Source organism: Artemia sp. Qi Xiang Cuo, chromosome 2 (genome assembly GCF_049724085.1).
Source record: "Artemia sp. Qi Xiang Cuo chromosome 2, ASM4972408v1, whole genome shotgun sequence".
NCBI lineage: Eukaryota > Metazoa > Arthropoda > Branchiopoda > Anostraca > Artemiidae > Artemia > Artemia sp. Qi Xiang Cuo.
The window spans coordinates 74,600,005-74,736,010 of NC_142795.1; the positions used below are offsets into that span (position 1 = coordinate 74,600,005).

Consider the following 136,006-nt stretch of genomic DNA (forward strand, 5'->3'; position numbering starts at 1 on the left):
TAAAAGTCCCAACACAAATCTTATCGTCTGCCCGTAGACTTTCTTGGAAAAATTCAAAGTGTACCCTAAGTATTGTTAATAGCAGTCCATCGACAGTGCTGACGGGTCATTTGCTTTGCCTCTTTCAAACAATGAAGACGATTGAATTTTTTGATCCTCTTGACCTACCCCATACATTCTACACGCCCCACATCAGCAACTTTATTGAGAGCAGTGGGAAAACTATTATTCAAAATCGGAAGAGAGTGCAGGATCTAACGACTAAGAGCTGTGGCCTCCATGCACTACTATATTTGGTGTTCCGATGTCACGGCTATACTTACAGGTAGTTTCTCCACATTTATGTTGACAATCCACGTCTGAACGACTTTCTAGTGGAAAATATCCTCTCAGACCTATACAGTATTGATTTCAGTGCCCTAAGAGTAAAGTACTTAAAAAATGTTTGTGAATTTGTTTATTAATAAAATGTATATATATATATATACAACAATGTCTTTAAATCATCACTTTAGATTTCTGCTTTTTCATTTGCAGTGTAAATGTAACTGTCGTGAACCACTAATGCTGGTAAATATTTTTGAGTCACTGTATATTGATCTTGATTGACTGTAAAGTCAGGGTCAAATTTTCTATATTACAATATAGATTCACTCTTCTCATATATATTTGTATAGTCAATGATACTATTTGCATTCATATTATGAAATTCACGAGTTTCAATCTGTCTATTTGAAGCAATATCACATACAGTGTTTTCAAATGGTGAACCACAATTGGTAACTGCCAAATAAAAATCACTTGGTTTATAGTCATAGTAGGCAGTGTCATCACAACGATGACGTAGAAACCAAATTGTCTTGTTAGCCCAACAGTTGAATCGTAGACCAGATTCCTCTTCCCAGAATAATCTAAATCCACGACGATACCAATCTCGTAGAAATAAACTAAAATCACGTTTCGGATTCTCCCACTGATCACATTTATCATAGTGACAATTGGAACTTAGGTGCAGTCTAGGGTAGAGAGTAACACACCTCTTCAAGATATGAATTACATCCTTATATTTGTACTGCATAGCCTATATATAAATTACAAGGATTACATAATTTGCACTTTTTACTCTAGTCATCAATATCTGTACAATTTTCACATTGAGTCCAACTGCCAAGAGTGTACATGCACAATGGACATGTATAGAACATTTTTTGTTGGTTTCCGATGTCAACTCTCTCACAGCTAAAACGAAACTGATCGTCCTCGCTCCATAAATTCAGTGAGGGGAATGGGGAGAGGAGTAGCTCTGTGACGTTACCTCTTTCGAATGGCGGGAGAGCCATCTATATTGAATCCATTGGCTAAATGGATTCAATATGTTTTCAAAAGTATATCCACGATATGATTCTGCTTTGTTCCAATTAATATATCAATAAATTGACTATAAGCACTTGAGTCACATTTTAAAAGTTTCATACAATAGTCCAAAGGGGGAGAATCATTCCTCATTATATTGTCAAGTGTTCCCTGACAAGAGAATATCCTGCGTTGAAGAGATAACTCGAGAAAATCGTCATCCAAAATCAAATTTTTTTCCATAAACACTAGATTTGATCTAATTCTCTCTTTCTCAAATTTATTCATTTTTCAATCCTTTCACTCTGACTGTGGACTCTAGACCGATCCTGATTTATTAGACCTAACTTAACCTAACCAGAAAGGCAACGTTTTCAATTTCAAAACAATTTTACTGAATAACTACAAAAACAACAACAATACTAATCATGTACAATTAGCGATAGAGTTTATTGTCTTCGATATGTTTCCCTAATGCACTTAAAGCACATTATTACCATCAACTCCACTATCAACTTCTAATAGGGTAAACATTCCACTCGCCATCACAAATATATATCCAAATAAGTAAAGTCAAAACTGTTCTCACTCCTTTGAATTCTATTCACAGACTAATAAAACTTTGGCAAAAACCCTTTCCTTATATTCTCTGCCATCCTCCGCCGCTAATATGTCACCGAGTCTCTGATTGGCTGAGAAGTAAACACGTGATCTAACTGTTTCCTATTCCATCAGCTCTTAAAATTCGCCCCGAGCATGCACATGACCAAAACAACAACACCAGCAAATAAATCGACCTTTGGAAATTTAGGTCATTGACCCACTTCGATTTTGCAATCATTCTCCCTGGGGATTCCATGCCCATATTTGGTGTGCTGACAGAGTTAGACGTATTTGTAGATGGCAGCAGGGGTGTCGCGTGGGGCTGGTACCCCCCTCCCTACTAAAATTCTCCATAGGGTGAGAAGTTTCCAGGGGCGAACTTTTCAGGGGAAGTTTAGACTGGGGGAATTTGCCAGAAAATCTATTCCAAATAGTTTTTATACGTTTTGCTTTCTCTTTCCCAGCTCAATTTTATGCGTGAATATGTTAGGGGCTATTGTCTGACATAAATTTTCGACGGGATTGAGTTGTCTAAAGAATTTTTCCGTGGAGGTGGAGCCAGTCTTTGGCTTTGCATTTATCCTTCAGAGGTGTTGCCAATTCTCATTAAGCCTTATAGTCAGTACACTGTAGCGTCCATTACATTTACATTGAAGCACCAAATATTTAAATTGTGCTTTAGGTCAGTGTAATAGATGTCAGTTGCGCTTGAAAAAGGTGGGCAAAATATTCAAATCATTATTCAAATCAAATCATTCAAATCATTATAAACCTGGGACTACTTAAAAAGCGATCAGAAATTAAATATAAAAAAAGTTTTTTCAACTGAGAGCAAAAAGCAAAATTAAAACTAAAAAACACAAATATTATTACTTATATGACGGGGGTTTCCCCCTCCTAAGCACTTGGATCTTTTTGCTGAAGTTTGAATCTAATCCATTTTGTTAAGAACCGTTTTAAGGATCGTGTAATTAGAACAATAATTTCATTTGAAGTACTAATAGTCCTTAGCTTGAAGATTGTGGTGTTTAGAAAAAGAGATTACCCCCTCATCTACGCAAAAACTTTTGTTCGTTTTAAGTTTTAATGTAGCTTCTTACTTTTAGTTGAAAACACTTGTTTTTTTAATAGTCATCACAGGACTCCATATGGTAGACAAAAAGTACACCTTGGGTACTGTTTCTAGAATGAATCACCTGCAAAGAATGAAAATGTAACTGTCATAATCTCCATGGTTGTAACTGTAACTGTCACAATCACACACACACACACACACACTGGAGTGGCACACACACACGTGCTGGAGTGGCTGCGAGAGGAAAGCCAAAGAGTAAGGCCGATAAATACACTTCGTTGCACCTAACAGTGGATCTGATGCTCATCAAAACTATAGTCGAATTCCGGCGGGAAGACGTCTTGGTAGCAACATGTAAGAGCGATAAAGCTAGGGAAATATTGGCTTGCTTGGTTATGTTTAAAATATGGGCTTCCCATTTAAGATCGGAGGTTATAGTTACCCCTATAAGTTTTTTTTGTGTCATAAGTTCACTTGGAATAATAGACGTAAATGAGGGGATTGTGTTTAGAAAACTGATAGTTAGGATTGTAGATTTCAATGGGCTTACATACATTTTATTTTTAGGGCATCTGTTGCAACATCTTCAAGGATTTCTAGTGGACTACTTTTTAAATTTTTCCTGGCGACCTCTAGTAGAATCATATCATCCAAAAATTTCCATCGTAAGGGGATATCTTCTGCCAAATTCTTTATCATAACGCTGAATATGATGGGTCCAGTTATACTACCTTGTGGTATTCCGTTATAGATTGTTGAAAGTTCTAAATAAGTATTCATGTATTTGACCACTTGAGATCGTTGGCTTAAAAATAATGAGATAATTTTTACCAGAGAGGGGTTGATTTGGAATTCATGGGAAAGTTTATCAACTAAAACATTATGGTCAACATAATCAAAAGCCTTTTCCAGGTCAACTGAGATGAGATTCGCCCCAGTATTAGGTGTCTCTAGGTTTTTCAGTATTGTGTCACACATATTTACTAGATAGTGGGACGTTGACACTTTTGGGACGTTTCCAAACTGTCGGACTTCAATATGTTCTGCAATTGAGACTCTGAGCCAGTCAGATAAAAATGATTCGTACAGCTTTGAAAAAAGTGGTGTTAGTGTTATTTGTCTAACTTTGTCAAGATCAACCACGGTACCTTTTTTGGAACTGGAGTTACATAACCTTGTTTCCAAGGAACCGGGAGTTCGCCTGTTTTTGTGATCTTGTTGAAAATATCTACCAGTGGCTCTGAGATTTTATCGGAGAAATCTTTTACGACTGCGATCGGAATATGTACGGGGCAGATACTGGTTCTTTTTAATTTTTGGAAGGGTTTGTCGGCTGACCACTTTTTGGTCTTTTTTCCCGGGAATAATCCAGTGTAGTGTTTAGTTAGGAGTCCTTGGAGCCGTAAGACTTTGTCATTAACATCTTCTGCATTTATAATTTGGTTCCAAGTTTCGCTTGTTATCCAATTTCAAAATTCCAATAAGCCTTTATCTGTTACTGGTCTGGAGCAAATTTCGGTAACCTTATAATTGTGTTTGGCCTCAAAATCTGGGATAATTCTAACTGAATAATGGTAGCTAAAGCCGAGTGCAGGAAGCAGAGTTGGTTTTTATAGTATTATTTTATATTAGTGTAAATAACATCTAGTTGGGTGCCTCCCTTCGTCGTTGGGAAATCTGGCATTTGTTTGAGATTAAAATTACGGCAAGCTGAGTCTAAAGATAAATCATTTTTATCCCCTAATACAAAGATTCTGGCGTAAGGATATTTTAGTTTAATTTGATCAATGCTGCCATTTAGTTTTTCCATGAAATTCTGTTTTAATAGTAGGTTTTGATTGGGAGCGAAATAGAAAAGTCTAACCATAATAATATTTAATGGATGGGGCTAAACCTTGGGTCTAATACATATCCAAATAATTTCTTCAAACTCGTTAAAATCTGGTGTAAGAATTGGTTTTGGGCATAAATATTCTCTAACGAACAGAAGAACATCGCCCCCTTTTTTCCCCAGAGGATGGTCACGGGGCCTTAATTTGATAAATTTATGGTAGCCATTTAAATTTAGTAAAGATGGATTTTGGCTATGCACCTCCTTGATGGAAATAACGTATAGATCCAATAGTCCTGCAGTTTTGCTTACTTCCTTAAGCTTGTCGAAATTCAAGCTTTCGGCATTACTCAGATAAATTTTGAAAAATTATATCGTGAAGCGTCACAACATTTTTCCTATGACTTAGATTTTTTATTTTGAAGGTGGTTTGTTGTGGGTTGTGGAGTCTGGATTGTTGTTTTCTGTAAGGGTGGGACAGTTTTGGGGGGTGGGAAAAGTGGAACAGTATGACAGTTTGTATTTGCTTCCAAATAATTTACACCAGGGTAATTCTTGTGTGATGAGGGTCGGGATGTATATAGGGGAGTGGTGTGTTCTTGAGGATAAAGTGGGGGGGGGTGAAGAGGGGGGACATAGAGAGAGAAGGGATCATTTTGAAAGGGTGGGTTTGATTTGCAGAGATAGGCTGTACATGGGAGGAGGTTCGGTCTAAGGAGTGGACTTTCTTTGCGAGGGTTGAAACATAGGTTAGTGATTGACGTCGAAAGTCTCTGAAGGGAGGAACTATAGTTTGGCGTGGAGAATTCAGCGTTGGAAAAGAAAAAAATGGTTTTTTTCGGTATTTTTGGGGAAAACTTGGGGCTAAAAAACGAAGACCCTGATGCGAGGGAGATTTACGGATGTGTAAGAATGAACACTTAATACTAAAAACACTCCACTATTAAATTTTTGGCAGGGTCTAAGGTGGGGAAGATTACAGTTCGGATGTTGACAGGAACCTTACAGTTCGGATGTTGACAGGAAAAATGTATACACGAATGGACAAACCTACAAGAAAAGCCTCTATTACACTTATTATTCAGATGAAATTTACAAGCAACATTCCTTACTTCGGAATTGTCACTAACGTCGTCAAAATCACTGGAATATTTGTAAAAACAGCTGTTAACATTAATCATCTTCTCCACCGGTTTAATGTTTGCCTTTAATTCAATTTTATTATAAATTGGGTCAATGGCTGCATTTGCAGTTGCGTGCCCGGAAAAATATAATCGTTTAAATACATAGGTTTGTCTTTTGGTCTCCAGGGACCCGCTTTTATCAAAACGTGTCTCATTGAAATTTTGCTCGTTGCACATCCTTGATTCCTTAATAATGAGTTCATGAATATCTTTTAGATTTTCGTTTGTATCACTAATTTTTTCGTCAGATTTATTTCTTGTAAAACTTGTCTCTAGATCAACGTATATTGAAGTCTCCTGGGATTTATCAGTTTCACAAATTTGGACACTATCTGAAGCACCAAATTTAGACATTTCAATAATAATAGTCTCTATTTCTTTCTTTATGGCTAAAAGACTCTACAAATTTGTTGTGGATACTGGGAGGGAGGGATGGGGAAGGCAGCAGGGTGGGTTGGAGTTACAGTCTGTGTGGGTTGTGGCACTTGATTTACTGAATTCGGCTTCAGGGTGTGGACTGTGTGACGGGCAAGAAGCAACTTTTGGATGCCCGGGAGGGGGGGGGGTAGGCTTACACATATTGGGGGCTTAAATTTAAGATTTACTGCTAGGTGAAGCTATTATAGCTAAATAATCAGTTTGACAAGCGGTATCAGACTTGGACTGGCGACTGATTGTATGGATTTAGGGGTAAGCCTATTGTCTTTCAATATGTCTATAAAGCTATCAGTTGACATCTGTCTTCTAGATCTTGGAGTAAGCTGCGGTGACAATGCCAAAGTAGAAGGTGATGAAAGACTGAGACTACTTACAGATGGTTCTTGTTTTGAAATGCAATCCAAGCATAGCCAGCCACTTTTCCACTCTAATATTTCAATGCCTGCATATTTGTCACGTCCAGCATGGTAGTGGCACTTGCAACTACTGCATTGCACTGAATTTCTAGTAATTCTTAATCGGTACTGAGGACATCTTAACATATAGACCTCTGAGAGAAACTGGGTCAAAGAATTTTAACTGGATATTGTCAAAGAGAGTATCAGTTATTACGTCTTAACACGTCGGGAGCTGAATAGTGACCGTTGGGAGCTGAATGTGTATGTGTATATGTATGTGTATATGTATATGTATTTGCATGTGTATGTATATGTGCATGTGTATGTGTATGTGTAGGTGTAAGTATATGTGTCTGTGTGTGTGTGTATTTTTATTCTCCTACCAGAAACGGCTTACATAGACATTTATTTTGTCCAAAAAGACTATCCCATAGCAAAGCAGCGTTTTCAGCCATTTTTGTGCAAAACAGGAATTTTAGCCAAAAAAGTCAATAAAGCTATTGTGTGAAAATTCTGAGATAGTCAATTGGTTTAGAAATATTGAGCCTAGATTTTCAGAGGCAGTATTGCTGTTGGGTGCCATATTCATTTCTAAAGGTGCAGGTAGTCCTATGAAATAAGTGTTAACATAAACATTTATTACATGGTTTTTGCTTGTATTTTATCCTTTATAAGCCCTTTTCACGTTTTGTCTTTCCTTTGTTGATCTTTAATTGCTTTTTCTTTCTTTTAATAATGCTTGTAAATTTTTTTTATTAATAAAATTTGTATGCACAAATGCCTGTGTTTTCTTAGATCTATTGATCCAGGATAAAACTGCAATATGTAATCATTTACGCAATGAAATATCTAACACCAATGGTATGTGTCATCTCATTGATTCAATAGCTTGCTTAAGCTGTCTAGATCATATTAGTATATCATTAAAGCTGCAATAAACAGGGATATCTAATAGACCAAAAATTAATAGGATTGGGATGCTTTTGTGCTCTGATATGGAAAGGATTGGAAACAAGCAAACCATTAAATCATATTAGTATTTTTGAAGAGGAGATTCTCCTTGAATGCAATATTTTGTTTCGTAGAATGTATTAGCCGAATCATAATATTAGAGATAGATAGCTGGAGATAACTCGTCCAGCTGGTTAACGCTCCTGTCCATTAGATAGAAATGTCCTTTTGAATCCTAATACGGTCAAAAATCATTAGAATATGGAGGCTCCTGAGAAAAACTCCTTGAAAGAAAAATAAATCTCGTAATGTACCATGTAACATCCAACATGTGTGTCCTCCACAGTTAAAAGTGGGGATTCCCCATGGGACCTAACGAAACAAATCGCGTGTGTATGCGTCAACCTTAACACTGGTAAACATCCCCCATTACATAACAACCAAATAAATCTTGAAAATTTCTGAAAACGTCTTGTCAGTAACATTGGCTACTATGGTCCCCGATGGGATTTGATACAGGGGACCCCCTGGGGGTTAGGCTAGAGGCCCTGTTGGGATTGCTTTCTAGGACCCCCCCCCCCCCCTTCCCGAGGCAAGGGTTGCTAGGGAAGCCTCTGTTCCTTAGCTTAGGTTCTGGGTTACCATCAAAATTTGTTGCTAGGGTCTCCCCGTCGGAATGGACTATTTGGGCTCCCAGGGCCATGTTTGAAATGGTTGCTTGGGCACAGTTATTAGGTTTAGTTAGGGCACCCTCAATGAAATTGGATTGTAGGGCCACCAACGGAATTGGATGCTAGGTAGCCCCTCACGTTAGAATGCCTCATCTGTAACACTGGCAAATATTCCCCATTACGTAACAACTACAGAAATCTTGAAAAAACTTATTGAAATATCTTGAAACTTCTTGAAAAAAAGTCTTGAAACGTCTTAAAAACATCTTGGAAAAAAGAAAAAAATGCCTCGAAAGAAAAAAACGCCTGGAAAGATAAAAACGCCTTGAAATAAAAGAAAATCCCGAATAAAAACATCTCTTAGAGTACTATATAATATCCCACGTGGGCGCCGTCATTATGTAATACCCCACGGTTGCACTGCCATTATGCAAAATCTCACGTTTGTATTGCCATTACGAAGCACCCACGTGTGCACTGTCGTTACGTAACCCCAACGTTTGCTCCTCCTAAGTTACAAGCGGGGGTTCCCCACGGGCCCCCAAGTCTAGAATGTCACGTGAGATTGTATGACTCCCAATAAATTCATCAAGTCTCACAAGTTTGCGTCACCCTCAATTCTATTTACGTAACAACCAAAGTAAACTCTCCCTCTGACGTGACAAGTAAATTTAAATATTCCCTATGACATAACACGCTCCTGCATCTCGAAGAAAATTAATAGTACCTTTGCCTTGGAGGGGTCACCGTTCAACTTAAAGGAAGACAGAAGTAGTGGGTATGGGTCTTAAGGAATAGATTTGGCCGTCACTACTGCTGTCACTAAAAGCAGGAATAGGGATATCATGGAATGAAGGGATATGTGTGTCATGGAAACTAGAACCCAGCTGTCTTAGTGATTGCTACAAAGACCTATTTAGTCATCCAAACAGATAATATTCTAATCAATAACATCTGCCTTCCTACCGATTACAAAGGTGAACGATCTGAAAAAGGGTTGGCCTTATAATTCTAAGAAATATTTTTTTCACTTTAATATAAAAAAGCTCCTGATTTTTTTCAACAGTGTTTACTCCTTGTAAAATTTGGAATTTTTGTGTGATTTATTTGTATTTCATTTAATGTTTTGCCAAAGCTTAGAAAATAACTGGAAAGGGTTCCTTATAAGTTTTATTGTATGAATAGTAATGTTTTCTGTAAATTTTAATATATTAAACATCACGAACAAAAAAGAATCAAATATGCCGAAATACACACAACATTTCAAAGCAGAATTACTTACATTGGCAGTGAGATCCAGCTTCAAAGTTAAAATAAAGTTCAACTTCTCAAATAGCTTCTTCAAATTCGAAACATCATTTTCCGAACCTATTCTTGTGTCCCCATTTTGAAAAGAATTGATATTGATGATAAGTACATGACCTCTTTTCCTATTTAAGACAACAGGGTAGCATTCTTCCGTCTGTAAAAGTAATTAATGGATTCGACAGAACTTCTGATGAGTCTTCATGCATGTGTGGAGCAAAAAAAAGCTTTCTGGTTGCCCTAGAATATCTTTATTGAAAATGTTGTTTCAGTTCTTTTTTTTTTGAAATGAACGAATGTTAATGACTAACGCATGATCCCTTTTATTTATTGAAATAAACTATAAAACTTCCTATCCGTAAAAGAATATAAATGGTGTAAATATATATATATATTTTTTTTTATTCGATTATACTTATAAGTAGAGATTAAAAGATTTACGGTTTGTGGGGTAAACTGCTGAACCTTTGAGCATAAACAAGGGTAAATGAAGCAACAAATTTCCAACTTTATGGTTAGGGAAGGAGAAAAAGTCCAATAGCCATGCTCTTTTTGTAGTAATTTTTTTCGTTTTAAGCTTGACTTGAGTATTCAACTTATCTTTATTCGTTTTATCATTTATTTATTCATCTATATTAAGATCTGTCTTCTCTATGTTTTCAATGATGGTCCATTTTTTTTGTTTGGGTTTAATTTTTCCTTTAATAGTAATTTCTGGTCACTTTGAATTTCAATTATTATATGAATTTATTTTTGCTGATCTTAAGATGGATCTATAATTTATATTGAAATTATATTGACTCTTTAGTTTTCTTTGCAAAGCTTCTTTGTTGGATAGTTTTTATTATCAATATCTGATTGCCAAAGCTTCAGTATAAGATTGGCAAAGCTTTGTTTTGGCTAATAAAATAAATATTTCTTCAGTTTTTCATGTCTCTGGCAAAAGAATTAAAATATCCAATTGTAATTCAATATTTCTAATTAGCGGCTTTTGATGTATTTCCACACCCTCCTCAACATTCCCTAAAAATTTCAACTGTAACTGTTGCTGTTCCTGGGCTATTTCAGTTGCACTCCTCTGACAGCCAGGATGCAAATAGTATCCTTTGATTGAATATTGTTACCCGTAGCTGCTCGTAAGATATTGCTAATATACCCTTTTTAATAACATGGATGCATTTAGTTTCTTTCGATTTAGTTTAACATTCCCTTCAGCGGCCCTCAAAGGCTCAAGTGCTGTTCAATATGACCTAAAAGTTTAGACTTAATGATCTCAGCTATTACTGAGATAGTGCTGATACGTCTTTTTGACCAGTAGCATGCGCATAGTATGTTTTCATTTTAATCAGCATCTCATGACATTCCCTGGAAATAGTTCACAATCGAGCATAGTACCAGCTGCAAACAGTCACAGTTACAGTGGTGTTTTGTTGCAGTTGAAAGTAGTCACTGTCATAGTCACAACCAGCTGTATTTTTAACCGCAGTAGTAGTAGCAGTAGTAATAGTGGCCCCATGAATTTAAAATTAATACCCTTACCCGTTCCTAAGATATTGTACACACAAAGTATTTGATAGCTTAGATACACATAGCGTTTTTTGCTTTAGCTAAACATACCACTCAGTCACCGATATTTTACCTCACTATTCTAAGTCTATTCAGACCATCAAGGTATCAAACATTCCCCCTTACCCAATAATAAAAACTGCATGTTCAGAAAGGAAAATTTTGAATTTACAATCCTTAGGTCAGCGGCTGTGGGGCATAGTATCCCCGGATGCATAGCAATTAGACCCTCATGACTATTTCGAACTAAACGGCTTCTTATGATATATATATATATATATATATATATATATATATATATATATATATATATATATATATATATATATATATATATATATATATATATATATATATATATCAGTGTAAAGAGAAGTATCTTAAAGGGTCTAAGGAGGGAGACTAGCTACCCTCTTTTGTTTATTAAACTTTCCTGACAACTTGATTTTTAAGTTACAGCTTAATATCCTTAGCCATTCCTTAGATATTGTTGTTGTGGCCTTTGGACAGCCCTCTTGTATATAGTACGTTTGTATTTGATTTGACATCAGTGGTAAGGAAATAATTACTTCTAGCGCACCCACAGATTTATTGTCATACACTCCTATATTCTTTACTTGTTAAACAGCATTTCCAGTAGATATTTTTAATGGGCCCATTAAAGTTTCCCCATTTTTTCATGAGGCTTATAGCCACACTCTCTTCTTCTTCAGTAATTCAACAGTAGGCTATATCCGGCGGGTGTTTTAGTAGGTCGGCTCTAGGTTTCCCCAATGTAACTATTCCCATCATGTTGATTTTTGAAGCTTTAGACTACTGCCAGAAGTCCCCACATCCATTACTAGGTCTTAAAAAAAGTTTTAAAATTCAGATTATGTACAGTATACAATCCGATAAGCAATTAGTAAGCAATCAAAGGTTTTTGAAAAAGATCTAGCAAGGAGATACGATGAGATAAGAATTGGATTTTATGACAGTTAGAAAACTTATTCTCGTCATAGGTGGGGAGGTTTCTATATCTATAATGTTCATTCCATTGTCCGTGAATCTTTGAAAAGTGATATCCCGCACCAACACTACCCTCTAAGCATACTCCTCCACACGAATTTTCAATACTCTCAGCCAACAATATGCCTTCTACTCCACCCTATATCAACATCTTTCTTAAAAGAAAGTGAAAATCATAAAAAAACAAAAAAACAGAAGAGAATGCAAGATTTGTCAACCAAAAGCTGTCGCTTTCACAATCTATTGTATTTTGTCTTCCAGTGTTGTGGCTAAACTTAAAATGAATTTCTCAACAATTACGTAGACATTTTCAATGTTTTGAATGGCAATCAGCAAATGCTGAGCTTCTAATTACCCACTGGCTGTACTTGCTGCATTCTTAGCTGGGCAGCGGTTGAGGGGGTTGGTACTGGCATTTGAAAAGAACTTGTTTTTTTACTTTACTTTCTGGTCGTGATTAATTTATGTAAATTTTCTATATATATATTTCATTCACTTTTCTATAATAATATTTGAATACTGTAGGTACTTATTTCGATCTATTTGTTTAACCCGGTGAATTAGTACGTCAGTACGCTTAAAGAGTCAATCTTAAGACTACAATATAAAGAGCAGGGTATGGGACTTGGTGCTTAATCCTACTCTGTTTAGAGTTATTGATATTTGTCTTTAAGATATGACGTTATTCTTTATTGTCGTGTTAAAAAACTTACAGTTTTGTTGTTGTTGTTAATTCTATTTGGCTAGGAGAAGTGGTCGTAAGTCATGAGCATCACTTGTCAGATCAAAAGTATTACAAATTCCTTTATTACGTTCTGTCCTATAATAAATGCTTTTACTCTATTAAAGTTAGGTCACTCCCCATCCTCTTGACTAAAGCTCTTAATGTTAATGTTCAACTTGTGCTTGTAAACAATTAAATAAAAAAAACAAGTTTTTTAAACTGAAAGTAAGGAGCGACATTAAAACATACCCCGCACCGACCGGCGGCCGCATAGAACCGGGGCGGGCCCCGCCGCAACGCCTAGCTCTTTACGCTAACTATTGACTAGTTATCAAACCTCTATTTTTTAAAACAATAAAAAACTTTAGTGTAAAGAGCGAGGCTTTGAGGAGGGGACAGCCCCTTTCATATACGGAATAATTTCTGTTCGTTTTAAGTTTTAATGTCGCTCCTTACTTTCAGTTTAAAAAACTTGTTTTTTTTATTTAATTTCTGATCGGGTTTTAATTAATGCAGCTTTTATTTGCATAAAAATTTTACTTTTCTTTTGCTAAATGAATGTCTTTACAAATTAACTTACGTAACTAACTTCTATATTCGTATATTTTTCTTCTGGCAAAATTTCAAAGTTGCAGATTTTTGCAGATATGAGCTTGAAACCTATGTAATAGGGTTTTCTGATACGCTGAATCTGACGTTGTGATTTTCATTAAAATTCTTTCACTTGTAGGGGATGTTTCCCCCTCTTTAAAAAATCGAGTAAATTTCCTCAGGCTTGTTGCCTTTGATGAGTAATACTAAACTTAATAAAATTTATATATTTAGAATCAGCATTATAAACACATTCTTTTGATACATTTATTGACATCAAAATTCCGTTTTTAAAAGTTTCGATTACTATTGAGCCGTATCGCTTGTCTTTTTATTGTTTTTTTTTATTAGGTATATGTTATTACGTATATGAGGGGGTTCTCCCCTTAGTCAATACCACGCTCCTTACGTTAAAAGTAAAAAAAAAATTTGATTCACAAACCCCTGAATCACAAAGGCCGTTTAATTAGAATAGATAGCTCTTTTGAAAGCACTAAAAAAAACTGTAGCGTAAAGAGTGAGGTATTGACTTGGGGGAGAACCCCCTCACATACGTTATAATTTCTGTTCGTTTTAAGTTCTAATATTCCTTCTTACATTTCAGTTGAAAAAACTTGTTTTTTTTTATTTGATTTCTGATCGTTTTTAAAATAATACTTGGAAATCCGGCGCCCCCTTCATAGAAATGTCCCATACCCCAAAGAAACATCCTCCACGGAAACATTCTCCAGAGTAACTCCCTCCTCTAGCCCCCCCTCCAGAAAAAATCCTTCCTGAAAATGGTTGTATACTTCCCAATAACCAATAAATAATGCTGGCAAGTCCGGCGCCCCCTTCATGGCGATTTCCCTTCCCCCATGAAAACTTCCTTCATGAACAGATCCTCCAACATAACCCCCGACCCACCCTTGCCTCCCACTAGCAGAAAAAAAACCTCCTGAAAACTTCTGTATACTTCCGAATAACCAATACTATATGTTAACATTGGGTAAAGTTCATATCTTTTAGCCCTCCCTCTGGGTACTTCGGGGGATTAAGTCATCCCAAAAGACAAATTTATCATATTTTCGACCATGCTGAACAAAAAGGCAATCTCAAAATTTTGATCGGGTGACTTTGGTAAAAAAATAAGCGTGGGAGGGGGCCTAGTTGCCCTCCATTTTTTTTGGTCACTTAAAAAGGGCACTAGAACTTTTGATGTTAGTTCCAATGATCCCTCCTACGATATTCTAGGGCCACTGGGTTGATACGATCACCCCTGGGGAAAAAAACAAAAAACAAACAAACAAACAAACAAACAAACAAATAAACACGCATCCGTGATCTTTCTTCTGGCAAAAAATGCAAAAATCCACATTTTTGTAGATAGGAGCTTGAAACCTCTACAGTAGGGTTCTCTGATACGCTGAATATGATGGTGTGATTTTCATTAAGGTTCTATAACTTTTAGGGGTCTTTCCCCCTTTTTTCGAAAATCAGCCAAATTTTCTCAGGCACGTAACTTTTGATGGGTAAAATTAAACTTAATGAAACTTATATATTTGAAATAAGAATTAAAATCTGATTCTTTTGATGTATCTATTGGAATCAAAATCCCGTTTTTTAGAGTTTCGGTTACTATTGAGCCGGGTCGCTACTTACTTACAGTTCGTTACCACGAACTGTTTGATGACTCTTTTCATTTGTGACCCACTGTGATAAAGAAATCTCATTGAAAATAGTTGGTGGTGGAAGGAGGGGTCAACCTCTCTCAAATTTATGTTAATTGCTGTTCAATTTCAGTTTTAACGTCCCCATTTTCTGTTTTCTTTCATACAAAAAATAGTTTTAGAGTTTCGTTTACTATTTACGAGGGTTGCTCAAATATATAACACTAGGAGGTTTTATGCATAGTTTTTTGATAGCCTTGACCGACTGGTTATCTAAAAATTTTCGAGAAACAAGAAAAACAGAAAACAGATTGAGAAAAGGAAAAGAATAGAGTGAGGTAAAAGCAGTGAGACAAATATCTGAAGCTGAAATGAAAAATTTAATTGACAGTGCAGCAGTGTTTCCCATAAAGATGGAAGTCGCTCCAGAGGCATATTTTATTAGATATCATCTTCTGCGAATTAGACCATCTCGTTTTAACAGATGAGCTCACAGCAGAGCCAAATTCTAAATGCATCTGTTCTATAGATAACACTTTAAAACTCTTTTTTATAGGTTCACGACAATAATGGGAGATTATTTCAGAGCTTTCTCTGACACTTTTCAGTCATTTTACTCCTTAGTTCAACCTCCTTTTAAAAAAAGTTTTCAGTTACAGATATTGAGCTCTAAAAACATGTTTTTTTTTCAAATAAGGAAAGAAATCCAGATTCAACTGCTCTTCAAGTAAAGCTTGAGTTCTGTTTCAGTTTTACCAATGCGCTACTTGCTTAAGAGAAGTCTTAGGTGGAAGACAGTGCCAGCAGCATCAGTTTAAGCAAGTTATTTGTCTTTTCAAATTGGCTATGACAACACATGTTGCAGTAGCTACTGACAAAAGAAAATTTATGAAGCTCAAGTTTGCTTAGAACTTGCTAAGAACTGTCAAGGTTGATTCTTAACTAACTTCCCTCATGTTGTTGGCAAATGAGAAAGACTCACCGATGCCATTGACTTAAAGAGGATTTTCCAGCGAGTGTTTACTATGAAGATGAGGCATATAGAAATCTAGCTGCTCTTAGTCATGCATTTATGCATGTGGCATTCCGTTTAGGATTCTATTTCTCTCCGTAAATAAGTATAAATAATAAAGAATTAATTTATAATAGGTTTTCACGAGTAGCATAATGTGACCTAGGAGTCATTCAAAAGAGAAGGTCTTACCCACATCCCTGGTCTAGGAGCTTTGAGGCCCCCCCCCCGACTGCTACTAATACTACTACACCTCTTTCTAGGGCTGAGGGGATTAATATACGACTCTCAGAAGATATTGAAGTGAATGTTGAATTAAATTAGAGTAAATTTACAACCAAGCAAGAAATCGAAGTGGAAATGAATTCAAACAGTTTTCTATGTGTAAAACAAATATAAATAATTATCAATAAACAATGAGCTGTTACATTTAGCTTTTAATATGCATTTTATTAGGTCTATATTCAATGTAGTTTATGTTACTTTTGGGCCCCAAATATTTTTTTATACTTGTTTATATTCACTTCACGCTTCAATTATTCTTTGTCTTTATTTTTTTTTTGTAGGTTTAATGCACATCTTATTTTTTTTAATATTGTCTCATATGGAATTTTTCAAAAGTTAATGAATCAATAGAGAGCTAAGAAATTGAAAAAAGTAATTTTGTGTCAAAGTAAATTTTTATTTATATCGTTTACCCATGTGATCTAGAAATAGTCCGAACCCTTCATATATATTTAAAAATAGTTTTGAGATGGATTCAGTTTTGTTTAGGAGAAATTACTATTACAGGTTAAATTTCAATTAGTGTCGATAAAATATTTAGTAAATATAAATGTTTGACAAAGTACATAAATGTGTCGCAAGAATGTTTTCGGTCAATATTAGCGTTGCAAGTAATAAAAGTAGATGCAAAAATATCAGAGGCAACATTATAATATTACACCACTATAGGCAACACTTTCCCTTTTTGGGAATCAAAAGTGATCGGAGTGTAACTAGACCCTCCCCCTTCACACTCACTTTTTTCAGATTGAATTCTATCAAAACTTTGAGGAAGCCATTTTTTTCAGAATGTTCAACAGGGCAAATAACTATGTCTCTTAGATTGACAAGACCCACCACAGCCTTGGGGAATGAGTTGTTAATTATGAAAGTTGCCCCTTGATAATAGTGAGTTTTTAAGAAAAAGGTGGTCGTATATGCCATGTAAGAAGCTCATTCGAGTGGAAACCAGAAGTTGCTTTTTTTGAGGCAAAAAGTTAAAGAATGGCGAAGTAGCAGGAACTGATAGAATAACAGCTACGATGATAAATACATCACTGATTACCTGTACGGATGATTGGCTTACATTTTTTGCTAGCAGCCTATCTGAAAGTCTGAAAAGGTACCCAATATTTGGACCAAAAGTATGCTCATCAAACTTTTCAAAGGATACGCAACAAAATCTGACAACTGGAGGGGCATCAGTCTCCTACATATTCTGGGTAAACTTTTCTCACAGATTATTCCACGGCGCATCCAGAACGTCCTCGTCAAACATCTGCAGGACAAACAGCACGGTGTCTGGCCACTGTAATCTTGCATGGATCTTAACTATACACTACAGATGATGATTGAGGAGTGCAATGAATGGCTAGAAGAAATTTACTTGATTTTCGAGGACTTCGAGAAAGCCTTTGAGTCCATTGACCAAGATTTGCTATGGAAAATCCTGCCATAATATGGAGTTACTAACAAATTGATGGCCCAAATTGTTACATTGTATTGTTACTTAGAATACTATGTTAGGACCCAAGAAGGGAAAGCTAGATATTTCCGTATCATGTCCGGCATAAAACAGAGCTATGTTGTTTCTCTGTTCCTCTTCGTCTTTACCGTCGACTATATACTTCGTGGTTATACAGAGTTTAGCATCAAAATTGGAGAAGCCAAACAACTTGCTGACGTGGATTTTGATGACGACATTGCCTTGAACGAAAGTAACGAGAAAAAATTCCAGAGCCTTCTAAATACTACTCGTGAAAATACTGGCCAACTTGGCTTCATGATTAATGCAGAGAAGACAAAGAGCATGGCAACAACTAATTTCAGCCTGGATATAAAGTGTAGAGATTCAACTGTTGAGTGGGTTTTAGAGTTCAGGTACATCGGCAACACAGTGGAGAATTCAGGATCAATTGAGTAGGAAGTGCAGCTGAGGATGAGCCAAGCCAGTAGAGCTTTTAACGAACTAAAACCAGTATGGCAGTCAAAAAAATATTCTAAGATATTCTAAGAAACTACTTAATAACAATGTCCTTTCTGCACTTCTCTACAGCAACAAGTGATGGAATCTAAATTAGCAGCAACAAAGACGAATTCTTGTTTTCGAAAATAACTACCTTTGGAGGAATCTGAACATCGACTGGTGAGATCACGTCACAAAACAGACTGTCCGATCTATCACAGGTCAGCTCATAGTTGCAAACGTCATTCGGCAACAAAGACGGCGATACCTTGGGCACGTAATCTGTATAAATGACGATAGGATCCTGAGACAGATCTTGGAATGGCAACCTCAGGGGATCCTCAGCAGAGGTCAACTAAAGAACACCTTGCGTTGCACTTACCAACAGGACCTGTCCATCAGTCATACGACGTTCCAACCCCAATGGGAGGGTGTTTGGACGGCGACACACATGCAGGATGACCGGTTGATCTTTGTGGATGCACTACGTGCTTCTGGTGGCACAGGTGAATCTAAGGTCTAAGACAAGGTAAAAGCAATTGAAGGGCAACCCGCTCCCCTGCCTAATCATTTTCTCTTCAAACGTTTCAAATCAAAATTTGTATATAGTCATTTGCTCAAAATAGTCTGAAGGTCAGATAACCATGGTTTTGTGTTTGGCAACCCCCCCCCCCTCATGAGAAAGGACTTTAATTTATGTAAGATGCCCTATTTTTACATCAAAGGTATTTATGAAGGGATGGTCACATAAACTTAGAAGGGGGCTTGTTTGATTGGAAATTGAAAGTTCTAGTTTCTTTTTCAAGAGTCGAAAAAAAATTAGAGGGCAAGCAGTCCCTCGCGAATTTTTCCCCAAAAATATTTTGGAGTATAATATCGAGACAGCCATTTTTTTCAAAATATTCCATAGGTCAAATAATCATCCTCTTGGAGTTGAACCTCCCACCTCCAACCCTGGTGTAAGGGATGTATTTTACACAAGTGGTTTATTGTTAACATAAGAGGTTTTTATGAAACGAATAGTCTGATAATATATGGAGGTGGCTCATTTGATTACAAATTGAAAGTTTGTGTGTCCTTTTTAAGAATCCAAAGTAATCAAAGCGCAGCCAGACCCCCAGGCCCTTTTAATTGAATACATAAAATCAAAATTTTGAGGTAGCTACTTACTCAAGATAGTTCAAAGGTGAAATAATTATGCCTCACGGGTTTAAACCACTTTAGCCTCTGGGGCAAGGGCTATAAGCTAGGCAAGTTGCCCGTTGTTATATAAAACAGATAAACATATATGTTATATTAAATGGAAAAGATGGTATGCTTGATCCTGGGTCCCTAAACAAACTTAAAGGAAACGTTAAAAGCAAAGGTGAAACATAAAGGAAACTTTGAGCGGGATGGAGAATCCAATCTAAACAGACTATGAGCTTGCTGGTAGTGGAAAAGAGAATATCAGCAATATCTAAAAAACAACTGCGGGTATTAAGTTGAAACTTTCAAAGTAAATTGAGGAGGTGTTTAAAAGTGATTAGAAGGTAATTACCCCTTTGACCTCTTTAGGTACCCCCTCTGCTCAACACTGATTAAAAAATTTTAATTACCATTTAGTTCAAACTACTCAAAAAGTCTAGAATCTACGCTTCCAGGAATTTCAGACCCCCATAGCCCAAGGGCAAGGATTCTAGATTATGCAACCTTCCCCATTGTCTACGTGCAAAATATATCATTAGCAAAAGTGGAAATATTTTATCCTGAGTCTATCCAAAAAACTGGAGCCCTATAGAAAAAATCATATTCAATATTTGATTGACTATGTCATTCACTATATTGAAAATATAGTTCCCCGAATCCCCAGAATATTCTGCTATAAATTCTATTTTTTCATTTGACGTCAAAGAGTCATAATATCCAAATTTTGATAGAGCCTGATTTGCAACTTTTTCGTTTGTGATATTGGGCATTGGCACTTTTTGTTATAAGGGTTTTGTACAAAAACCATAATAAAAAGTTTTGCAGAGCCTTACCAGCCTGTAAAAGAGAAAACAGTTTCAAATCTGGGTGAAACTTTATAATTGTAATTGTGAACTACGCCGAGCTTTAAGAGTTTTATACTTGGACCATGAAAATTTTACGGCACCTAGCCCCTCAAGTATAATTCTAGCGAATCTGGAACTATATCTACGAAATTTTTTACATCGCATTTTGGTAATATAATATAATATCAATCCATCTAGTCGAACAAACTTTTTTTTAAAAACCGTAACTGTTTTCTCAGAATGCACTAAAATTGTGGCACAATATGTAAAGCAGACTAAATTACTCCTGGACCCAATAAGTACTTACGTTGTTGTTATTCTTATAGTAAAAATCAAGCGATGCGGGTTTAATATCAAAGTTCAGCAATTGATCTTGTCCTTGATACCTTGGAGGATGGACTGTCCTGCAATATGTAGTGTTATTAGAACCATATTGTAGATGACTGATCTAATCTGCTATACTGTATGTTAATATTATCATATTCTGAAATTAGACAAACTTATATTTCTTTTAAAGGGTTTCAGATCAAAAAGGGTCACAAAACATCAGTATATAAGAGCTTACTGCAGAAAAAGATCGTAGAAGGGTAAAGGGTTGTATTAAGACGTAAGACAAACAGACATAAATTCATTCAATAACCAGAATTTAAAAAGAAAAGAGATTTTACTATGAATGAGTGGGGGAAGCTCAAAAGAAAACAAAATTTGACGTCTGACGCCAAGGCCCATTTAAGTGTCTGAACCAAATTGACAAATGGGTCATTGTTAAGGAGCAGCACTTGTAACTATTTCTCATGGGTAATAAATTTTATTTTCTCGTGTCATAATTGAAGATGCACTAGAATTTTTCTAAGCTGCTGTTTGACATAAATTCATTCAATAACCAGAATAAAAAAAAGAGATTTTACTATGAATGAGTTGGGGAAGCTCAAAAGAAAACAAAATTTGACGTCTGACGCCAAGGCCCATTTAAGTGTCTGAACCAAATTGACAAATTGATAAGCAGCAGCACTTGTAACTATTTCTCGAGGGTAATAAATTTTATTTTCTCGTGTCATAATTGAAGATGCACTGGAATTTTTTTAAGCTGCTGTTTGACATAAATTCATTCAATAACCAGAATAAAAAAAAGAGATTTTACTATGAATGAGTGGGGGAAGCTCAAAAGAAAACTAAATTTGACGTCTGACGCCAAGGCCCATTTAAGTGTCTGAACCAAATTGCCAAATGGGTGATTGTTAAGGAGCAGCACTTGTAACTATTTCTCAAGGGTAATAAATTTTATTTTCTCCTGTCATAATTGAAGATGCATTAGAATTTTTCTAAGCTGCTGTTTGACATAAATTCATTCAATAACCAGAATAAAAAAAAAAAGAGATTTTACTATGAATGAGTGGGGGAAGCTCAAAAGAAAACAAAATTTGATTTCTGATGCCAAGGCCCATTTAAGTGTCTGAACCAAAACTTAGGTGTAAAACTTAGCATATATTAAATACGTAACCTAACTGTACCCAACCTAGGTACCTTTTATTCCCCCTAAACCCAATAAACTAAAGTTTCAATATAGTTCCCGGAGTGAGAAACTATTTGTTTATACAGCGTCTAGGTATCACCCGGCAAAATGCCTATCTGATCTTCAATCCAGTTGTCGCGTGAATTCTGGATTCTAGACAAGTTCCTAGCATTTTTCAAGCATTTGCTTAAAATATGTTCGGTTTCATTACTATTCTTAGAAAATTGCAACAAAAAAAGTCATTAGAAAAAATACTCAAATAATCCTAAGAATAAGAACCTAATCTATTACTTTGAAGAATTAAAAAGATGGCTAAAGATTGACAATATAAGAAGAGTTAAGCATATTTAGAGCAGTTAAAAACGTCTGAACTTCCATCGTTTCTCTAATAGGGCTGTCTAACATTGCTTAAAATATATTTGATTTTATTAATTTTGTAAGAAACTTATGTTTCAGTTTTGGGAAAAAAATACCTTTATATCTCAAACGATTGATACCTTTATATCTCAAAAATACCTTTATATCTCAAGGAAAAAACTATATCTCAAGTATCTTAAATCAGGAAACTAGCTGTCTCATAGTGCAAAATAAAGCCAATCAAGCACATTTAAACCAGCTAAAAATATTTGGGCTTGAGAATTGTTACATTGTTTAAAATATATTTGATGTTATTAATTTCGGTAGAAGCTTAGGTTTCAGTTTTAAGAAAAATGTACATTCATGTCTTAAACAGCATCATATAACTTGAAAAGTATACCTTAAGTAAATAAAATCAGTAAACTAGTTATCTCACGGCTAAAAATAAAACAGTTAAACACATTTGAACTAGTTAAAAACGCTTGGGTTTATGATATTTTTCTCATAGGTCCTTCCTAACATTGCTAACAATATATTCAACTTTATTACTACTGTTTAAAGGTTTTGGGGTAATTGCAATTTTATTTCTGAGAACAAATGTACGATTAAATCTCAAATGAAATCCTATAGTTAAAAACTATATCTCAAGTAACTTAAATCAGAAAACTAGTTATTTCACAGTTAAAAAAAAAAACAAGTTAAGCAAAATTAAACCTCAAACACTTCTTATGTCACGAATATACGCTGTTTACATGAATATGAATCAGATAAGACTTTGAATTATCAACCTTGATCAAACAAACTTAATATAATTTAACATTATCTCAAATTCATCTCAATTTGATAAGCTTTTTTCAATTGTAGTCATCAAAACCCCTTTTAATGTCAGGAATATATACTTTTTTAAGAATTCTATACATCTAAGACATGAGATTTCAACTTCACTCAAATAAACAATGTCAAAAAATTCGTGGTAACGAACTGTAATTAAGGTGTGAGCCGGCTCAATAGTAACCGAAACTCTAAAAAACTGAATTTTTATACCAATAGACACATAAAAAGAATTAAATTTGTATGCTTATTTCAAATATATAAGTTTCATCAAGTTGTGTTTTACCGATCAAAACTTACGTGCCTGATAAAATTCTCCTTATTTTGGAAAAAAGGGGGAAACACCCCATAAAAGTCATAGAACTTAAAATTACACCCTCAAATTCAGCGTATCAGAGAAGCCTACTATATAAGTTGCAAGCTCCTATCCGCAAAAATGTGTAATTTTGTGTTTTTTGCCAGAAGAAAGATCACGGATGCGTGTTTATTTATTTGTTTTTTGTTTGTTTTTTTCCCCAGGGGTGGTTGTATCGACTCGGTTGTCCTAGAATATCGCGGGAGGGCTCATTTGAATGGAAACTAAAAGTTCTAGTGCCCTTTTTAAGTGACCAAAAACATGGAGGGCAAATAGGGAGGTCAACCCCCTCGCACGCTCATTTTTTCCCAAAGTCATCCGATAAAAATTTTGAGATAACCATTTTGTTCAGCATGGTCGAAAAATACAATAACTATGTCTTTGAGGGTGACTTAATCCCCCACAGTCCCCGGGGTAAGGTCTGCAAGTTATGAACTTTGCCCAATGTTTACATATAAGTAGACTAAGAGATTCCATTTCTGGGGCGCCCCCGTACAAACAGGTTTTTTTTTCTGATAGTTAATTCTACATGTCATCACACTCTTTGTCAAGATGACCGAGCATAACTTGATTGGTTATTATGATTTTAATAAAATGAATAGTTTTCTTTAAAGTTAATATTATTAATATACCTTAATTAAAAGATAATAGTTTTTATTTTAGATGATAGTAGTGGAGAAAAAAAAATTTGTGGTGAATTTACACTATTTCATATAAATTATGGAACTGACAGCAGCAGCAGCAGTAGCAACGATATACGAGTACCTAATGTAGCTGTGGAAATAACTGCTGGCTGTCGACTATGTCTTGAATTGGACATTATGTATGTTAGATATGTGATATCATTAAGAAAATTTAAGCAGGAGGAGCAACTGTGTTTTGCTGGAAAATTAAATATTCTCCATATAAAAAAACTTTGGTCAGCGTTAGATGTCCTATCAAAATATATTGATGAGAAAAAAATGCATCAGTGAATATTATTATTATTGTAATTATGTTCAATATAACTGTTTCTAATTAAGTGGTATTTTTTCTTTTTCTATAGTAGACAAGTGTGTATTTTTTAGAGTACAAAAATGAGATTCTGATTAGTCTGAAGTTGGTTGTGAGAGAGTTAGGACTCTAAAAAATGGATAGATTCGAGAAAGATCGATTCATGAGGAATCTAGTTCTTATGGAAAAGCGTTTGATTCTAGATGACGATTTTCTAGAGTTGTCTATTCAAAAAAAGATATTTTCTCGGGAAATGCTTGTCGATATAATGAAAACTGATTCTCCATCATTAGACTATTGTATGAAGCTTCTACATCGTGGTCCAAATGCATTTACACAATTTATTGATATATTGATCACGACGCAGCAAAATGATATTGTGGATATGATTTTAAACATTAGTTTTTAGAAATTTAGGACTTTTTTTTCATAAGAAAGATGGTGCTCAAGGATGATTTACTCCTCTCTCTCTCTCTCTCAGACAATTTTTTTGATCTTGCTAGCTCAGTATTATTGTGACAGTGAGAGTGTTAACACATGAAAAAATGTTCCATACATGTCCGTTATGTATGTACACACAGGGAAGCTGGTCATCATGTGAGAATTGCGCAATGATTGAGGAATATGATGAGAAGTGTAGATTCTGCAACCCGTGTAAATTGCATAGAGGATATGCTGTACAAATTAAAGGTTGTAATTCCTGTCTTGAATAGGTGTGTGACTCTCATCCTAGAGGCCACCTATGCTCCAATTGTCATTAGGATAAATGTAAGCAGTGGGACAGTACATATCCCGGTATGATTGGAAAGAATCATAACCGTGATTTTAGTTTATTGCTACGAGATTGGTATCGTCATGGTTTTAGATTGTTCTGGGAGGAGGAACCACGTCAACGATTCAACTGTTGGAACAACAAGAGAATATGGTTTCTACGTCATTGTTGTGAAGACACTTGGTTTTATGACTATAAGCCCACTGATTTTTATTTGGCTGTGACGGAATGTGATTCGACACTTGAGGACACTGTTTGTGAAATTGCTTCAAATAGGCAAATTGAAACATGTGAATTCTATAGAATGAATGCAACTAGTATCATTGACTATACAAAGATATATGACAAGAGTGAAGTCACATTCTACTGTAGAAAATGTGACCCTGACATTGCACTACATCAGGATCAGTACACTGTGAATTCAGATAATCTACCTGCACTAGTTGTCGTCGACAAATACCTAGTAGTGGATGAAATCTAAAGAGTAGAAATGTCGTTTTATCGTGTATATATTTTTTTTTTTATTAATAAACAATTTCATATACATCTTTAGAACATTTTATTCTTACGGCACTAAAATCAATATCAAATACACTTGTAAGAATATTCTCCACTAGAAAGTCGTTCAATTGAGGTAAGTCAACGTAGATGTTGAGAAACTGCTTGTAGGTGTAGCCACGACATCTGAACATGAAAAAGAGTAGTGCATGAAAGCCACATGTCTTAGTCGTTAAATCCTGTGCTCTTCGTTGATTTTGAATAATGGTTTTCCCCCTGCTTTCAATAAAGTTGCTGATGTATGGAACGTAGAATTTATACGATAGGCCAAGAGGATCAAAAAATTCAATATTCTTCGCTGTTTGAAAGATGCATATCCAATGACCAGTCTTCAAAGTCGATGGACTGCTATTAACAATGATTAGTGTATTGTTAACACTTGGAATTTTTTCAATGAAGTCCGAGGGTATGCAAAAGGACTGGGACATGTATGGATCCATACTAAATACATTGATTATTTGATTTGTGTTCATGGTGCAAGGTCTAGTAGAAAACTGCCGTCGGGTGTGATTTCCCAATAGGTTTCAAATTGACTCAGTGATATTAGCGTGATACTCTCAGTCAGAGCATTGGCAAATGTACACTCTAAACGTACATTCCCAGTTCGTACTATACTCATATCCTGTGTACCTGACAAGTCCAAAACAATAACCCCATGATTTTTTGAAAACATTGAATCGGTTATTCCATTTTCAAATAGTTGAGAGTCATGATCTAGGGATTGCATAGTCAACTCGTACAGAGTTCTATAGGATTTTTTGTCAAATGATAGAGTGTACAGTGGAATACCATTCACTTTGCACACAAGGCTAGATAGACCGAAAAAATTAAAATCTTGGGGAGATTCAGTCCAGGATCCAACGGCACTGCCACTCTTCACAAAGGTCAAAGCCAATTTTGATGGGATTTCTCCATTGATAAATGGTGAATCGCTATAGCTACGAGAACCGGCGGCAATGTGACGTTGATTGGTGATTGTATGGGGGACAAGAAGCTTAATGTTGTTGCCATTGGCTCTTAGCTTCTCCACTGCCATTGCAAAAGAGCTCATAACTTGTTGTTTTCGGACGTGGAGAATTGCCGATGTGATAATAACATTTGCATCGGGTGCTGCAGGAAGTGTTTTTCTCAAAATGAAATTCGATGGGGCCATCTGTAACTTTATGTCAATCTTGACATTGGGGGGTAGCCATTGGGATATATTGAATATCTCATGATTTAATTTTCCAACTAGATGATACTCCTGGGTCACTGCTGTAGTCAACTCACCGTCAGTATGAACACCTGTTCGATATTCATAGCCCAATGATTGTCCTCTCATCTCCTTGTACGCCTTTGGCGTGATCGTCATAAATTGTATGTAGCTTGCATATTTGGATAAATTATTGCTAGTGCTCACCAACGTTCCGTTAATAAACTCATTAATTTGCTTGAATAAGTTGTGTAGAATACATTTTTCATATGAGACACCATCGCCGGCATTTGGAGGTGTATTATCTGACTTTTTCTTCACTACAACATTTAAATCAATAAATGTTGATGACAAATCAATGAAATAGTCTTCATTGGAAAATATTTGAAAGTGTATATTTTCCGAGAGGGGTTGTTGAGGGTGAAATTGTTCATAGTATCCTTACTTGACACTGACATCAACATTTTCAGCGTTGAACAGATTCAATGAGGAACTGATTGATGGATATGATTCCCTGTGGGGGAAATATGTCATCTTAAGAGAAGAAATCTCTCTTTGATCTAACAATCTTTTTCTTCTTGTTCTGCTGCTGCTTATTGGCCGTCGTTGTTTTATTTCTTAAAGTCCTTGTTGATGTCCTTTGCTTCCTGCCTGGGTGGAGACTGATGAGTGAATGACGTGAACGCATCCTTTTCAGTCCCTACCCAGTTTGTCTAGATTTTAATTGTTCACCAACCGCTCTTGCTGAAGATCTAATATTTTCCTTAACACTCTCCTTGAAATTCTTGCCTGAACCCCAGTCCTGTAGTGTTGAGGCAGCAAAATTTGATGGAGCAGGTACAAGATATTTTCTGGCAAGGGGTAGTGGAGAACGAAATAGCCTAGCAAACCAGCTACCAAGACCATAGCCAGACATTGTAGTACGACCCTTGTAGTAGTCCAATCCATTGCCTATTTGACGTGGACTCGAAGCACCAAGATAGCAATCGATATCGGGACAGACAAATGGAATTCTTCTATCGTTCATTTTTTAGGTTATTGTACCGTCGTTGTCGTTGACACTGGGTCGAAAATGACATGTAATCACTGCTAAGCCGTTTTAAATTGCTATTGAATCACCTAATTCAGTTTTTAGTGTTAACTGACAGAGTTCCAGATAGGAAATGTTCACATGAACATACTGCAAATTCTTTATCTTATAGTGGTGAATATGGTCATGATCAGTTTTTCGGTCAAGAACTCGTAGGAGGGGGAAATATGAATTACACAACCAAGTTGTTTCCAAACAGGAAGAGTAGAAAAATATGCACGTGTCCGTGGAGAAGCTGGATGCATAGTCTGCATAGATAGCATGGTCACCACCACTGACATTTTTTGTCTTAATAGTACGTTTTTAAAACCAAGAACCTCACGTAAATTCTCATTGAGGAAAATTCTTTCATTCTCAAATGTATTATTAATATAAATTCTCCTTTGTTCCGTTGAGTAATTGAAAGTGAAACCGATTTTTTTTCGACTTGTAATTTTTTTGTTGATAACTCGACACAGTTCATGCTTGTTATTGTATTCCCTGTAGGGGATGTTAGCAATAGGTTACTGATTAGAGTCAAAAGTTGCCATTGCACCTTCATCACTGAATTCAAATGGTCGTATTTTTATTTCTTATTTACGATCCTTTCTCAGGATGTCATAGGTATTTTTGAGAATACAGTCGACAAGAGCCACTTCATATGCGCCGTCAAATTTGACGGTGGGTGAGAGTTTTGTCCAAAAATTACTTGTCGTATTCAAGTCATTGTAGAGAGGATCGGAAACGTTTGACATGAAAGTTACAGAGAAATGACTGGGCATTGTCAATATCTTCAACATCAATCTAATAATCAAAATCAGAGTTGGACCCTAGCCACCGAACAAGTAACTGTTTCTTACCCCTGCTAGTACGTGTCTTTAATATTTTTTTCAATTTGATAGATTTCACTAGCATTTTTAACTTTTTGCAATTCATAGTCATAAAAGCCGCCGAGAATCTCTTCATCTTTGGTATTACGCAGGCGATAAGTTATGGGTTTAGTGTATAGGATTTTTGCCACTTTAAAAAGTTCTGTGGACCACAAGTAATTCCCCTTTTCAAAAACATTAGTTGTTCTATTAATTAAAACCGTATAACCAACCTTGAATTTATTTTTCTTCTTCTTGACTTTCGATTCATTGGGATATTGTTTAAGAAAGGGGTCAATTGTATTATGATCCGAATGATGAACTTCCGTTGGTGTATAGTTGGACAATGATCGATGAGGTAGTTGATTATAAATCAACATGATTTTATCCAGATCATGAATAAAAGCCGGCGTATTTTTCAATGTACAATATCTTGAAATTAAAAGTCGAATAGTTCTTATCAATCGTTCGGCCAATGCAGCCTTTATAGGACTGTGCGTATGATAGAGCAGTGTACTATATTTCTCTAGTACTTTTGCAACATGAGGATTAACAAATTCACTACCGCGATCCGTTTGAATTTTTTTATATGAATTCTTTTCGAGAATACTTTCAATGGCCTGAGCAACTTCAACACCTCTCTTTGATCGCAATGGAATTGCATATGCATAGCGACTAAAAACAGTGATTGCAAGTAGAATGTACTTGTACGGTGTATTGTGACGTCTTTGAAGCTCATCTAGAGTCAGGAAATCTGCTTGCATTGTATCCAGTGGGTAAACGGATTTATTTTTTCCATATTGATTGGCCAAAAGTCTATGATTTATATGCAGAGTGTAACTCGGTTCATTTTGTAGACCGTATAGTACACTAATAGTGCAAACACCTGTGACTTATTAAACAGGGGTTTAGGAACTTACTCTCACTACCTTGCCAATATTTTCATAAACACCTTTCAGAACTTAATCCAGTTCGAATGTAAACACGATGTGATCCTTTCGCTACCCTTTTGAACACTGGTTGGTGGTGGTGGTGGTGGTGATGGTGATGTTGAGGTAATTCGTCTTCACTTTTGTGAAGGTATCCGTGGTGTGCTAGTATTTTCCAAAATTTATTTAAAATCTTCTTCTTCTTCAAGATAATATTTTAATTTTGATGATGATTCCCGGTCATTTAATTTTGTTAGAATTTTTCTATTTTAAATAAGAATTTTGTGTAAATTTATTGTATTTAAAAAGCTGTATATATGAGTGTCAAATGATAATAGTCATTTACGATTTGTAACCATGTCATACATTAAATCAAGTAGATTATAGCTCTTGCCCTGAATTATAATCCTTTCCCCATTGCTCTCAACTTGAATTTGATCACTTTCCAAGAGATAGATTAGGAGTCGTTTACATTGTTAACGATATTAGTGGGGAATCATATTCAAATATTTAGAAAAACATTAATCACATTACACCGTCTTTAGGTTCATTAAAACAGCAGCAGTAGATTATTGAGGAGATGATTATGGGTAAAGGTCAGCAGAAGCAGTGGGCTGAGGTCGATCGTGTGTGCCAACTCGGCGAAGTGCATCTTGAAGTAAAATCATTTTTTCATCATCATCAATAGTTTCATTGTAAAGGAACTTAATTAGATTGTTCTCAAAGTGTTCCACAGATGAGAGGGTAGGTTCTAGTGGAATTAAGAGGTTAGTGCTATCCAATCTCACTAAAGTCCACTGTATACCGTACCAGAACTTATTTCCAGTAACAGCTTGTAAAAGCTACTACCTGTCTGACGAATTCGTATCCTTTTAAAATTATTCCCTTTGTTTTTAGATGCCAAAGTACGTACAAATGAATTATGTTTCTTTGCCTGCTGCTTAACTACTTCTGGCAGTTGAACATTACCCTCGGTCAAATTTAAACAAAGTTCAGATATTAGATTAATGAAATCATTGTCAATACCATGTTTGAGTATTGCTTTTCTAAGCGGAGGTTTTGAAGTGCTTAGAACTGAAAAAAAGTGTCTATTTTTATGTAGTTTCTTCAGTGTCATGATAGCGACTAATAGGTCTTTTTAGTGTTCACCGGGAAATATACTGTAATTTCATTGTCGAAAATATCTGTGACTACACGCAGATCCTCGGGTGTATTATGATTAAGATCCAATAGGATATAGCCGTGGGGTTTATTAGTTGCCTGATTGTATGCCGAAAGCAGAAATTTAGGGTCACCTGGATAGATTTGTTTATTGAGGGTTATTAGCGAGCTAGAATCACGAACAACTCTGTAGATGATATAGTAGGTGCATTTCAAAGCAAGTAATCGCATACATTTGCTCTGATGAAAGAGATTGTGTAGAACTAGAGTAACGGAAATCTGTTCATGATGAGAGCGAACAGTGAACAATTGCAGCATTTGCTGGGACTATTATTCAATAAATTCAGCCAGATCGTCAATGATCAGCCAAGATTTTGGTTCAATAATGTTGAAAACATCAAGTCCCTGTATGAACTGTATCCGCATCGATCCCATGGTGGTGGTAGCAATTGCTTTTATTTTATTGTATGACTCCTCCCAAATACTATAACAGTAGTAGATTTTTTTCGGCTTTTCTGCAAATATTTTATCACAATTTTTAATTATTTTAGTTAAGAGTGTTGTTTTGCCCGACATTGAGGGCCCACACAGAAAAGATCTGAACGGTGTTTTAAATTGATGCATGTTCCTTTCAACAGTTCACCTGGGCAACTAACTGTAGACCATAATTGTGTAATGACTAAATAATTTTTTTCCCTACTACTACTCTTTTCTTCAAGAAGACAAAGACAAAGACAAAGAATCATATTTTTTTCTTTTATTATATGCACATAAAAAAGTAACAATACATTGAAAAAAAAAATACACTTTTTTTAAATTTATTCGTAATAAAAAATACAACAACAACATTTACATGGGTGCACAGAGAGAAAATACACTTTAATACACTTTTTAAAGAAAAATACACTTTTTTTTTTATTTATAGAGAGCACTTGAAAAAATAAACTTTTTTAAATTTATTTATAAAAAAAAATAAAACAGCAACATTTACATAGGTACAGAGAGAGAGAAAAAACACTTTTTTTTTGTTTATAGAGAAAAAAAACATTAAATTAGAGATGGCACTTGAAAAAAAAAAATCTGCTCTAAGTCCAAAAAAAAAAAAGAAAAAGATAACTTTGGTGACGGTGCGCCCCCCGCGCTGGCGGCGGCCGCCCCCCCCCGGGCCGCGAGCCCCCCCCCCCCCCAAAGACCGCGAGGCCCCCTCCCCAAAAGGTTTTTAGGAAATTATTTACAGGACTTTATTTAAACCGAGACTTTCCCTGTGGGCAATACATTCGGTCCGGTCTGAAGTTAAATAGTGTCCAAGGGGGAGGATGGTCACACCATCTTGACAAACATAGACCTTGTCGGAAATGGTACTCATGGCTATTTTCTCTAAATTTACAGTATAGTTCCTGTAGTTCAATGAACGAATTGCCAACAATTTGGCTCGTGGAATTGCATTTTCAACAATTCAATTCCTAAAAATGTTCATGTCGATATTCTTGTCCACATAGCACGTAGGTACTCATTTGCAACGTTTCTTGATTTCCTCGTCGTGTGTCTGTATAAAGTACATCTTCGGACCTACAAACATACCACAGGAAATCAAGTCGCTACCCGTTTCAGATTTAAAAAATAAAAATTGATTGGGCGCCCGACATTTTACTAGCTCAGGGTAAAGACCAACACTCCAAGCGGTGTAGTCCATTCGTGAGCTGATAATTTCATCGTGCGCCAAATCATCAATTAGATTTGGTGTTTTTACTTTGAGCAGTAGAGAATCCGTGTCACCGTAGCAGACCTCTACTTGCCCCTTTTCCGGCCACTCTACCCTAGTCAGATTGTAGTAAAATCCCAACATGAGCTTTTTAGAGACCTCCAAGATAGCACTTCCTGTAGCAATATTTTTATTCAGGACAATGCGTCTTTTTTCCTTTTCAAAAGTACCATGTCCGGGCCAAGGAGTGTCAAGGACGTGTAATTGGGATCAGCAATAATTCGAGTGCATTGTTCTGGATCAGTCACAACGTCACAACGCTTCCTAATACGAACACTCTCACACATTTTGCCGAAAGCCGAATTCAAAATGAGTTTATAAATTTCTTTTTCAGCTTTCGTCTGTGCTGCAGAACGTTTGCCGACGAAAGTGTCAACAAACGTTTTCAAATATGTCTTTTTAATAATCTCGAGGTATCTTTTATAATTTTTTAAGTTGATAAAGTTTTTGAAAATCAATTTTAATTATAAATTTTTTACACCTATGTTTTTTTTTCGTCATAAGGTCAGCAATAAGTTTTTGTTTTGAAAGTGTCCAATGCAATCCGCCCACCTCGAATTAACGTCTATTGCGAGGACTCAAAGAGTCCTTAGTCACAGGTCTATTGATACACGTTAAAACAAAATCCTTTACTGAATCGTGAAGCTCGACTGGTATCTCTCCATCAATTAAAAAAAACCATCAGACCGGTTCAGTGTCCTCAACACTGTCAATGGCGGGGACCTGATGCGCTAGAGGATAATTGAGCCAGTTATAGTCGCTGCAAGGTCGTGCATAGTGGGACCTGGCCGAGGGGTAGAGAGACTTCATATCGAGGAACACTGTCTTTGATTTTGTCCCCGTCTTCTCCCCCGTTGGATCAGTTTCCAAGATACGGTCTCCGTGAAAAACAAACCCCCCCCTCATTGACCTCTCGATGAACAGATGCTGATCAATGTCAGTGATTAGCCCAATTTTTTCCCCACTAATTTTCAGGATGAGGTCCATCACTAGCTGAGGCGAAGAAAAATAATAGCCCAAATCAAGATTAAACTCCTCATAGATTTTATCAGTATTTTTACACAAACTGTCTAAAACAGTTAACATGTCACTCGACAAATACAGCCTGCGGCAGTCAAATCCATTTATAAATCTTCCCTCTGCCCAAAATTTTTTTGCAAATCTGTTTTCCTTGAGGGTGCAGCTAAGATCATGAAGACTGTCGTAAAACGATTTAATTGGAGGAATAGTCTCCTCAGCGACTCTCGACATGGAACAATAATGGTCATAAGAATATATGCCCTTGACCGTTAACAAATCATATAAACCATTTGGAAATTGTTGCTTGAGAAGGAGGAAAGCATTGCAACCGTCATCATTTTTCTGCACTTGAATTAATTCGCTCAATGATTTGGGGAAAAAACTGTAGGAATCTAAAAAGCGAATTTTATTCGTATGCTCAACGCCGGCTTCAACAAATTTCCAAATAAATTCCAAAACAAGCAACTTTTCTGCTGATTTAGGTATGATTTTGTACGTACAGCTGTCTATCACCCATGCATCATCATCATCCACTGTTCCATTTCTTTGAAGATGTTCCAATGCAGGTAGCAAAAACTTCAGATCGTAGTTAGAGTTATGTATAAAAACCGGCATAAACACTTTTTGGATAATTTTTATTTTACATGAAGTATGAGCAGACCCACGACCGCGTAATGTTCCCGGGGACTTATGGACAAGCATGGGATCGTTATCTTTCCCCGTGACTTTTGGGGCACGGGTATTCCTACGCAACCAACCCTCTGTTCTCTTTTCCAGCGCCAATTGCTCTTTATCCGACAATGTCATCGGATAATTAGTATGACGTAATCGTGAAATTGCTCTGTTTGCCGTTTTTATTAAAGAAACCAATAGCTTTTCCATACTGCCCTCCTCGTCCATAGTTAAAAAAAACTCTTCCAATAGCATTTTATTGTTGGCGTCACGACGTGCGTGTGCATAGGAACACGCAACTAGTTTTTATTCCTTGACTATTTTTGCCCGTGACGAGTCCGATACCTCAACCAGTCTTGATTCACAATCCAAAGACAATTTATCAGATTGTAGAAGGAAATTTTGGAAAATTATAAGCTTTAAAGTGTCTTTGCATTTTATCGGCATTTCTTTTCTTTGATTTCCGTAAATTTTTCAATGTCCCATGTGATCTGATATCGGTTGCTCAAATGTGATTGAGGAGAGACACGTGGAACTAAAGAAGCATTCACTCGTATGAATGCCTTGACATAGGAGCCGACTTATTGCCGTAACGGGTAAAAATTTACCATAAGAATTTACAACTTTAGGAGGCTGGTAAATAACCCATACCCAATTTTTAACATTTTCCACCATCGGTGTCCTCACTGAGTACAAAACCCCTTTTTTATTCGTTTTTTCCCCCCATCTACAAATTCTGTGTCGTACTGGAGAACAACCCCCCCCACCCCAAGATTTTAATTTGCTTTTTAGTATATGCTTATTTATTTAAATTAAACCGGATATTTTCCCTCTAAAAAAACAAAAATTAATTTATGGAAATTTTTTACACCGTTGCCAGCAAGTTTTTCGAGATTTTTCATTGATGATCCATCTTTTAATGTCTTATGGGCTGCCACTAAAAATGCATACTTAAAGCATTGAAGTCCTGTGTCAAATCTGAAACTCTGAACTCCTTTGGTAGTCGACAAATCTGGGTGGCATTTTATTTCTTTACCCCGACCACCCCTTAAACTAAAGTTTTTTTTAAAACTACCTAGATTCAGATCCATTTATTCAATGTATAGAATTTTGGAACCGCTCTCCCTCTCGCTAAATGTATCCAAAGGTGAAATTAGTTTGTTTAATCAGTTGAAAAAATTGTCTTCAAATTTGTTTAGACCTGGGTTGAAAGTCTGGTTAGCTGTCGAAAAATGAAAATAAAAAATGTCCCCAGATGTCCCCTTTGGTCAGTGAACTTGTTGCTTCACTGAAGCTTTAAGTCTACCTTGACCTCTCCATCTTTGAATCTGAATCTCAATGTTCGTTCGAAGTCTGTCAATCTAAATCTTGAGGTTTTTAACGGTATCTTTTAAAATATTGATTGTATTTCAATCTGGAAGACTAAAGTCTATACTGTACGTTTGCAAATGGCTTAGAGCAGACTCTAACAGATAAAAATCAGGCAATTCCAGGGACGTAGTACTGTTTTCATGTCCTGTCCCTGTTTGTTCAGGACTCAATTCACTAATTATAAAGTTCTGATTAAAAATGCCCCCGGAAAAATGAGCTGCTGTTGTATTACTACTACTATTAGGCGGAATGGTGGAGGAGGTTGACAGGGGATTTTTAATAACACCACTCCCAGTCTGTTCAATTAGATTGGGGGGATGTGACATGATGTCCCCTAGTATATATTCTAGGGTGTTTGGGGAAAATTGGTCAATCCAGCCTGTGTTTTCTTCTGATGGACCTTCGGTATGAGAACACGGTTCAGACTTACTTGTAGCATCATCTAAATATTCCCACATGAAAAACTCTGCCCACTCTGGGGTCCTCAAGCATGTCAATATCAAAAGTTAAGTCCTCCTAACTGGCCACTTCCCCAAAAACATCATTAAGGAATCCCTCATGCCACTTCATATTATCTAGAACCAGTGTAGGTTCATCCCTGAACTCTGCTGGTGGTGACAGAATTGGTTCTGTAAATATACCTGTTTCATCCCTCAATGGTGCCACTGGGGGTGCTATATTTTTAATCTGTAGAAAAAAAAAAGTTTTATTTTTTATGTAAAATAACCATTTTTTTTATAGTTAATAAACTTTGTCAATTTCTCATAGTCATTGTCCCACCACCTGAACAATTAAAAGAAGAAGAAAAAAAAAGTTACATTGCCTTATGTCTTTCATAATGTCAACTGAACATGTTAAAAAAAAAAATTTTTTTTGTCGGGAAAATTTAGTCTTATTCTTAGAAGGGTAAGTTAGAACAAGAGAATGATAGAAAAAATTAAGGTTTTTATTCCAAATTTTTTTTTAAAATAAAAACTCAAAATATTAGTCCAATTCGATTGTTTGAGCCTCTTCATTATAACTGTTAATGAAATTTGACCATTGTTCGACTGACGCAGTATGCTGTACGAACACTTGCTCCTCGGCTTCAGTTAAAGGAAACGAACTCCATATGTCGGAGGTTGGTGGTGTTGTTACTTTCTCAATAATCCGTATTTTCCTCTGTCCGTTGCCAATGGATTTGGTTGACATGGGCTAAATAAATACTTGTAAGACAGAAGAACTTTTTTCCCCGTCCATATCAACAATTAAAATGTTGGATGGTCCTTTTTAGAGGCCCCCTCCCCCCCTCCCCCAAACCCCTCCCGGGGAGAACCCTTGGGAACCGGGGGCTTCCTTCGAGGTAGGAGGATCAATACACTTTCCGAGTTGAGGGGGTATCAGATTTCACAACACTGTTCAAATAGAACAGTCTCATTCTTTTCTTGAACCTTTCAAAAACGAAAATAATTGTCTGAGTTGGTTCAAAATAATAACATTTTCTTCGTATGTGAAACCCATAATTGGAGATTACTAAAACCTTTTTCCTGTCACAGGAAACCGATTTACAATTCAAAGCGATGGGACGATCTGATACAATGCAAATGGTTGTAGCGCAATAATATCAGTTTAAGGGTGGCTTGCCGACCGTGAAATACCAAATCGTTTTTTTTTGTTTAAAAGGAATTATTGTATTAGAATGTATCTTGGTTAGAAGTTACAAGGTAAGTTGTTTTTTTTTATAGAAATGGGTGATAAGCAATCCTTTATATATATATTGCTAATTTGGTTAATGAAAGAAAATTAAATAGCTTAGAAACAAATTTTAAGTTTTAACTCATCAAAAGCTATGCGTCTGAGAAAATTTTGTCTTATTTTTGAAAATAGGGATAGAAAAAAAATTATGTATATGCTTACAAATTCTGACTGGACTTCTATATCTGAGCTCCTTTGCAAAACTTTAAGGGGTTTGAGCTCAGTAGGCTGAGCTTAGACATGGTAAAAAGTGGTTCAGTCTCTTTTCAACTTCCTTCCAATTGCCATTGAACTAACGCGGGAGTCAGAGGGCTCTGTCACTGTACGTCGGGAGTTCGCGGGATGGTCCCGATCACATGTAACTTTTCCAGCGACTTTGATAAGAGACGCCTTTGCGGTCTGTATTAGTGAAAGTTCACCATGTCTTGCTTTCTTCTCAGAAGGGGGATTATTGCAAGTCTCTTCTTTCTTAAAAAAAAAAAGACGAAAATTTAGCATGTAGAAAAAATGTATTTTGAGTTTTTGGAAAATAATTCAGTTTATGTTAGATATCTAAAGTACTGTAAAAAACATCTTGATTTCAAAATCAGGGGTTTTGATAGTGAGATGGAGGACCTTTTATAAAACTGCTCCTCCCTCCCTCCGCCCTCCCCCCCCCCTCCTACTTCCATGCTTCCGTGACTGTATTTGTAAATTCAAAATTAAAAAGCAGTATTTGCGTTCCTTATTAAAAAAAATTGAGAAGAATTGCATCTGACAATCAAGTAAAACTATCAGATTTCAATCAAATTTAGACATAAATAGAAATTTAAGAAGTGGAAAAGTTAATTAGCATGGCTCAGTCAATCCCCCCCCCTATGAGATAATAAGGTCCGTTGAATAAAAAGGATAGCTAAGCTAACAATTTTATTTATTAAATAGGGCTATAAGGTAACAAATTTTATTTTTGAGGAAATGGGGGGGGTGAGGGTTTTGAACGCATTAAATTTCAGGAAAAGATTCTTCAACGCAGAATGGCCAGGAAATATTTTCAAAAAACAGCCCTAAAAAAACACTGATCTTGATAAAAAAATCACACTGTAATATAAGAGAAGATTTTGTAACAATTAATACATTAAAAGAATCATCATTTTATTCTAATCCCAAATTACTGATCGAAAGCTAAGCACTTTTTCAAAAACATTCCCTAAAAAGGCCAATTATCTTGATAAAAAATCACACCGTAAATGCAGACTGGCCTGGAAGTATTTTCAAAAACATTTCTAAAAAAAAAGCCACTGATCTTGATAAAAAAGGAAGCTTTTGTAACAATTAATACATTTTTAAAAGAGGTAACCACACTGTGTAAGGAAAGAATTTCTTCCTTAACTTACTTAAAAGAAATTTTTTTATTTTTTTTTTTTTCAGAATGGCCGAGAATTATTTTAAAAAACACCCCTAAAAAAATGGTAATTGATATTTATAAAAAGGAAGATTTTGTAACAATCACTACATAAAAAAATCAATATTTTATTCTAATCCCAAATTACCGATCGAAAGCTAAGCACTTTTTTCAAAAAATATCTAAAAGACCCATTGATCTCGATAAAAAATCGCACCGTAAATTTCAACCTATAAGAGAATTAGAGGTTTTTTTTCAGCTCCTAAAAACAACAGACTTCTAAGTGCATAAGTACCCTTAGTTCTAGTGTAAGGAAAGAATTTTTTCCTTAACTTAATGGCAAGACAATTTCTTTTTAATATAATAATGAGAATATTTTTTACTCACCAAAAATTGCATAGAATTATCCATTTTTCTATGTAAATGCTTTTTACAAAAATCCTGTAATCTCGAATATAAACTATTCAAAACTGATTGAGAATCAAATATGAAATCTGAATATATACAAAAATAATTGGCGGGTAAAAAGGGTCATTGGTTTATGGTTTACCACTAAAAAAAGACATTGAACTTTGAAATTACGCAAATCCTCTTGGCAAAGTGTGATGACTAGTAGACTGAACTTTTGAAATTGCGTCATTCCCTGGCAAAGAGTGTAATGACCTGCAAAATTAACAGAAAAAAACTGTTTGTACGGGGGCGCCCCAGAAATGGAATCTCTTAGTCTACTCATATAGTATTGGTTATTGGGAAGTATACAAAAGTTTTCAGGGGCATTTTTTTGGTATTCAGGGGTGGAGGTGGGTCGGGTGTTACGTGGGAGTATATTTCCATGGAGGAAGTTTTCAAGGGGGAAGAGACATTGCTATGAAGGGGGTGCCGGATTTCCCCGCATTATTTAAAAAAACGATCAGGAATTAAATAATAAAAAAGAAACAATTTTTTTCAGCTACAAGTAAGGAGCAACATCAAAATTAAAAACGAACAGAAATTATTATGTGTATGATTGGGTTCACCCCCTACTCATTACCTCGCTCCATACACTAAAGTTTTTTGGTACTTTCACCAGAGATATTTATTCTAATTAACGGCCATGTGTGATTAAGAGGTCATTCTCAAAGAATTGGAGCAAAATTTGAACTTAGCGTAAAGAGCGAGGTATTGACTAGGGACGAACATCCCTAATATACGTAATAAAAATATACGAATATAGAACTTCGTTACGTAAGTTAATTCGTAAGTTACGTCTGAACAAAATTTCGAGAAAGCCATTTAGCAAAAAAAAGCAAAATTAATATACAAATTTTGTTTTAATTATTTACGTACGGTGAACCAAAATAAAAGCTGCATTACCTCAAAAATGTTCAGAAATTAAATAAAAAAAAACAAATTTTTTTTAAACGAACATAAATTATTCCGTGTATGAAAGGGTCTGCCTCCTCCTCGACCCCTCGCTCTTTACGCTAAAGTTTTACTCTGTCTCACAACTTTTTTTTTTTAAACAATAAAAAATTTAGCGTAAAGAGCGAGGGGTTGAGGAGGGAGCACGCCCTTTCATATACGGAATAATTTCTGTTCGTTTAAAGTTTTAATGTCGCTCCTTGCTTTCAGTTACCAAAAACTTGTTGTTTTTTTTATTTGTTTCTATCATAGGGCTACTTTGAAAACTTTTACAACTTTGAGAGTCTAGTAAAGCAAGTCTACGCCCATGAACTAGTAGAAAAGTAGAATTAAAAATCACAATTTTTTATTGAAAATGTTTGAAAACACTTTAGGAATAATATGATTGACTTGCAAGAATAAAAAGCCAATGGAATTAAAGCATACTTTTTTTACAAAAATGATTTAAAAATCTTAAAAAGGATTATGACAAGCAATGCTGAAATAAATTACTATCATAATTCAAACTTAAGACGACTTAAAGATAATTGTCAATGGATAATTGAAATCCAAAAACGCACTGAAAGTACTTGAAATGTGTTAAACCAAAGCTTATTATTATGAAATCCCACTGAAACTTAGAATGGTTCTTATGAATACGAGCAAACTAGTCACTAGTTTTGAAAACTTTGACAGGTCTGAGTAGTTCCATCTGTCATGATTTGCATAGTTGTTGGCGGAAAGTTTGAAAATCATAGGAAAGTAGCAGCTGAGAAAAACTTACGAAAGCCTAGACAGTTCTGATGACTAGCGTAGCATCTGTTTTTATGCATAAGGACTCACATTCAAATCCTTAAGCAGTCTAGTGCTAGCTTTGCTTTTCCTAATGCGCTGTATAGAGGCTCAAGAACAAGAGCTTAGAAAAAATTTTATTACAAAAAAGAGATATCGATGGGTTAGTGAACAGTAGAAAACTTTGGAGTGGGCCTCCATTGTAAAAATAGCCTGTCAGATATACCATTAAAATATTAAAGAAGAAAAAACATACATATTGGTAATTAGCCACTTAAGAAGTTATTGCTTCCCAACAAAAGAGAGCCCTTAGTAGTAGCCCGTATTGCTACGCGAGAGATAATTTCAGGGGTGATTTACTCCATTTACTCCATATACACCATATACAGTGCAGTTTCAACGGTACAGGCCTTACCACGGGCAGGTATCTAGTACTACAAACGGTACACACATGTCAGACAGGTTTCTGAGGCAACACCCAGTTTTTGGACCACTATTAATTACTATCAACTGCACAAAGTTCCTCAGACTACTTTCTACAGTTAAAAAGACAGATTTACATACCAGGGGGTTTCTGAGGTTAACAGCCTAGTTGGTTAACAGCCAAGCTGAGCGTGTAATAGATTCAAAGTTTAATGATTAAATACATTATTATAGATATCAAAAAAGTTATATCATTTGCGCAAAAAGGATTCAATTTGCGAAAAGCAATTCCATTTCCATAACTCTGCTCTGAATGATCTTAATTGGTGATTGAATAATAGGGGTGAAACAGAGCTCGAGATTTATTTTAATTGGATTGTATGAAATTGCTAAAAGGGTTAAACTGCTTGCACGTTAAGGTAACCCCGAGGGGGTGGTAACTCATACGCAATTTAATATAAATTTGGAATATCATCATTGGTATCAGTCTATGGAAACGGTTAAAGATGACAAGATGATTTTGTGACTTAACTTGGCTTTACTTCTTGGCTGTGTTCTGTATAATACACAAATACCAGTTGAGCAGTGTTGGCCAAATAAAATATGCTGTAGCATTGGGGTATGCTAAAAAGGTGGAACTAATAGAGTCCTAGGCGCCAAGATGACCTTGTGACTTAATCTAGTTTTACTTCTCAACAGTGTTCTGTATAATACGCAAGTACCATTTGCACAGTGTTGTCAATATAAAATATGCCTTAACATTGTAGTATACTAAAACGTTGATACTAATAAAAATTTAGATGCCAAGAAATGAATTTTAATAAAGAAATTCTTAATAAAGAAATATTAAAGAAAATCCTTAAAAATCCTTAGAAATCAAATAGTGATTTGATTATGGGTTTGAACCATCAAAGACCGCAACCACCAATGACCCGAACCAGAAGAGACCTCAACCTTCAAGGGCCCCCTATCCCTAACCTCCAAGTAACCCCCTCCCCCCATTTTTGTTTTTTATACTTTTTTTTAATTTTTTATTATTTTTCTAACATGGTATATTTTTTTCAACTTTTTTTTACATGTCCTCCAATAAGATGAAACATACTTAAAAAATAAAAAATTCACAACAAATATTTTCCAAATTCAAAATGAGAATGATATAGATATTTTAGTCGTGACTTTTAGTATTAGAAAAATAATGTTTGTAGTAACACTTTTTTTGGACTGATTTTATTTTTGACAAATTATTCAACTTTTTTTTACGTATCTTAAAATGACATGAAATATTCTTGCTGCTCTACCAATCGTACTCTAAACTTGCTCATAAACACGACAAGGCAGTCCCACTGGTACTCTACGGCAGGTTATCGACACTACCTAGTTTTTTGCATTTATTAAATCAGTATTTTTGACACAGTGGAAGGATAAACATATAATTCATATCTTTGAAAAAGTGAAGATGAAGAATTTTAAGAAAATGTGTTCACATGATAGTGGTATTGTAGCATTGAATGCTGACAAGGAGAAGTGTTTGAACTATGTAATAAGTTCAGGTGGTAGCACTATCGGAAACGTATGCGTGCGTTGTCATGACAGTAAGGAATTAAATTTCTTTGGAGTACCAAAAAAATTCCCTTGTACAAATGGTGGATTTGCGAAAGTATCATTTCCAGAGAAGTTAGTACAGAAAGAGAATGCAAACATAAAAATAATAGTTGATGAAGAGGGGTATCTTCTTGCTAGTGCTTCTGGTAACATGCTACCTGTTGATAGAGTCTATCGTAATCTTTTAGGTATTAGCATTCAAATGAAAGCAAAGGGGAAAAGAAAGGCCTACTCTTCTACTAATATTATAAACCGTATCTTGTCTACGTGCCAGAAATGTTACCTGTGTAAAAAAATGTTATAATAGACAGTAAAATTGCCGGAAAAATAAAAAGGGTATTGGTAGAAAATATCACTAAGGAATATAAAGCTGAATCGATGAAAAACAAAGTGCCAGCAAATGTTAATACCATCATTGATCAAACAGTCAATGAACCAAATAAAACCAAAGACGAAACGCATATTGAACCTGTCGTTGACACACCGGTAAAAATTGTGTATGACTCAAAATGGAATAATGATTATTCTACTGATTACGAACAAAGAGATGACAATAGCTACAGTATCAAGAGAAAACATGGTGAACTATTTTATAGAACAGGTTCAAAATATCCAAAGGTGTTCATTGATATTAATAATGTATAATAATGTATGTGCCATATATTTATGTTAATATTCTACATGTCATTATTTCATTAAAAATATGTTATGTATTACTTTGTTATATTTCATTGATCAAACAGTCAATGAACCAAATAATACCAAAGACGAAACGCATATTGAACCTGTCCAAGACACAGCGGTAAAAATTGTGCATGACTCAAAAGTGAATAATGATTATTCTACTGATTACGAACTAAGAGAAGACAATAGCTAGAGTATCAATAGAGAACATGGTGAACTATTTTAAGGAACAGGTTCTAATGTCTAATGTTATTTATTGATATTAATAATGTATAATAATGTATGTACCATATATTTATATTAATATTCTACATGTCATTATTTCATTAAAAATATGTTATGTATTACTTTGTTATATTTCCATTATTTTTAGGGTGCACTAGCAGCTTCATAGAGGTTTTATTAGAAACTGAGAAAGATTAACAGATACACATACAGAGAGAGAGTGAGAAACACATACAAATATATAGATTCAGACATGCGAGCCAACAAAGATAGACTCTGGAACAAGCAGGCTCCTACCAAGACACACAGGCTTAGAGAGTGGGAGATATAAAAACCCATAAAGATGCAAAGATTGAGACATAAATACCAACAAAGACAAGCATTGAGATAAGCAAACACCTGGCCAGACACACTGGCAAAGAGAGTGAGAGAGACAAAAAAAAACATACAAATATATAGATTCAGACATACTAACCAACAATGACCGGCATGGGGAGAAGTAAAAAAACGCCCCGACACATAGGCAAAGAGAGGGAGAGAGAAAACAAATACAACTATATAGATTCAGACATATAAATTGACAAAGACAGGCTCTGACATAAGCAAACACTCACGGCAAAGGAAGTGAGAGAGACAAAAACACATACAAATATATAGATTCAGACATAGAAACCGACCAAGGCAAACACGAGGACAGGCAAACATCCGCCCAGACATACAAGCGAAGAGAGTGACAGAGATAAAAAGCACATACAAGCATATAGATTCAGAACTAAAAACCAACAAAGACAGGTACTGGGAGAAGCAATCACTTGCCTAGACACATAGGCCAAGAGAGTAAGAAAGGAAAAAAACACATAGAAATATATATATTCAAACATACAAACTGACAAAGACAGGCACTGGGACAAGCAAACACCAGCCCAGACACACTGTCAAAGAGAATGAGAGACATAAACACATAAAAATACATAGATACAGACATATAAACCAACAAAGACAGGCACTGGGAGAAGCAAACACATACCCAGAAGCACAGACAAAGAGAGAGAGAGACAAAAACACAAACAAATACATCGACTCAGACATATAAACCGACAAAGACAGACATGGGGAGAAGCAAACACACGCCCAGACACATTGGCAAAGACTCTAAAAGAGACTAAAAGCAATATCACTACATAGATTCAGACATATTAACCGACAAAGACAGGCATGAGGGTGAAGCAAACACACGCCCAGACACAAAAGTAAAGAGACTGAGAGAGAGAGACTAAAAAAAATTGAACTATATACGTAGATTCAGACATGCAAACCGACAAAGACAAGCAGTTGGATAAGGAAGCAACAGCCCGGATACATATACACAGAGAGTGAGAGTATAGACTCAGACATACAAACCGATAAAGACAAACATTGGGAGAAACAAACACCCACCCAGACACACTGGCAAAGAGAGCAAGAGAGACAAAAACGCATACAAACAGATAAATTCAGACATACAAACTGGCGAACACAGGCAATGGGAGAAGCAAACATCCGCCCAGACACATAGACAAAGAGAGTGAGAGAGACAGAAAGCATATACAAATGTATAAATTCAGACATGCAAACCAAAAAAGACAGGCACGGGAAGAAGCAAATGCAGCGGCCAGACACATAGGCAAATAGAGTGAGAGAGACAAAAACCACTATATAGATTCAGACATACAAACCAACAAAGACAGACAATGAGATAGGCAAACACCCGCCCAGACACAAACCCAAAGAAAGTGAGAGAGACAAAAACACATACGAATATAGAGATTCAGACATAGAAACCAACAAAGACCAATACGAGGACAGGCAAACATCGACTCAGAAACACAGGCTAAGAGAGTGAGAGAGAGAGAGAGAGAGACAAAAACATATACAAATACATAGATTCAGACATACACACCGTCAAAGACAGGCACTGGGAAAAGCAAACACATACCCAGACACAGAGACAAAAAGAGAGAGACGAAAACACAAAAACATACATAGATTCAGACATACAAACCGACAAAGACAGGCATGGGGAGAAGCAAACACACGCCCAAATACATAGACAAAGATATTGAGAGAGACTAAAACAAATGCAACTGCATAGATTCAGACATACAAACCGACAAAGACAGGCACTGGGACAACAAACACCCACCCAGATACACAGGCAAAGAGTGTGAGAGAGACAAAAAAAAACGCTTACAAATATATAGATTCAGACATACAAACCGACAAAGCCAGGCACTGGGACAAAAAAATACATGCCCAGAGACACATGCAAAGAGAGTGAGAGAGACAGAAAAACTAAAAGGAAACACGTGCAAATACATAGATTCAGACTACAAACCGAATAAGACAGGCACTGGGACTAGCAAACACCCACCTAGACACAAAGGTAAAGAGAGTGATAGAGACAAAAATACATATAAATATCTCTCAGACACACGGTTATAGTAAGAGAGACATGCAAAAAAGTTAGGTTTACTTAAGCTCACTTTCACCTTTTCGCTACCTTAGCTGCTGCCATCTTTACACCTATAGTGTAAAGATGGTTATAAGCTTACTTTGCACCCTAAGTGAGCTTAAATTAACATAACTTTTTTTGCATGTTTCTCTCACTATATCCGTGTGTCTGAAGGAGTGTGCTGCTACCTATAACTATAGGTGTAAAGATGACAGCAGTTAAGATAGTGAAAAGGTGAAAGTGAACTTAAGTGAACCTAACTTTTTTTTGCATGTCTCTCTCATTATACTCGTGAGTCTGAGCGATATTTATATGTGTTTTTGTCTCTCTCACTCTCTTTATCTGTGTGTCTGGGTGGGTGTTTGCTAGTCCCAGTGCCTGTCTTAGTCGGCTTGTATGTCAAAATCTATGTAGTTGTATGTGTTTTTGTCTCTATCACTCTCTATACCTGTGTGTCTGGGTGGGTGTTTGCTTGTCCCAGTGTCTGTCTTTGTCGGTTGGTATGTTTAAACCTATATATTTGTATTTGTTTTTATCTCTCTCAGTCTCTTTGCCTATGTGTCTGGGTGGATGTTTGCTTGGCGCACTGTCTGTCTTTGTCGGTTTGTATGTCTGAATTTATATATTTGAATGTGTGTTTTTGTATCTCTCACTCTCTTTGCCTCTGTGTCTGGACGGGTGTTGCTTATCCCAGTGCCTGTCTTTATCTGTTTGTAAGTCTGAATCTATATATTTGTATGTGTTATTGTCTCTCTCACTCTTTGTAAATATGTCTGGGCAGGTGTTTGCGTCACTCAGTGCCGGTCTTTGTTGGTTTGTACGTCTTAATCTATATGTTTGTATGTTTTTTTGTCTCTCTCTCACTTTCTTTGTCTGTGTGTCTGGGCGGGTGTTTGCCTGGCCCTCTGTCTGTCATTGTCCGTTAGTATGTGTGAATCTATATACTTCTGTGTATTTTTTGCCTTTCTCCCTCTCTTTGCCTATGTGTCTTGACAAGTGTTTGCTTCTCCCAGTGCATGTCTTTGTTGGTTTTTACGTCAGAATGTATGTGTTTGTATATGTTTTTTTGTCTCTCTCACTCTCTTTTCTTGTGTGTCTGGGCGGGTGTTTGCCTGTCCTCTTGTTTGTCTTTGTCGGTTTCTATGTCTGAATATATATATTTGTATGTGTTTTTTTCTCTCTCAATTCCTTTGCTTGTGTGTCTGGGCGGGTGTTTGCATATCTCAGTGCCTGTCTTTGTCGGTTTGTATGTCTGAATCTATGTATTTGTTTGCGTTTTTGTCTCTCTCACTCTCTTTGCCTGTGTATCTTTTGTGGGTGTTTGCTTCTCCCAATGTTTGTCTTTGTCAGTTTTTAGGCCTGAATCTATATATTTCTATTTGTGTTGTCCCTTTCTCACTGCCTCTGCCTATGCGTCTAGGAAAGTGGTTGCTTCTCCCAGTGCCTATATTTGTTGGTTTTTACGTCTCAATCTATGTGTTTGTATGTGTTTTTTTTATCTCTCTCACTCTCTTTGCCCGTGTGTCTGGACGGGTGTTTGTCTGTCCCCGTGTTTGTCTTTGTCGGTTTCTATGTCTGAATCTTTATATTTGTTTGTGTTTATGTCTCTCTCACTTCCTTTGTTTGTATGTCTGGGCGGGTGTTTGCCTATCTCAGTGCCTGTGTTTGTCGGTTTGTATGTCTGAACCTATATAGTTCTATTTGTTTTTGTCTCTCTCACTTTCTTTGCCTATGTGTCTGGGCGGGAGTTTGCTTATATCAGTGCCTGTCTTTGTTGGTTTGTATTTCTGAATCTATATATTTGTTTGTGTTTTTATCTCTCTCACTGTGTTTGCCTGTGTATCTGGGCAGATGTTTGCTTCTTCCAGTGCCTGTCTTTGTCAGTTTGCATGTCTGAATCTATGTATTTGTATGCGTTTTTGTCTCTCTCACTCTCTTTGCTTGTGTCTCTTGGTGGGGGTTTGCTTGTCCCAATGTTTGTCTTTGTCGGGCTGTACGTCTGAATCTATACCCTCACTCTCTTTGCCTGTGTGTCTGGGTGGGTGTTGGCTTGTCCCACGGTCTGTCTTTGTCTGTTTGTATGTCTGAATCTATATATTTTTATGTGCTTTTGTCTCTCTCATTCTCTTTACCTATGTGTCTGGATGGGTGTTTGCTTCTCTCAGTGCCTGTCTTTGTCAGTTTGTATGTCTGAATCTGCATATTTGTATGTGTTTTTGTCTCTCTCAATTCCTTTGCTTGTGTATGTGGGCACGTGTTTGCTTATCTCAGTGCCTGTCTTTGTTGGTTTATATGTCTTAATCTATATATTTGTATGTGTTTTTATGTCTCTCACTCTCTTTGCCTGTGTGTCTGGGCAGATGTTTGCTTGTCCCTGTGACTGTCTTTGTCGGTTTGTATGTCTGAATCTATGCATTCTTATGCTTTTTTGTCTCTCTCACTATCTTTGCCTGTGTATCTGGGTGGGTGTTTGCTTCTCCCAATGTTTGTCTTTGTCGGTTTGTACGTCTGAATCTATGCTCTCACTCTCTTTGCCTGTATGTGTGGGCGAGTGATTGCTTGTCCCAGTGCTTGTTTTTGTCGGGTTGTATGTCTGGATCTATATAGTTGTAGTTGTTTTAGTCTCTTTCAGTCTCTTTGCCTATGTGTTTGGGCGTGTGTTTTCTTTTCCCCATGCCTATCTTTGTTTGTTTGTATGTTCGAATCGATGTATCTGTTTGTGTTTTCGTCTCTTTCTCTTTGTCTGTGTGTCTGGGTATGTGTTTGCTTTTTCCAGTGCCTGTCTTTGACGGTGTGTATGTCTGAATCTATGTTTTTTTATAAGTTTTATCTCTCTGTCTCACTCTCTTTGCCTTTGTTTCTGGGTGGGTGGTTGCCTGTCCTCGTGTTGGTCTTTGTCGGTTTCTATGTCTGAATCTAGATATTTGTATGTGTCTTTGTCTCTCTCTTTTTTTTGGGTGTGTGTCTGGGCGGGTGTTTGCTTATCTCAGTGTCTGTCTTTGTCAGTTCGTATTTCTGAGTCTATATAGTTGTGTTTTTTTTGTCTCTCTCACTCTCTTTGCCTATGTGTCTGGGCGTGTGTTTGCTTCCCCCCATGCCTGTCTTTGTTGGTTTGTTTGCCTGAATCCATGTATTTGTATGTGTTTCTAACTCTCTCACTCTCTTTGCCTATGTGTCTGGGTGGATGTTTGCTTGTCCCAGTGCCTGTCTTTGTTGGTTTTTATGTCTTAATCTATGTGTATGCATGTGTTTTTGTCTTTCTCACTCTCTTTACCTGTGTAACTGGGTACGTGTTTGCTTCTCCCAGTGTGTGTCTTTGTCGGTTTTTATGTCTGAATCTATACCCTCACTCTCTTTGCCTGTGTGTCCGGGTGGATGTTTGCATTTGCCAGTTCCTGTCTTTGTCGGTTTTTTATATCTGAATTTATGTGTTTGTATGTGTTTTGTCTTTTTTACTCTCTTTGACTGTGTGTCTGGGTGGGTGTTTGCTTCTCCCAATGTTTGTCTTTGTCGGTTTGTACGTCTGAATCTATGCTCTCACTCTCTTTGCCTGTATGTGTGGGCGAGTGATTGCTTGTCCCAGTGCTTGTTTTTGTCGGGTTGTATGTCTGGATCTATATAGTTGTATTTGTTTTAGTCTCTTTCAATCTCTTTGCCTATATGTTTGGGCGTGTGTTTTCTTCTCCCCATGCCTATCTTTGTTTGTTTGTATGTCTGAATCGATATATCTGTTTGTGTTTTCGTCTCTTTCTCTTTGCCTGTGTTTATGGGTATGTGTTTGCTTTTTCCAATGCCTGTCTTTGACGGTGTGTATGTCTGAATCTATGTATTTGTATATGTTTTTATCTCTCTCTCTCTCACTCTCTTTGCCTGTGTTTCTGGGTGGGTGTTTGCCTGTCTTCGTGTTGGTCTTTGTCGGTTTCTATGTCTGATTATAGATATTTGTATGTGTTTTAACCTCTCTCTTTTTTTTGGGGTGTGTATCTGGGTGGGCGTTTGCTTATCTCAGTGCCTGTTTTTGTCGGTTTTTATGTTTGAATCCATATAGTTGTATTTGTTTTTTTCTCTCTCACTCTCTTTGCCTATGTGTCCGGGCGTGTGTTTGCTTCTCCACATGCCTGTCTTTGTTGGTTTGTTTGCCTGAATCTATGTATTTGTATATGTTTCTATCTCTCTCACTCTCTTTGCCTATGTGTCTGGGCGGATGTTTGCTTCTCCCAGTGCCTGTCTTTGTCGGTTTTTAGGTCTGAATCTATACTCTCACTCTCTTTGCCTGTGTATCTGGGTGGATGTTTGCTTTTGCCAGTTCCTGTCTTTGTCGGTTTATATGTCTGAATCTATATATTTGTGTGAGTTTTGTCTCTCTCTCTATTTGCCTGTGTTTCTGGATGGGTGTTTGCTTCTCCCCATGTTTGTCTTTTTCGGTTTGTACGTCTGTATCTATACTCTCACTCTCTTTGTCTATGTGTCGGGGCGGGTGTTTGCTTGTCCCAGTGCTTGTCTTTGTCGGTTTCCATATCTGAATCTATATAGTTCCATTTGTTTTAGTCTCTCTCTCTCTCAATCTGTTTATCTTTGTGTCTGGGGTTTGTTTGCTTCACCCCCATGCCTGTCTTTGTCAGTTTATATGTCTGAATATATATAGTTGTATTTGTTTTAGTTTGTCCTAGTCTCTTTGCCTATGTTTCTTGGCATGTGTTTGCTTCTCCCCATTCCTGTCTTTGTCAATTTCCATGTCTGAATCGATGTATTTGTTTGTGTTTTTGTCACTCTCTCTTTGTCTGTGTGTCTGGTTATTTGTATGCTTGTCCCAGTGCCTGTCTTTGTCGGTTTGTATGTCAAAATCTATATATTTGTCTGTGTTTACGTCCCTCTCATTTTATTTGACTGTGTGTCTGGGCTGGTGTTTGCTTGTCCCAGTTCATGTCTTTGTAAGTTTGTATGTTTGAATCTATATATTTCTATGTGTTTTTTGCCTTTCTCACTCTCTTTGCCAATGTGTCTAGGCAAGTGTTTACTTCTCCCAGTGCCTGTCTTTGTTGTTTTTTAGTTCTGAATCAATATGTTTGTATATGTTATTTTGCCTCTCTCACTCTCTATGCCTATGTGTCTAGGCGTGTGTTTGCTTCTCCCCATACCTGTCTTTGTTGGTTTGTATGTCTGAATCTATATATTTGTATGTGTGTTTTTGTCTCTCTCATTCTCTTTGCCTGTGTGTCTGGCCGGGTGTTTGCTTATCCCAGTGCCTGTCTTTGTCGGTTTGTACGTCTGAATCTATATATTTTTATGTGTTTTTGTCTCTCTCACCCTTTAAGCCAGTTTGTCTGGGTGGGTGCCTGCTTTCTCCAATGTCTGTCTTTGTCGGTTTGCAGGTCTGAATCTATGTATTTGTATGTGTTTCTAACTCTCTCTGTATGTGTATCTGTTAATCTATCTCAGTTTCTAATAAAACCTCTATGAACCTGCTAGCGTACCCTAAGAATAATGGAAATATAACAAAGTAATAAATAAGATATTTTTAATGAAATAATGACATGTAGAATATTAATATTAATATATGGTACATACACTATTATACATTATTAATATCAATGAAGAACTTTGGACATTTTGAATCTGTTCCATAAAATTGTTCACCATGTTCTCTCTTGATACTGTAGCTACTGTCTTCTTTTAGTTCGTAATCAGTAGAATAATCATTATTCCATTATGAGTCATACACAATTTTTACTGGTTTGTCATCAACTGGTTCAATATGCGTTTCGTCTTTGGTATTATTTGGTTCGTTGACTGTTTGATCAATGATGGTAGTAACGTTTGCTGGCACTTTGTTTTTCATTGATTCATCTTTATATTCTTTAAGGATATTTTCTGCCAATGCCCTTTTTATTGGCAACTTCACTGTATTTTATCACATTATTTTACACAGGTAACAGTTCCGGCACGTAGTAAAGATATGGTTTATGAAATTACTAGAAGAATATGCCTTTCTTTTCCCCTTTGCTTTCATATGAATGCTAATAACTAAAAGATGACGATAGGTTCTATCAGCAGGTAGCATGTTAACAGAAGCACTAGCAAGAAGATACCCTCTTCATCAACTATTATTTTTATGTTGGCATTCTCTTTGAGTACTAACTTCTCTGGAAATGATACTTTCACATATCCACCATTTGTACAATGGAATTTTTTTGGTACCCCAAAGAAATTTAATTCCTTATTGTCATGAAAACGCACGCATACGTTTCAGATAGTGCTACCACCTGTACAGGTTTCATAGTTCAAATAATTCTCCTTGTCAGCATTCAATGATAAAATAGCACTATCATGTGAACATACTTTCCTAAAATGCTTCATCTTAACTTTTTTAAAGATATGAATTATGTGTTTATCTTTCCACTGCGGAAAAAATACTGACTTAATACATGCAATAAACTAGGTAGTGTCGATAACCTGCCATAGAGTACCAGTGGGAAAGCTGTGTCGTATCTATGAGTAAGCATAGAGTACGATTGGTAGAGCCGTAAGCACATTTCATTTTATTTTAAGATATGAAAAAAAAATCAAAAAAAAATTCAGTCCGAAAAAAGTGCTACTACAAACATTATTTTTCTAATAGTGAAAGTCACGACTAAAATATCTATATCATTCTCATTTTGAACTTTGAAAATATTAAATGTCAATTTTCTTATGTTTTAAGTACGTTTTATCTCATTCGAAGACATGTAAAAAAAATTTGGAAAAAAGTATACCATGTTCAAAAAATAAAAATAAAAGTTTAAAAAAAGTATAAAAAAATGGGAGAGGGGGCCCCAGAAAGTTGGAGGGAGGGGACCTCTTGGAGGTTGGGGATGAGAGATCCTTGGAGGTTGAGTTCCTTGGTGGTTCAGGTCATTGGTAGTTGCGGTCCTTGATCGTTCAAATCCATAATCATCTCACTAGTTGATTTCTAAGGATTGTTCTGAATTTCTTTATTAAAATTCTTTTCTTTGCATCTACATCTTTATTAGTATCAACTTTTTAGTATACTACAATGTTAAAGCATATTTTATATTGACTACACTGCTCAAATGGTACTTGTGTATTATACAGATCACAGTCGAGAAGTAAAGCTAGGTCAAGTTACAAGGTCATCTTGGCGCCTAGGACTCTATTAGTTCCAACTTTTTAGAATACTCCAATGCTACCGCATATTTTATATTGCCAACACTGCTAAACTGGTGTTTGTGTATTATACAGAACAGAGCCAAGAAGTAAAGCCAGGTTAACTCACAAAATCTTCTTGTCATCGGCTTTGTAACTGCAGAAAGTAGTCTGAGGAATTTTGTACAGTTGATAGTAATTAATAGTGTTCCAGAAAATGGGTGTTGCCTCAGAAACCTATCTGGCAAGCATGTACCGTCTTTAGCACTAGATACCTGCCCATGGTAAGGCATGTGCCGTTGAAACTGCACCGGATATTGTGTATATGGAGTAATTACCCCTGAAATCACCCCTCGCGTAGCAATATGGGTTACTACTGCCCTTGCAACAATGAAGGCCAAAGGCAGGGCGAGGCTGGTTCTGTTGGAACAAGCCTAACACTAATCCCCTTGGGATATCTAAAAGATTCAAAAATCAGTATTTAGCGGGTACGATGACCAACACCTGCAGTTAAGGAGCGTGCTCGGACGTATTGAGGGTGACAGCTGGACATCAGTTGTTCTGCCTACCCCAGTGGGTACTAGTCCGTGTCAGTTATGCTTATCCCAGAGGGTTTTGATCAGTATCAGCACTGGCTATCCTGGGGAATACTGGCCGCCCGAAGAAGTATCTACTCCAGGGGTGTTGTTCGCCCGGAGTATTGACTACCCCGGGTTATTGGCAGCTTGGAGTATTGTCTACCCTAGAGGATAATGGCAGCTTGGAGTATTATCTACCCCAGGGGGATAATTGTCACTCGGCTGTTTTGCCTACCTCGGAAGTACAGGCCAAACGGAGTATTATCTATGCCAGGGGCTACCCGTCACTCAGCGGTGTTTTCTACCCTGGGGGTTGACAATATAATGGGGGGTAGACGTAGACAATGAAAAGTGATTTTCATTGGTTGTAATCTTCACTGTCGCAAGTCTTCTAACCACTTATTTCTTTCTTCTTTATTTTGGATGTTCATTACTCCATATATTTTTTAGTGATCCAGGTTATTCAGTTTCATTTATTGTGAAATCACGTTTTTTGGGTCGTTCTCTGGGTTTTGTCATGTTTTCTGATATACCACTTTACATCCACAATTATTTATCGTTCAAAAAAAGTAGATTCCTTTTTCATGTTCCATAGCTTTTTCCTTAGCTGTTCAAAGTCATTTGTCATCTTTAGTAATTTTCCGCACGATGCAATTGCTCTTTTGGAAAGTGACGTAATTTATGTTCATGAAATGTTTATAATTATGATGTTACTCGTATGATTTTTTTTTCTAAATTAAGACTCTAAATTAATTTCCCCAAACTCATGACTTATCTAGATCATTTTGTTTATCATTCTATTATGTTTCTATTATGGAACCCCTGGGCAAGGTCCAACCTTGGTCCGTGCCTCTTATGGAGGCACCCTACATATCTGCAGGGTGTTCCCCTATCACCACCTGGGGACGTGCTGAGTAATCGGAGGCAGGCCCCTACTGAGCAGTAGACTCAAAAATCATAAATTTATAAGCGAGCAATGATTGTGTATGTATGTATATATTTATTTATTTTTCCTCGAAAGTAATATTTTTCCTCTATTTTTCGAGATATTCTTTGGCCCCTTAAAAATCAGTAGTATTGCCTATTTAAGTCGGTGGGCTGGAATATTCAAGCCTCTTTCTGTGGCTTAACGTTTATTAATAATGAAGACTTTAATTATCAATAATTATAAATGGACTCGGCTCCAACTTGTATTTTCTCTTCATTCAAGTTAGTATATTTGGCAACCGCCTGTCATTACCAAGCATTGTGAGCAACTTCGCTGACTTTTGTTAGTTCAATTTATCTCTTGGATTGAACAAAGAGCAATTTTGAATCTTTTCAAATGTTAATGAAGAAATTATTTTTTAAGCCCCTAGCCTAATGAGACTAAGTTGAATTTACTGTCTTTTGAAGACTCAAGCCAGTCTAAAGCCAGTGAGTGAGCCTCTTGGGATGAGAAAAATGAATGGTGGACACCTTGATATTACAAGAAAGGCTCTTCTAGAAAGTAAAAAACAGATATTCTAACCTAGTTCGACACACAAGGGGCACAAATAGCCCAAGGATAATTGCTAGTATAATATATTTTATACATTTTTTGTAAGGGAGAATAGAAAGTTTTGAGGTAACAGGGCTTTGTTGCCTAAGCTGCGACAATACTAAATAACGTGGTAAAACAAGCACGTTAAAATATGAACCCATGTCACTAACAGCCTACATAGAAATAAGTTTTCATGAACAGTAGCATAAATTTAAGACTATATTACACAACATTGTTCTTAACTTCAATCGTTGATTATGCGATATAAAAAACTTTTGTTCACATATTGCTGACTAAAAATCTGCCGACTCCATAACAGAACTTCATTCAATCTTATTCTGAGCTTTCAAATTACGATCCACCAAAACAAGTAGGATAGCTTATAACAAGCAATGAATATTTTCTTAAGACAATCAAGACAAACCAATCTTGCAGATGGGTTCTAAAAGATTAAAAAAAAATCACCCTGTAATCCTTATTTCCGAGCTTGTTTGAAAGATTCCGGTTTGTGGTGATGACTGTTGAAAGGCAATGGGGGTCACTTCATTTAAGCAAGTACTGTTTCTTTTTTTGTTAGACATTATTCCTGGACTAGGGCCTGGCTGCAGCCTGTAATAAATAAGAAATTTGAAAAGGATTTAAATTTTTAGTGTATACATCAAAGAATTTGATTTTTAAACAATGATTCTAAATATATATAACACATCAAATTCAAAATTTCAGATCAAAAGTTGGGAGCCTATGAAAATGCTTAGAAAGACAAAAAATGCTTAGAGCAACAACTGACTTTGAAGAATATGTCAAAATCAAATTCTGCATATTAGACAGTCATATTGTAAACACTTTAAGCCTTCGTCTACTAAAATGTAGAGGCTTTTTTCCGACGAAATGATCAGAAGTGATGCTCATTTGTTTTTTAATCTATATAAAACTCTATTTATAAGAAGGAGTTTGAGGAAGAAAATACATATATATATATATATATATATATATATATATATATATATATATATATATATATATATATATATATATATATATATATATATATATATATATATATATATATATATATATATATATATATATATATATATATATATATATATATATATATATATATATATATATATATATATATATATATATATATATATATATATATATATATATATATATATATATATAAATATATATATATATATATATATATATATATATATATAATATAAATCCAAAGCCGAAAAGAAATAAAGTGAAGTAGTTATTGAACTTTAAAGTGGACAGAGACTACTAGCAATAAATAAATTGGATTCAAAAGGAACAATCATCTAAAACGGAAAAAAATTGCCAAAAACAATAGAAAGGCTAAGGTCCCAAAGCCTTCTAGGGGAAACAGCATCTTTTGAGTTTTATTTTAATCAGCACTTATTTTAACCAATGAGATTATTTTTAATCTTATTTTAATCAACTCAGTTGAGGCCTTCGGCCTTGACCAATTCCGTTGATTCTGAATTGAAGTTATCAAGTATTTTGCAGTAGGTTGCATAGGTTGCATCAAGACATGGCTAATTGTAGACAGAGAAAAGCCAAGACAGATAGTCCAAGTAATTAAGATAGTCCTCGTCCTGTGTATATACGCTGAAGCAAGAAATTATTATGGTTCTTAATAAGTGTAAACCAGACTTAAATCTGAGCCGTTGTGATGTCAAAGACGTATTCAAAATGGGTGTGGGGCCAGTTTTATTACAGCTAAAATCTGTTGAATTTTGTGGGACAAGTCTGTAGCCAAATACCCTTTTGAAGACGCATGAGTTGTCAGGTGCCTCGGATTATAGTGCCACGCAAAGGGAAGCCCGTAAAAACGTTTAACCTGTCCTAGAGTACGCTTTGTCGAAATGCCACCAAGCTAGGCTTAGGGGAGAAAAGTTATATATTGACGACAGAGTATTTGTTTGTCTTTCCTCCGGAATGCGTTAAAGAAGAAACCACCAGATCCAGTGAAGTGAATAAACAGGGGCCTCCTTGAAACGGGACACCATAAACAAGAGAAGTTGAACCAGTTAGTGAACCGGCTAGTGAAAAAATGGACGTTCCCGACCCTGGTAGAGCGGTGTCTGAAAGCTCTGAGAGTGATAGTCAGACTGAGAGTCATAGTGAGACGGTGAGTCGAAGGTGAGCGATAGCGAGTCAAATTTAATATACGTGATCCGAAACCACATTCTCAACGAGTGCTCCACTTCCCATCTGGAAATCTCCGATAGTTGTGAAGAATACTGAAAAGCAAAAGGCCTGGGAAGTCACAAGCCCAGACGATCAGAATGGTATTAATTCCCGTAATATTGGAAGAAAGGACTCCAGATCTGGTGGCAGAAGAGCTAACTTCAGAGGTCAGTTGAGGAGCACCAGAGCTGCATCATCAAAGGTTATTATAGATTTTCATACTTACCCGATGAGCCAGAAATGCCCTTTGTCCTGCCGACACATGACCAGCTTGTTCTAAGTGATTAGGGACAGTATAGCTATGTTAACCCGGTGCGAGTTATCATATAGAAAGTCCAGGGTGTGAGAAATAAGGTCGAACAAGTACTGAAGGACCTAGGTGGTGCTGATATTATTGCTCTTGTGGAGTCGTGGCAAAGTGAAGATACAGAGCCTTACTTTGAAGGATACTGGATAGAAAAAGTTACGCGTAAACCAGCAAAGAATATGAGATATTATGGAGGTATTTTGTTGTTAATGAAGCAAGGTCGTTTCCGTAAACATTCTTGAATTTTTAGTTTATCAAAGAATATTATATTGGTTCGGATTCATCTAGTTAGTAGTAGAAGTTTAATTTTAGGTGCAGTGTATATTGCCCCCCCCAGAATACTTCGTGTGTAGTAGAAGTTACATGGGATTTACTAGAGGTGGAGCTTAAGCGATTGTGATTTGGTTTTGGTAATGATGATTTTTTGGTGGTGGGGGACTTTAAATTCTTATACCGGAATATGTAAGGTAATTAGTCAAGTTTCATTTATTGATACACCGGACCTGATACTTGATATTTATAAGACATCTAGAAGGAGCAAAGATATTTAAAAAAGGATTAATTGTTGGGCTAAAAGGCCTCCGGAAATGTGTTCAGATAATGCATTAATGATTGGAAATGAAAGATTTGGGAAGGATGGGGAGTAGAGTAAGTTTACCTGTCTGTCGGGGACAAACCTTAGTGTAATTGATTATGTTTTGGTTGGTATTGAGCTCGTGGCCCTGCAGTTAATCTTGAGGTTCTTAGGGTCGTAGGTCCCGACCACTTACCAGTTGAGATTAAGCTTTGCCTTGGAAGAGGAGTTCCAAGGAACAAGAAAGGTGATAGGCCTACTAGTAGAGTAAGAAAGGATCTTTGTTTTTCATGGAAGTTTTAAAGAGTGAACGGAGTAAAGGGGAGCTGGAGTTGATGAAAGAGGAGTTTTTGAGGCCTGAAATAATTGAAAAAGTTGAGAGTCTGCATGAAGAAACAAGAGATATAGATGAAGTTTTGGAAGATTTAGGTTTTGTGATGTACGAGTATACTCGTGTGTCAGAGAAACCAAATATGAAAAGTAAAACTATTTATTTTGATGATGAATGTAGTTCTCTTAAAAAGAAGTTGGAGGAGCTATTAGATTTAATGAATGCTTGCTCTGTAGAGGATGAAAGACAGTTTGTTTTTACGGTTTAAGGAAAGGAGAAGGGAATATAATAGGCTAAAATGGAGAAAAAAACGCGAAAAAATTAGAATGGAACAGAAAGAGATAGAGAAGGGCTTTGTGGTAAGGAATACAAAGCAATTTTGGTCAGGAATAAGACAAGAAAACAGACAAGGAAAAGGCCAATTACAAATTCCTGAAGCTGCTTCTTGGCCTAGTTTTGCATTTTCTTCCTTCGGAAACTGCGGATGAGTTAGTGAGGGATGTAACCTCAGAAGGAGTTAGGAAAGTAGTTAAGAAGAGGAAGGGAGGATCAGGGCTAGGAATGAATCGTATACTAGCAGTTTTGTTAAAGAGGTTGCTTGGTGTTTTTTTGCTAGTTTTAGTCAATATTTTTAATAGAATTATAAGTAGGGGTATATGGCTTTCTCTATGGAGAAATGTAATCTCTATTTCGATTATGGTACCTCTATTTAAGAAAGATAGTCCTGGTGATCTTGATAGCTACAGGTTGATAGCATTAGCGCCTGCACTTAGTCAAATTTTAGAAAGATTTTGAATAATCAGTTGAATGAATGATTGGATGGTTATGGGGTAATTAAAATGGAGCAGGGGGGTTTGAGGAAAGGGTATAGCACATCGGATAGAGCATTTATGTTAAGTGCATTGGTAGAGAAGTATGGATCAGGTGGAAATAATCTGTATGTTGCTTTTCTAGACTTAAGAAAGGCATTCGACAACGTAGATGGATCTCTGCTTAAAAAGTGTTTAAAATATGTAGGTCTACCTTTCAGCTTTATTTGTTTATTTATTAGTATGTATTCTGGGACTAAAGCTATGGTCAGGGTCATAGGTTCGGGACTTTCTAGGCTGTTTGACGTTAAGAAAGGAGTGAAGCAGGGCAGCACCATGTCCAAGAGACTGTTCAGTTTGTTTTTTTATGATATGATGGAGTTTGCGGAAAAAAAGTGGGCTCCAAAGGTGTGTCTTGGAAAAACTAGTTTTTTGGTGTTATTATTTGCGGATGACACTGCATTGGTGGCGAAGTCGGCAAGGGAGCTGCAGATATTACTTGATTTACTTGAGGAATATTCACAAATGAAAAAATCACAGCTTAACATTTTGAAATTTAAAGTGGTTATTTTTAGTAAAAGAAAAGAAAAAATAGAAAATATATTTGTATTTGGAGGACAACAAATGGAAATAGTTGAAAAAATAAAGTAACTTGATTTTATTTTCCAAAGTAATGGTGGATGGAGCTGCTACATTAAAAAAATTGTTTAATAGGGGAAGAGCTGCAACATTTTCACTTTTACGGAATAAAATTAGTGGAATAAAGAATTTGTTTTTGCATACATAAGAGGTTTTTTTTTATCTAAGATAATGCCGATTCTCTATTACGGAGCAGAGATTTGAGGACATGAGAACGCTGCCAGTTAGAAAGTGTTCAGCTAGGTTATTTTAAGAGATTGTAGGGGCTGCATAGAATGACCCATACTCACATTGTTTAAGGAGACATTGGACTGGAGTCTCTTAAAAGTTATAGAATGGTCCAAATGATAAAATTTTGGCTAAGGGTTGTAAAGCTACCCAGTAATAGACTAATTGAAAGCTGCATATGATTAATTACTTCAGTTACGAAGGAAAAAATCTTGACCTTTGAAAGTCAAGGAGGTACTGGATAAAACAGGTTTTTCTTTCGCTTGGAAAGTTGTACAAGGAAATCAAGCGGGTGCTAGAGCACCAGGCAATACAGAAATGGGGCGAGGAGATTAAGAATCCAGAAAATTTAAGATATTATAAAAAGGTGATAGTATATGGGCATGAATTTTATTTTAAGTTAAATTTACCAGCTAAATACGAGTACCTTACCTATTGGATGCAGCTACGATCTAATTGCCTTCCGATTCATTTGACATTGAAGGTTTTTGAAAGGAGGAAAAGTGTCCTGGACGGCAGGTTTGCTTGCCCTCTTTTCCAAGAAGAGTAGGAAAATTTGGAGCATTGTCTGAGTCGTTGTTGAGGTCTTTTGGGGGTAGCGGAAAATTTATTTGGAAATGATGGATTGCTACTTCTTGATGCCGTGAAAAGTATGTTGTCACAGTTTATTTGTCTAGTGGGAAGATATCCTGATCAGTTTTTGCAAACACAAGAGAGTAGTTTTTATTTCTTCTTTATTATTGTGACGAGTGTTGTAATTCGTTAATTTTGTATGTTGTTTGTGTACATAGCCATATTTTGGCTTGAAATACACGTTATCTTATCTTATAATGAAATTAATTGCTGAGAGATCAGCAGGCGAATATTTTATTTCATTGTAATTTTAATTGTTATTTTTAGTTTTGTAAGCACAACAGAAAAAATCTGTGATATAATTCAATACTCGATAAAGCGTAAATAACAAAAAAAGGAAATATCTGGTGATTTGAATTTAAATTATCATAGGAATTTATTCCTGCTCATCTGAATTTTAATAGGTCACTTTACTTTTCTTTGAAGAACTTCTTTTTCAGAAGTTTTTTAATAAATTTGTGTTTGTTTATAATTGCCAAAGTTTCAAGATTTTCAAAATTCTCCATTTCATCACCAAAGTGATTTTTTTTTTAATATTAAAGTTTAAAAGTTCAAAATCCACCTCAAAATTCCCTGCAAGTAGTCACATGTGGATGCAGTAGCAGTTACACTTAGTTACAGTCGTAAATTGTCACAGCTGCAAATAGTCAGAGTTGCAGTCACAAACAGTCTTATTTGCAGCCACAAAAGTAGTACCAATATTAGCTGCACTAAAAATTTCAAGGTAATACCCTTGCCTATTCCTGAAATATTGCAAATACTTCTTTCCTGTAACATGGATACAGACAGTATTTTTTAACTCAGTTTAACAAACTGCTCAACATTTCCCAAGTTTTTGCATTAATACCCTTAGTATTTTCAAGACAACTCACATAACTTACAGCACTTCGCTGATGCTGACTGGGGGCTGCCTCAACGCAAGGGGTAGAGTTATTTGACTTTTCAACTACTTTGATCAAGATGGCTTTTCCGAATTTCTGTCAGATATCTTTGGAAGGAGGGCAGCTTATAATTGGACAGGGGGGAGACTGGTGTCCTATAACCACTTTTTAACTTCTCCTTTTATTGATCTTTTGGCTTTCTTAAATTGAGATAATTTCATACGATATCCAAGTGCGGTATGCCAGTTTGGCAATAATAACGATTGTAGTGAAAGAAAAGAGAAGGAAGGGAAGAGGAAAAGAAGAAAGAAGGGGGAACAAGGAAAGAAAAAATGAAATCGGGAGATCTGGCTTTCGCTCGGTTACCTGGATTTCCATGGTGGCCAATAAGGATACTTAGTGTTCTTAGTCCCGGGAAGAAATTTCTAGTGTTCAAGTACGGGGATCGTAAAACAGCAACTGTTACAAGTGAAAATATGATGAAATTTGAAACTAACAAACAGGCATGCGGTGCTAGTAAACATGCATCCATCAAAAAAGTAATGGCTGACCTGAATAAAAATCCAAACTCTTACATGGAAATTGCTGCTAGCCTTGGAATTGAGAAGGAAGTACGGCCTGAGATTTGTGAACTCAGAGCGGAGATTTCGCAGGTCAATGGCTCAATTAGTGATGTTATTAAGAAAAATATTGTAAAGGAGCTTGGTAACGTCAAACTCTCAAAGTATGATCTTGCGAAAATAAAACAAACTCTTTATTCATCCGTTATGTTGGAACTTAAAAGTAGCCACGAAAAATTAGTGGACCTTATCGGAACGCTGGAGTCTAAAGTCGATTTCTTTGCACAAGCATTGTCAAACCTGCAGTATGACTTCGATGAAATGCAACAAGCTAGTAAGTCTTCCTACGTAGTTACTTACCACCTACCTGGTCTGAATGAAACAACAAGGCATCCCATAAATAATGTGTTAGACTTAATAACAAACAAACTAGGTCTACAATTGGTGTCCGAGTCTGACATTGTGGATGTTAATATTTTGGGAAAGCCCAGTAGTAGAAGACCCCCCCCCCAGTTGAAGTCGGATTTAAAAGCCCAACAATTGCAAGAGAAGTATTGAAAAATCGGAGCAAGCAGAAAGGATCGAAATGTTTCGTAAGTGAAAGCCTTACTCGTCCTAGACAGGAAGTTCTAAATGCTGCTAGGGATGTAGTGGGTATGAGAAATGCTTGGTCAGTGCAGGGCCGTATCCTTGCAAAGTCTGGCGATCAAGTAGTTAGAATTAAGGACCTATCAGAAGTTGTATTGCTGAGCCGTCTTCAAGAAGCCAGGGTTCTGGCTAACAGACAAGAGAGTGACTAAACTGCTTTGGTGACAGTAAGGTGAACTTTTTGTTTCAAGATGTCTCTGCTGACTAGTTGACTATCTGATCTTGCAGGAAATTACTTTAATTTAGCTAATGTATGTGAACGAGGCCTTTGTGAACGTGATGGTGGGAATGAAAAAGTGAGGTCAGATCTGAATCTTCCGGTATCTAAGTATATTGATCCTTGTGATCTGAGGCAAATTAAGTCATCGAGTGATTTTATCGTAGCCACGTATAATTGTCAGGGGCTTGAAACTGCGTTTGATACACTACTTACCACAGTTAATGAAAGTAATCATTGTTTTGATGTAATATCACTAACTGAGACTTTCTTGAGCGAAATTTCGTCTTTAAGTTTGTATTCACTAGGAGGTTATTCTTTTTATCATAAAAATAGAACGCAGATGCGGAAAGGTGGATTAGGAATTTACGTGCGGAATGCTATTTCTGTAACTGTAGAAGATACTTTAGGTGTCTGGGTTGAAGGTCGGTTTGAGTCTTTTGTTGTTAAAGTAAAAAAGTATCATGTTAAAATTTTGACCGCATTTATTTACAGGACACCTAGTTCTAACCCCACGGAAACGTCTCAGCATTTTGATAATCTTTGTCAGAATTTTGCGTCGTTTAAAAAGTCGTGTATGCTAATGGAAGATTTCAACCATAGTTTATTAGAGCTAGAAAATAATATGAATGCAGAATTTTTAACCACTATGCTATCATTTAGTTTTTTCCCGTCGATTAGCATCCCCACACGAATCACAGAACGCACAGCCACACTTATTGATAACATATTAATTGGTGAAGATATTTGTGACCGGCTGAAATCATCATATGTGCTAATTGCGCCAGGTTCGGATCATCTCCTTGCATTTGTAACAGTTTCGTTTAGCGATTTATCATCATATCCAAATGACCAGCATAAAATTGAAGAGAAAATATTTGTTTTCAATTAACCATATTTAAATAAATTAAAAGATCATTTAAGAAAACTAAAATGGAGCGATTTTTTGAGTCAGAATGACCCTGAAGTAGGTTATGTTTTGTTTTTTGATAAAATTCGTGAAGCAATGCACAAGTGTTGTAAGATTGAAGAACCACATGAGAATAGATCGAGAAAGAATTTTAAACCTCCGTGGTTAACAAAGGAATTACAAAACATGATACAATTAAGAAACAAGCTTTATAGTAGAATGTTGAAGAAACCGTCGAATGAAAATCGAGATATTTATGTTAGTTATCGAAATGTTGTTAATTAGAAAAAACGATATGCTAAGAAGAATTATTTTTTTAATGCCTTTGAACTAGCAAAGAATGATGTATCTTCAACATGGAAAATTATTAATCGAATTTTAAGGCCAAATAAACATAAAGATATAGAGACCTCTAAGGAAATAGATAACCTGAATTGTGAAATAATAGGATATTATCGATATATTGCTGATAGTTTCTGCAATTATGTTGCTTAAATTGGTTAAAATATTTCATCACTATTTGATAATGATATTGACATAGAAGACGGAAGTAAAATTTCTTCAAATTTTGATAATGATGGAAGCATTTTTCGTTTTTGAACCGGTTGTCACAAAGGATTTGGAGAAGATAGTGAATTCTTTGGGACTATCAGAAGATCCTGGAATTTATCACATGTTAAAACGGGTTTTAAAACATGTTTTGCCTGTAATATATCGTATTTAGATTTTTTTAATCAGTTTGTCTTTTCAAAAGGGAATTGTTCCAAAGGGTCTAAAGAAAAGCCGTATTATAACTTTTTATAAGTATGGAAATAAGGAAGAGATAAATAATTACCGCCCTATTTCAATTTTACCAGTTATTTCGAAGATTTTTGAAAAAACATCACATGATAAAATAAGTAAATTTGCGGAGGAAAATGAAATAATACCACCTAGCCAATATGGATTTCGGAAAGGGCATTCGACGGATCACGCGATTACCCATTTTATTTGTAAAGTGAAAGATTTTCTAGATACGGGTTTTTATGCCTCAGCTTTATTTATTGACCTGTCGAAAGCATTTGATACAGTAAACCATAATCTTTTAGTTAGAAAGTTAAAGCATTATAAATTTCCACCGTGGATTGTTAGTTGGATTGAGTCATATCTATCATATAGGTCACAGGTCGTTATAGTTGGACCAAAAACATCAGAAAAGCACCCGATAACTTGCGGAATTTAACTGGGGCTAACTTTAGGGATTCTCTTTTACCTCACTTTAATTGGAGATATAGAAATTTGTATGAAAGATCGTTGGATAACATCCTTCGCAGATGAAACAGCTTTATTATTCCGAGCTTTAAGTGTTGAAACCCTTTTTAAGACCATGGAGAGCGCGTTGAATGATCTAATAAAATATATAAGGAGTAATCGTTTATTGATTAATATTAAAAAAACAAATTACATGATTTTTTCTACTATTAAAAAGGTAAACAGTGAACTATCTTTAACAGCTGATGGGAAATTAATATATAGGGTTTCAAAATTTAAATATTTAGGCGTAATCATTGATGAATTATTGTCATGGAATGAACATTTTTCTACTATTAAAAATGTAAACACTGAACTATCTTTAACAGCTGATGGACATCTAATATATAGGGTTTCAAAATTTAAATATTTAGGGGTAATCATTGATGAATTATTGTATAAAAAATTCTATTATTCTATATTATTCTATAAAAATTCATAAAAATTGTAAAATTCATAAAAATTGCAAAAATTGAATTATTCTATTAAAATTGCAAGAGGAGCTGGGATTTTTCATAGACTTAAAAATTTCCTTCCGCAAAAAGTTTTGCGAACCCTTTATTTTACTCTTGTTTATCCTTATATGCATTACAGTTTTTACGTTTGGACTAATTCTTTTTCTTGTAACTTAAAGAGAATTCAAATCTTACAAAATAAAGCTGCAAAGTTGATTTGTTTCGATAAACTTAATGCTAAAGAAGTGTTTCTTAAATCTCACCCGCTAAAAGTGAGACAAATTTGCCAGCTACAAACTGCTATTTTCATGTAAAAATACTTGAATAATATAGAACCCTCAGGACTAACACAAATTGTCCATTCCTCGTCATATAATCATGCTTATCCAAAGTCGTCATCTACACATTTTTCTCTTATCCCGGATATTTGTCACACGCAAAGAGCAGCTTTTTCTATCAAATACGTTGGAGTAAAATTATGGAACAGTATTCCGCTGGAAATAAAAGATTCTGTTTCAGTTCCGTCATTTAAATATAATTATACGAAACATCTTCTTTCTACTAGTACAAATAAATAGTTTTTAGGAGGAATCTCTCTTTTATGTAGTGTACAGTGCCTTTTTTTTTTTTTCAAAGTTGGTTTGTTTGTAATTTTGTTGCTAGTCAGTAAGTAGTGATAGTATTTGTATGAATATTCGAGTTCTCCAGGGACTACATTTAGGCCCTAGGGATCATTGATCAGTCCCTGGAGTTGTGTTTTATTTATGTATTTATATTAAATAAAGTCAAAGTTCAGTTCAAAGTTCAGTTCAGTCCTCAACATACTCTATAAGTTTAAAATTAATGATCCCGGTTGTTCTTGTGATATTACACATACAGCTTTTTGACAAACAGAATGCGCGTAATATCCTTAGATTTTGTTTAACATGCCCTCAATTTTTCCCGAAGTTTCATCTCAGTACCCTTAGCTTATTTGAACACACCTAGAATATACATCTCCTCTTTACCTAATGAAATATTATAGTTGTAAACAATGGCAAATTACATAATTTACAATCCTTACCCTGGGAACTGTGGGGTATTGCATCACTGCTAGAACTTTTGAACGTGTTGAACAAAATCACATTTTCAAAATTTTGAACTGAGATGAGGAAATGGAGAATCTAAAAAGGGTAAAGGGTGCTGTTTCCTTTTTGATAACTCCTCAGCAAACCCTTAACACCCTTTAAAATTTCTAACTTAATACCCTTGGCTGTTCCTTAGATATTTATGATATCTTTCAGACAACTAGCACACACAAAGTGTGTTTTATTGTGCTTTTTATTTGACCCAAACCTTGGGGGGTTTATTTTATTACCATAGTCTAATTGTTTAAACTTTGAGTATTTTGAAGGTGATTTCTCTTTTAAAATTTTGATCAAATACATTTAAATGGAGGGTAATTATAAAGGGCTTGTGAAGGGGCTCAAAATACTTTTCAACATCTTTCTAAACATGTTCTGAAAGTTCCAACTTTAATACCCTCAGTTGGTCCTAAATACATTAAAGTTATTAGTACTGTGTACGAGAAAACGACTACTAAAGTGAAAGTAGGAAATTAGGTTAGTAGCTGGTTTCGTATCAAACAGATCGTGGTTACGAACTGTACGTAAGGAGCGACCCGGTGCAATAGTAACCGAAACTCTAAAAAACGGAATTTTGATACCATTAGACACATAAAAAAAATTCTTGTGTTAATTATGGCATCTCAATTGAATTGTCGGAAAGAATAGATGCAGTAAAAAAAAGTTGCTTAAGAATTATCTTCAATGAGGGTAAAGTACCTTATATTTCCCTTCTTTGGAGAGCTAATCTTGACACCCTTAAGGAAAGGAGAGCAAAAATTTCATTGCCTTTCGCTAACAATGCCCTTTATAAGCCTCAAACAACTCCGCTTTTCCCTGGTCAATATTCACCCCTTCGACGCTGTCTCCCGTGTTTTGTTTCAACGAAAATCCCCCTTCCTGCCCCAATACACCTCAGGGCAAGGGTTGTAAGTTATGCCCGGGAGGCATTTAAGGTTCTTATAAACAGTGTTGTCAAAGAAACTTCAAAAAGGGTTCATTCGATTGAAAATTAAAGGGATAGTGTTGGGGTTCCACCCCTTGATCTTTTTCTTTTCAGATAAATGACCTGTTTTATTTCCTTTAATTGCATTTGCCTATAAGATAATTTTCAATCGTAATTTAAACTCTCGTCGTCAAGAAAACCATTTTACAAGAGAAAATAAATTGACTGAATTTTAATTCAGTATGAGTCACCACATGGGCTTTCTAGATCTTAATCTATTGATTCTAAAATGTGTATAGGGCAAATTCAATTGAGGGACTTGATACATTGGAGTGGCCCACGTCACACTGAGCCACACCCCAAGTGTTAAGATTCTTTAATTATTATTATTATTATTATTATTTTATTTTTAACCCACTGTACAATAAATGTAAAATAGTGGAGCAATACAAACACAAAAAAAAAGAAAAAGAACAGCGACAATCTAACCACAAATATAATCAATAATAAAAAAACGGATAAGACTGTGATGTGGGCCCAACCGAAAACTAGCATCCTGACTGATCTTTGCTTGCACCGTTTCAAGCGAGGACAGAATTGCTGTTGCACCATAACGACCAACAAGGCGCCTATTGCGCACAGCACGCGGCAAATATAATAGGAACTTACAGTATCTAAAATAATTAACCTTCATTTGTTTCAGATCATGCTTCGTAAAAAGCGGATACAGCCCAGAAGCGGATAAAATCGCATGGTCCCAGAAACTACAGTAGAGTTTAGCAAGACCATGCCTATTAAAACGTCCACGGTTTGCAACTATTTTCCCATAACCAGCTTTAAGCTTATCCTTCGAATCACAAATAAATTTACGCCGGATGCTTCCTACGGATTCACAAATGGAAATACCAAGCCATTTAATAACAGGGACCCTAGGTACCGTAAAGGTATTGCAAGCAAGGGGAGTAGCAGGGGGATTAACAGCGTTGAAGAGTAAATATTCACATTTCAAAGTATTTAATGATAGGCCTATTTCACTAAGCATAGATCCAACCATGCTAACATTCCTCCTTTCAAGTGTTCAAGTATTATTTGTTTAGTCTTTTTAGAGAGTCTGTATTGAGAAGTAGATACGTTTTGTGCTCTTTTGGAAGAATACAAGTAAGCTATTATCTACAGCCGTGTAGACTATTTTTCCAGGAACCCAGATACGGTAGAAAAAGAGTTTCCGAGACATACCGTCATTTATTATATTTACAGGGGGGTCCATTTAACCTCCAAGGAGATAGCTAGAGATTTTAGTGGTGGCCCAGGTTGGGCGCACCCTTGGCCTAGAGTTTGGCCGTTTGACCATTCGATCACGTTATCATAGCCTGGAGCAGGGTATACCGTAATAGGGTATTAACATAGTCTATATTTACGGAACAGTAGTGGTAACTGTGGGCATTCCATTATGATATTTGGTGCCAGTGAGACTTCCCGTCCAGTAAGTATTGTAGCACCATTTAGCGCCAATATCTGGTGGCAGTCGTACCATAGCACTAGAAACAGCTAGTGATCTTTTTGATTGTCCAAAGTGATTGGAGGTCAGCTAACCCCTCTCTCACGCCCAACATTTCAAAAGATACATCCAATAAAATTGTGAGATAGCCATTTTGTTCAACGTAATTGAAAGAACTGGAAATTAGGTCTTTGAGGATGACAACCCCCTTAGGGTCCTCAGGGTAAGCCAATTTAAGTTATGCCCTGGGGGCATATAAGGTATTAATAGAAAGCGTTGTTACAGAAACTTCAAAAAGGGCTAATTCTGTTGGTAATTGAAAGGGCTGGTGCCCTTTTTAATAGTCGAAAGTGATAGGAGGGCAACTAACCGATCTCTCACGCCCACCATTTCCACAAACACATCCAATCAAAATTTTGAGATGCATATTTTGTTCAACTTAGCTGAAAGTTCTGGAAATTAGGTATTTAGGGATTTCAAACTCCCCACAGCCCCAGGGCAAAAGCTGCAAGTTATTCCCTGGGGACATATACGGTTTTCATAAAAAGTGTTGTCGCATAAGCTCAAAATAGCCTCATTAAAATGGGAATTCAGAGTGTGGAGGGGCATTGGCCCCTTTGATCACTTTTGACTATAAATAAGGGCACTAGCCCCCCAAAAACTTGCAATCAACATTTTGATTTAGGCATTATATTGAACGTAGTTGAAAGGCACGGAAATTATGTCTTTGAGTATGACATCCCTCCACAGCCCTCAATGCTAAGGTTGTAAGTTTTGCCCTGGCGGCATATAAGGTTTTTATAGAAAGCGTTGTCGTAAAAACTTCAAATAGGGCTCTTCCGATTGTCCTTTTTAATAGTCAAAAGTAATTAGAGGGAGAATCGTATTCCCTTCCATCATTTCCCCAAACATTTTCGATCAACATTTTGATATGGCTATTTGGTTCAACGTAGTTGAAAGGTCTGAAAATTATGTCTTTTTGGGCGACCCCCCCCCCTTAGCCCTCAGGACAAAGGTCGTAAGTTATGCCCTTGGGGCATATAAGGTTCTTATAGAAATTTTTTTTGTTGAAGCTTGAAGAAGGGCTCAATTGATTGGAAATTGAGGGGACTAGTGCCTTTTTTATTAGTCGAAAGTAATCAGAGGGTAAACACCCCCCCAGCCCATCTTTTCCCCAACAACTTCCACTAAATTTTGGAGATAACCATTTTGGAGATGGCACATAAGTTTTTTTTTTTAAAGAAAGCATGGTATTATAAACTTTGGAGGAGGCTCATTGGATTGGGAATCAGACGCTCTATTGCTCTTTTCTTATGAGCCACAGTCATCAGAAGGCAGCTGTGATAAGTGGCAGAGTCAAACTTGAAACGACCGGAAATAAATATGAGTAGGGTTCAAAACCCATATGCTTTCTAAAAGCAAGAATAGAATTTTTACTTTACAAAAAAATTATTTTAAATGCTTCACTTTTATAACTTTTAAGAAAGAAAAAATTAATTAAGATTTTAAGGAATAAATATTAGCATATATATACTAAACTGACAATGCACATTTATTTGAATTTTTCAGCTAAATAAAAATTATATTCTTTTATTTAAAAAGCATAGGGGTTTTGAACCCTACTCATATTAATTTCTGTTCGTTTTGAGTTTGACTCTGTTTTTAATTTTTATTTCTGTTCGTTATGGGTTTTATTTATTTATTGATATGGATTTGTGGTAGTTTTAGGCTTGGTAAATTATTTGATTCTATTTTTGTTCATTTTTAGTTTAATGGAGTTCTTTACTTTTTTTTGAAAAATTTGTTTTGGGAAAATATTTTTTTTTAATTAATCATAGGCAGCGCAATAGCGCTGCCTAAGTAAAGAACGATATTCGCACAAAGTATTATTTTAGGTTTTTCTTTTAGACCAGGACACTTTGTATCGAAATAATTGTCGTGGAAACTTCAAAAAGGGCTCATTCGATTGGAAATTAGAAAGGGCTTGTACCCTTTTTAATAGTTTAAAGTTAATTTTGAAATAGTTAATTTCCCATTTCCTAAAAGTAACATACATTCGAATATAACATATTCATCGTATTTTTCCCAACTTTTTAGATATGCAAGTATTTTTACCAATTACGTCGATTTTAAAAGTAGTTGTCAAATACTTAGCAATAAGCTAATCGTAAGAGGTTTTTCCGCCAATAGACTTGCTTGGCAATTTAAAAAGCTTTGTTTTTAATATAATCAACTTTTAAATAAGTATAATAAAAATTATCAAGATATTTTAAAGGATATTTTGAGGTAACCTATTGGACGAATACTTTTTTCTCTTCCCTGTATAATTTTGGAGTTTAGGGTTTGTTGCGACACATGCAGGTAAAGAATAACGTAGGATATTTGGAAATTAATTCGTAGAAATTGAGCGAAAGTGAAGAGGTTTTGGTTGACTGTTAGTGTTATGCAAATAAGGGGAGTTATACTGGCTGAAGGATATTCTTTCAGAGTTGGGATGTGTTTAGTTTGATTTAGTGCTAGGTGAATGTTGGTTAAGAAAGCTTGGAAAAAATTTTTCTTGGGTATATTTTAATATTTTGGGTATTTTGTTTTTGTTCATAGGCATTCCACGGGTGTCACTACATAGGGGTATGCCATATTCTATGGCATGGCGCGCTCATTTTGCCTGGGTAATGAAATTTAAGCACCGAAACCTAAATATGCAATGAGTTTTCATCTGAGGAAACCTGATATGTGGTGATTACTTGGGAATATTAAAATGTTGTAGATTTAAGGTGCTATGACTTGGTTTTAGGACAATGACTTATACTTATTAGTGCTGATTTTGCTCTATTTTGGACTTTATTTTCGGATTATCGGGTTGGATATACTGTTTAGTCCCTGGTGATTGGATGGATCAATAAGGTCTGGACCTTGTTCAAGTGTTCATTTATCTCAGTTACTAAATTAGGAAAACATTTTTTTTTTGTTTATTACCAAGTAATTTACCTGTAATACATTATAGAAAATTCAAAAAGGAAACATTCAATTGGAAATTGAAAGGGCTAGTGCCATTTTTAACAGTGGAAAGTGATGGGAAAAGTTCTGGGAATTCTATCATTCTTTGAGCATTTTTTCGTGGACGGCAATTAATTCCCCTCTCACTCCCACCATTTTCCCAATCACATCCAATCAAAATTTTCAGATAACCATTTTGTTCAACGTAGCTGAAAGTTCTAGAAATTGTGTCGGTGAGGATAGGTGATTGGATGGATCAATAAGGTCTAGACCTCGTTCAAGTGTTCATTTATCTCAGTTACTAAATTAGGAAAACATTTTTTTTTACCAAGTAATTTACCTGTAATACATTATAGAAACTTTTAAACGGAAACATTCAATTGGAAATTGAAAGGGCTAGTGCCATTTTTAACAGTCGAAAGTGATGGGAAAAGCTATGGGACTTCTATAATTCTTTTGAGCATTTTTTCATGGACGGCAATTAATTCCGCTCTCACGCCCACCATTTCTCCAATCACATCCAATCAAAATTTTCAGATAGCCATTTTGTTCAACGTAGCTGACAGTTCTAGAAATTGTGTGGGTGAGGATGACAGCCCCCCCCCCCCCCAAAAAAAAATCTGGGCAAGGGTTGTTAGTAATGCCCTGTGGGGATGTAAGGTTTTTATAGAATGCTTTGTCGTATAAACTTAAAAAAGGGCTCATTGATTGGAAGATCGAAAGGGTTAGTGCCCTTTTTAATAGTCGAAAGTGATAGGAGGATAACTAGCCCCCCTCTCAACCCCATCCTTTCCCCAAAGTAGTACGGCAATGCACAGTCCGGAACGTCATTGCGTAATATGCCTTGCCAAGGTCAGTCACCTATTACAATGAACGATACTTACCTTACCAGACGGGTTTTCTGAGGTAACACCCATTTCTTGGAGGTCAGTCGGTTAGAGAGAGTGGCGGTCACATTTACTTGTTTGGCTGTATGATTTAGACAAATTATGTAAGTTTCATTATATCTCTCATTAGTTGGATATTTGAATTAAGTGAGAAAATACTTGAGTTTACAGGTTATTAGTGGAGAAAAAAAATAATAGTTGAATTTACATTTTAAGAGATTAACGATGGAACTGACAGTAGCAGCAGCAACGATATACGAGTACCCAATGTAGCTGTGGAAATAACCACTGGCTGTAGACTATGCCTTGAATGGGAAATTATATATGCGAGATATGTGATATCATTAAGCAAGTTTAAGCAGGAGGACCAACTATGTTTTGATAGAAAAGTGAATATTCTCCATATAGATAAACTTCGGTCAGCATTAGATGTCCTATCGAAATATATTGATGAGAACAAAAGGTATCAGCGAATATTATTATTATTTTTTTAATTTTGTTCAATAAAAATGTTTCTAAATCAATGATATTTTTCTTTCTTTCTATAGTAGACTAGCGTATATTTTCTAGAGTACAAAAAGAAATTCTGATTAGTCTGAAGTTGGTTCTGAGAGAGTTAAGACTCTAAAAAAAATGGATTGATTCGAAAAAGAATAAATCATGGTTAATGCAGTTTATATGTAAAAACGTTTGATTTTAGATGTTGATTTTCTAGAGTTTTATGCTCAAAGAACGAAGTTTTCTAGAGTGCTGCTTGTTGATATAATGAAAACTGATTCTTCATCATTAGATTATTGTATGAAGCTTCTACATCGTGGTACAAATGCATTTACACAATTTATTGATATATTGATCACGACACGGCAAAATGATATTGTGGATATGCTTTTAAACATTAGTTATGAAATTTAGGACTATTTTCATGAGAAAGATGGTGCTCAAGGAGATTTACTCCTCTCTCTCTCTCTCAGACAATTTTGTTGTTGCTAGCTCAGTTTCATTGTGGTAGTGAGAGTGTCAACACATGACAAAATGTTCCTTACATGTCCGTTATGTATGCACTAACTGGGCAGCTGGTCATCATCATGTGAGAATTACACAATGATTGAGGAGTATGATGAAAAGTGTAGATTCTTCAAACCGTGTAAAATGCATAGAGGATATGCTGTACAAATTAAAGGTTGTAATTCCTGTCTTGAAGAGGTGTGTGACTCTCATCCTAGAGGCCACCTATGCTCCAATTGTCATTATGATAAATGTAATCAGTGGGAGAGTACATATCCCGGTATGATTGGAAAGAATCCTAACCGTGATTTTAGTTTATTGCTACGAGATTGGTATCGTCGTGGTTTTAGATTGTTCTGAGAGGAGGAACCGGGTCAACGATTCAACTGCTGGAACAACAAAAGAATATGGTTTCTACGTCATCATTGTGAAGACAGTTGTTGTTATGATTATAAGCCCAGTGATTTTTTTTTGTCTGTGACAGAATGTGGTTCAGTACTTGCGAGCATAATTCGTGAAATTTCTTCAAATATAACGATTCAAACAGGCTAATTACATAGAATTCATTAAAATAGCGTCTTTTACCCTATAAAGAGATATTACACGAGCTCAGTCACACTCTACTGTAGAAAATGTGACCCTGACATTTCGGTACATACGGATCAGTACACTTTGAATTAAGATAATCTACCTGCACTAGTTGTTGTCGACAAATACCTAGTAGTGGATGAAATCTAAAGAGTAGAAAAATCGTTTTATCATGTATATAATTTTTTTTATTAATAAACAATTTCACATACATCTTTAGAACATTTTATTCTTACGGCACTAAAATAAATATTAAATCAACTTGTAAGTATATTCTCCACTAGAAAGTCATTCAATTGAGGTAGGTCAACGTAGCTGTCGAGAACTGCTTGTAGGTGTAGCCACGACATCTGAACATAAAAAAGAGTAGTGCATGAAAACCACATGTCTTAGTTGCTAAATCCTGTACACTTCTTTGATTTTGATCAATGGTTTCCCCCTGCTTTCAATAAAGCTACTTATGTATGGAGCGTAGAATTTATACGATAGGCAAAAAGGATCAAAAAATTAAATATCCTTCGCTCTTTGAAAGATGCATAGCCAATGACCGGTCTTCAAAGTCGATGGACTGCTATTAACAATGATTAGGGTGTTGTTAACACTTGGAATTTTTTCAATGAAGTCCGAAGGTATGCAATAGGACTTGTACCGGGACATGTATGGATCCATACTAAATACGTTGATGATTTGGTTTCTGTTCATGGTGCTAGGTTTAGTAGACCAATGCCGTCAGGGGTGACATCCCAATAAGTTTCAATTTGACTCAGTGATATTAACGTGATACTCTCGGTCAGAGCATTGGCAAATGTACACTCTAAACGTACATTCCCTGTTCGTACTATGGTCATATCCTGTGTGCCAGACAAATCCAAACCAATAACCCCATGATTTTTTGAAAACATTGAATTGGTTATTCCATTTTCAAATAGTTGAGAATCATGATCTAGAGATTGCATGGTCAACTCGTACAGAGTTCTATAGGATTTGTTGTCAAATGATAGAGTGTACAGTGGAATACCAGTCACTTTGCACACAAGGCAAGATAGACTGAAAAAATGAAAATCGTGGGGGGATTTAGTCCAGGATCCAACGGCACTCCCACTCTTCACGAAGCCCAAAGCCAATGTTTAAGAGATTTCTCCATTGATGTATGATTAATCGCAATAGCTATGAGAGCCAGTGACAATGTGACGTTGATTGGTGATCGTATGGGGAACGAGAAGTTTAATGTTGTTGCCATTGGCTCTTAGCTTTTCCACTGCCAATGCATTAGAGCTCATAACCTGTTGTTTTCGGACGTGGAGAATTGCCGATGTGATAATAACATTTGCATCGGGTGCTGCAGGAAGTGTTTTTCTCAAAATTAAATTTGATGGGGCCATATGTAACTTTATGTCAATCTTAACATTGGGGGGTAGCCATTGGGATATATTGAATATCTCATGATTTAATTTTCCAACTAAATGTTACTCCTGGGTCACTGCAGTAGTCAACTCACCGTCAGTATCAACACCTGGCCGATATTCATAGCCTAATGATTTTCCTCTCAACTCCTTGTAAGCCTTTGGTGTCATCATCATAAATTGTATGTAGCTTGCATAGTTTGATAAATTATTGCTAGTGCTCACCAATGTTCCATTAATAAATAGATTAATTGGTTTAAATAGGTTGTGTAGAATACAGTTTTCATAGGAGAGACCATCGCCTGCATTTGGAGTTGTATTATCTGACTTTTTCTTCACCACAATATTTAAATCAATAAATATTGATGACAAGTCAATAAAATAGTCTTCATTGGAAAATATTTGGACGTTAATATTGTCCGAGTGGAGTTTTTGGGGGTGAAATTGTTCATAGTAACCATACTTGAAACTGACATCAACATTTTCTACATTGAATAGATTCAATGAGGAATTGATTGATAGATATGATTCCTTGTGGGGGAGATAAGTCATCTTAAGAGAAGAAATCCTTCTTTGATCTAACAATCTTTTTCTTTTTCTTCTTCTTCTGCTTATTGGTGTTCCTTGTTTTAGTCCTCAAAGTATTTGTTGATGTCCATTGCTTCCTACCTGGGTGGAGACTGATGAGTGAATGACGCGAACGCATCCTTTTCAATCCCTCCCCATTTTGTCGAGATTTTAGTTGCTCACCAACGGCTCTTGCTGAAGATCTAATATTTTCCTTAGCACTCTCCTTGAAATTCTTGCCCAACCCCCAGTCCTTTAGTGTGGAGGCAGCAAAATTTGATGCAGCAGGTACAAGATATTTTCTGGCAAGGGGTAGTGCAGAACGAAATAGCCTAGCAAACCAGCTACCAAGACCATAGCCAGACATTGTAGTACGCCCCTTGTAGTAGTCCAATCCATTGCCTATTTGACGTGGACACAAAGCACAAACATAACAATCGATATCGGGACAGACAAATGGAATTCTCGTATCGTTCATTTTAGGTGATTGTGCTGTCGTTGACCCTGGGTCGAAAATGACATGTAATCACTGCCAAGCCTTTTGTTATTGCTAGAAGTTCACCCAATTCACTTCTTAGTGTTAACTGACAGAGTTCCAAATACGAAGTATTTACAAGAACATACTGAAGATGCTTTATATTATAGTGATGAACAAGTTCATGAGTTGTTTTTCGTTCAAGAACACGTAGGAGGGGGACATTTGAATTACCGACTCTCGATGTTTCCACAAAGGATGCATAGAGAAATATGCAAGAGTCCGAGGCAAAACCAGGTGGATAATCAGCAAAAATAACTTGATTCATCCCGTAAATGGTGTCAGCATTTTTCCCACTGATCATATTCTGTTTAAAGCCAAGAACATATGTCAGATTATCATTGAGAATAATTATTTCAGTGTCTAGAGGTGAGGTAATGTAAATCCTATCATGTTCCAATTAATAATTAAAATGGAATATACCATTCCGACGATATGAGATTGTTCTATTGATTGCATGACACAAATCCCTCATATTATCATATTCAATATATTTCAATATGACATGTGGATAGTCACTAGATTTAAGTTCTTCAACCCACTCATAGTCGACATAGTTCACCCCTTTCATAGTCCAATCGAATGGTATAAATTTTATATCATACACACGATCCTTTCTCAGGATGACATAGGTATTTTTGAGAATACAGTCGACAAGAGCCACTTCATATGCACCGTCAAATTTGATGGCAGGGGAGAGTTTTGTCCAAAAATCACTTGTCGTATTCAACTCATTGTAGAGAGGATCGGAAACATTGGACATGAAAGTCACATAGAAATCATTGGGCATTGTCAATATTTTCAACACCGATCCAAGAATCAAAATCAGAGTTGTATCCTAGCCACCGAACAAGTAACTGTTTCTTACCTCTGCGAGTACGTGTCTTTAATGTCTTTTAAATTTGATATATTTCACTAGCATTTTTGGCTTTTTGTAGTTCATAGTCATATAAACAACCGTGAATCTCTCCATCTTTGTTATCAAGCAGTTGATAAGTTATGTGCTTATTGTCTATGATTTTTGACACTTTAAAAAGTTCTGTGGACCACAAATAATTTCCTTTTTCGAAAACATTAGTTGTTCTATTAATTAGAACAGTATCACCAACCTTGAATTTATTTTTCTTCTTCTTGACAGCCGACTATTCATTTGAATACTGCTTAATACAGGTGTCAATTGTATCATGATCAGAATTATGAACTTCCGTTGGCGTAGAGTTGGACAATGATCGATGAGCTCTTTGATTATAAATCAACATGATTTTATCTAGATCATGAATAAAATTCGATGTATTTTTAAATGTAAAACATCTTGGTGTTGGAGTTCGTATAGTTTTGAACAATCGTCTGACCCTTTCGGTCTCTAGCGAAATGGGGCTATGTTAGAGATGTATCCTATATTTTTCTGGTACTTTTGATACCTGGGGGTTGACTCAGTTACTACCGCGTCTCATTGGAATTTTTTTATTTGTGCTCCGGTGAAGACAGACTTCTATGGCCTGAGTAACTTCAGCTCCACTCTTTGATCGCAATGGAAATATATATGAATAACAACTAAAAACACTGATTGCAAGTAGAACGTACTTGTACGGTGTATTGTGACGTCTTTGAAGCTCATATAGAGTCAGTAGATCTGCTTGCATTATATGCAATGGGTAAAAGGCTTTAGTTTTTCGATATTGATTGGCACGAAGTCTATGATTTCTATGCAGAGTGTAACTTGATTCATTTTGTAGATAGTCTTGTACACTTTTAGTGTGAACACCAGTGACTTTGGAAAGAGTGGTGGGGGAACTTAAACTCCCCGCATCACCAATATTTTCATAAACATCTTTCATAACTTCAACCACTTTCAACGTAAATACTTTGTATAATGTCTGCTACCCTTGTGTGTACTGGCCGTTGGTGGTGGTGATGATGATGGTGACGTTGACTTGTTGCGTTTTGGTTTTTGTTCAGCTCTCAGTGTTGTGCTGGTATGTTCTGAAATTGTTTTAAATTCTTCTTCAAGTTAATTTTTTAATTATGTCAATGTTCTTGTTGTTCAAGTTCAAGTTCAATCATTTTATTATTAACATATACATGTATATAATTGACATAGGCCCATGGGGAGACAAGCTCGAAAAACTAGGCCTAGACAAAGATACAATAAAAAATTTTACGCTACAATACAAAGATAATTACGACGGCAAAGATACAATAATACAACAATAATATGAAAGTAGCAGCTAGCCCAGGATCCAAATATAAATATAAATATATATATAAAAAAAGAGAGATCAATATTATTAAATATAAATTCATGCTAAAAGATAGCCGAGAGGCCCACATTCACATAGAACAAAAATCCAAACAAATAACTTAATCATATTAGAAAGACACTTAATTAAATATAATCCTGAACTAAATGAAATTTAAGATTCCTTTTTATTAAATGGATAGAAGATTGTTGATGATGACGATGATGCATGTTCATTTAATTTTTTTAGAATTTGTCTATTGGCAATAAGACTTTTGGGGAAGTTTAATGTATTTATAAAGTTGTATAGATGAGTGTCAAATGATAATAGTCATTTACGATTTGTAGCCATATCATAGATTAAATCAATTAGATTATGTCTATTGTCCTGAATTATAATCCCTGTCCCATTGCTCTCAACTTGAATGTGATCTTGACCACTTTCCAAGAGATAGGCTAGGAGTCGTTTAATTTGTTAACGATATTAGTTGGGCAGTAGATTTACAATTTTCGATAAAATTGAATCCAAATCCTCCTTCTTTAACTGTGTTCCAGCAGCAGCAGCATCCTGAGGCGATGGTTCTTTTTTGGGATCAGCAGCAGCAGCAGCAGCAGTGGGCTTCGACCGATAGGACTTGTGTTTGTCCACTCGGCGAAGTGCGTCTTGAACTAAAAGCAGTTTTTTATCATCCTCGATATTTTCATTGTCAGGGAATTTACTCAGATTGTTCTCAAAGTGTTCGACGGGTGAGAGAGCGAGTTCTATTGGAGTCAATTTATAGGGTTTTGCCATTCTCTCTCTTTAGAGAAAACTGTTTAGAAGTCCTGCAATTATTGGCAGTAAAAGTGTGAAAAAACTACCGCCCACCTGAAGAAGTCGTTTCCTTCTGAAATTCTTTCCTTTTTCTTAGAGGCCCATGTACGTACAATGGAACGATGGTGCTTTGCCTGTTGCTTAACTACTTCCGGCACTTGAACATTACCCTCGGTCAAATTTAAACAAAGTTCGGATATTAGATTAATGAAATCGTTGTAAATACCGTCTTTGAGTATTGCTTTCCTGAGCGGAGGTTTTGAAGTGCTTAGAACTGAAAACAAATGTCTATTTTCATGTAGTTTCTTCAGTGTCATCATAGCAACTAATAGGTCTTTTTAGTGTTCACAGGGAGATATACTGTAATTTCATTGTCAAAAATATCTGTGACTACACGCAGATCCTCGGGTGTATTTTGATTAAGATCCAATAGGATGTAGCCGTAGGGTTTATTAGTTGCCTGATTGTATGCTGAGAGCAGAAATTTGGGGGCTCCTGGATAGATTTGTTTATTGAGAGTTATTAGCGAGCTAGAATCACGAAAAACTCTGTAGATGATATAGTTGATGCAGTTCAATGCAAGTGTTCGCATACATTTGCTCTGATGAAAGAGATTGTGTAGAACCAGAGTAACGGAAATCTGTTCATGATGAGAGCAAACGAAGAACAATTGTAGCATTTCCTGGGACCATTGTTCAATAGATTCAGCCAGATCGTCAATGATCAACCATGAGTTTTGTTCAATAATGTTGAAAACATCAAGTCCCTGTATGAATTGTATCTGCACCAACCCCGTCGTGGCAGCAATTGCATTTATTTTATCATATGACTCCTACCAAATACTATAACAATAGTAGATTTTTTTCGGCTTTTCCACAAACATTTTATGGCAATTTTTAATTATTTTAGTTAAGAGTGTTGTTTTGCACGACATTGACGGCCCACACAGAAACGATCTGAATGGTGTTTTAAATTGATACACGTTCCCTTCAACAGTTCACCTGGACAACTAACTGTAGAGCTGTCTAATGAATAAATAATGTCCCTACTACTACTACTCCGTTCAATAATAATAATTAGAAGAAGAAGAAGAATAATATTTTATTTTATTAAATACATAAAAAAGGTAACAATACTTTTAAAAAAAAAATACAACATTGAAAAAGGCACATTAAACATGAATAAAAAAAAATACACTTTTTTTTTAATTTATTTACAATTAAAAAATAAAACATTTACATAACCACTAGAAAAAAAAACACTTAAATAAATACACTTTTTTTTTATTTATAAAAAAAGTACAACATTTATTGGATTAATGTGCACACTTGTGAAATAACATGATACACTTCTATTTAATAAATTTTAAATTTTTGGGTCCCCCCCTCCCCCCGGGGGCGGGCCCGGCGGGGGCCGGGGGCCGGGACGCCCCGGGGGCCAGGGGCCCACGGCGGGGGGCCCGGGCCGGGGCTGACATTAAATACTGGAAATTGAACTGCCTTGCACACACACAAACACATTCTAAATTGATTGTTTGTGAGAAAAAAAAAGAATTAAAAAAAAAAAAATTACCCAAAAAACCCTCCAACCCAATTTATACTTTTTTTTAGGGGGGGAATTTAAGTTAATTTTTCTAGACAGAGTTGTTTTATTTAATATGTACAATAAAAAAGAGATGAAATTAAATAAATACCGTGTGTTAGTAACGTAACACCATCCTCAATTACATAGACTTTGTCTGATATGGTAGACAGGGTGTCTTTGTCGACTCTAACTTTGTAGTTTTTAAATTGTAAATAGCGAATAGCCATGACTTTCGCCCTTGGCACTAAACTACGTTCCACACATGTTCTATACACACTCATGTCGAAATTATTTTTTACAAAGTGTGTAGGTACCCCCTTGCAAACTTGTTTGATATCCTTGCCGTGCGTTTCCACACAGTATACCTTCGGTCCAGGAAACACACCACTGGATATCAAATCACTACCCGTTTTAGATTTTAGCATTAACAATTGATTTGGGGCCTGGCGTTTCACTAGCTCTGGGTAAAGGGATTCATCCCATTTATTGTAGTCCATTCTTAAGCTAATGTAATCGCCATTCTGCAAATCATTCAATAGATTTTCAGTTTTGACTTTTAACAGGAGTGAATCAGTGTCCCCGTAATACACTTGAACTTGTCCCTCAATCGGCCACTGTACCTTGCATAAATTATAATAAAATGACAACATGAGTTTCTTGGATATTTCAGTTATTTAACTTCCGCCTGCAATATTTTTATTTAATACAATGTTTCTTTTCTTGCGATGTAGGAGCACCATATTAGAGTCTATGATTGTGAACGATGTGAAGTTTGGATCCGCAATGATTCGAGCACAATCTTTGGGGTTGGTTACAATGTCACATCGACTTCTGTGTCGTACGCTCTTGCACATTTTACCGAGAGCTGAGTTCAAAATGAGTTTAAAGACTTCTTTTTCAACCTTTATTTTCGCTTGTGAATGCTTACTGACAAAGGCGTCAATAAACGTTTTCATTTAAGGCTTTTGATCAAATTGGAGGGCTCTATGAATCTTTGTGATCTTGAAACCATTGTCCACCATCCATTTCAATAGCACGTGATGAACAACGATATTCTGTTTCGGGTTGAGATCGGCAATTAGTTTTTGTTTTGAAGGTACCCAGTGCATACTCCCGTCCTCTACTAAGGATAAATTGTAGGGGCTCAGAGAGTCCCTACCCACCTGTCTATTTATGCACGGAAAAACAAAGTCTTTTACCGCGTCATGGAGTTCAATGGGTATTTCACCGTCAATTTCAAAAAACCATCCCTATGCCCCATTCTCCTCAACACTGGCAATGTCGGGAAATTCGAAGCACACGGATTGTTAAGCCATTTATAATTGCCACACGGCAAACAGTAGTGAGACATTGCCGATGGGTAAAGTGAATTCATATCCAAAAAAACTGCGTCCGACTTTTCATCGGTGTGCTGTCTACTCGGATCAGTTTTCATGATACGATCCCCGTGAAAAACATACCCACCCCTCTTTGATCTCTCTACAAACAGATGCTGATCCACATCGGCGATCAGACCTATCTCTTCTTTGCTGATTTTAAGTATCAAGTCCATCACCAAATGGGGAGTGGAAAAATAATAACCTAAATCCAACCCAAATTCCCCATAGATTTTATCCGTATTTTTGCACACAATATCCAGAAGAGTGAGTACGTCACTGGCCAAGTAAAGTTTACAGTAATCCCACCCATTTTTACATCCGCCCTTTGCCCAAACCCTCTTAGCAAATTCGTAGTCGCTAGTGGTGCACTCACTCTCCGTAAGATAATTGTAAAAAGCTTCAATGGGCGGTAGTGACACCTCATCTAACCTCGAGCCAGAGTTGTAATAATCATATGGATATATACCCTTACACGTTAATAAATCATACGTTTCATCATCGGGGAAGCGCTGTTTGAGGAGGGGGAAGCTATTAAAATTGTCACTTTTCTGCACCTGAATCAATTGACTTAGAGATTTGGGGAAGAAGCTGAAAGAGTCTAAAAGACGGATTTTATTCAGGCACGTGTTACCCTTGTCAACTGTTTTCCACATGAATTCTAGCAGCAGTAGCTTCTCCGATGATTTGGGTATGATATTATATGAAAAAGAGCCATCTATCCATGCGTCATCTACAACTCCACCCTTGGCAATGCGGGCCAACGCTGGAAGAACAAATTTTAAGTCGTAATTGGAATTGTGTATAAAAACAGGTACGAAATATTGTTGTCTAACGTTTAAATTGCATGACTGGTGTGCTACCCCTCTAAAGTTACTCACTCCCGTTGTAAGTTCCTACCACAAATAATCAGGATCGATCATTGTATTCCACCCCCCAGTTCCAAAACCCTCATCAAATTCCCCTTTTCAAAATCAGCACATTTTACGATTTTTAACAGTCACTATGTCGTAAGGTCATATGAGTGGAAGCTAGTTTGTGTAGCGAAGGGATAAAATATCACCGTTCACTCTTAAGACTAGACAGACCATTTACGAGCGCATGTAGTCTTCACCGTCACTAAACATCTCCACTACATCCAGCACTTCCATGGTCTTATTGCAATCTTGCTGCGCGTGAGCGTAAGAGACCCCTATGGCTTCATGTATTTTAACATGATTTGAATTTGACGGATCGCACACGTCTGTCAGCTTAGCCTCGCAGTCCAAAGCGATCTTATTGCTCTGTAGGAGCGTGTTTTGAAAATTTTTAAAACGTAAGATCGCTCTATCTCTGCTTACCGTCTCCACAGCCTGGTATCCATGACGTTTACAGTGTTTCATGTGATGTTTTAACTTTAAATCAGAGCGAAATCTCGAGAGGCATGTTGGACAGTAATAGCATACACCCCGTCGATGTTTACCCTCACTTAGAACCCTACTAGTATCCATAATCGGATTGAAATGACCAATTGAATCGGAGTCTGTGGGTGGGGTGTATAGAAGCCACACCCAATTTTCTACTGATCCAATTGAAGGAGCCCGCACTGGAAATAATACACTCTTCTTATCGGAACGCTGACCCTCTTCAAATTCCGGTTCATACTGTAACACCGTGACACCAATCTTTAAATGTGCATTAGCCCGATCAAAAATATCTATTCCTTTTAGTGTCACGGGAAATCGACCATTTAAACAATTAAAATCTACTTTTGGGACCTTTGAACCCTCCCTACCATTAACTGCCATTTTATCCAACTTTTTCTTAGATGGAGCTATTTGAAGTGGTCTGTATGCTGAAATTAAAAATGCATACTTGAAACACTGCAGCCTCGTATCAAAATATATTTGTTGTATCCCCTTATACCCCTCTAAATTTGAATGATATTTTAATCCAATATTTCCCGCTCCACCTCTTACAATAAAATTATTTTTAAACCTAAATATATTAACAGTTAGACAGTCTATACACAACGCAACAGACCTACGCCCCCCCTCGGTGCGCTTCTCCCACGTACTTTGACTCAGCATGGCCCAATTTAGAAAAAACTCCCCAACCTTTGATAAATTCGGACGAATTGCCAACATCTCTATGTGCAAGTATTTCGAATAAATCTCACCTACATTTTCATTTAAAAAAAATGTTTTTAGTGCCATTTATGCTTTTAAACTAACCCCAACCCCACACCCTCATAGTGGTTGGTCAAAAAGTGCTCGACGATGATAACGATTTGGTTACAGAATTGCGAGAGATTGTTTTATGATACACAGTGATTCTAGAGAATTGACGAGTTCAATGACAACGTTATTTCACAACACCGTGTGATGCACGGCAAAACAGGAGAGAAAAAAATCCGGACAGTAGGGTTAAAGTTCTGTATTATTACTTATTCAAAATAGATAATTAACCTTTTTATTGGCGGGAAATAGAGACGCTTTACTAACACCACCACTTACAGTCTGTTCAGTCACTGTTGATGGATGTTGCTCGAAGTAGTCCCCTCTTATTTATTCAAAGGTGTCCAGGGACTACTGGGCAATCCAGCTTGTATTGTCCTGTGATGGAATTTCATTATGTGGACCCGGTTCAGATGCACTAGTAGCATCACCTAAATGTTCACGCATAAAGCTATCTGTCAACTCCGGATCCTCAAGCATGTCAATATCACAGCTTAAGTCATCTAGGCTAGCCATTTCCCCAAAAACATCATTAAGGAACCCCCTATGCCACTCCATATCCTCTAGAACTAGTGTAGGTTGATCGCTGAACTCCGTTGGTGGTGACAGAATTGGTCCTGTAAATACACTTGGTTCATCAGTCAACGGTGTCGGTGGTGGTGCTATATCTTTAATCTGTAGAAAAAAAAAGTTTTATTTTTTATGTAAAATAACCACTATTCTTATAAAGTTAATAACCTGTGTCAATTTCTCATAGTCAATGTCCCACCACCACCACCACCTGAAAAATTAAAAGAAGAAGAAAAAAAATTTATATTTCAATATGTCTTTCATTATAATAACTGAACATGTTAAAAAATATATATTGTTTTAGTCAGGAAAATTTAGTCTTATTCTTAGAGGGTAAGTTAGAACAAGAGAATGATAAAAAAAAAACTAATGGTTTTATTCCAAAAATTTTTAGAATAAAAATGCAAAATATGGGTCCAATTCTAGTGCTTGACCCTCCTCAATATAACTCTCAATGAAATTTGACTATCGTTCAACTGACGCGCTATGCTGTATGAACACTTGCTCCTCAGCTTCGGATAATGGACACGAATCCCATACGTCGGCGGTTGGTGATATAACTCTCTCAACAATCCGAATTTTCCTCTTTCTTTTGGCAACGGTTTTGTTTGAAGTTATGGACATAGTTGACCTGGGCTAAATAAATGATTGTAAGAGAGAAGAACTTTTTTTTACTCCATCCATATCAACAAATAAAGTGCAATTAAAATGTTGGATGGTCCTTTTTAGAGCTCCCCCCTGGGAGGACCGTTGGGAACCAGGAGCTCCCCTTGAGGTAAGAGGATCGAAGCCCTTTCGAATTGGGATAGCGGATTTCACAACAATGTTCAAATAGAACACCCTCAAATTCTTTCTCTAAAACACCTAAGTGTTTCAATGAAATGAGTTTTCTTCAAATAATATTTCTTGACAACGCTGTGAAGACATAATTGGAGATTATTAAAAACCTTCTTCCTATGTGTTAATATATCTTATCGGAAATACAAGTTCTGTTACAAGAACCCCAATTAAAATTCAAATTATATCTATCGATCGGATTAAAATTCAGATGTAACGATGGGAGATTTGATAAGCACCGGATGTGCGCAAAAGCTTACTGCAAAACATGGGCCAGTTTATGAATGATTGTCAACTGTGAAATAGCGAATTGTATGTTTTCATATAGTTAGTTTGTTTAAAGGAATATTGGATTATTGCATTACAAAACGTCTAGGCTAGAAGCGAGAAGTTACATGGTAAGGTTTTTTATAAATGTATGATGAGCTATTTCAGTGTTATAAGCATTCCATTACATATTACTAATTTGGTTAATGAAAGAAAAAGAAATAGAACTATTTTATAATAGTTTAGAAACAAATTTAAGTTTTACTCATCAAAAGTTATGTGCCTGAGAAAATTTACCTTATATTTGAAAATAGGGAAAGAAAAAATTATACATATACTGAAAAATTCTGACTGGGCTTCTCCATCTGAACTCCTTGACAAAACATGAAGGGGGTCAAGCTCACGATCTTCAGTATGCTGAGCTAAGGCATTATGAGAAGCAGTCCATTCTCTTTTCAACTTCCTTCTAGCGTGCGCGGAGCTTAAAATGTGGTTATATGACTCTGGCACTATAGGTTGGATGGTTGCGGTGTGAACCAGCTAATGTATACCTAGACCATAATCTTTTATATTTTCGGTCCTTTCGTATTGCATTATTACAGACTCACTAAGTCTCGCTTTCTTTTAAGATTGGTTTCTTATGAAATTGGAATATTACTTGAAAAAAAGCCAAAATTTAGCATGAAAAAAAAAACTCCCCTTTTTACATTTTTTTGTATAAATGATAAATAGGTCAAGTTTTGCCCTCCTCCTCCTCTTGTTTTTTGCTCATTAAGGTGCTCCTATTATTAATTTCATACTGCTAAATAAAAACGAACATAAATTATAATGTATGTGAGGGGATTCTCTCCCAAGTCAATACCTCGCTCTTTACGCTACAATTTTTTTTTTTTAGTGCTTTCAAAAGAGCTATCTATTCTAAATCTAAATAGCTTGTCTGATTCAGGGGGGTTTTGAATAAAAATTTTTTTTTTTAAAATTTTAAATTAAAGAGTGTGGTTTCGAATAAGGGGATAACCCTCCCCCTAATACAATTATAACAATATCCGTAATAGAAAAAAAAACAATAAAAAAACACTTGACACGGTTCAACAATAATCCAAAATCTTAAAAACGGAATTTTTATGTCAATAAATTTATAAAGAGAATGGTCTTTTAATTCTGATTCTAAATATATATAAATTTTATTAAGTTTAGTATTACTCATCAAAGGCTACGAGCCTGAGAAAAATTTACCCGATTCTTTTGTTGTTTTTTTTTAAAGAGGGGGAAACACCCCCTACAAGTGAATGAATTTTAATGAAAATCACACCGTCAGATTCAGCGTATCAGAAAACTCTATTACATAGGTTTCAAGCTCTTATCTGCAAAAATCTGCAACTTTGTATTTTTTGCCAGAAGAAAAATACACGAATATAGAAGTTAGTTACGTACGTTAATTTGTAAAGAGATCCATTTAGCAAAAGAAAATTAAAATTTTTATACAAATAAAAGCTACATTAGCTAAAAAAACGATCAGGAATTAAGTAAAAAAAAAATATTTTTTATAAACTGAAAGTAAGGAGCGACATTAAAACTTAAACGAACAGAAATTATTACCGTTATGAAAGGGACTGCCCCCCTCCTCAACGCCTCGCTCTTTACGCTAAAGTTTGACCCTGTCTCAAAACTTTATTTTTTAAACAATAAAAAACTTTAGCGTAAAGAGCGAATCCTTATGATGATGATTTCAAATATATCAGTTTCATCAAGTTTAGCTATACCGGTCAAAAGTTACGCGCCTGAGAAAAATTTGCCTTGTTTTTTAAAAAGGGGGAAAACACCCTCTAAAACTCATAGAACTTTAATGAAAATCACATCATCAGAGAACCCTACTATAGAAGTTAAAAGCTCCTATTTGGAGGCTCATTCGAACGGAAATTAAAAGTTATAATGTCCTTTTTAAGTAAGCCAAAAAAAAAAAAATGGAGGGCAACTAGGCCCCCTCCCACGCTAATTCCCAAAGTCATCCGCCGTGACATCGGAATTAGACAAACCCCGTTTATAGCAAGAGCCAGTGAAATTTAACCCCCCCCCCAAAAAAAAAAACAACTCTCACACTCTTTGTAACACGCAAGCTTTTCATTCAAACCAGAAAAATACATCATGTTAGGAAAAAGCTTGTTTTCCAAATGATAAAAAAATTTTTTTCAAAACAATTAAAACTTGTAAACATACCTTTGGAGGAGAGATTTTATTTACATAATATAAAAAAGCGTGCTTTGACGTTTCTATCGAATATATTCGTCATATTCTTAAGATTTTGTATTGTTGGAGGGGAGGGGGGCTAAGTCCCTCTGAAATTTGAATTTACTAGTAAAACGTTTTTCTTTAATTTTTTTTTTTGGGAAATAAAAGAATGAAAAGTGTACTCACATTGAAAATTGACAAATCCATTCTTTTCAAAAGTTAAAAATATATGGTGTACTATAAACAATGTCTTAAAACATAATGAAAATTGGGATGCAGTGTACGGACATTATATCGGGTTTTTTTTTTTAATTGAGTACATTATAGCTTGGCAAGTTTTTTAAAAAACCGACTAATCAAGTTATTATATTGGATTAACCACCAAGTTTCTCTAATCGATTGACACACAAAAATAAGTATCACAATAGATAACATGTCTGCCAAGCCATATAGGGTTCATTGTAATAGGTCACTGGCCCCTGGTAAGGCATATTACGCAATCACGTTCCGGACTGTGCATTGCCTTACTACTCCCCAAACACATCCAGTAGAAATTTTGAGATAGCTATATCGTTCAACGTAGTTGAAAAATCTGGAAATTATACCTATGAGGATAATACTCCTCCAAAGCCCTTAGGGCAAGGGTTGTAAATTATGCCCTGGGGATATACAAGATTCTTATAGAAAGTGTTGTCGTAGAAACTTCAAAAAGGACTCATTCGATTCGAAATTGAAAAGGCTAGTGCCCTTTTTAATAGTCAAAAGTGATTGGAGGGTAACTAACCCCACTCTTACGCCCACCCTTTCCCCAAACACATCCAATCAAAATTTTGAGATAACCATTTTGTTCAACGTAGTTTAAAGGTCAAAAACTTATGTCTTTGAGGATGACAGTCCCCCCACATCCCTCAGGGAAAGGGTTGTAATTTAAACACTGGGGGCATATAAGGTTTTTATAGAAAGTATTGTTGGAAAATCTTCAAAAAGGGCTCATTCAATTGCAAATTGAAAAGGCTATTAAAAAAGATTTAAGGGAAATTGGAACTTCCTGGGAGTGTGTAAAGAGGCAGACTTTGAATAGATTGGGATGGAGGAGGAGCTTAAGTGGCTGTGTTGGCCTCAGGGTGCTTGGCATTGCGGTGAGTTGTTAGTAGAAGTAGTAGTAGTAGTATTAGTAGTAGTAGTAGTATTAGTAGTAGTTATTCTTGTAGTAGTAGTAGCAGTAGTAATAGTAGTAGTAGTAATAGTGGTAGTAGTAGTAGTGGTAGTAGTAATAGTTGATCCTAAAATTTTGCTGATCTTCCAGTTTGATAAAACAGGAGACACTTATCTTTTGATTTAGTATAACATGACCATCAATGTTGTTCAAAGTTTCACCTTTATTTCGTTAGCCTTTTTCGATAAACCCAAAATCAAATATTTTCCCCTTTCTTAATGATAAATTCTACATGTAAATAAATGGTAAATTATATAATTTACTATTGTTACCCTGGGGCTATAGAATAGTGACATCCCTGGAGGAACAGCTATTAGAACTTTAGACTAGTTTGAACAAAATTACAATTCCAAAATTTAGATCTGTGTTGAGCAGAGGAGGGACCTAAAAAGGGAACGAAACAGAAGGGGATGGTCACCCTCCAATCCCTATTCTATATTTCCACAACATACCTCAACATAGAGGAGGTTTGTTTTTAATTTGATCCCTCGGTGCTCTGAATAAGAGAAATAGAACTTTCAATTTTAAATTGAATGAGCTTCCTCTAAAGTTTCTGCAACAACCTATTCCATACAAACCTTATATGTTAACAAGAGGAAACTTTCATAACTATCAAAGGATGCTGGAGGTTTTGTTAACCCCAGAGGTACAGTTATTTTCCATTTGAACCTTATGAAAAAAATGGCTTTTTCAAAACTTTGATCATATATGTTTGAAGATTTGGGTTCTAAGGGGAGGATGGTCGCTTCCTGATCACTTTTTACACTTAGAAAGGGAACCAGAATTTCTTATTTCCAATCAGATGAGCCTCTTCTATAGTTTTTACGATCACCCCTTCTGTAAAAGCCTTATATATTAACAATGAAGAGCGTACATAATCTAAAGCCCTAGCCCTGGGGGCTAAGGGGGGTATCTAACCTGGAAGCAGAGTCATTTGGCATTCGAAACGGCTACCGCAAAAATTTGATCGGAAGCATCAGGAAAAAAAAAACGCATGGGGGCTGGCACTTTTGACCCTTGACTCTTTGGACTCCGAGTACTTTTGCATCTTAAAAAGAGACCTAGAACTTTTGGTTTCAACTTCAATGAGCCTCGTCCGAAGCTATTATTATCAACACCTTTAATAAAACTGTAGGCTATATGTTAACAAAAGGCTATTGTCCCGATCAATTGCAAACCTTATTGAAATTCCATTGCTTAAGGCCCTTGCCTTGAGAGCTGAGGGCAACCCCGGAGGCATACGTAATTGTCTTTTGGATTAACTTCAACAAAACGGCTATCTTAAAATTTTGATTGGATGTATTTAGAAAAAATGGCTTGTGTGGGAAAGGGGGCTGGTTGCCCTTTGAGGTGACTTTCGACTCTTAAAAAGGCACCAGACCCTCTGTTTTTCAATTAAATGAGCCACTCAGAAGTTTAAACGACAGCCCCTTCCATAAGAACCTAATATCTTAAGAATGAACAACTTGCATAGCTTAGAACTACTGCTTCAGGGAATGAGCGGGGAGGGGCTGCAGAACCCAGGAGTATGGTAATTTGACCTTCTGACTTTTTTCAAAATTTTTATCAGGAGCGTTTGGCGGAAAGGAGGTTTGAAGGGCTGGTTAACCCCCCCCCCCTTCCCCCAATATCACTTTTGACTTTTAAAAAGAGCACTAAGAGCTTCCAATTTTCAAGTGAAAGAGCCTCCTCTAAAGTTTATACGACTACTTCTTCCATACGACGTGCTTCTAAAAAAAGTAATAAAATATTGAAGACTTATAGGTAATGCTCTTCACTATAGGTAATGCTGTAACACTGCCTCTGATGGTAACCAAATAAATGAAGCTATACACTCCATTGATCTTTTCGTTATCTAACATCATCTCTTTACCTTTTAATATTCCTAGTCTAAGTGACTTGGTCTTTTTAATATTAATTTTCAAACCTGTTCTTGTACCCTGAACTCTGAACAAGTTTAAGCGACCATGCCGTTTGACTCTGTGCTCTCAATTAATCTTTGTTATGGTCGTTAGAACTAAGTCTTTCAAAATGATGCGTATAGACTGGGATGAAATGTAACCTGCTTAACTCTTTGAATCAATTATAAACCAGCTACTAGCCTCATTTTCCACCTTAGCCGCAAAAATATAGATAAGGTTAATTACTTCAATTTACTATCTGACATTCCAGACAAATATTGGACCAAAGGAAAGAAGTAAGTAACAAATGGGTCTGATGATTCAGACACTGCTTAAATATTAAAATTTGTATGAAAAAAACTAATAAAAGAAGTTCAATATAAGAAAAACTAAAAGTTAAATCTTGGTCTACTCATACTCTCCTCTTTGCAAAACAAATCTGTTCCTCTCTTAAGATTTTATCTACAGCAGTTAGGGCTAGAACTAGGAATACGTGAAAGGTGAAGAGGTGATACTGGATAGCAAGAAGTTTGAGCAAGTGGATAGCTTCACTTACTTAGTTACCCATGGTGTTTTTTGGCATTTAAAAGTTTTTGAAAGAAAATGAAGTTAAGTCAGCGCACCAAGATTAAAAAATTGGAAGATAAAACGATGACAGCGGCCAAGTATGGTTGGGAAGCCCAGGTCCTCCAAATAACGGAAGAAGGTTTGCTAGATGGTTTTCAGGAAAATTGCCTGCGGATCGCATTGGGTATAAAACTGGTTGTGTATATCTAAAAAAAAATACGCTGCCAGAAAAATATAAGTCAGTCCTTCTTTCTAACCCTGGAATGAGAATAAGGCTGAATTAGCTAGGAGAAGTTCTATGGAGGAAGGATGACAGATTTCCCAAAATTTTCCTTGTTGGGTTAGCCTTCAAAGACCAAATTAGAAGCAGATTACCCCCCCAATGGGACGGGAGGCTGTCATAAAGAAAGATTCAAGGGAAATTCAGAATTAGTAGAAGAAAGATTTTATTCAGAATTAGTAGAAGTTGCAAATTGGTGCAGTCACTAGTAGTCGTTGTCTCAAGTATTTGCAGGCTGTTGAATATACAAATGTAGTAGTAGCAGTATCTTTAAGGGATTTTATGACAGTAGAACTGGCAGTTATAGTACTAGCAGTAGCAATTTCAGCAGTATTAATAGTAGCAGTAGGGATAATGGTCGTAGTATTTTTAGCTACTGAAGTAGTTTCACTTGTGTTTGCACTGGCAAGTATTCGGAGTCACAAAGAGTCGCAGTCACTAGTAGTTGGAGTTCCAGTAGCAGTCAAATATTATTTCAGTCACAGTTAATGATAGTCACAAGTATGTATAGTCACTAATAGTCAAAACCCTAGTCGCAACTTATCGCACCCGCAAAGGTTTGCCACTGCCAAATGTCACAGTCACAGTTACAAGTTGTCACAGTAGCAGTAATGGTACTAGCAGTAGTAGTTGTGGTAGGAGTGGTAGTGACTGCAAACAGAGTGGTCATAATAGTAGAAGTGGTGCTATTAGTAGTTGCAGTGATTGCAGTTGCAAGCAAGAGCAGTCACATTTATTCGTAGTTAAAAATAGTTACTGCCACAGTAACAATCACAATCACGCACAGTCACAAGTAGTCGTTGTTAGAAGTAGTTGCAGTTACAAGTAGTCACAGTCATACATTTTTGAAGTCAATACTGGTTTTAGCAACATTTTTAGTCACAGCAGTCGTAGTCGTAGCAGTAGTTTTAGTATTAGTGGCTGTAGTGGCCGACATCAAAGTAGTGGTTATCTTAGTAGCAATATTAGTATTCGCTGTAGTAGCAGTAGTAGTTGTAAGTTCATATCGTCATTTGGTCGCTTCAAGAGCATCTTCAAAATGGCCTAAGACTTTTCACATGATACCCAAGGCCATCCATTAGATAATACTCCGAATACAACTAGTTTCTTCAGGGTTACGGGATCGAACACGATTCTCTCCTCCCCCCTCCACAATACTATAATTATATATGATTTATACATAGTGATGTCCTAAGGACAAGGGGAGATTTTTTTTTTAATCCCCATATTCTTATTTACTGGACATTTTAGCTATTTTGCAAAGAAATGGTTATCTCAAATTTTGGTCAGGTTCCTTTGAGGGAGATACAAGTTAAATGGAGGGGGACTGCTCCCCTTAAATGACTTTCAATTCTTAAAAAAATACCCGAGCATTTAATATCCGATCGAATGAGCCAGTCTGAATTTTCGAAGTATATAAAATAATACATAGAAGTATTATTACCGCTCATTAGTTAGGCATTGCTGTAGCACTGTCTATTGGATGGAGCAAGTGATTATCTCATATGTTGGGCATAAGCTTTCGAATTCTTCAGAACTAACTGTACCAGCCTGTTTGAAAGTATTCCGTGACAGAGGGAGAGCATCAGAGTATCGGTTCTCCTGTGTTGAGACACGACCGGGGTGTTACAGATTATGGATATTTACTTATAATAAGAAGTAAAAATCGGGAAGTTTTTAGTCATTGTATAAAGCATGGGTTACCTTCCCTGGTGTCCTTCAATGTTTGATTGTCTAATTGACTGTAAATAGCTCCTTACAGCCCATTGTACGTAGCACCAGGATTCTAACCCACTTAAAGACATTACGAATGTTGTAACATTTCATGAAGTAAAATTTGGGGTTTCCATCGAGCAAAGTTTTTCCAACTTTAACTTAATGTTAACCGTACTTTAGACAGTTGCTGTGCTTAATTTTAATGTACATTAGAATTTAGTTCATTTTTTTAGAATTAGACGAGGTTGACACGTATAAGGATAATGTAAATGGGGCTCCATGGAAAAGCTGTTGCGCTAAATAGTATTGAATCTTGTTTCAATTTTTTAGTGAAACTGTATTTTAACCTGATTAAGTTTTTTGTAACACTCAAAGAATTAATTTGGATTGTTTATCACAAGGAATTTGATAAAGACTAATATCATTCGGAGCAAAAGTTATTCTTTTAGAATTTAGATAATAGAATTTCTAAAATCTAGAAGGATGAGCATCCTTGTTTTATCTCTGCAGGGATAGGTGCATGAAAGCTGGAGTAGGAGAACTTTTTTAAATTCACAAAAAAACTGGGTCAAATCAAGGTACTCAATGGGCAACGCAGAATAAAACTTACTCCTTTATCTGTCTGATTCTCTTGAAAGTTCTTACAGGGAAAACTTCAGCGATTTTTTTCAAAGACGGAGCTGTTTTTTCTATAAGATCATCTGATATATTTAAAGGCTTCATGGCTTGTTTTTTTGCATTGTCCATGGGCTCCTTTATTGAAATTTCCGGGTGTAATAGTAGATGCTCCGATACTTGACGAACAACTTGGGCGTATGGATTACGTATATCAACGCTTCTCTGCAGTTCTCTCCTGTTTAACATAAAATAAACTGATAAATTATTTACATACAGAATAAACACATTCAAACAGAATAAATTATTTACAATGATGACTATCATGTGTATATAGTAGAGGTTTAAGTCTGTTATAGAATGGACTAAACGGATTATAAAGGTAGACCTATATAGTTTTATTGAGTATTTTTTACAACTTTTTTTCGCCTACGTCCTTTTATTGCAAACTTTTTCGTTAAGGCGAAAATTTTTTTAGAGAGCTTGAAAAGTAGGCCTACCCAATTTTTTTTTTTCAGATCACTTTGAAACTTACAAATACAGATGTATGTGCCATTTACGTTCTGTGTACGGGAAAATTGGCTTGAGAGTGAAAGTCCCCAAAAATGGCCCCCAAAAAACTCATTTTTTTCTTATTACCACAAAGTTTATACGCTAAGGTCTTTGAACCTTGGGAACCGTAATAAAAAAGAAACAATTGAAAACCAAATTTGCCTTGTCCTAAAACTGTAGCTCAGCACATTCTGGGCAGCTTAAAACTTAAAACCGTAAGCTTCAGAGTCTCTTTGATACATTTTAGACACCAGTCGACACGTGAAAAAAATAATTTCATGGCGAAAAAATTTGATTTTGTAAGTGGCATAAAACTTATATCCTTAAATATTTGGACCATGGACCAATCCCTAAAACAAAAATAAAATTTGTTCCATCTCAAAAGATCCTGTAAAACCGTAAAAATCTTAAAAATAGGGTACTCTCGACAAATATGTGGTTTAAATTACCTTACCTTAGACCTTAGTTCCTTCGGTGCCATTAGTGTCTTATAGGGTGGCGACAAAGCCTCTCCACTAGTCCTGGAGCGATGCTGCAGCGGTGACATCTTCCCATTCAAGTACTAACGAAGTCTCAGCAATCCTCATATCTCGGTCGAAAGTTTGCCGCAAAGTGTTCTTTGGTCGACCCCATCTTCTTCTGTCACCTGAGTTGTAGGCTCTCCAAGGAAGGCGGCCTTCTTACATGTGGACTGCATGTCCTAAATATGTCCACCTCTTCTTCCTTAGAACAGCATTAGTGAGGGGCTGACCGGTTCTATTTCGAACTTCAGAATTACTTACTCTCTGTTGCAAGCTTGTATCTAAAATTATCCTTAGGTATATGTTTTCGAATGCAAGAATTCTCTTTTCAAGCTGTTGATTCATTTTACAGCACTCACTAGCATAGAAGAGTATGGAGAGCCCATTGCTATTGAAGAGATGTAACTTCAGTCGTAAACAATATTTGTTACAATGAAAGTATTCCATCTGACGATAATTGTGAGACATAGAGATGCTGTATATAAGGTTTTAAGAGAAGAACAGTGAGCTTTTAGGAAAAGATGAGGATGTATCAACAAAATTTTTCCTCATAATTTGATAATTGATAACCGCTTGAGTAATAAAACACCACTAGTCCTCAGTTTTATAGATTGTGAGTAAGCGTGAAATTCAACTGATAGTAGAGCTTTGGTGAAGGTCTTTTTCGTGAGCGATATACCAAACAAACAGATTTAAGGGATTAGTGCTATGTACTAGAATAATATTGCTGTGGTTAAGACATGAAATGAGATTACTGGCTGGTTTCGCATCAAATCAGGAGTGAAGAAGGATAGCGTTGTATCCAAATTGCTATGGATCATTTTCATGTACTGTCCTATGGAACAGCAGCAAAGACAGGGAATCAAAAGGGGAAGTAAAACTCTCTGGGACTTAGGTTATTCTGATGAATTGAAGCATCCTAAATGAAGGTGATAAGAAAATGAAAGAACTATTAAAGGTTTTGCAAGTTCAGAGTAGGAGAATAAGTTTGAAAATTAATGTTAAGATGACTAAGTCTCAAAGGCTAAGAATAAGTGAAGATGAAAAGGTGATGTTGGGCAACAAGAAGATCAATCAAGTGGACAGCTTTAGTTTCTTAGAAAGTAATATTATTACATACAGTGGAGTGAAGTGCAGTGCAGTGAAAATTTTAGAAGTAGAATAGCCAAGGCTCAGTGTGTTTTTTCACAGTTGAAAAAAAGTTTGTAAGAATAGTGGCATAAGTCAGCAGGTCGAGATAGAGAATATTGGCAGCTAGAGTGATGGCAGTGGTAAAGTATGGTTATGAAGTATGTACGCTCCAAGAACTGGAGGAAGATTTGCTTGATTTTTCTCCAGAAAAATTGGCTATCGATTGTTCTGCGTACCAAACTAACTGAGCGTATTTCAAACAGTAGGCTGTACAAAAAGTTCAGTCCATCCCACTTTCTAGGGCTATAATGAGAGAAAGCTTGAGACGGCGTGGTCGTTCTCCGCTGATGAAGAGTGAAAGATTTCCAAAGGTTGTCCTTCTTGGTCAACAGTCTAGGGCATAACGAATTGAAGGTGGTGCCCGTTTGGGGTGGGAAGAAGTCATAAGGAAATATTTAAAAAAAGGGAATTTTTTGGGAGGGTTCAAGGACGAAGAAGTTATATAGATGGGGATTGAGGCAGACCGCAGGTAGCTGTGTTGGTCTCAGGCAATTTAGTACTTCAGTTGGTGCTGTAGGTACAGTAGCATTAAACTTCCGTAATGCCTCGTCGAACCTATCCTGGGCAAATACTTAGAAGATTGCGCATTTCGGGTTGACCCTATTTCTAATGGGTTTTATCAGTATCACAAAAATGATTAAAAAACATTAAACCAAAAATGAGCAAAAATAAAATCAAATAATCTACCAAGCATTAAACTACCACAAATTAGCATCGATAAATAAATGAAACCCAAAACAAACAGAAAATACAATAAATAAGCAGAGTCAAACTCAAACGAGCGGAAATTAACATGAGTAGGGCTCAAAACCCCTATGCCTTCCCAAGGCCAGAACATAATTTGCACTTTACTGAAAAAATATAAATGTTTTTATTCTCAGAACTTTAATAAATCAAATAATATTAACATTTTGGTTACTAAATATCAGTATATGTATATTAAACTGACAATGCACATTGATTTATATTTTTTGGTGTGGGCCTGGGAAGGGGACTAGTTGCCCTCCAATCACTTTCGACTATTAAAAAGGGCATTAACCCTTTTTCTATTTTCTATCGAATGAGCCCTTTTCCAAGTTCCTACAACTCCTTCAATGCGAAGTGCCCTGGAATAAAAAAAAATAATAATCATACATTGTATCTAAATCCATCTCTACTATAAAAATGTCAAGCCTTCCAATCACTTTCGACAATTAAAAATGGGACTAGCCCTTTCCATTTCCAATAGAATGAGCCCTTTTTGAGTTTCTACGAAAACGCTTTCTATAAACACCTTATATGCCCCAAGGGCGTAAATTATAACTTTTGCCCTGAAGGGGTTGTCATCCTCAAAGTCCTAATTTTCAGAACTTTCAACTACGTTAAACAAAATGGCTATCTCAAAATTTTGATTGGATGTGTTTGGGGAAATGGTGGGCGTGAGAGGGGCGTTAATTGCTCTCAAATCACATTCATCCATTAAAAAAGGCACTAGCCCTTTCAATTTCCAATTGAATTAGCCCTTTTGAAGTTTCTACGACAATGCTTTCAACAGGAACCATACATGCCCCCAGGGTATAACTTACAACCCTTGCCCTGAGGGCTGGAGGGGAGGGGGTTCATCCTCAAAGACCTAATTTCCAGAATTTTCAACTACGTTGAAGAAAATTGCTATATCAAAATTTTGATTGGATGTTTTAGGGGAAATGGTGGGCGTGAAAGGGGGGTTTGTTGCCCTCCAATCCCTTCCGACTATTAAAAACGGCACAAGTACTTTTAATTTTCAATCGAATGAGCCCTCTTTGAAGTTTCTACGACAACGCTTTCTATAAAAACCTTGCATGCCCCGGGGCATAATTTACAACCCTTGCCCGAGGGCTGTGAGGGGGTTGTCATCCTCAAAGCCATAATTTTCGGACTTTTCAACTACGTTGAACAAAATGGTTATCCCAAAGTTTTGATAGGATGCGTTTGGGGAAATGGTAGGCGTGAGGGTGGGTTACCTGCCTTCTAATCACTTTCGACTATTAAAAAGAAACTAGCCGTTTCAATTTCCAATTGAATGATTCCTTTTTGAAGTTTCTACGACAACGCTTTCTATAAAATAAAGCTTATATGTCCCCCGGACACAAATTACAACCCTTGCTCTGAGAGCTCAGGGGAGATTGTCATCCTCAAAAACCTAATATCTGGACTTTCTAACTACTTTGAACAAAATGCCAATCTCAAAATTTTAATTGGATGTGTTGTGGGAAATGGTGGGTTTGAAAGGGGTGTCAATTATCCTCCAATCACTTTCGACTATTAAAAAGGGCACAAACCCTTCTAATTTCCAGTCGACTGAGCTTTTTTTTAAGTTTCTTCGGTATCACTATTAACATAGACCTTATAAGGACCCAAGACATGACTTACAACCCTTACCCTGAGGGCTCTGAAGGGGTTATCATCCTCAAAGACCTAATTTCTAAAACTTTTAACTAAGTTGAACAAAATGGATGTCTAATAATTTTTATTGGATGTGTTTCGGGAAAAGATAGGCGTGGGGGGTGGTAGCTGCCCTCAAATCTTTTCTGACTATTAAAAAGAGTACTAGCCCTTTGAATATCCAATCGAATGAGTCCTTTTTCAAGTTTCTACGACAAAGGTTTCAATAAAAACCTTATATGGCCCCAAGGCATAATTTACAACCCTTACCCTGAGGGATGTGGGGGGAGTGTCATCCTCAAAGATATAATTTCCGGACCTTTCAACTACTTTGAACAAAAGGGCCATCTCAAAATTTTGATTGGATGTGTTTGGATAAACGGTGGGCGTGGAAGGGATGTTAGTTGCCTTACAATAACTTTCGACTATTAAAAAATGCACTAGCCATTTCAATTTCCAATCAAATGAGCCCTTTTTGAAGTTTCTACGAAGAAACTTTCTTTAAAAACCTTGTATGCTCCAGGGCATAACTTAAAATCCTTGCCCTGAGGGCTGTGGGGGGTTGTCATCCTCATAGACCTAATTTCTAGAACTATCAATTACGTTGAACAAAATGGCTATCTCAAAATTTTCATTGGATGTGTTTGGGGAAAAGATGGGCGTGAGAGGGGGGTTAGTTGCCCTCCAATTACTTTCAACTATTACAAAGGGCACCAACCCTTTGAATTTTCAATCGAATGAGCCTTTTTAAAGTTTCTGCGACAGATTTCTATAAAAACCTTATATGCCCCTAGGGCATACATTACAACCCTTGCCCTGAGGACTGTGGGGAAGTGTCCTCCTCAAAAACATAATTTCTATGTGGAAATCCACTACGCTGAACAAAATAGCTATCTCGAAATTTGATTGGATGTGCTTGGGGAAATGGTGGACATGGAAAGGGTGTTAGTTGCCTCCCAATCATTTTCGACTATTAAAAAGGGCACAAGCCACTTCAATTTCCAATCGAATGAGCCCTTTTCAAAGTTTTTACGACAACTCCTTCGATACGAAGTGTCCTGGTCTAAAGAAAAAAATAAATAATACATGATTATTACTATGCCAATGATTATCCAACACTTTATATCGTTCAAACTATTCTATTATAAAACGGTTTTGTCTTATTAAGATATTTAACATAGCCTTAAATGACGATGTTTCTGAGAAGGTAATATCTACCTAATTGATATTTTTTATTAACAAATATTTTCATTCTTGCAGAGGATAAATCTACGCAAAGAGGCTGAGATAATTATTTTGCATGCATTACCTAAAAGATTTTTGCATATCCCTACTTAATAAGAAAATCTCTATCTAAAAAAAAAAAAAATTCAAACTAAATGTTTGTTTTTAAAACTGTTTTTAAGTAGTTAGAAATCCTCTCGCCAACAAAGAAACAGCTGTTTTCTGTTACTACTAAAGTTAATCTTTTGACTTACTCTACAAAGAGTCTCTTGACAACAGTTAATCCACATGTATTTTTTTTCTTTCTTTTCAAAACAAATTCTAATTATATAAAACAAATATAACAATGTCTCATCAAAAAAAAGAAAGAATTAAAATTAGCACAGATGTGTATTTTCTGCCTTCAATTTAATCAGAATTGCAGACAACCAAAAACTGACCGGATTTTCATCAAAGAGTTCATGGTAACAAACTGTTAATAAGGAGCAGCACGGCTGATCAAAGCTCTAAAAGAGGAATTTTGATACCAATAAATATATCAAAAGAATTGGCTCTTTATGCTTATTCCAAATATATAAGATTCATTAAGTTTCCTGTTGTACATCAAAGCCTACAAGAACTAGAAAACTTGGCTGATTTTTGAAAATGGGGGAACCACCCCCTAATAATCAAATAATCTTAAGGCAAATACCATTATCAGATTCAGTTAATCAGAGATCCTGACTGTAGAGGGTTCAAGCTCCTACCTAAGATGAAATTTAATTTTTTTTTTTGCCATAAGAAGGATCAGGGATGCGTTTTTTTCCAAACTTAACTTTCATAAACATAGAGAAAATGAGGGTGGTTGCAAGGTGGAAATTTGGCATTCCAATCTGATTTTTGGTCGAGAGGAGACCGAGGTTACCTATTGGCTCTCTTGGGTGACAACCGAATGTCCCGAGTCTGCTAAGTTGTGAGGTTGGTTGATGGAACAATAACCTTTCACCGTAAAAGAATATATTTACTACAAAACTAGCAACAAATGGCCACAAAAATTTTACTGATCTTGAGGTACCAAATTTGGAACGTCTCCGTGCTTGATTTTTGACTACAAAAGATTCTTTCCACATTGCATTTTGGAATTTAGGTCAGTAAACACAGAACTTCAATAGGGTTGGTCAATTAATGTGATGAAAACCCTAAAAAGTACCAGATAGATGCGGCTACACTATCTGAGAGACAAATACTTCAGTTTGACTCCCTCGACTAGGAGAATTATCATGTGTTATATTCTGAAAAAAGACCTTCACAATTGGCTGGTGTAGCACTGGCTTTAAGCGGGGCAGTAAAGAAATACTTTCTAGACTGCGAACCAGTCAATTGTTGCACCTTTCAAGCGCATTTAGTGACTACCCAGGCAAAACAGAGGTTTATAGCTGTGTGTTCACCCACAAATAAACCGACTAACTCTCATTTGAAAACTTCCCAGTAGTTGTTAAGCGTTGTCACTAATAAGGTTCACCGAACCAGATCAACCAAACACTCGTCAGCAAGCATAACAAGGTAACTCATTGTTTCTTGGCCCATCAGTTAACTGTAGCTATTTGTAGAGTAGAGTAGAATATTTTTATTTATAACACATAAATAAATAAATGTCATAAAACAGCGCACATACCTGGTGGCATACTTTAGCGCTGAAAATATTGCCAACGAAAATACACAGCCATTTTCAAACTAAATTTTACAACAACGAAAAGGGAAACCCTAATAAACAAAATGCTTAGCATGTCATAAGATATTTCTTCACCAGTCTTAGAAAATGTCGCTTGTTGCTGCATGAATAAAGCATATGGCTGTGAATAAAGCTCCAAATTAAGCGAAGCCCAGAAGCTATCCCATATGCATGTACGACTAATTTATAATCTAGTGCTAGGAAACGGGTTCGCCACTTTGAGTTTCGAGGATTACAGTCATGGGAGTGTACATTCAACCTAGAGATCACTTTAAGAGTGTATTAATAATGAAGCTGTTGAAGTCATCGCTATAAAAAATGGAAGAAGGAAGAAAGGGTAAGCGATGAATCCACTTCAATCAGACTGTTGATAGGCAGTGCTGTGATAGTTAAACAAACAATACAGAAGTGTTAACAAACAAGTAAAAATGTATGCAATAAATAATAAAAGGGTAAATGATGAGAATGTCGTAGCCAAGGTAGAAAAAGCACACCGTCATTGCGACAATAAAACCGTATCCATGCTTACGAAAAAGCCCTCGAATGCCCGAATTGGATAATGTACTATTCTAAAAGACAATAGTATCCGTGTACCAAAGACATCTTTTTGGATCCAATCCTGCTTGAAGAAGCTGATTCAGCAATAAATTCACTCAAAATGGAAAAGCCGCCAGTCATATTGGAGCAGCTCGAGAGCAGCTGAAATGAAAAATAAGAACACTGGCCTAATTAGATAAAACATTAAAATTATTGAGTAAAGTATGGGAGAACGAGGCTGTTGCTTCGAAATCGAGTGAATATACAATTGTTAAACTTTTTAAGAAGGAAAGAAAAACTGTTTTATGATATCTGGACAGGCATCACACTTCAGTCGTAAGCAAAGTCCTGTGTCCAATTGTACTTGGTAGAATCCAGGCTAAAATGGTCTCAATGACAATATCGCTTTCGACCAAATCGTTTTTGATGTTATTCGGAATTCAGCTTACGTAGACAATTGAAAGAATCGAGTAATTGGTAACCACAGATTATTAAATGATATTCAGACTGAGAAAAAAAGATGGACATTCTGACTAATTAAAATTTTGACTCCCATAGATATGAGAGGCGAATTCATTTATACTCTGTTTTATTCTTGAGTGCTATGAATCCTTTCTACTTCTCGGTTCGATCCTAAGCTTGAGCTTCAGAGCTATGACTATTAAAAGTTCTTTAAGCTTGCTTAGGCTAGTATAAATTAGAAGTATATGGATCAATCCAAGCCCAGAAGATGGCAAATAGGAAAGGGTAAATATTTAATATCTTAAAAAACTTCCAACTTCCTAAAATAGCTATTCCTTAAAAAGTGAAACGAACAACAAAGAATTTTTATAATTACCCGTCACTATTAGTTAGATCCATGCTCACGATCAAGTCATCAATGGCGCCTTTTTGATCATCAGTTAGTTCCTTTTTCGCTTTGATAAGGGATGGAAACGTTATCTTTCGCACATCTTCCGAGTATGGGAGTGTTATGTATTCTAGGTACTATAAAAAATATATCAATAATGCATTCATATAGGCTACAATTATATATGTAAAAACACAGACATACACATACACAAACAGACACACTCAAACACAAACACACAGAGACAAAGACACACACAAACATACACAGAGACACAGACAAATTCAGACACACACAGACGCACAGACACACGAAGACACACACAGACATACAGACACATAGACACACAGACACAAACAGAAGCATAGACAAAAACAAACAAACAGACACACACAGACACATGAACACACACAGACACACAAAGACACACACACAGACAGACACAGAGACATAAACAAAGACACACAGACACAAACAGGCATGCAGACACACAGACACACACAGACACACAGACACAGAGACACACAGACACAAAGAAACAAACAGACACAAACAGACACACTAACACACACAGACACAGAGACAAACCTAGACACTCAGACACAAACAGACACACACAAACACACACAGACACATATAGACAAATAGAGACAAACACAGACACACAGACGCACAAAGACTCACACACACAAAGACTGTGTCTATATATATATATATATATATATATATATATTTATATATATATATATATATATATATATATATATATATATATATATATATATATATATATATATATATATATATATATATATATATATATATATATATATATATATATATATATATATATATATATATATATATATATATATATATATATATATATATATATATATATATATATATATATATATATATATATATATATATATATATATATTTCTATGTGCCTGGACATAATGACAAAACAGGGCAAAAAATGGACACATTTTAGACATTTGGGACATAAATTGGACACATTTTCCAAAATTATTACGTAAAACAAATTACTTTCATAAAAAAATGTCATTCATCACCAAATGAGTGCTAAGACTTATATCTACTTATTTTTTAAGCTCTGTATTTATTTCCCGGGGTTGCTTGCTCTTCCCTAAAGCAAAATCTCTGAAAATGCCTTCAAAATTCTTTCACCTATAAATGGTATTACTGCCCTGATTTTTACTAGTGTTGGGCGATATTCGATAACGATATCGATATATCTATATATCGGAAGAAATATCGATATCAAATATCGAAACGTAAATATCGATATCGAAAACGATATTTCGGAATTTTCCAGTATTTTCAGCTTTTCTCGCCATTTACTCGTGAACGACCAACAGAAAAGGTCCCACAGAGAAAAAAGTTTTCCAAATCTTCCAGAAGAAGAAGAATAACCTATGAAATCCAATGACTCATAAGACGGAGCTAATGAATGGTCCAGAAACGTTGAAATAAACAACAATGACATTGTCATTCCTTATCATTCCACAGTTTGTATGTTTTTTAATGGAATGATTGTAAATTTTGTTAACTAACAGAGGAATGTGCGATTTTATCTAGTTTTATTTAGAATTTACCGCAGTTTTCAAAAAATCATAAGATGTCTGTGTTGGTAAGTTCATTTTTATGCTGGAAGTGCAATATCCTCCAAATATGTGTTATTAGTCTCAGTTAACAAGTTTTCTTGTCATATTTACAAGTTGAATTTCATTAGAGGCACACTTGTGCCTCCTTAGAGAGGCGACCCACTACAATGTTAAGCGATTTCCGGTACCTAGAGGTCGAAGCGAGACGGAGGTGATCGCATATTGTAGTCCAAGCTCAAACTAAGAAACGTGCAAAATTTCATCCTCCTCCGAATTTATCTTCATGGGGTAAACTGGGCCGGAAGTTTCGACCCTCCCAACACAGCCCCCCTTTAACGCTGTCCGATCGGGCTGAAACTTAAAACTTATATGACTATTATAAACTATTATAAACTATTAACTTATATGAAAGGGGCTGTTCCCTCCTCAACGCCTCGCTCTTTACGCTAAAGTTTTTATTGTTTAAAAAAGAGTTGTGAGAAAGTCAAACTTTAGCGTAAAGAGCGAGGCGTTGAGGAGGCATAGCCTTTCGTATACGGAATAATTTCTGTTCGTTCTAAGTTTTAATGTCGCTCCTTACTTTCAGTGTAAAAGACTTTTCTGACTTAAAGGTTGCGAAAGTGGGGGGTTCTACGTTCGCTGGCAGCCCCAACTCGTACCTCCTAATCCCTGTACGTTTTAAGGTTCGAACTTGTGACTCAGCCTCTTTAACTCTTTAGAGAACGTAGTTTTTTTAAATAATTTCATTAAGGGTCTCATAGAAGGGTCGTGATTCTGCCTGGTTGATAACATATTAGGCTATATGAAAACTTGGTGCGGAGTTATAGCCAAGTAAAGTGTTGCTGGAATAAAGGTAGTCACGCACCCTGCTTGAATGAGTCACCCTTACATTTTTGTGAAATTCCCTGTACGATTCTAGAAAAATTTTATAAAACTAAAACAAACTTAACTTAGACTAGGCTATAGTGAAGGGGTTATATTGGGTAAAACCTCCCAGTGCTTGGCTAATGCATAATCTTTGACAAGTAGGCTATCCTGATCAGAATACGCTCCTCCTAAACATTTAAAACAGGCTCCCAATCTTGGGTGACAATGTATAAGTTTAGGCTGTTGGTATTGGTGGTAAATTTGCAGGTGGCACAATAATTTAGCTAGGATGAAAGTAAATACATCATTTGATGCCTTTTTTATGTTCTTTCCTAATCCAATAATCCCTTTTTCTGTAAATTGCATATTGAGCCCTTGTAGGGACCCTGAAGGTTTTTTATATGAATTATTAAAGAGCATAAAAAGTATCAAATGATGTTTTCACTTTCATTCCAGTGGATTATGAGCTCCACTGCAAACTTACCATGAAATTTACCACCCCCCCCCACCCTAATGTGCAAAAATATTACCTGAAATTTTTACAGCAAAGTTACAAAATTCAAAAATAAGTGCTACATTTTTTTACGGCAATTTAAAAATTGAAACATTAGGAAAACAGTTTATATTTGTGTTGCCCAATAAATGAGGTTTGATTGTTATTTTTTGGAATATATTACTCTTGAATAACTTATTTATAAATTATTGATATGTTTTTAACACCTTTTCAGTAACTTAACTACTGTTGATAACTTCTTTGTGTAGTTAAAAAAATGCAATACCTTTAGGGCCCCTTTAAGGGCTCAAGATGCAATTTGCCACAGAAGCAATTATTGAATTATGAGGGATGTCACCCCCCGATTGAAGGGCAACCCAGCTTACCTAGCGCTCTGCAACGTCGCTTGACTCCTGGATTTTACCTTATGACATGCGCAAGAAATACTCTGATTTACAAAAAGCTACCAAAAGAAGTGAAAAGGCTGATTGCTGACCCTCATGCCGACTATACTTGTCAAGCGGAACTCCCGTACGAAGATGAACCTTAAACTCCGACAATTAGTTTTTTACTGTTTACATGTTTCTACGACTTTTGTGCTTTCACACTTGTTTATTTTTTATGGATGATTAAATGAATCTTTTTCGTTTTCATTATATTCGATGTTAACTGACCACTTTGAAAGAGGTATACAAGTCGTAAGAAAACTAGTTTTTGAGATTTCAAGATGGATATATTACGGAAATATTACAGACAAACTAAGGACATAATTTGTCTAAAAAGAACACATTTTTGAATATTGAAGGGACATATGCATTGACAAAAAAATTTGCAGCCCTGTACACTCACCCTTCAGCCCTTTTTGTTAGTAAAAACATCATTTTTACAATGATGGTGTGACAAATGATGGTTATGGGGCTTATAGCCCCATAACCCAAAATACTTTTATTGATTCCCAGCTGGGTAAGTGTAGAAGTAGAATTTCTCAGCCCACCTCGTAAAAATCAGGGTTTAAGTCAGGTACAGGGAACCTATGCTAGGTAAATATGCAACCTCAGACTGGTATAGCCTCGTACGTTGGTGATAAAAAGTATCAATCAAGCTTTTAGACCATAATTTTAGCTCTTCAACTGAAATTAACAACCTCCCTTTGCCACACAGGGTCAGGAGGCTTAAATTATAGTTTGAAGGTTAGATTGACACTTCTATTACCACGGCACTAGTTTCTTGTCCGAACAGTCCGAGGTTGCATAGGTCCCTGTGATAGAGCTGGTATGAAGTATGTAATGGGTAAGTCAGAGGGCGTCTTTCAAAAATGTAGAAGTGCACTAAAGGGTTCTGTAATGTTCCCTGTTTGTGTGTCCTGTTTTTATGCTGCTTCTATGCTCAGTCAGGAAGAATGAGTCTGATGATTTTTTTCTTTGGTAATTAAATAGTGTCCCAGCCTCTCCAGGTTGTGCTCGGTTGATTTGATTATTCTTTAGGCAGATGCGTTTCCGACAACTCGTCTAGCCTAGACTCTACCCCCTAGACGCTAGGCGGTAACACTGTCTTGACTTTGAAATCTCATTAATGTCAGAGTATTGTCTTGCTACATGGCTATTGGACTAGTAGATAACATTTCTGTAAAACAGATTGGCAAAATATGATATTTTGCCAAATAATTGATATTTAGAAATTTAGCTGATGATATACTGTAATTTTTCATCATTTTCTTTTGCTTATTGATCTAGAGTACATAGCAAAATCCAACCCTATATGCCAAATCGAATCCCCACATCTGGTCCAGTATTTGCTGGTTGGTACTACCACTTTATTTAACAAAATCAGTTCCATTGGATTCTATTTGCCTCTGAATGTTTAATATATTGCAGGTCCAGGTCTTTACCAGTTTTTGAAAAATGCCAAGTCCTTTGTGGGAATATTTTACAAAAGTATCGGCTAAGTCTGCACTATGCAAAATATGCAAAAAAAAGTGTTGCTACCTCTGGAAATACCACCAACCTTAATACTCATCTCAAGACAAACCACAAAAAAACAATACCAAAGCATAAAAGGAAGTACATTGGCCGGGGGTGCCAGTGTTAACCCTGATTCTGATTCGTACTCATCTGATGATTAACATTATTCAAGTCAAATTGTCCCATCACATAGCCAAAACTCAACCAGACCTTTGAGTCAAGCTAGTAACCCTATCCAAGTTACCCGTGATAGAAGTGACCAGACTGACTCAGGAGCACCAAGTGCAAAGCAGCCGAGAATTGACTCGTTGTAACAGACCAAGTACAGTGCAAAGCACCCTAAAACTGTATAAATGAACAAACTGGTTGTGAAATTCATTGCAAAAGATATGCAACCCCTCTCTGTAGTTTCAAATCATGGGTGTATTGATCTGGGGCACGGTCTTGACCCCGATCATACTTTACCATCCCGAGCTAAAGTGACAAGAGATCTTCTCCCTGAAATCTATTCTGTAGAGAAATTGAAACTGCAGGAGGCGCTAAAAAACAGTAGGACAGGTTTCCCTTACCACAGATATATGGACCTCCCGGGCAACTGAGGGTTTCATGGCTGTCACTGTTCATTACATTGATGAGAAAGGCTGCCTCTGCAGCAACGTGCTTACTACTGCGAAAATTGAAGAAAGGCATACTGCTGATCCTATCACAGCTCATCTTCTGAAAATTACCACTGAATGGGGGATTAAGGAAAAGGTTGTAGCTGTAGTTACCGATAATGGAGCAAATGTGGTACGGGCTGTAAAGGATGCTGCATCTGTTGTAGGTAAAGGCTGGAGACATGTTTCGTGCTTCGCACTTACTCTGAATTTGATTGTGAGGGGTGCTATTGATGATACTGCTGACTTGTCACCTCTTGTCCAAAAAGCTAGGAACATAGTCAGCTTTTTCAGACGTATTGGTGTAGCTGCCGACAAGTTGCGCCAGGTTCAGATCACTATTGACAATGTTTGCACCAAAAAACTGAAACCTGATGTGACCACTAGATGGAATTCGCTCCTCACTAGTGTTGCGTAGTCTACAAGACCTGAAAGAGCCAGTAACAAGTTCGCTGGCGCTTCTCGGTAAAGTAGATCTCCTACTCACTGAAAGTGAGTGGGATGTTATTTCAAACATGATCGCGGTACTTACACCTTTTGACGAGGTCACAATCGAGCTCTTTTCTGAAAGCTATCCCTCCATCTCAAAAGTCCTGCCTTTATCCAAGATTTTGAGACGCCACCTTGTTCAGGTAGATTGTGGTGGATTTTCAAATGTCGTCGAGGACCTCCGCAAGGCTTTGATGGAGAAAATGCAAGCTAGGCTTATAAGCCTCGGTCAGGTCACACCCGTGACGATTGCCACATACCTTGATCCGCGTTTCAAGAAAATGTATATCTCCCCTGACGATCTTTTCTCGGTTGAGGGCAAAATAGCAAGAGAGATGGATTTGGCCTTACTATCTGCTGAATCCGTAGCAGCAGGTACAAGTACCGTCACAAACCCCGCGACACAGCATCGACAGACTCATGACAGTTTGTGGGGCTCACATGACGAAGTTCTGGTATTCAACTCAGGACGCGGTTCGACAGCAGCCGATTCTACCATGGCTCTGCAGCTTTTTAACAGGGAATCTTTAGTTCCAAGAAAAATGGATCCACTCAAGTGGTGGAATTTTCGCAACATGGGCTCTCAGAAATATCTGTACGAGGTTGCCATGAAATTTATGTCTGTGCCCGCCACCAGTGTCCCTTCTGAGAGAGTTTTTTCCAAGGTCGGTCAGTTGATCACCGAGCAGTGAAACCGACTCTCTGAGAAAAACATTGACATGTTGCTGTTTTTGAATAGCCAAATATAGCCATGTTTTTTTCTTGAGCCCAAGTAGTTTCACGTCTGGGTTTTCGTGATATTCTTTCATATAATCGAAGTTGTTTTTTTCATTGTTCAATCCTGTATCATTCAAAGTTTTTATAAAAAAATAATGCAAAATAATCTTTAACTAAGATTTTCATTATTTAAATTTGGCAAAAACAAGAGTGTGTCGCGGCCAAAAACGGTTCCGAAATATCGATATATCGATTATCGAAAGTGAAAATCGAAAGTCGATATATCAATATATCGAAAAATCGAAATTTCGCCCAACATTAATATTAGCATTTAGTATTTAGCAAAGTATAAACACATACAAAGTACTGACAAAACTTTCCAAAAGTGACCCCGCGTACCTCAGCGCCTCTAGACGCAATATGCTGTACTACTTAATCACTCCAAGCCAATAAATTATGCTAGAGCGTGATTCATGCGATGAGTGACCAGGAAATTATCGAATATTAGCAGGTTGAAATTAAAGAGTAAATCTTGCGATATGGATATAGAAAAAGTATTGTGCTTAAAAAACTGATTATTATTAAGCTGCTGGCTAGCAACCAGAATGGGCGTTCGATGCTTTTTCGAAGGGTGCGATATTAATCGAAAAAATGCAAATGAAAAAGGAGTCAAATTACTTGCTGTGCCAATTAACAGGTAGGCTATGAAATGTTTTTTTTTCAAACTTCAGAAAAGTTCTATTCTAGTACCATAATGAGATAGCTAAGAAATGAACATACCATGATATACTTAGAATTTAATGTTGTAGGCTATCAAAATATAAATTTAGAAAATTCCAGAATGGCGGGATTCCTTTCATCCCCTAGATTCTATAAAACAAACTTTTCGAGGAGACGGAGGGATTCGGGATAGGGCCCCAGGGCAAAGAACCGAACCCCGAGTGAGCCGAAAATTAGCAAATGCTGACCTAGTCTAGGCTATAGGTTATAGGCTAATGAGAAATCCGGAAATGGGCCGTAGTTATAAACGTTTTGTTGGGTTAATTCAAGGTTGTAGCCTACTCAGTGAGAAATAGTGAGCAAACAAAAAAGATTAAGTGAAAGATTTTACAATTTACACTAATTATAAAGACGATAAATGACCGGAAAGTCACAGCTGTATTATAGCTCAATTTCAAATACTTTGGCTACTTACCCCCAAACTTATGGTCAATTTATCGGAAGTTGCAGCTTTTAATGGTAAACTCCAATATTTCGAAGCTTCAAAGCGCAAAAAACAGTTATACAGAAAAGACTAGCACGTTTCAAGCCTCTCGAAATCCAAGTTTCGTCTTAGACACTATATTTTTTTTCTTTATTGTTTCCATTTACTCATAAGAAGGAGCATTCATTTTGAACTTTGCTTCCGGAATTCTGCCGGTTTATGATTTTTCTTATTGATAGTCTCAAAAAAAAAGACAAAAATTTGAATTCTGTATCTTCTGAATTATTGGCTTTTTTTAACAGCGATGATATTGGCTCTTGGTGGGCGAAATTGGATTCTCTTCAATGTAGCTCTAATTCTTATGTCCGATATGAAGCGGGGCATTACTTTTGGATAGGACTGAACTGGCAAAAACAAACCAAATCTGACTACTTGTTATTTTTTTTCTTTTTTACAGACGGGAAGAATGGCTCAGAGCTGTGAAACGTGAGGATTTGCTGGAAAATCCGAAAGGGGCAAAAAGACTCTTCAATATGCACGAGGCATTTCAAGGAAGAGCATTTTACGGCAGCAGATATTACTAAGCTAAACAAAGTCTTGAAGCCAAACGCAATTCCGTTTATTTTAGTCGATGAAGGTCAAAGACTTTATGTCTGTTCATTAGCTATCAGCGGTGTAGTTGGGTGAGAAAGTCGGGGAAATGCGATCCATGGAGAAAGTAATCCATTTGTTTTCCTACGAAAAAAAAGGCTCTCGGTTTCATCTGCTTAATTTTTAACCTTTGAGGCATCAGCTATTACGAGATGGTAGCTTTGGGAGGGTGAAAAAGTACAACCCTCCCTCTTCTTTTGTAAGGACTGCACGCCAAGGATAAGCCATTGCTTGAGATTCGCTAAATAGATTCGCGACCTAATCAAATAAATGTTTGTAGCTGGTTTAACAAGCCAGGTTTGGAAGGTTCAGGCAACATTATTATGCACCAACTATTATCCCACTTCTTGAGGACAAGGTATTTATTTCAGTTGGTGACTCCCTGCACTGGTGACATTGCCTTTACCGACATCAATAGCAACCAGTAGGCTACAACCCGATTTCGGTTGAAGTTGTGAATGTTAGTGGTAAGTGCTTAATTAGTTAACTTAGTAAATGAAAAAGTACCACTTTTGCTCATTAACAGCTTGTTTTTTCCTCTCCCTCCTTATTTTTTGTGAAAAAGCGTCACTGACGTAGCATTCTGTAGAATCCAATTTAATCATAAGAATTCCTACCTAACGTAGAATGGTTATTTGTGTTCAATGCATCTTGCAAAGGAAATGTGCGTTTGCATCTTTGACGTTGAATCCGGACCTTACGTTTATATATAGTTTTCTGTTGCTAACATACTCGTAGTTCTTTATTTATCCGAATAGTTCAGCCTATCTGAGGATTTAGAGCACGGCTCAATGCTGCACTGCGCCTACCTGCATATTCAGTCGAGCTTTTATGCAATATAACTTCTACACCCCTCACCACCCCTCCCTCTCTCCTCTCTTCTCTTCTCTCCTCTTCGTATATTGATTTTTCTTTTCTTCCTTTTTTATAGAAGTAGATTAGAGTAGATATGTCACAGCAATAACAATAAGTTTTTTCCACTGTTACAGGTGACATGGCCTTCACTGACATCGGTAGCAGCTCACACAACCTGAATTCCGTTGAACTTGTTAATCTTAGTGGTAACTCTTGTTTAGTAAATTAGTTAATAAATCTAATAGTGCTCGTTATTGCTCATGCTCATTTACAGCCAGTTATTTCCTCTTTCTCCCTATACTTTATGAAAAAGACATAATTAACACTTAGAAACAAAAAAAAGCTATTTTGAATATAACCGCTCATGATTTTTCCATTGTTTTTTTACTGTGATTTGATGGAGGGAAAGTCCCTGGATTCTATATGCATTAAGTAAAAAAAACAAGTTTTTTTTAACTGAAAGTAAGGAACGACCTTAAAACTTAAAACGAACAGAAATTATTCCTTATATGAAAGGGGCTGTCCTCTCCTCAACGCCTCGCTCTATACGCTAAAGTTTTTTGTTGCTTAAAAAAATAGAGCTGTGAGAAAGTCAAACTTTAGCGTAAAGAGCGAGGCGTTAAGGAGGGGACAGCCCCTTTCATATAAGGAATAATTTCTGTTCGTTTAAGTTTTAACGTCGTTCCTTACTTTCAGTTAAAAAACTTGTTTTTTTTTATTTAATTTTTGAAAGTTTTTGAATTAATGCAGGTTTTGATTTTGGCTCACTGTACATGAATAACTAAAACAAAATTTGAATATTTTTACTTTTATTAATTTTACTTTTATTTGGTTAAATGGATTTTTTAAAACTTGTTTAATTTTATTTACGAACGTTTTTATTAGTAGTAAATATACCCAACTTACGAACTAACTTACTTAACGACGTTCTATATTCATATATTTTTAATACGTATATTAGGGGGTTCGCCCAATAGTCAATACCTTGCTCTTTAAGCTTAAGTTCGAATTTTTTTCCAATTCTTTAAAAATGACCACTTAATCACAAAGACCGTTAATTAGAATAAATAGCTCTAATGAAAGTACTAAAAAATTGACTAGGGGGTGAACCAAATCATATATGTAATATTTTCTGTTCATTTTAAGTTTTGATGTTGCTGCTGTTGCAGTTGAAAAACTTATATTAAACTTGATGAAACATGTATATTTGACATCAACATTTAAATCTAATTCTTTTGATGGATCTATTTGTATCAAAATACCGTTTTCTAGAGTTTCGGTTACCATTGAGCCGGGTCGCTCCTTACTTACAGTCCGTTACCACGAACTGTTTGATCAAAGGAGTAATTGAAGCTTCCTAGCAAAGAAAGTAAGTTAATAGTTATAGCTATAGTTTTTAAGATTATTGACATTTTTGCCTATATTGTATACTCATTGTTGAAAGAATAGTGAACAAATTCGCGCGCGACTTTGCTTCGCACAATGAAGAGAACAGCTTTCGACCTTTCCCTCGTTTTGTTTCTCCGTCACTGGTTTACGATAATTAGTAATGACCAATTGTAATTTTTTAAGCAGGACGCTGGCTGAGCCTTAACCTTGAATGCAAATTTGTCAATACTCAGGATGATATTCCAATATTTCATTTTTATTTTCAAGGTGATGCTGTATTTGAATTGGAAGACTGGGTGAGCATGACCACTGATCTAATAAAGCTCTTGCCAATCTTGACCCCCTAAGTGTTATCTCGTGTTCGGTTCTTGACATCTAAACTTGCAGCTGCTATCGGTTCTGACAACGAACATGGTAAGATTAAGGCCCGTAAATTGTTGTTATATTTGTACCCCTCCCCCATAATTTATCCCCTGGTTTCATAGAGTATTCCTTTTTGTCTTGTTCATGTACCCAAAAGTGTTACCTTTCCCAATTTGCTTACAGAAATACCCTAGTGTTAGGTGTTTTCTCTGACTATTCACTCACTAATTTAGATCTAAGTCCCTTCTAACAGTCTTAGTTTTAGATTTCAGTTTTTAGCCGCATTAGTATTGCAGCGATCCTACAATATCCATCCATCTCTTTATATATATATATATATATATATATATATATATATATATATATATATATATATATATATATATATATATATATATATATATATATATATATATATATATATATATATATATATATATATATATATATATATATATATATATATATATATATATATATATATATATATATATATATATATATATATATTAACGTAAATATCTTTGCTTATCCTGCATTTGTTCTATATTTTAATAAGTAGCTCTGCGTTCTCTGCGCTTGATAGGAGCATAGGATAGGAGATAGGAAATAGTGCAGAAAGTGAGACAGGTATAAAATATAATGTCTCTGAGGCACTGTGATTTATTCTGATATTTTGTGAGTCAGTAATGCTTTGTTAATTAATATTGCCTATGGCTTTGTTAGTTTTCGTGTGTTAAAAGTTTCGATAGGGGACTTGAAATGGAAAGTAAAGAGGATATATCGATAAGTGTTTGTACATTTCTCTTTGCTCAACCCAGTTTTCTTTCCTTTTTTTTAGGTAGATCAGCTCCCGAATCCCAAGCCTCGTCCCAAGCTGAAATAGGTACGCCAAAAACTAGTCGCAAAATAAACGGACCAACATTAAGCACGCCCAGAAATGCAAGAGATACAAAAATTGATATGACCGACCATGCAATATTTTCATCTCCAACATCAACCAATTCAAATCAGTCAACCAACGGGAGGAAATATACCCCACGAAAGCTGGAATTAAGTCGGACAGTAAAGCACCAAGAGAAGAAAATAAAACGATATAAAAGGTCACTTATCGCGCTCAAAAGTACAATAAAAAAATGCGAAGACAGGTTTTGAATCCGAACAAGAAGCGTTATATTTTGTTGAGAGTCATCTATCCGGAATCGCGCTTTATATATTTAAGTGCCAAATTTGAAGAGCCATGATAAAAAGACGATTTACTGAGGAAGAAAAAACAACGGGTCTGGTGTTTTGTTTCCTTTCTCCGAACGGGTACAAAAAGTTGCTCCGTGAGAAAATTTTTTATCTTCCATCGGTGTGTACTCTACAGAGGTGCCTTTCGAGTGTTGAAGTGGTAGAAGGTTTTAACGAAAGTGTTTTTGATATGCTGAAGCTAAAAACTGCAGGAATGGATGAAACAGAAATATTTTGCACCATCGCCGTTGACGATATGTCTCTAAAACCTGGACTGCAGTATGATCGTAGCCGTGATAGGGTAGAAGGACTTGGTCCGTTAGGACCCTTCAGATACGCTACAGTGGTCATGTTGCAGGGACTAAAAACACACTGGAAACAACCACTTGCGTATTTTTATAGTGTTTCAGGCCTCAAAGGTGAGAAACTAAGAAATGTTATTTTTGAGGCGATAGATAGGTGTAAAGAGGTAAGGATGATCGTAAAGGCAGTAATTCCAGACCAGGGTGGAAACTACCGAGGATTAAAAAAGGATATCGGCGTCACGAAAAAAATTCCTTTTTTTCTTAAAAATGGTGGAAAAGTGTATTTCATTTACGATCCCCCTCACTTGTTTAAAAGTGTCCGAAACAATCTCTTAAAGTATGACATCATTTTAAGTAAGCAGTGACAGGCGTCTTGGAGATACATTGTGTGTTTTTTCAAGGTGGATAAACGTCATCGATTTAGGACAGCGCCAAAACTTCAAAATCGTAATATATTTCCAACAAATCTCGACAAAATGATGGTTAAAGTCTCTACTCATGTTTTCAGCCACTCAGTGTATGCTGGGATCAATTTTTACGTGAGTAAAGGTTTGTTACATCCGAAGGCCGCAGGAACAGCAAAGGTTGTAAATTTCTTTGATAAGCTGTTCGACTGCGTTAATTCTCTTGGATTTTTAGAAAAAAATGTATAGACGCCCAATTTGTAGGGAAAGCGCATCATTCCAATTTTTGAGGTCGGCCAGTTCATTTTTAGGCGATTTAAAATTTGTTAATAGTGTGGGGAAAGATGTTGGGAAAACGATCTATTGCATAGAGGGATGGCAGCTGACTGTTTCTGCCATCCTCGGTCTATCAGAAGATTTGATGAAGCATGGGTTTAAATATGTTTGTACAAGGCGACTTAACCAGGATAGTCTAGAGCATTTCTACGGCTTACTACGACGCTCTGGGGGTTTAAACGATAAGGCTACTGCGTCGCAATTCTCCTGCCTTTACAAGCAAGCAACGTTTACAAGCTTTTCGGTTTCTTCAAATTCGACGGGGACTTGTGAAGCACTTTCTTTCCATCAATCTCTTTTATCCGAAGTTTTTTCATCAGTTAACCCTCATGCAAAAAGAACTGTGCAAGCCGGACGTGATAGCAGCGACATCCATGAGCCTCACGAGTTTGATTTTGATGAGAATGTTGAGGTTTTCACCTTAACAGAGGAATCAAATTTTGCATACGCAGTGGGGTATTCTGCGAAAAAGATTCTGGAAAAGCATTCTTGTGATAAGTGTAGAACTGGGCTATTTGAATCAGGTATTTCTCTTTTTGATTCAGTGTTTGATTTCATGCGGATGAAAGCTTATGAAGAAGCCAATTCAGAATTCTCAAACCTTTTTGTTCCTGCAATCTCCTTGATTGAGTATTGCAAAAAACTAGAGTACATCATCCAGACTGAAATGACGCACTGCTGGAACGAGGGACTCGTACGGCGAGCATGGGAAAGAGCGTCCCAACTGTTAATCCCAATTTCGTGTGACCTATTTCCTCGCGAGTGTTTTGTACAGTACTTTTTTCGAATGTGTATCTTCTACATCACTAAATTTGAAAACCAGAAGATGGAAAGAAGTGGTCTATGCGGAAAAAATAAAAGCAGCTAAGTTAAAAGCATTTACTTTTAAGTATTTTTTATTCCGTGGTTAACCATATTTATTTGTTCTTATATTGTTTGAATTTGCTAAAAACGTTTTTAGATTATTCTAAAAGGAATTTTTCTAAAGCAATGGTACTTCTGGCGATTCTTGATTCTCTTAAAACTATTTAACAGAAATGAAAAATATTTTATGGAATGATTGCCAATTATGATTTTGGAATGGAAAATTATTCAGCGAATTAATAAGTTGTGTTTATTTATTTTCTTGTTTCTTTTATTCTGTTGCAATTAAAAAAAAAGAAAAAATTGGAAGAACTATTAATACAGCGGTCATGTACCATTAAACCACATCTGCAAACCCACTTCTGATCAAGATTATCTTTATCCTAACTGTTCTTGAAACTCATTCCCACGTTTCGGGGTAGTATTTTTCACAAGAAACTCATATGTTTGTTTTTATCAATCAATAGTAATTCCCCCTCGTTTTTTTTTTCTTTTTAGCTTTTTATTTTATCCACAAGTATCGATGATTTTACACGAGAAAATCCGTAAACGCTTAGAAGGAGAAGTGAAAGAACTCTAGAGAATAGCATACTGATTTTAAAACGAAATTGTTTTACAACAAACTTAATTGTTTTCATTTTTCTTTCCATTATATAATAAAGCACACTTTTATTCGTCTGTTTCGTATTACTCGTATATAGGACTAATCTGGTTTCAAATAAGCTCTGAAAAAGCGAGCTATATTTGTGCGAAACGCAAAAAAAAAGTCTGAATCAGTGGACGAGTGCTCCATACACTCAGTGCTCCATACTATAATTAATTTTGCAGCACACAACAATAAAAACACATGTAAAAGCTGCTCATGAAACAAAGCATCCCATATGTGTGTTTTTTTTTGCTTTCCTTCCGAAGAATATAGTTGGCATATATAAGCATATCCCAGCCTCCAATCAAGGAGCTTAGGGGACAAACAAGAAGAAAATTTCGTACGGTTCTGAACCAAATTAAATAAAAGTAGATTCTATCAAATACTATCAATACAATTTACGCGGCTAATTTCTATATATATAGTATATATATATGATATGATATATATATACTATATATATATATATCATATATATCATAGTATATGATATGATATATATATATATATATATATATATATATATGATATATGATATATATATATATATATATATCATAGTATATATTATATTCGATATATGAGTATATATATATATATCATATCATATATATACGTGATATATATGGGTGTATATATATATCATATATATATATATATATATATATAGTGATATACTATATATCATAAATAGATAGGTATATATATATATATATATATATATATATATATATCATATATATATATATCATATATATATATATATATATATATATATATATATATATATATATATATATATATATATATATATATATAAATAATTTCTTAAACCAGTTCATTAGGCCTGACTATCACACTAAAGAACAAGAAAAATCGAGCAAAAATGGGGTTTTTATAGGCCAAATGAAAATACTGAAGAAACAAAGCGAATATTTCGAGAGGACAAACGCCTCTCGCGTTTAAACACGTTAAAATATGTTTTTGAGGAGGACACTCCCCCACAACCATCGGGGCAAGAATTTTAAGTTATGCAAGGGTTTTAAGTTTTAAGTTATGTTAGCACAATGTTTCATTTATCTATTTTTTTTCCTCTAGAGCAGGGCACTTCATATCGAAGAAGTTGTTGTAGAAACTTCGAAAAGGGCTCATTCAATTGGAAATTGAAGTGGCTTGTGGCCTTTTCAATAGTCGAAAGGAATTGTAAGGCAACTAACACCCCTTCCAAGCCCACCATTTCCTGAAAAATTTTGATTTTTCCAATCAAAATTTCCAATCAAACCACCAATTGGAACCACCATTTCCAATCAAAATTTTGAAACCCCCACAGCCTTCAGGGCAAGGGTTGTAAGTTATGCCCTGGGGGCATATAAGGTTTTTACAGAAGGTGTTGTGGTAGAAACTTCAAAAAAGGCTCATTGAATTGGAAATTTAAAGGGCTATTGCCCTTTTTCATAGTCGAAAGTAATTGGAGCCCCCCCTCACGCGCATCATTCCGCCAAACACATCTAATCAAAATTTTGAGATAGCCAATTTGTTCAGCGTAGTTCATTTCCAGATAGAAAATATGTTTTTGAGGAGGACACTCCCCCACAGACCTCGGGGCAAGGGATTTAAGCTATGCCCAGAGGGTATATAAAAACAATGTATTTTTTTTCCTTTAGAGCAGGGCACTTCGTATCGAAGAAGTCGTTGTAGAAACTTCGAAAAGGGCTCATTCAATTGGATATTGGAAGGGCTTATGCCCTTTTTAATAGTCGAAAGTGATTGGAAGGCAACTAACACCCCTTCCACGCCCACCATTTCCCGAAGCACATCCAATCAAAGTTTTGAGATAGCCATTTTGTTCAGCGTAGTTGATTTCCAAATAGAAATTATGTTTTGAGGAGGACATTCCCCCACAGCCTTCAGGGCAAGGGTTGTAAGTTATGCCCTGGGGGCATATAAGGTTTTTATAGAAGGAGTTGTCGTAGAAACTTCAAAAAAGATTCATTGGAATGGAAATTCAAAGGGCTAGTGCCCTTTTTAATAGTAGAAATTGATTGGAGGGCTACTAGCCCCCCCCCCCCCACGCCCATTATTCCCCCAAACGCGAACAATCAAAATTTTGAGATAGCCATTTTGTTCAGCGTAGTTGATCTCTAGACATAAAATATATTTTTGAGGAGGTCATTCCCCCACAACCCTCAGGGCAAGGGTTTTAAGTTATGCCCTGGGGGCATATAAGAACGATGTTGGCACAATGTATTATTTATTTATTTGTTCTTTTAGACCAGGGTACTTCGTATCGAAGAAGTTGTCGTAGAAACTTCGAAAAGGGCTCATTCAATTGGAAATTGGAATGGCTTGTGCCCTTTTTAATAGTCGAAAGTGATTAAAGGCAACTAACACCCTTTCCATGCCCACCATTTCTCGACACTTCCAATCAAAATTTTGAGATAGTCATTTCGTTCAGCGTAGTTGATTTCCGGATAAAAAATATGTTTTTAAGGAGGTCACTCCCCCACAACCCTCAGGGCAAGGATTTTAAGTTATGCCTTGGGTGGCATATAAGAATGATGTTGGCACTGTCTATTATTTATTATTTTTCCTTTAGACCAGGGCACTTCGTATCGAAGAAGTTGTAGTAGAAACTTCGAAAAGGGCTCATTCATATGGAAATTGGAGTGGCTTGTGCCCTTTTTAATAGTCCAAAGTGATTGGAAGGCAACTAACATCTCTTCCACGCCCACCATTTCCCGAAACGCATCGAATAAAAATTTTGAAATAGCCATTTTGTTCAGCGTAGTTGATTTCCAGATAAAAATTATGTTTTTGGGGAGGACATTCCCCCACAGCCCTCAGGGCAAGGGTTGTAAGTTATGCCCTGGGGGCATATAAGATTTTATAGAAAATGTTGTCTAAGAAACTTCAAAAAAGGCTCATTCGATTGGAAATTCAAAGGGCTAGTGCTCTTTTTTATAGTCGAAAGTGATTGGAGGGCAACTAACTTCCCTCTCACGCCCACCTTTTCCCAAAACATCTCTAATCAAAATTTTAAGATAGCCATTTTGTTCAACGTAGTTGAAAGTTCCGTAAATTAGGTCTTTGAGGATAACAACCTCCCCCCCCCAGCCCCAAGGGCAAGGGTTGTAAGTTATGCCCTTGGGGCAAATAAGGTTTCTATAGAAAGCGTTGTCGTAGAAATTTCCAAAAGGACTCCATTAACTGGAAATTTAAATGACTAGTACCCTTTTGGATAGTTAAAAGTGATTCGAAGGTAACTAACTCCCCTTCCACGCCCACCATTTCCCCAAACTCATCCAACCAAAATTTTGAGTTAGCCTCTTTATTCCACGCAGTTTAAAGTTCAGGAAATTATACCTTTGAGCAGGACACTCCCCCCACAGTTTTCAGGGCAAGGGTTATAAGTTTTGCCCTGGGGGCATATAAATTTTTATTGAAATCTTTGTCCTACCCAAAACGAGCAGAAATTACAATAAATAACCGAGTCAAACCCAAAACGAGTAGATATTAACTTAAGTTGGGCTCAAAACCCCTATGCCTTCCCAAGGCCAGAACATAATTTGCACTTTACTGAAAAACATACAAATGAATGTGCATGTCAGTTTAATATACATATACTGATATTTAGTAATCAAAATGTTAATATTATTTGATTTATTAAAGTTATAAAAGTAAAAAAATTTATATTTTTTTCAGTAAGGTGAAAATTATGTTATGGCCTCGGGGAGGCGTAGGGGTTGTGAGCCCAACTTATGTTAATTTCTGCTCGTTTTGGGTTGGACTCGGTTATTCATTGTAATTTCTGTTCGTTTTGGGTTTCATTTATTTATCGATGCTTATTTATGGTAGTTTCATGCTTGGTAGATTATTTGATTTTATTTGTGCTCATTTTTGTTTAATGGAGTTCTTTACTTTTCTTTGAAAAAAATATTTTGTAAAAAAGTTTTTTAAATTAATTCCATCTAATAATGAATTCTGTCCTTCTCTCGTTCATTCTCTCCTTCCTTTCTTTGCCGCGAAAAAATGAATATTTCTGTATTGCCAGATTTAGCCGAGCTCGCATTTGTTTTGGGATGTGTTGAACATTTGAGGGTGAAAAATATTTCTGTCACTAAAACACCGAGGTTTTGGCCCATTTTTTCGTTGTTTTACCTGGACTAGTATATAAAATAAGGATACTTGTGTATTATACTGCAAACACTCAAGAAGTGAAGTTAGGTTAATTCTAATGAAAAATACCGAAACCAGGATGAAAATTTAACACTTTAGAAAAAAAAGCCGGTCTCTTCTAAGATAAAACCGGTCTGTTCTTGAGTTCTACACAGCGTAAACTTGAGTGTTTGCAGTACAATACACAAGTGCCAAAATAAGACCTTGAATTGGCAGTCGAAAGGCTTTGAAAGACAAAAACATTTCTAAGTCGATAGAAATTCATCTGGGCTGTTAAGTGCGAAGAATTGCCCAAGGTTTCAGGGTATGGTAGTACATACAGTAAATACTCTTTTTTGAAACTTTTTTTTCACCACGATGAAAAAAAAGATGAAAACGGTAAAAAAAAAAAAATACACCGCGATGACTACTTATAGAATATCTATTTGGGAGGGCTTAGAGTAAAGATCCCTACTTATTATACTTTATTTATTGTATACTCTATCCCCTCCCTCCACCCCATACGGTCATTATAGTAGTTTTCCTTCTGTAATTTCCACTATTAAACATCCGAAACTTAAACCGGACAACTTTACTCGTAATTCCAAAACTAAAATATATTGTAATTCAAAATTTTATACACTAAGTTTAAGCTTAAAAAATTATATTCTGTTCACCCCCGTTTGATTTTCAAAAACGGATAAAGTCACAAACTAATTAATTTCAGCCTGGACTATTCGACCCCTCATTCAGTAAACTAAATTATTGATAGTTTATTTTGAAGCCCTGTAATTATTCTATTTTCATTATTTTGCTAAAATATTTATATTACTCAAAATTAACGATAAACTGTAAACATATTAAATCTAAAATTTTGAATATTTGAAGTTGATTATGCTGTTTAATAAAAGAAGTAAAGCAGTATATCTAGTTCTACAAAAATGTATATATGAACCCGGAAATATACGAAAAATTAAAGAAGTTTCGAGATTAATATGAATAATTACGAATAATTTTGAAGGGTTTTACTGATTCTGAAGCTCTTGAAGAGAAATCACTTTTAGTCAACCCGAAAAAGATAATTATTAATTTGGGAAAAGCTCATCAAAATCTGTGTAGAAAGGTCATCCAAGAAAGGCTTCTCAGAGACTGTACAAAGATCAATCCAATATAATTTCCAATAATTTAAAGACTTCTTTTATAGGAGATGAGTGTTCGTAATACCTTGTAACATTATTCATTACAGCGAAAATCTTAAATTTTCTTGAACTTTTGGTATATATTTATGTATAAAATATATCAAAGTATGATGAAAATACTTTCATTGCAAACTTATGGAAACGACAGCAGAGAATTATGGACATCAGGCCCCCTAGACTGCATTATATCAAATGGTTTTTAACCGAACCTAACCAAAATACCAACTGAAACATTTAATTAAAATATACCTACATTGCAGTGTACATACGCTTTCTCACGCTAAACTGAGAGAAACTACACAAAGAAACTGGTTCTGTCAGAGTAAAAACTTGGGTGTGGCGGTTATACCAGATAAGTACCTCCCAATTCTACTAAAAGACAACACAACAATTTTGGAACATTTTTTTTCTTTGAAATCCATTTTCTTCAGACGTAGAGCACAATTCATTGGCTAAAAACAGCTTTCGATTTCGTCAGTTTATGTAGTTTTGAATAAAGATAAAAAAAAAAAAAACTTTTGCCCATCCTTAGGGGTTGAGGGTAGGGTGGCATACACATTTCTTTTACGGAAACTTATTATACGAGGGTGAAAACAGAAGAAGAATTCAATAAAAAAAATCCACCATGGTAAGCCACCCATAAGTTATCTTTGTAGGGGGGCTTTGGTTAAAGAGTCCTACTTATTTTACTCTAACTGCTATAAATTCTACGCTTCCCCCCTCCCCTCTCTCTCTCTATATATATTCCACTCCATATTTTTATTTTAGTAATGATAATTTCTACTCTTAAACTTTTAAAGCTTAAACCTTACAACTTTACTCGTAATTCGTAAATTTCACGCATTATAGAATTAATAATATTACTTTTCACAATTTTATATACAAAGCTTGAGCTTAAGATTAACTTTCAAATATATATATATATATATATATATATATATTATATATATATATATATATATATATATATATATATATATATATATATATATATATATATATATATATATATATTAATTTTCAAAAGCGTGTGTTGCGGCTGCCGCCGCGACACACAAATTGCCGTACTCAAAATATGATAAACAATGAGCTTTATATAGGTATGACTCTTTCAATATCTAATTCGTGATCTGATCTCTTGGCTTCTATTTCCTTCTCATTTTCACCACTATCAGAAATGTTGGATTTATTATTTTCATTTATTCCCTAGCTCCTCGCTACAGCAGACCACTTAACGGTTTAATTTCGCAAGAACTGCTCTTCATGATCAGCAATCCCTACAGCAGTTTAGAAGAGAATGGTTACAATAGAACGCACGAACTCACCATTCCAAAAAAAAGACAATTGAAATAAAATGGATATAAGACTAAACCAAAGTACATATGCAGCTCACTCTATGCTTATAGAAGTATTGCCTTTTCTTTTTTGTTTTGCCTTTTTCCTTTATTTTCCTTTTCCTTTTAATTTATGGTTTGCCCTTTCCTGATTTTCCCCAGCAACGTATTTTTATTGACGTTGAAGATTCAATTCATAGCTCAAAATATCTGCAGACCTAAATTGGTTTAGATCTCCCTCCAGCCTTGACTCTCCTCTAAATATATGACCCCCCTCCCATACATTCACAAAAACTCTCCATATGTTAATCAGGGCTTTAAAAATTAGCCTCAAATGGCTCAGAGTGGTTGTTAGTAGTTTGTTTGGACTGAAGTTAGAAGACTTCAGCAGTGAGTGGTGTAAATTAAACTTTGCCGCATCAGGACAGGATTTTTCAATAGAAAACAAAAATAATAGAACTCAAGTCAGTTTTTTTTATTTTTATATGACTATTTTGTAGACTGATCAAGCCACAGATCAGAAATTATGAAAATTAGGAAGCGTGTGTCAATTTGTTTACTGTGATTATATAAAAAGAAAATTCTGATATTATTTCGGACAGTTATTCTATAGAAATAGTCCCCTAGGGCTATGCTAGAGCTCACGGAGATAACGATAAAAGTGTTTCTTAGGAGAAAAACCAAGAAAAATATTGTTGTTCATGCGAGTACACAAGTTCAAGTTGTCAGGCATCACACATTGGAAACAAAGTAAAGGGTCCTCACCATCGGGGCAGGGTATCCATATGCCAGCTAAGGCTATATGTCCGAAATGGGATACATATGCAAAACAGTAGATACACCCAAAACAGGAAATGACAGAAATCGATAAAAGCACTAAACTCCTCAACCAAATTTGCAAGGAAGGTCTTATTTGAAAGGCAAGAGGCAAACGTACCTAAAGATAGTGTTTTTCACCCTAAGTTAGTCCTTGCAGCAGATAGTGCTATGTGTAGTTTCCCCAACTATTGCTATTTTTAGAATGTTTTTGTCCATAATCCCCACTTTTGGGTGTAAAATGTTATCTTTTTACTAAAATTAAAGGTATAGAGCCCGACTGTGTCCATAATGGCACCCTAAACAGTCTGCTACCCCTGTTTAGGACAAATGATCTAGGTAGTGTGAATGAAATCTTAAGTACTCTAAGAATCTTGTCTAGACATGATTTTTTCGAAATAGAAAAACTTAACAGTTAGCTTGAAAACGGTGCCAAAAATACAAGGAAAGTTGGAGGAAAAGTTTCAATACACAAAAAAGAGTAGTTTTGATAACCACAAAGCTTTCGCCCAACCTCAGGTAGGTCTGGGATACATCAGAGCTCGTTGCAATGCACAAATTCCAGATATTATAATTAGTATGAGTTTCTATTTTATTAATACTAAACATGAATTTTTCTAAGCTGAATGCTGCTGTATTTCCGCTTGAGAGAACTCAAACCAAAAATTCCTGCTCAGAAAGTCTGAAAATTCACTTTTTCGCATAGAAATATCTCTGGCTGTGATTGAACTAGAGTTAAGGGCACTCTGTTTCAAGGAAAAAAAACATCCCAGCTTTCATAGGAGACCATCCTTTTCAAGTTTGGTAGAGTGGCTTAGGGCCTTGATTGATTTCCAACCATATCTCTTTTTGGATAGATTATATTGTTTTGGACAGTTCATTCCGGTTGTTTTTTTTTGTCATCCAGTTTTGGACATCTGTTTTTTGGTGTCTGTTGAGGCTTTATACTGGGAAAAAGCTGGTTTACATCATTGGTGTTGCCTCTACAGCAGTTACCCCCCTCTTAGCATAAGAATGAGATAAAGCTAGCATGACGTAGATAATTGCGGAGACCACACTGCCTTTCCATGACGATAAATATGTAGTAAATAATATGTAGTTTTATTTGATTTTGTATATAAACTATTGTTTTAAATTGTTTTAGTTTAGTTTTACTACTGATGACGGTCACTGCATATGTGACCGGAATATCTGGTATTTTTATGAATTTCTATCACTTTATCATCATCACTGTCTATTAAAAAGATTTTATCCCTATTTGTACTTTTATTTAAAGCTAGCATGAATAAGAAAGAAAGCCAGCAACTGTCTAATAAAGCTTTGTGTCCAAAGTAAATGGCAGTGCTTGTTTTTGTGACAGCTCTTATGGGTGATCTTACACTGGAACTGTAAAAGCGCTTGGCTTATTGAAATAAGAAAATATCTTCTGAGCCCAGGTAAACAGACCTTAAATCTACATTCAGCAATCCCTTCAAAAATTAATTAAAATACGTAATAGGATTTGTCTCCTGATTTTTCTGAAATGACGGGTTTTCATGTTCATTTTTTGTATATATTTTTGATAAAAAAAACTTGTCATATAGCAAAAAACAAAGTAGAATATTTAAAATTCAAATTTAGCTTTGCTAAATATTTATTGCAAATTTTTAATCAGAACATTTTATTGAAATGATGGGGATAGAGTAATTTCACGTCTTGAAAATAAAAGATCAATAATCTAATATGCTAAGAGTGCTAATTAAACGGGTGCTATCTCAACAGAATATAATATTTTAAGCTCAATAAATACACAAAATCGTAAAAACCAGTATATGTTAATTTTAGAATTACGAGTTAAGTTTTCCGGCTTAATTTTCAGAAGTCTAAAGTGGAAATTACACATTACTAAAATGACAACATAGGGTGGAAGAGCGAGGGGGTATAGTATAGTCTAAAGGGGGAGTATAGTCTAGTATAGAGGGAGGGGGGATACATAGAGTAAAGTAAGTAGGGTTAATTACAATACATGCTCTTTACAATACAAGCAGAGTAAGTAGAGTATGCAATACATATAGTAGAATGACTAGGGTTCTTTAACCCAAGCCCTCCTACATAGATATTATATGAGTGGTTATCGGGTTGGAATTTTTTCTCACCGTTTTAATCTTTATATATATATATATATATATATATATATATATATATATATATATATATATATCTTATTTTAATATATATCTTTATCTTGATGTGGGAAAATTGGCTCCAACCTGCCCCTCCCCCCACCACCAGGATTTTGACAAAGCTACGCATCTGGTCGGAATAGTCAGTCCTTTATGATAACAGATCTTTGCTGATAACAGACATTCAACTTCCATTGATGGACGAAATTTTAAAAATTATACTATTTTATTTTTTTATCTTTAAATATACCTATTTTGAACTATAATATTTTTGGAACTTGTATGATATACCCCCTACCACTCAAGAAGTGAAGTTAGGTTAATCCTAATAAAATATAACTAAGTATGATAAAATATAATACTTTAGAAACAAATTTGAAATATATATTTGCACATTAGGGGGTTGGTGTAAAGTGCAGCGGTCTGCATGCAAAATGTGTTAAGGTACAAAGATTCTGATTTTATGAAGTAAAAATTGTTTTCTGACTTCACACTGTCAAAATACTTTACCCCCACCCCCCGATCGTGCAAATATATAGCCCAAATTATATATTTCCCATCTATTGTGTGACTTCTTTTTGTCTTTTGTCATGCTAAGTTGAAAGAAACTAGCGAAAGAAACCGGTTTACATTGCATCAATCGATGAACAACTTGAGCAGTAGGGATATTATGAAGTAAGAATTGTTTTCTGACTTTACACTGTCCAAAGACTTTACCCCCCCCCCCCGAATGTGCAAATATATAGCCCAAATTATATATTTCCCATCTATTGTGTCACTTCTTTTTGTCTTTTCTCATGCTAAGTTGAAAGAAACTAGCGAAAGAAACCGGTTTACATTGCATCAATCGATGAACAACTTGAGCAGTAGGGATATTATGAAGTAAGATTTGTTTTCTGACTTCACATTGTCCAAATACTTTACCCCCCCCCCCCCCCCGAATGTGCAAATATATAGCCCATATCATATATTTTCCATCTATCCTGTCACTTCCCTTTGTCTTTTCTCATGGTAAGTTGAAAGAAACTAGCGAAAGAAACTGGTTTACATTGCGTCAATCCATGAACAACTTGAGCTGTAGGGGGAATATCATACAAGTACTAAATTTTTAGACATAATATAAAAAAATTCAACAATTTCTTAAATATAATAAGAATCAGTTCAACCGCTTGGTATCATCAACCAGCCCCCGGCGGAATTAATTAACTAAAATTACATTATTAAGCAGAAATTGTGACAGAAATAACGCAGAATCATCATCATCATTAGAGAACTGTTCTTAAAACATTGGTTTTAAAAAGCTGTCAACATTTCATAGCAATAGTTATATTACATGCTGCTTGACTTGTCAAAACTGAACTTGATCTTAACTAACCCGTTTCTTTGTCGGAATAGAAAGTTCTAGATTTCCCTATGCTGACAACAAACCTTCAATTGAATTGGTTGTCAAAAAGTTTATTTTCAAACACTAAAGGTGCACAAAGATCACCGGCCCAACTTACAAAAGCTAAATTCCATACGAATAATCGACTAGACACATAAAAACAGATCAACTCAACAATTATATAATGAAAACAGTAAGAGAAATTATGGAAAACTAATATTAAAGATTTTAGTCTTTAAAATTAATTTTCAATAAAAGAGCACAAAATGAGTTTTCGGTAAATAGAACGTAGTTGAAACCATGTCATAATAAAACACATATCCCCATGTAAGCATTCAAATAAGGTCCTTTAACAAGCCAATCAACTGAGACCGACTTTTTTATTTCTATAGTTTTTAAACCCAATGCTTTATCGACTTTTAAAATTTATAATCACTAAAATCTTATCTAATAAGAAGTTTTATCTAAAAAAAATTTATCTAATACGCTTTTCAAAATGAATTTTCGTGAAAAGTTTTCGTTCAAGCTGAAAAAGCCTTAAGAAAAAGCTAAACGGAACGCACACAATGCTGGCATTTCTAATTTAATTTGCCTTCACTTTTAATATTATTTTATTTTAAATTCTGAGCACGATCTTTTTTCCTTGTTTTCTTTTTGTCTGTCTTGATCGACCTTCACTTGGTATTTTCGTAGTGTTTATGTGGGCTATTATACTAAAAAAAAAAAAAAAAAAAAAAAAAAAAAAAATTATGCTTTGAAACAAAAAACTTTTTTGGTTAGTGATGATTTAATTATCCCCCTCCCCCTGATCTTCGTTATTAAGGTTTGGTGTAAATTATTGATACAACACAGGATTTTCTTTAAAATCATTTTAATACCATAAAAATGCTAATTTTAAACGTAATCCTTGATATTTAAACGTCATTTTAAATGTTTCAAATTTGGAATTAAGGTGTACAATGACCCCTTCTCGCCCAGCCCCCAAGGACGTGGCCAACATTATTTAGTAAATTTGTAATAAAACATATTTATAATACGACTAAACAAACTTTCTCATAAATTCAGCAGCAAAACCACAAAATTAAGACACAGTTAAGGCCAAATTTACACTTCATACCAACTATAATCAAGAATTCAGTCACTTTTTACCAATTAATATAAGTATCTATAATACAAGATATCAACAAAAGAATAAAAAAAACGTAATAATGACATTATATAAATAAATACCAAATAGGGAAACATACAAGACATTTAGATCAAAGAAAATATAAGGAAGACAGATGAGGCAAACCATTAACGATGTTAAACGAAAGCAAGAAAGGAAAAAACAAAAAAAAAATCGTTATGAAATGGCAATAAAGCAAGATAGTATGAGTGGAAATTACATAACAGAAGAAAACCAGAATAATCAAATCAAAGCTAACCAAATCATGCATAACAATCATGATTGTAATAATATACTGACTACAGCCTAGTAAGGGTTTTATTGGAAGAATTCATGCACCGGTAGAAAACCGAGACGAAATAAAAATATCACAAAACTAATCTAGTAATGGCTAATGAAAAAAGCAAGATTTATTCTCTAAACACGAGGGTTGAAATCCCTGTTCCAAGTTTACCAATGTTGTCCCACAAAAGAAACTATAAATATAAGAAAAAAAAAATCTAAAAACGATTAAGAAAATATTGCAAGAGTACTTTTCAGCCTGTAAAACAAACAATATTCAACAATATTAGCAGGCGTTTTGGTAATAACCTCGACCAACGCCATCTCAGCACTCAAAATAAGGGAAGAAAAGTTATATACAAAACAAATAACTAATCTTTTCAAGTAAACAAAGGTTTGGATGTTTACCCATTGTGGCCTTAGCCCAAATGTTTCAACATTTGCAATGTTTATGAATGTTAGCAGAATTCACATTTTTTGGTAGAGTAAACTTCAGTTTTACTGGTGTAAAAACAAACATTATTTTTATCATTTTTTATGTATGTTTTTTTATTTGTTTTTATTTATTAATTATTTTTATTTTGACACACCTAAGGCGACTAAAGTGATTTCCTATCAAGTTACAAAGTTAGAAACCCTCAATCTTTTTTTCGAAACCTTATTTAGGTTACACGATTTAAAAAAATTATATCAAGAACAAAAACGTCTCCCTAAGTCTGTTTCCTTGCAAAAAGAGGGTTGAACACAGGATCTAGGTAGGGTTAGTATTTTCGTAAAGTGGAAGGGATGAAAATTATCAGAAATAGACGAGTTATGTGAAAACAGCTATGAAATAGAAACATTAATGTAATAGACTATATCAATTTTGAAATTTATTTCACTGGTTTTTAGTGATTTGCATGGCGAAAAACAAAAATTAAATAGATATAGACTTTCCAAGAGATACAGATCGGGATTCTTTATTAATTCTTATTAATAAACAAATCAATAAAGCTTTAATCATAAAATAATAACTCGTCCACAATAATTTATACTTCTGTGGACCAGCAAAACTCCATCTGACAGTAAATGGGACATCAACCTTTACAAATCATTATACTACTATTACTAATATTGTTACTAACAGCTCCCTGTGGCGTAAAACCCTCTACAAAAAACACTAAGTCAATCTAGATTGCATCTAGGAAAGATATGGTTTGAAACCCCCGAATTGTTCCCCCGACCCGTAAAAACGTAACAAACCTGCCTACAAAAAAACTTTTGATGCGTTTTTTTTTTTTTTGTAACCACCCTCCCCCCCCCCTTTCCTTACCTCGAACAAGAATCCTAGCTACGGCCTTAAAGTCAAGGCATCACAGGCGATAAATCGACAATACCCAGGCAAGTACTAAGTGCCCAGAACAGTAAAAATCTGAAGGGCCTTGGGAGAGTAACGGTCTTAACTAAAGAGAGCTTTCACGGTTTAAACTATGCAAATTTACGCTTAATTTTCCTTTTTGTTGAAAACAAATGTACAATCACCTGAGCAAAGTTTGTTGATAGTTTGTTAGAAATCTGAAGGGCCTTTGGCGAGAAACAGTTGTAACTTGTAACTAAAGAGGTCTCACGGTTTAAAAAACTGAAAACATATGCTTAATTAAAAAAAACAATCACTTTAATTAGGTGATGATGCACACTTGTGAGAGCAAACATTTTTGCTTTTAATTTGAAGATCAGCCAGGGACGTACGCAGGGGGGGGGGGCTCGGGGGCCCGCCCCCCCCCCCGAAATCTCACGATTTTTTTCATTTTCCCATAATTTTCTGATTTTTATCACAGAATAATGGGTTTGAAGGATTTGGCCCCCCCCCGAAACAAATTCCTGCGTACTTGCCTGAGATCAGCATTCAAATATATTCCTGAGTCTCTTTCTAGACTTAAGTCTTTGAAACTCTTACACTTTTAAGTACCACTCATAACTTAAAGTTTACAACAAATGGTAAATAGTAACTTTAGTTACCACCTAGTAGCTGGTAATTTTGTGCTTCTGGTAAAATTCTAACACTTCAATAAACTGGGGCATTTAGAAAGATACCCGGTTACTAAGCTCTCACTACAAACTTGGTGAATATTCGCGTCCGGATTCTGGCAAAAATTCAGACAATGTTTAGCATTCACTAGAGTCCCTGCTTAAAGGGTCTCTTGTCAGTCGCAACTCTTCTTCTAGCTCCTTGATCCGTTTGTCCTTTAAAATTAAATGTCCTTTCAAAACTTTCAACTCCTCTCTTTGGGCCATGTATGCTCGACGCAGCTAAAATAGATAATGACTATTCAAATATTCAAATAAAACATTTGAATTCAATATAAATATTTTATTGAATTCAAATAATATTTGAATTATTATAAAAATATTTACAATAAAAATGTTTTTTAAATAAAAAAAAATATTATGAAAAAATATTATAAAAATATTTCAATTCAAATATTCAAAAAAATATTAAAAAAACATATTTTGAATTTTATAAATTCAACAATAATGACTATTCAAAAAAACTAAAGAAGAGACAGAATAGAATGAGTGAAAACCCCAAACGGGGAAATACAGAGGTAAAACATTTTTATGAATTTTTCAATTAACGTTTTATAAATATGCATCTAGCTACAAAACCGCAAAAGTAAGTAAGCAGTTATAATTAAGTATGAAAAATGGAAAGCAGAAAACTTTCACGAAAAAATAACAGTACGGGAAAAAATTTAATAAAATTAAAGAAACCAAACGAAAGCCATTTTCAGCCATTGGTGAAAGAACGAAA

General features: G+C 35.8%; 2 protein-coding genes and 1 long non-coding RNA gene across 3 annotated transcripts; 2 read left to right on the plus strand and 1 right to left on the minus strand.

The window, feature by feature from the left end:
• Window positions 1–7,099: 7,099 nt before the first annotated feature.
• On the minus strand, window positions 7,100–111,211 carry LOC148955610 (uncharacterized). Its single transcript, XM_089107799.1, has 7 exons — window positions 111,173–111,211; window positions 105,640–105,788; window positions 96,658–96,900; window positions 56,467–56,610; window positions 20,930–21,026; window positions 9,787–9,966; window positions 7,100–7,135 (listed from the first exon to the last, which is right to left on the minus strand). Exons 1-7 carry the CDS (start codon window positions 111,209–111,211, stop codon window positions 7,100–7,102), a joined length of 888 nt encoding a protein of 295 aa, XP_088963925.1.
• Window positions 111,212–111,774: 563 nt separating this feature from the next.
• Window positions 111,775–112,440, plus strand: LOC148955611 (zinc finger BED domain-containing protein 4-like). Its single transcript, XM_089107805.1, has one exon. The coding sequence runs from the start codon at window positions 111,775–111,777 to the stop codon at window positions 112,438–112,440; it is 666 nt and encodes a 221-aa protein (XP_088963931.1).
• Window positions 112,441–115,310: 2,870 nt separating this feature from the next.
• On the plus strand, window positions 115,311–117,857 carry LOC148955612 (uncharacterized). Its single transcript, XR_016143726.1, has 3 exons — window positions 115,311–115,381; window positions 116,832–116,978; window positions 117,769–117,857. It is a non-coding gene; the product is annotated as an uncharacterized LOC148955612 (long non-coding RNA).
• Window positions 117,858–136,006: the final 18,149 nt, after the last annotated feature.

Bases quoted from the DNA above. Each gene is read 5' to 3' on its own strand.
- LOC148955610 (XM_089107799.1), bottom strand. From the start codon at position 111,211: ATGAAACCCTCAGTTGCCCGGGAGGTCCATATATCTGTG. The intron at 96,901-105,639 runs GTAATTATAAAA...TATGTTAAACAG, and splicing joins GATCTAACTAATAGTGACGG to GAGAGAACTGCAGAGAAGCG. The intron at 21,027-56,466 runs GTGATTTTTTTT...TACATATTGCAG, and splicing joins TCGGAAATAAGGATTACAGG to GACAGTCCATCCTCCAAGGT.
- LOC148955611 (XM_089107805.1), top strand. From the start codon at position 111,775: ATGATCGCGGTACTTACACCTTTTGACGAGGTCACAATCGAGCTCTTT.